Source organism: Narcine bancroftii, unplaced genomic scaffold (assembly GCF_036971445.1).
Source record: "Narcine bancroftii isolate sNarBan1 unplaced genomic scaffold, sNarBan1.hap1 Scaffold_114, whole genome shotgun sequence".
Lineage (NCBI taxonomy): Eukaryota > Metazoa > Chordata > Chondrichthyes > Torpediniformes > Narcinidae > Narcine > Narcine bancroftii.
In genome coordinates this window covers 209,971-354,149 of record NW_027211849.1, presented here as the reverse complement: position 1 = coordinate 354,149, position 144,179 = coordinate 209,971, and the positions used below count along the sequence as shown (strand labels likewise).

At 46.3% G+C, this 144,179-nt stretch overlaps 3 long non-coding RNA genes across 4 annotated transcripts; all 3 read right to left on the bottom strand.

Annotated features, from left to right (window-relative positions):
• Positions 1-7,807: 7,807 nt before the first annotated feature.
• Positions 7,808-13,756, bottom strand: LOC138750296 (uncharacterized). The gene is made up of 4 exons (XR_011349236.1): positions 13,632-13,756; positions 12,326-12,515; positions 11,592-11,672; positions 7,808-8,276 (listed from the first exon to the last, which is right to left on the bottom strand). It is a non-coding gene; the product is annotated as an uncharacterized lncRNA (long non-coding RNA).
• A 12,593-nt stretch (positions 13,757-26,349) lies between these two features.
• On the bottom strand, positions 26,350-95,788 carry LOC138750298 (uncharacterized). Of its 2 annotated transcripts, none has more exons than XR_011349238.1 (3): positions 95,775-95,788; positions 27,988-28,052; positions 26,350-26,480 (listed from the first exon to the last, which is right to left on the bottom strand). It is a non-coding gene; the product is annotated as an uncharacterized lncRNA (long non-coding RNA). The 2 variants fall into 2 exon arrangements; XR_011349239.1 differs by lacking the exon at positions 95,775-95,788 and adding an exon at positions 44,427-44,473.
• A 33,486-nt stretch (positions 95,789-129,274) lies between these two features.
• LOC138750297 (uncharacterized) lies at positions 129,275-131,992 on the bottom strand. Its single transcript, XR_011349237.1, has 3 exons — positions 131,852-131,992; positions 130,537-130,726; positions 129,275-129,945 (listed from the first exon to the last, which is right to left on the bottom strand). It is a non-coding gene; the product is annotated as an uncharacterized lncRNA (long non-coding RNA).
• Positions 131,993-144,179: the final 12,187 nt, after the last annotated feature.

Genomic DNA, 144,179 nt, shown 5'->3' with positions numbered 1-144,179 from the left:
CCTCCCCCGGCCCGTCCTCCCCCGGCCCGTCCTCCCCCGGCCCGTCCTCCCCCGGCCCGTCCTCCCCCGGCCCGTCCTCCCCCGGCCCGTCCTCCCCCGGCCCGTCCTCCCCCGGCCCGTCCTCCCCCGGCCCGTCCTCCCCCGGCCCGTCCTCCCCCGGCCCGTCCTCCCCCGGCCCGTCCTCCCCCGGCCCGTCCTCCCCCGGCCCGTCCTCCCCCGGCCCGTCCTCCCCCGGCCCGTCCTCCCCCGGCCCGTCCTCCCCCGGCCCGTCCTCCCCCGGCCCGTCCTCCCCCTGCCCTTCCTTCTCCCCCTGCCCTTCTTCCCCGCCCACTCCCCTCCTTGACCTGCTCCGCCCCCTCCGGGCTCCCGCCCCTCCCATCCCCCTCCCTCTCCCTCATCCCCCTCCCCTCCCCGCTCCCTGCACCGACGCCTCGGCTCCACCCAAACACCCCGCCGGTACCGGCCACTCCCGGGTGGGTCCCGGCGGGCTGCGGGTCGCCCGCTTTCCCTGGACCGCGCGGCTGAGGAAGGTCCCGGCGCTGCCGCCAACTTCATCCCATTCGCGCCCGCGGCGACGCGACGGACCCCGAGCAGACGACGCCGCCGCCAACGTCCCGCCTCTTCACAGCAAGAGCCAATCAGCCCGCGAAACCGCCCATCAATCCAACCCGACTTCAGCATCCAATCCAAGAGCGGCCTCACTGAATCAACCCATTGCCTCGCGCAACTGAAGCAACCAATCAGCGAGCGAGCGTGCGAACACACAGACATACACAGAAAACAAAGGCAGTGGAAGGAGCAGGAGACCTTTCGGCCCTTCCACTTACAACTACCCCAACAACTCAATCAAATCCTTCGGAAACACAGGATCACTTTGTCTTTACTCCAGGATTCCACTGATCTCAAGAAATACATTGTACCCCAACTGCAAGGGAGACCATTTATTATCAAACTTTCCTTTATATTTATTACCGCTTCCAATTTAATGGAGGACACAAGTGGTTGTGTCAGCCAGCTGGACCACCTCGGGGAACCTCAGGGAGCAGGCAATCATGGTGAGAAGGTAACTCGTCCCGCGGGAGGCCGATAGTGACCCTACAATGTCATTGTAGATGTGGCTGAACCTATGTGGTGCTGGCTCGAATGTCTGGCATGGTGCCTTCATGTATGTCTGCATTTTGGTCATCTGGCAGAGTGTGCAGGCCTTGGCCCACTGACAACCTGTTTCTGGAGGCTCAGCAAGACCAACCTATTGACCACCATTTTGACAGTACTGATGGCCGGGTGCGTCAGGTTGTGCACCTCATCATAAAACTGCCATCTCCATGCTATCGGCACGATGAGGTGGGGTTTGCCATTGGAATGTCGCAGAGGAGCGTCTACTTACCAGGATCGATGTTAACATCCTCCAGCCTGAGCCTGGACACTGCTGTCTTGCTTGCAAAGGATCTCAGGGTCGTCCTGATGTCCCCTGCCGAGGGCTAAGTAGTCTATTCACTGGGACAGGGCCTGGATAGACTTGATTGCGGGGATGGGGCAGTGCGTCACCCATGATGTGTTGAATGTCTGTAGTGAACTCAGACTCATAGGAGAGGAGTCGCTGCTGCTTGGCCGACCACAGGTCCAACACTTTATGGAAGGCAAAAGTTAATGGCTTCTGGTCCATGAAGACACTGAATTGTCTACCTTCCAAAAATACCTTAAGTGCCTGACTGTCAGGTACAGCACCAATTGCTCTCAGTCAAAGATGCTGTATTTGAGTTTAGTGGCCAGAGGTGTCTGCTAAAGAAGGACAGGGGCTGCCATTCCCCTTCGATGAATTGCTCCAGTGCACCCCCTACTGCTGTGCTGGAAGCATCTACTGTGAGAGTGGTGGGTGTCTCTGGCCTGGCGTGTACCTCAAGGGTTGTGTTGGCCAGTGCGTCCTTGGCCTTCTGGAACGCCTCCAAATCCTCATTGTCCCAGGTAATGTTTTTACCTTTCTCCGCATGATGTGGGCCACGGGGGGCGTGGCAAGATGGCGTAAGGATCAGTCGTGCCTTCCAGTCTTCTCCTGACTCTATCTTATTGTTTTGTCTAGAAATGCCCGTTAAAATTCTTTAAAAGTTTAGATAATTTCAGTGCTCTTAATTTAACTTATGATGGTACAATTGGTGGAAAAGAGCAAAAAAAACGACAACAGATTATCAAAAAACTACATTTTCCAAAAGTTCAAGTTTTGGAGCCTACCTACAGGAAAGACACCGGGGCTCAGCCTGAAATGGATCCCAGGAGAGAGGTACAGCTTTCGGATGTAGAGATCAATGTTACATCGGTAGAGCCCTCTAAAGAGGGCGCCAAACAGCCTTTAGAACAAAGAGTTACTCAGGTTCGCACATGTGCAGTAGCATCTGACGGCAATGTTATGAATGAACCACTTGTAGTAACATCAGTTGAAGTACCGGCTGGGGAAAGGCATTTGTCAACTGTAGCGGTGGCACTGCAAACTGCACCTTTTGAGATAAAAGAATCTATACAACTTGATGTATTGGGAGAAATGAACACATTATGGACTGGGGAAAATCCCGGCCGGCGTCCTCCAGTCACTGCTGGAAAGGCTGTGGCTGGGGTTTCCACACGCAGCTATACTACAAGGAAGGCAACCAGAATGAAGGAAGCAACAGAAGACCCTTTGGTTATTCAGAAGAAGCAGGAATCTGTTGAGCCAGAATCTCTTCCAATTGAAAAGATTCTTGTGAATCTTGAATCTAAATTATCTTATACAATGCAGGGATTATCTAAGATTATGACTGAACTTGGTACTAGGTTTAATACTTTGGTGAAAATACATTCTCAACAGATGGCTGAGTTTGGAGCTTTTCAGCTTGAAGTGAGAGATAAATTTAATTCGTGTGAAGAAGATATAGATGAAATACGGGATTAAGTTCTTGATGTGACCAAAATGGTTGAAGACTTACAAACTCAAAATAAAAATTTGGTGAGAAAGATTGATTATTTGGAAAACCAATCCAGACGGAACAATATAAAGATTATTGGTTTGCTGGAAGGAATGGAGGGACCAGACCCAAGAAAATTTTTTACTGAATGGATTCTGCAGGTGCTGGGTCAAGAACATTTCCTGGAAGGTATAATACTGGAACGTGCTCACAGAGCCTTGCGTAGAAGACCTATTTCAGGTCAAAGTCCAAGACCTGTTTTGGTTCATTGCTTGAATAATTACGACAGAGAAATAATTTTACGAGTGGCTATTAGAAATGCACAACAGAGAAAATCACCCTTGATGATTCAAAATAATCGAGTTTTCTTCTATGCGGATTTGAGTCAAGAAGTTATGTTCCAACGACGGGAATTCAACCCTGCTAAAGAGTTGTTGTGGAAGAAAGGTTACAAGGCAACCTTTAGATATCCAGCTGTTTTGAAGGTTTTTCAAGATGGTTGCCAACCAACGTTCTTTGATTCTCCAAAGGAAGCTATAGCATTTGCTCAAGAGCTGCCAATTACTCGGTTTAAACAGAGACGTAGTCCGCCGCAATCTCTAAGGAGACAAGAGATGGAAGAAAAGAGCCGTGATCCAAGAAGGAATGGTTGTAATGGTGACTCGGTAGTTGGAGCTGATTAAAAGAAGAGTTGTTCTTTTTTTTCTAATTTTTTTTTTAAAAAAGGAATATTAAGTAATGAGGATGTTAGTTTAAGATGAAGTGAGAGTTGGGGGAGAGAACTGGATAGGCACTATTTCCTGAAAGTCATCTGCTACGTGTGAGTTATCTCACACCCATTTTTTTGGGAGTTACCGCATTGCGCGGTTTAGACGGGAGGGGGTATTTTTAACCTCCTACCTGTTTTTTTTTTCCTTTTTTTGTATTAGTAGATTAAAGAGTGAAGGGTTTTTTTTTGTGTTTATGAAAAAAAGCATAAGAAAGTATTTGATTGTTTAAAAAACTAAAAATTGATGTGGTTTTTTTTTGTAAAGTTTATTCAGTAGATAAGGAATATTTGAAATTTAAATGTGAATGGGATGGATAAGTTTTTTGATATATTTTTTCTTTAACTTTAAGGTGAAAGGAGTGGTAATTCTGGTGTATATTATTTTGCTATTTTAGTTATAGAACGAAGGGAATAATGGTGAAAGTTATAAATTGAATTGTACAATTCTTAATGAGGCTTGAATTTTGTTTGTGGTTTATGCTCCATTTGTTGAAGATATAGATTTTGTTGTAGATGTGTTTTTATTATTTGGATATCTGAATTTTAACATAATGATTGGGGATATTTAAATGTGGCATTGGAGCTTTTATTGGATAATTATTCAAGAGTAAATGGGAAAAATGGTGGAAGAGTACTAAAATTGAATTGTACAATGTTTAATGAGGTTTGAATTTTGTTTTAAGATGGTGGTTTATGTGACTAATATGATGATAGATGTGAAGTTAGTTGATATTTGGTGAAGGTTTATCTCTATAGAGAAAGTTTTTTTCATCTTTTTTTTCATGCTACAATTTTTTTTAAGAATTGATTATTGTTTAAGAATTTTTAATAGATAATGTTACTAACTTTACAAATTTTTTATATTAAGTTTGAGTTAAATATATGTTTAATCTTAACTCTGTTTGTTAAATATATGCATTTAAGTTTGATTTAAATATGTTTTTTAAGTCTGATATCTTAGTATTAATTACTTTTCTTTTTGTTAGTATTTTAATCGGTTATGTTTTTGTTTTTTTTTGTAAGTGGGTTTTTCTTTTTCTCACATATATGATTAACTTTATTAATTCTTCACTCTTTATTTTGGGGGGGAAGGGGGGGTTGGTCTAATTTGAGTTGGGTTATTAATGTGTAATAATTATTGGGGAGGGTATACTTTATTTAGATTACTGATACTGTATTGTAATTTTATTATTTTGTTCTTAATTTTTTTACTGTAATTCTATATGATATTCATGTTATAAAATCTTAAATAAAATTTTTTAAAAAATAATGTGGGCCACTACTATCGGTGATAAAAATTAATCGTACCAGTGAATTCTTGCAGCCACTTCATTATGTGGGGTTTGGGGAAGCACTTAACAACCTCTACCTTTTCAAGCAGGGTTTAGTTCTGTGCCTGTTCATTTGACCCCCAAGGAAGTCGAACGTTTCCAACCTGAACTGGTACTTAGCAAGGTTTATAAAGTAAGTCCAAATTCCCGCAGCCAGGCACACAGTCACATTAGACGGTCTCTGTTTAGCTTCATTGCCACCACTTTGACATCTTGTGGTTACTGCCACCCTCTGCTGTTGGAGAATATCCTCCTTGGTCTCAGCCCCTCAATGTAACTAAGAACCCCTAAAATGCCCCTAATGTTTTGGCCTTCATCACTACTCCTGGCAAGGCATTCTTGACACCCACAACTCTGGGTAAAAGAAAATACCCCTGATATCTCCCCTAAATCTTCCTCCCTTTGCTTTAGACAGATGTCTTCTAGTGTTTGCTACTCCCATCTAGGTTTCAGGCAAACTGAAGGGCATCTTTCACCGAGTTTCTGGTTTTCCAGCAGTTCTGGATGTCTCTCTCTGTATGCACTGCTCCGTGGACCACCCCGCAGTATCCCATCTAGTCCTAGAGTCTCTGTGTCAGACATTCTCTGCTGACCACTGCCTGATGGCTTTGTGGTCAAATGTGTTTGTCTATGAAACCGTTCCCAGGAAGGTAAAGGGGCAAAGTCCTGCTGACTGGAACATTGTGCAGCACCAGGGCCAGGCCAATCTTTCGCACACCTGAGCCAGGTAGAACCTCAGCACATAGCAGCATTTGGTGCCCTTGCACTTTGGTTCCAAGCACAGCCACACACAATTATGGCCATGCTGGTTACACCCTTGTCCCCATTGATTGACGATGTACACGGTCCTTCTCCAGACTCTATCCATTTTGGACCCCCACATGAATAGGAAATTTGTTTTGGGAATTGACAGGGTGGTGGTGTGGGGATGGGCCAAACCTGGCCCACGTGCAGCAGGACCGAAAGTTCCTTGCACATTGCACCTTATAATCAGGTTTTACCCGAATGTCAGAGATGGGCATCTCTGTGGTTCTCCCTGTCTCCTGGACCTGGGGGTCTTTGTACTGCTCCCCATCTCCTTAAGTTGGTGCTTTGTTCACCACCACCCCCACAAGAAATCCAAGACCCCTAGATGGAGGGCAGAGGCGCAGAGAGATCAGTGAGAACACGGGTAGTTTCAAAAGGGTGGGGTCCATCCAGGCGCCTGATAACAGGAGGAACCAAGTGGGAAGGAGGATGCAGGGCATTCGATAGCAGGACATTGCGAGAGAGTGGATTCCTCGAACTCTTGAGGGGAGAAGGTGCTGGTCGATCCATCGGTTTAGGTGGGCAGGGTATAGACATGGCAGCTGACTGGAATTGTCAGTGGGTTACTGAGACCTGGGAAAGGAGGGGAAAGAGGGTGCAGTAGTGTTCTGAGAGTGCTGAGGGAGAGGCAACATGGGTGCCACCTCAAGGCAACGGTCCCCTCATTGTTTGCAGGGATGGGCTCTGTAAATAGACTCATAGATATGCAGCACAGAGCATCTTTGTCCCCCTGCCATCAGGAAGGAGATATGGAGGAATAAAAGCAGAGCAGCCAGGGAGGGAAATAGCTTCTTCCCACAGGCCGTGCGATTGACAAGGCAACATGAACTGGATGGCAGCTAAGAATGAAAAGGGTGAGAGGAATATCGACTGATTACAACAGCTCAGCTAGCAGGGGAGAGGGGCTGAAGGGACTGTTTCTGTTTTGTCTATCTGGACCAGCCTTTTGAGTTCAAGCGTTAAAAAATGCAATCATTTTTAAATTTAATATCAACGGTACAGAAGGAATCAAGAGACAAGATGTCTGTCCAGCAGCAAGCGTCGAAGGCACTTCCTGAAACGGAGGCTCTGAAACCACAGGGAGGTTCTGGACGGAAAGAGGCCCAGCTTCTTCTGGAAGGAGGAGAGGAGAGGCAGGGGAAATGCGGGGGAAGGGAAGGGGAGGGGAGGGGCTAGGGATGCCGTCCACCGTTCATCTCCCCTTTCCTCTACCCAGTTCCCCTCCCCTTACCACTGCCCGTTCCCCTCCCACATCCCCTCCCCCTTCCCTTCCCCAGTTCCCGTCCCCCGCTCGCCTCCCCATTCCCCTCCCTCTTCCCTTCCTCCTACTCCTAACCCTAACCTCTAACAAAATCCTAAACCTAACCTTAACACTACCGATACCCCCTACCACCACTCCACGTCCCCTAACTCTACCCCCACCCCGTCCACTAACCCTAACTTTATCCCTACGCCTATGCCGCCACTTAACACCAACCCTAATGCTACCCACCATCCCCTAACCCCAAACCTCACTCCTCCTCTACCCCCCTGCTCCTACCCCCTTCCCCTATACCTAACACAAGCCCACTTCCTCGAAATATACACCTAACCATAAACCAAGATAAAGCCCTACCCCATGTCTCCTAACACTAACCCTAATGCTACCTCTACACTGCTCGTAACCCTACCCCTAACTCTACCCAACTTCCCCAACCCTAAACTAAACCCTACCCCTATCCCTTACAACCTACCCCCTTCCCCTAACCCTACCTCCTACCACTTCCCCATACCCGCACCCCCTACAACTACCCCCTTCCCCTAACCCTACCTCCTACCCCTTCCCCATACCCACATCCCCTACAACTACCCCCTACCCTATCCCTTACAACCTACCCACTTCCCCTAACCCTACCTCCTACCCCTTCCCCATCCCCACACCCCCTACCACTACCCCCTACCCTACCCCTTACCACAACCCCTACCCTTACCCCCTTCCACTACCCCTTTTTTCCTACCCCCTTCCCCTCCCCCTCCTTCCCCTAGGTTAGGGGTAGGAAGGGGAAAGGGAAGGGGGAGGGGAAGGGGAGGAGGAGAAGGGGAGGGGAAGGGGGAGGGTTAGGGGATGGGAAGGGGGAGGGGAAGGGGAAGGGGTAAGGGGAAGGGAAGGGGAGAGGGGAAGGGGGAGGTGAAGGGAGGAGGGCTGGGGTTAGGGCATAGGTGTGAGGGCAGGGGAAGGGGAAGGTGAGCGGGAGGGGGTTGGGATGGAGGAGGGGTAGAGGAGAAGAGGGGAAGTGGGTGAAGGGACATGGAAAAGGCAGGGAATGGGGTTTGCAGGGCCAGAGGGAGAAGAAGGGGAGGGATTCAGGCCATCATGATATTCTCCGTCCTCTGTTCAGCTGGGATGCGAGGTCCTTCTGGACTCATGTCTTGTCTCTGAGATCGCTCCTTCTCCTGGGAAGAGAAATACGAGTGATAGAGATACTGTCTCTGAGGCCTGATCACAATGACTTTTGAGGGTCCCAACGCTTCCCCCATTATCCCCCCTACCCCTGAACACTGGAGCCTTTCCCCTTCCTCTGCTCTACGTTAGGAAGTGTGTTTTGGCAAAAACCACGATCTCTCTCTGCAGGGCTCAGAGCAAAGTGTCTCCATCAGGCAACACCCTGGTTCTCCACGATATGGCAGCAAGATGCTAGACAATCATGGATGGATCAGTCGAGACCGTTCAGCTGATCCATCTGAACCTACCCCACAACAATGTTACCCTCCCCTCCCTCACACCAGTACCCTCCATTTTTCTTTAATTCTTGTCCATATTAAAATCCTTTTCATGCCTTTTTTGGACCAGCCTCCGCTACTACCCCGGCAATGCACTCCAGCCACCCACAACATTCTGTGTGAATAAAATGTACCCCTCACGTCTTGCCTAAATTTCCCTCAGCTCACCTTATTTAGACGTCCTCTGCTTTTCTCGCCCCAGGAATGCACACAATATTCCAAGTGTGGTCTGACTAGAATTTTATACATCTGCAACGTTACCTCTCGGTGTTTGAACTCAATCCCCTGACTCCTGAAGGCCAGCACACAATACACCATCTTAAACTCCCTCTCAATTTGCACAGCAACCTTGAGTGATTTATGGAGCAGGATCTAAATATTTCTCTGTCCTGCACACTGTTCATAATCATGCCATTAACCAAGTGCTCTGCCCACACATTCTTGTAATCCGCATTCAATAAAGATATTGGTATATATGAAACTACTTTTAATGGGTCTCAAACCTTCTTTGGAATAACTGTTATTCGTGCCCTTGAAAATGACTCTGGAAATAAACCTGGACCAGTTGCTTATTTAAGTACATCTGATTGACAGGATTGAACTCCATCTGTCACTTCTCTGCAAACTGGATGACCTATGACAACCTTCTACACTGTCTCCAACATCTCTACCTCTGTGTCATCCCCTGACGCACCCACCCTTCCACTCCCATCATCATTCATAAAAATCACAAAGAGCAGGGGTCCCAGAGCAGATCCCTTTGGAGCGCCACTAGTCATTGTTCCATCTACTACTACCCTCTGTTTTCTGCAGACAAGCCAATTCTGAATCCACACAGCCAAGGCTCCATGGATCCCATGCCTCCAGACATTCTGAATGAGGCCACCGTGGGGACCTTGTCAAGCACCTTACTAAAATCCTCGTGCAGCACATACAGACCTTGACCTTCATCTATTTCCTTTGACATCTCCTCGAAAAACTCAATTTGACTCATGAAGCAGGACCTGCTCCTCACAAAACTATCCATGAGTTTGCCCAGCATGTTTGGGCATTGCCCTCAGCCCCAACATCTGCAGACTTACTGGCCAGTCCCTACCTTACCCCTTCCCAGAGCTTCCGCATCCATTAGAACATCAAGCATTGCTGCCCAGTACAGGCCCTTTGGCCCATAAAGGCTGTACTGACCTTTGTAAATGTTCTCCACAACCTTTACCTGTACCACACCCATAGGAACATAGGAAGTGGGAACAGGAGTAGGACAAAAATGGCCTATCGAGCCTGCTCTGCCATTCAATACGATCATGGCTGATCTAATTTATGACCTAACACGACCTACCCTGCCTTCTCGCCATATCCCCAAATTCCTCTATCATTTAAAAATTCTGTTCCCTTACATCCACATGCTCATCTCAGAGACTTTTATATGTACCTATTCTACCAACCACTACCACTTTCTCCGGTGACGCATTCAAAGCTCTCACAACTCTCTGCATAAAAAAAATCTCCCCTCACCTGAAGCGGATGCTCTCTGAGATTTGTACCTGGCACTTTAGGAAAGTTTTCTGGCTGTTCATTCCATCTAAGCCCCCCACAATCTTATTTAGAATAAGTTATTAAGCTGTGGAAGGGGCAAGTTGGGAGAGGGAGGAGGAGAGAGAGCTGGTGGGGGAGGGGTGAGAGCTGGTGGGGAGGGGACAAGGCCGTGTTGGGGAGAGGGATCAGGACCGTGTTGAGGTGGTGAACGGGCAGACACGGGTGGATCTACCTGCCGAAATTAAGGAGCAATAAGAAGGCCATCTCGGGATCTACCAGCATCTTCTGGGGCTTGATGTCTCAATGGAAAACCCCCTGAGGATGGAAGTAGGCCATGCTCTGCTACAGCTGGTACATGAACATCTGGCAACACAACGATATAACATGACCCACTCTGCCTCCACACTGGCCGGGTCTGGATCCTGAGGGTAAGGGGATGTGGGTGAAGGGCCCCTCCCTGCCAATCAACATCCATCCTCATCATCCTCGCCACCCTTCTCCCCTCACTACCCTTTCTCTCCTCACCAATACCCATTGAGACCCTCATGCACCCTTCATCGATATCCAGTCCCCAGCGAGACTCAGCCAGTAAACTCCTTTATATCCTCCAACCCCACCATCCAAGCTTGCCCCAGTGGACAACCTGACCACCCAGACCCACAACCACCTTGATGTAGATCATGGGAATGGGCTGCTTGGCCTTGTTGAAGTGCTGGGCCATGCAGTGAACCGTCTCAGGAACATAGTCCAGACCCAGATTCAAATAAACCTCCTCTTTCTCTTGGACACAATACAAACATGTCAGCTGGGTTTACCCTCCAACACCCAGTGCCTCTCCCAACTGGAGTGCCAGTCCCTCCTGCTCTCTGTAGGCCTGATGCCCCCACTGCTCAACACAACATAGCATGAATCCAAGGGCTCAGCGAGCAGAGCGTCAACAGGCCGTAGTGGACCCGTCCGCTGCCCCATCATTCGGCGTCTGGTGAGAGTGCACAAAATGTGCAGCTCTGACCGCCCTCCCTCTTGAGCCAAGGATTCACCGGGAGAGAAAAACCAGTGACGTTTCGAGATGAGAAATGTTTGCAGCCGGGTGTTGGCTGGGGTCGAATATGTGGAGGCTGAGTTGTTGGGACGATTCAGAGCAGGCGTTGATTTGGAAGGGCACCAAAAGGTTCTGGGGAAGTGAGTTATGGGGGAAAATACATTCGTAAAATGAATTGGGGAAACAGACTGGAGGGGCTGAGTGGCCGAATTTGGCGACCTTGTCTTGTGGTCTTGGCTGCTGCTGTCTGGAGTTGAAATGGCAAGAGGTCATGAGTTAATATGTGAGGAGCAGGGCAGCCAGCGTCAAGGATTCGGCACTGGTCAGAGGGGCAGGATGGAGGGAACAGAGAGGCTGCAGCGAGACAGATCGATTGAAGGAATGGGGAAGGTAGCAGCAAATGAGGATCTTACCTTGACTACAGAGGAGTAGAAGTTGAGAAGAGGGACGATGATGGTGTGATCCAACTTTCACACGATCTGCAGTTTGCGGTTCTATGGCGAGAGAGGAACATCAGCAAGGCTGGGCGATGGGTCGGGGCCCTGAGGGGCGACTTGTCCAAGTTGAGGGGGGAGGCGGGGAGGAGATTCGTCAAGAGGTCAGAGGTGGGGAACTCCAAGGGAGGCCGAAGTGGGGGACTTTTCGAGAGTCAGTGGGGGGGACTTTTCGTGTCGCTGGAGTGGGGACTCGTCAGGGGGTTCAATGAAGTATCATTTCAGTTTTTATGATTGTTTTCCCAGCTTCTACTAAACAATTAATTTGCAGAAAATCTCTGATATTTGCCAGGTGTGTGTGTGTGTGTGTGTGTGTGTGTGTGTGTGTGTGTGTGTGTGTGTGTGTGTGTGTGTGTGTGTGTGTGTGTGTGTGTGTGTGTGTGTGTGTGTGTGGGGTGGGGGGTTGTGTGTGGGAACGGGGGGTGCTGTTGTGGGATTGTGAGACTTTCTCTGTTTCCAAACCCCATGGCTGCTTTGGTCTCTGTCAGATGCTCCTCTTTCCACCCACCCTTCAAAAATGTGTTTGGGTGTTTGTCAATTGGGTGTAATTGTGTGAAACGGGCTCATGTGTCGCAAGGGCCTGTGAACGTGCTGTAGGCCTAAAGTTAAATATCAGGGTGTTCCATTTCCACACAACTGCTCCTCCCCCTCACCTTGAATCTCTTGTCCTGCAAGATCTTCTTGATGGCAATCAGCTCTCCGGAGTCCACCAGCCTTGCCTGGTCCACCACACCGAATGATCCATTGTCGATAATTTTATCATCTGTGCAGGACACCACCTTGGGGACGTTGGGTCCATGACCCGGTGTGGCCACCTCTGTTGTGACCTTATTGCCATGTCCTCTGGGGCAGAAGCAGCAGCATTTACACACCCAGAGAGTACACAACAGGTCATTTATCCCAACCCAGCCTTGCTGTCCAAGTTAGTCTCTACCCCTCCCTCTAACTCCCTTCCAAGGGTCACCTAAATGTCAGAATTGATCCTCTGGTGGTTCGTTCCAGCCTCTCAGTAGAAATATTGCCACCCCAGGTCCCTCTTTGATCACTCTCCTCAGACTGAGGCCAGTTCCGCAGCCGTTCACTTTATCTACAACCCTCCCTCCATGAGAGGATCGGGACATCCTTGACCTTCAGCACGTCCCTGGGAGATGAACCACTCTGAACCCTACCACGGGTTTAGCAGAAGCCCTCCACATTCCCAGAAGCTCAGCAACACCGTGATCTTCCATGATGCAAGCGAGACCTCGTCGCCTGAGGGAGCAGGTGGTGCGGAGAGAGCCCCATGCTTCACCGTTCAACTCTGCTGGGTCCGCCGCAGCAGAAGCACTTTCTAGCACCTTGATCCAGGTCCACTGGGGGAAAGAATCCTATCCCGGTTGGGGGAGTGTGGGGGTGGAAGGGATCTTGTAACCCGGGGGGGGGGGGGGCGGGTGGAGGAGCGGTCCTGTCTCTCAGTGGAGAGATCCCATTCCAGGTGGAGGGGGAGCTCTGTCCCATTTCTGTTGAAAGGTCTACCTTCCATCCCCCTCGCAACGTCTCTTCTCCCTCAGACACCTCACACTCTCCCCTGCCCCGATTCCTCTACCACGCTCTCATCCCCCACCCAACACCACCCCCATGGTTTCCCCAGTGCCTTCCGTCCCCTCGCACCCCATCCCCCCCAGCTCAACCCTATGTCCCCTACCTCTGATCCAATCTCCCTTGACATTAGCCTGTGGTGCTACCCCGTTCCTTTGTTCTCCCCTCCACTCCTACAGGCCCCATCCCTGTATCCCCTCACATGCCATTGTTCTCCCCTCCCCAGTCCCCTCCAGCTGCCTCATAAAGTGCACTGCACTCAGGATGGGGAGAGGGGAAATTAAATGCAGCCTCCATTCTCTCCGCCCACACTGGGTGAAGGATGGTGCCAGAGGAGGTTCTGTCCCAGTAGGGGAGCCTGTAACAGGCTCTTTATCTCACCCATGGGCGCAGGGTGCTTCCAAACACAACCCTGTTGATCAGAGGGTCCCTGGGATGAGACAGCGTCCTACTCCGACACGTGGGCCAGAATCCCCTTCCAGGAGAGGCATCTATCTCTTGTTGCTGTGCCATGGCACGACTCAGCTATGGCTGCCCCATGCAGTGACATCATCACCCCCTCTGTGTCATCATCTCCCCCCTCTGTGACACCTCCCCTCTCTGTGACACCACTAGTGTAATGGGCAGGGACATCCAACCATTTAAATCCTCCTCAATTTCCCCAAGCAAGGGGAGAATAATTCAGCTGGTCTAAATTACTCGTTGTTATTTATTCTAACTCCTAGATATTTGATCCCATTTTGCCGCCACATTTGTTGACTATTTTCTTGACATTGGCTCTAATCCCCCTTCCTAAGTGACATGATTTTGCACATATCCCAAAAGAACTTATACCCAAAGATCTCCCCATAGTCCTCCAGGGTGGAGCACAACTTGGGCAATGAGTGTGTCGGGTCTGTCAGATATATCAGAACAACTTCTGCAAATAAATTGATTTCATGGTCTTCCTGGCCTGTTCTGAAACCTTTAATGCCTGAATCCTGGCAAATGGCCTCAGCTAATCGCTCCATGGCCAGTACAAACTCACTCACTTCGGGTGTGGGGGGGGGGGGAGTCTGACCTTGATCGGCATGCCTGTTGGCTACCTCTGTCCCTCTCATCTCGACATCAGTGGCTCAGGTTGGGGGTGTCTGTACTGCCTCCTGCAGTGCACAGCAGCACTGCTGGACCACCTTTATCTCATTATTTTCCTGGGCCCTCTCCAAATCTTTCCTTTCTATGATCTCACATTGGTTTCTCAGGAGAAACACTGGCAGCCAAAAGGCACCCCTGATTCCCCTTAGATTTTGGGAACCCTGACTTCTTGAAGTGGGACAACACGTGGTGACTTATTTTCTCAAGATGTGGATCCAGGAGCTTGGACCAGTCTACCAGTTTGCCGTGGTCCGCCAGCATGCTTGCCAAGCTCCCCAACCCTGCACTCTCATCAGTCCACCCGCAGATCTTGTTCTCCCTGCCTGCACTATAGTTCCTGTCCTGATTCAAAAGCATCTCCACTGCAGCTGTGTTCAGTCGGAACTCGAAGGACCCTGCTCACTGCACCAATTATTATGTGTGTGAAACTGATTCGAGGGGTCCCAAGGGTGGCGAATTTGAACACAGTTGTCTTTTATTGACACATGTAGTGAAGTCGCACGAGGAGTAAAAGACACACACAGACACAAACTCGCCGGATTAATCGATACACTTGCAACCACTCGTGGATAGAAGACTTGACAATCAACTTGTCACATATGATACCTTGAACAGGTCATTCATTCACTCATTGATCTTGGATGCCTGTGGGTGGTAGGGGATATGCAGGTGGCCCCAAATACTTGGCATCACCACCCATTGCTGGTCGGACGTTATCCGATAGGGTATTCCACATATGGAGCACGCTTAAATGGTGCTTGGTCGGCCCGCTGGCAAGATATCCAAGTATGTGCTGACCATCGTGAGAACATATCACTTTTTATTTTGGCAGGGGAGAGGCCTGATATGGTCAATTTATCAGACTTGGCCAGCTCACGAACCCCAGCGAATGTGGCCCTTGGTTTTAATTGCTGACAAATAGGGCATTTGGCCATCACAGTTCTTGCAACATCATGAGACCCCCAGATCCTCTGTCCATCATAGTGCCCCCATATGCCCACATTTATGATGCACCAATGCTGCCAAGGCTCCAGGGTCTCTCTGCTTGGGGAAAATAGTGGCAGAGCATATTTGAGCAGCTCAGTCCACAGTGGCATTGCGTCAGCTTCAGCGGTTTTCCTGGAGGTGTGTCCATCCACGTGGTGGACCCTGACTATTCTTTTGTTGTTCCACCTCTCAGAAGATCTGCCAGTGCTGTTGTCCTCAGAGCAGGCAGCCATGGATCTGCCTCCCTGTCTCCTGACACCGACCCATCCACACTGACGTGCTGTTTGGCACAGCCCAGAAATCCTGTTGCACTGATCGGAAAAGAGGCTCCTGGGCCCGCCTGGTTGTCCCTTTTCGGATCAGTGCCACAGCTGCCAGCTTGGACAGTTGGCTCTCCCCTCCACCTCACCCTCTTGTGTCAGTACTTTATCTGTGGTGGGCTGGAGCGCTCCCACTTTACACCGTTGTTTTTCGCACCTCCACCAGCCGGAGCCGTCAGTAAACCAAGCTTTTTCCTGCTGTCCTGCATCGAGGGTGTTGAACGGTTTGCCCCAGGCCATGGTGCCAAGCTCTTCTCGGGGTCATTCAAGTGGGAGGCTGTCACTTTCGGACAGGACATGATCTGTTCTTGCAAGTGGCTCAGCCCTTCGGGCCCGGCCTCTGTGCGGTCTGCCATGTACCACTTCTTCGGTCCGCTGTGAGTGGCATCCGCAGATTTAACCCATCACATGTTGGGGAGGTGTGGCTGGAGTGTGACTGTCTCTGCTGCCATCTGGTTCTCTGTGGTGAGCAGGCGAGCATCTGACACTCAGATGGGGAGTCGCGGGAGGCAGCTTCCAGGAGGGAATTGAACAAGAAGCTGTGTGGGACTCGGCGACCTTGCCTCTTTTGCTCGAGGCTCCACTAGACCATTGTCTTCATTGCAGGGACAAGTCATTCAAAGGGTCTTCCAGTTTTGAGGGGTTGGGGGGTGCTTGTGGTCAGTGGCAGTGGTGTTCAACAGCGTGTTTTACCATTTAAGAAGCCATTTGTTGTTCAGGTCATCAATGAAGCAGAGAGTTTTTTTTTTCTGGGCAACATTATACAGTAGATGGAGGGACAGGGTGAGATGGGGAATATGTTGGCACCAGGAACCCAAAAGACCCACAAAACTTTGTGCCTCAACTTGTTGGTGGGCACCGCAATGAGGATTTTGCTTTGAGCAACCATTGATATTTCTCTGCTGCCTGGATTCTCAGGAAAAGGACTGTTGGACTAGGACCCTGGACGTTTTCCAGGTGGTGCCTCCCTGGTGCCAGTGTCTGGGGTGTTGCTGCTGGTGTCCAAGACATCCTAAAGTGGGCCAGAGGTTGTGGTACATGGAGATACCAATGACATACGGAGGAAGAGGGAAGAGTTCCTGAAAAGTGGGTCCAGGGCGTTTGGTGAGAGCTGAAAAGAAATAGCATGAGGGGAGTCATGTTGGGATGACTGTCTGGGCCATGCAACAGTGAGAGCAGGAACAGAATGAGGTGGAGGATGAAGGCGTGGCCTGAAGGTGCGGGTTAAGAGCTCCATGAGGGCATCCTATTTGCCTTGCTCGGGAGGCTGATGTCGGAAGTCGATGAGCCTTGCTGCCATGTCCTGATGAGCAAGAACATCATGGAGGAGTAATGGATGTCATCAGTGGTGATCTCTTGGAGGTGGAACTGGTCCTTGGCCTGTTTGAACCCCACGTGGGGCTGCGACATCCAGAACATTGACAGCTTCAACCAAACCATCTGAAGAGCCGCCTGGACCGTGATCTTCACGTCCAACTGAAGGGCTGGGTCCTGCTGAGGTCACCACTGTAGCAGACACTTCTGTTGAAGAGAGAAGTGGGAGGGGGTAGGATATTGGGGATGGGGGTGGAGGGTGGTTTCTTTATTCTTTCTTTTATAGATGCCACACATTAGATGAGCATTATTATTAATTGTGTGAATTTGTTGTGGTTTTAAGTTTATAAATATTTTTTTAAAATGATCGGCAGGACCACGAGTGGCAGATAGGATCATGGGGACTCTCTCCCCCCAACCCACCCACCCCAAATATCAATGGGATAAACCGGGTTCATTGTCAACGTCGTCGAGGATCCCTTCCACCTGCCCACAGCATTTGGCAGCTCTTCTCATCAGGAAAGAGGTCGAGGAATATCGGAGCAAGTAGCACCAGGCCCAGAAACAGATTCTTCCTGCAAGCAGTGAGAATGGAGAATGATGGATGACCGACTCAGACAAAGACTCCATGACTCTGCTATTCATTCAACAGAATTTATTTCTTTTTTGGGAGGGACTGCACGTGTATCATTTGTCTCTCTGTGCGTAGGTCCGGTTGTGTGTTTGCAGAGGTTTCCACCATGAACACAGTTACCTCGGGTTAAATTTGAACGGGTACAGAGGAGCTTTCCTGGATTGGACAGTGTATCTCATGAAACAAAGTTGACTGAGTTCGGGCTTTTCTCTTTTTCACCCCAAAATTAACTTTATTCTAAAATTATTGACCAAGAGGACAACTGTTCCATGTCTTTTCTCATCCTCGTGTTGCATGCCTGTATTCCCTTCACTGCACATGTTCTCTGTTTAGCATCATTCCACCCCTTTGACACCTTGTGGTTACTCCCTGCACTCTGTGGTTGAAGGGGTTCCCCTTAGTCTCCGCCCCTCAAGACCCGGAGGATTAGAGTCCTTCCCCACAGCGCCCTCGTGTTGGCTGCGCCAAGCCTCAGTGCATCTCTCAGCAAACTGGAATAGACCGGTGGGCAGCGTTCCCTCACCCACATCTCCATGTGCTAAAAGACCAGCAGGTTAACGTTGAACAGTTATGCCCTTCGGACCTCGATGTTGTGCTGACCTATCAATTCCAAGCAAAATAAAAACTAGACCCTTCCTCCTTCATAACCCTCCATTCTTGCAATGGAGGGAGTGCAGAGGGGATTCACCAGGCTGATACCTGGAATGGCAGGAATGACTTATGAGGAAAGATTGCGCAAATTGGGATTGTACTCGCTGGAGTTTAGAAGATTGAGAGGGGAATCTCATAGAGACATATAAAATTCTGGCAGGACTGGACAGAATGGATGCAGAAGGGATATTTCCAATTATGGGAAAATCCAGAACCTGGGGTCATGGTTTGAGGATAATAGGCAAACCATTTAGGACCGAGATGAGGAGGAATTTCTTTACCCAGAGGGTGGTGAATCTGTGGAATTAATTGCCACAGAGGGCAGTAGAGGCAGGTTCATTAAATATATTTAAGAGGGAATTAGATATATTTCTTCAGTATAAGGGTATTAAAGGTTATGGAGAGAAGGCGGGGACGGGGTACTGAACTTTAAGATCAGCCATGATCTCATTGAATGGCGGAGCAGGCTCGAAGGGTCGAATGACCTACTCCTGCTCCTATCTTCTATGTTTCCTTCATTCATGTGTCCAAGAAGCCTTTAAATGCTGCAAATATTTTAGCCTTCATCACCACTCCTGGCAAGGCATTCCTGGCACCCACAACTCTGTGTAAAAACAAGTACCCCTTATATTGCCGCTAAACCTTCCTCCCTTTGCTTTGGGCTTCTAGTGTTTGCTTCTCTTATCTGGGTTTCAGGCAGACCAAAGGGCATCTTTCACTGAGATTCTGGTCTTCCAGCAGTTCTGGATATCTGTCTCTGGATGCTCTGCTCAGGGGACCACCCCGCAGTATCTCATCAAGTCCTAGTCTCTGTGTCAGCAGGAATTCCATGCTGACCACTGCCTGATGGCCCTGTGGTCAATAGTGTTTGTCTATGCAACCATTCCCATGAAGGTGATGGGGCAAAGTCCTGCTGACTAGGACATTGTGTGGCATCAGGGCCAGACCAATCTTTCGCAACACCTGAGCCAGGTAGAACCTCAGCACATAGCGGCTTTTGGTGCCCTTGCACTTTGTTTCCAAGCACAGCCATACACAATAGCCATGCTGGTTAGGGTTATGCCCCCATTGATTGACGACGTACATGGTCCTCCAGACTCTATCCATTTTGGACCCCCACATGAATAGGAAATGTGGTTTGGGAATTGACAGGGTGGAGGTGTGGGGATGGGCCACACCTGCCTCACGTGCAGCAGTACCAAGAGCTCCTTGCACCTGATGACCAGGTTCTACCGGATTGACAGAGTTGGGCATCTCTGTGGTTCTCCCTGTCTACTGGAACTGGGGGTCTCCTTACTGCTCCCCATCTCCTTGAGTTGGTACTTTGTTCTTCACCATCACCACAAGACAACCAAGACCCCTGGATGGAGGGCAGAGGCGCAGAGAGATCAGAGAGAATACGGGTAGTTTTAACAGGGTGGGGTCCATCCTGATGCCTGATAACAGGATGAAACCAACGGGGAAGGAGGATGCAGGGCATTTGATAGCAGGTGGGACAGGGTGTAGACATGGCAGCTGACCGGAATTGTCAGGGGGATACTGAGACCTGGGAGAGGAGGGGAAGGACGGTGCAGTTGTGTTCTGACGAGAGAGTGCTGAGGGAGAGGCAACATGGGTGGAACCTCAAGGAAAGGGACCCCTGAATTTTTTGCAGGGATGGGCTCTGTAAATAGACTCACAGATATCCAGCAAAGAGCATTTATGTCCCCCTGCCATCAGGAAGGAGATATGGAGGAATAAAAGGAGAGAAGCCAGGGAGGGAAATAGCTTCTTCCCACAGGCCGTGAGATTGACAAGGCAACATGAGCTGGATGGGAGATAAGAATGAAAAGGTGGAGAGGAATATGGACTGATTACAACAGCACAGCCAGCAGGAGAGTGGGGCCGAAGGGCCTGTTTCTGTGGTCTATCTGGACCAGCCTTTTGAGTTCAAGCTTCAAAAGACCAAACCATTTTTAAATTTAATATCAACGGTATAGAATGAATCAAGAGACAAGATGTATGTCCAGCGGCAAGCGTCGAAGTCACTTCCTGAAAGGGAGGCTCTGAAACCACTGGGAGGTTCTGGCCGGAATGAGTCCCGGCTTCCTCTGGAAGGAGGAGAGGAGGCAAGGATAATGTGGGGGTAGGGGTGGGGAGGGGAGGGGGTAGGGATGCCTTCCTCCATTCAACTCCCATTTCCTCTACACCGTACCCCTCCTCATTCCGCTGCCCATTCCTCTCCCCATCACCTCCCCATTTCCCGTGCCCTGCTCGCCTCCCCCGCTCCCCTCCCCAACCTAACCCTAACCCCTAACAAACCCTAACCTTAACGTTAACACTACCGATACCCTTAAACACTACACCACGTCCCCAAACATAACTCTTATTTCCACCCTGTCCCCTAACCCTATCCTTACGCTGTCCCCTAAACCCAACCCTAATCCTACCCACCTTCCCCAAACACCAACTCACACCCCACCCCTACCTCCTACTCTTACCCCCTTCCCCTAAACCTAACACAAGCCCACTTCCCCGAACTCTAAACCTATCCCTAAACCTCGACCAAACCCGAGCCCACATCTCCTAACCCTAAACCTAACTGTTCCTCTACCCGTCCATGACTCTTATCTTAATTCTACCCACCTTCCCCAAACTTAAACTAAACCCTACCCCTATCCTCTACACCTACACCCTTCCCCTAACCCTAACCCATACCCGCACCCCCTACCACTACCCCATTACCTACCCCTACCCTCTCACTACCCCCTTTCTCCTACCCCCTTCCCCTATCCCTCCTTCCCCTGTTAGGGGTTGGAAGGGAAGGGGAGGGGAAGGGAAGGAGGGAAAAGGTAGGAGGCGAAGTGGAGGGGGAAAGGAGAGTGGAAGGGGAGGCGAAGGGAGGAGGGCTGAGTTTTGGGCATAGGTGTGAAGGTAGGTGAAGGGGAAGGTGAGCGGGAGGGGGTTGTAATGGAGGAGAGGTAGGGGAGTAATGGGAGGGGGACGTGCGTGAAGGAATATGGAAGAGGTGGGGAATGTAGTTGGCAGGGCCAGAGGGAGAAGGGGAGGGGTTCAGGCCATCATGATGTTGTCCGTCCTCTGTTCAGCTGGGATGCAATGTTCTTCTGGACTCGTGTCTTGTCTCTGAGATCACTCCTTCTCCTGGGAAGAGAAATACGAGTGATAGAGATACTGTCTCCGTGGCCTGATCACGATGCCTTTGGAGGGCCCCAACTCTTCCCCCATCACCCCTCTCCCTACCCCTGCACACTAGGGCCTTTCCCTTCCTCTACTTTACCTGAGGAAGTGTGTTATGGAGAAAACCACAATCTATATCTTCAGACCTCAGAGTACTGTGTCTCCATCAGTCAACTCCCTGGTTCACCATGACATGGCAGCAAGATGCTGGACAAATCATGGATGGATCAGTCGAGTCCCATCAGCTGACCCATCTGAACCTACCCCACAACAATATTATTCTTCCCTCCCTCTCACCAGTACCTTCTGTTTTTCTTTTATTCCTGTCCCTATATTAAAATCTTTTTCATGCCTTGTTTGGACCAGCCTCCACTACTACCCCTGGCAATGCATTCCAGCCACCCACTACATTCTGTGTGAATAAAATGTACCCCTCACATCTTGTCTAAAGTTCCCTCATCTCAGCTTATTTAGACGTCCACTGGTATTCTCGCCCCAGGAATGCACACAATATTCCAAGTGTGGTCTGACTAGAATTTTATATATCTGCAACGTTACCTCTCGGTTCTTGAACTCAATCCCCTGACTCCTGAAGGCCAGCACACAATACACCATCTTAAACTCCTTCTCAATTTGCACAGCAACCTTGAGTGATTTATGGAGCAGGATCTAAATATTTCTCTGTCCTGCACACTGTTCATAATCCTGTCACTAACCAAGTGCTCTGCTCTCACGTTCTTGTAATCCGCATTCAATAAAGATATTGGTCTATATGAAGCTAATTCTAATGGGTCTCCAACCTTCTTTGGAATAACTTTTATTCGTGCCCTTGAAAATGACTCTGGAAATAAACCTGTACCAGTAGCTTGTTTAAGTACATCTGTATTTACAGGATTCAACTCCATCTGTCAGTTCTCTGCAAACTGGATGCCCCATGACAACCTTCTACACCGTCTACAATATTTCTACCTCTGTGTCATCCCCTGACATACCCACCCTTCCACTCCAATCATCATTCATAAAAATCACAAAGAGCAGGTGTCCCAGAGCAGATCCCTTTGGTGCGCCACTAGTCATTGTTCCATCTACTACGACCCTCTGTTTACTGCAGACAAGCCAATTCTGAATCCACACAGCCAAGGCTCCATGGATCCCATGCCTCCCGACATTCTGAATGAAGCCACCGTGATGACCTTGTCAAGCACCTTACTAAAATCCACGTGCAGCACATACAGACCTTGACCTTCATCTATTTCCTTTGACACCTCCTCGAAATACTCAATTTGACTCGTGATGCAGGACCTGCTCCTCACAAAACTATCCATGAGTTTCCCCAGCATGTTTGTGCATTGCCCTCGGCCCCAGCATCTGCAGACTTCCTGGCCAGTCCCTCCCTTACCCCTTCCCAGAGCTTCCGCATCCATTACAACATTAAGCATTGCTGCCCAGTACTGCCCAGTACAGACCTTTGTAAACGTTCTCCACAACCAACTAACCCTTACCCGTACCACACCCATAACTATGGGTGGATTAAATATCCAATTAATTTCTTTCTAAAATAATGCATCAGGAATTTGATGTTGATTCCAATTTTGAATGACTTTTCATAATTCTCGTTCAGTTCCTTTAAAGTTAGATCCATTATCAGAACATAATTCTTTTACTTGACCACGTCTAGGAATAAAACGCCAAAGAATATTAATAAAAGAGTCTGTTTCAAGCAATGACGCTGCTTCAATATGAATTGCTCTCATAGTCAAACAAGTGAAAATAACTCCATATCGTTTTTCAACACTTCGTCCTCACTTTACTTGCAAAGGACCAAAATAATCAACTTCCACGGATGTAAATGAGAATTCATCAGGTGAAACTCTGTCCTGTGGTAAATCTGCCATTTGTTGTTGTCCAGGTTTTCATTCTCTCTGTCAGTCACAAAGAGATGAAACCTCATGATTTCATTATTAATATATTTAAGCACTGATGTTCTATCAGTCCAAAACACAGGATCTGCTAACTCCATCTGTAATTCTCTTCTTAACATAGCGTCCATTTTGCTCGCCATAATAGCAGCAGTCAATTCCATTCAAGGTCTTGTGACTGACTTTAATGGAGCCACTCTGGCTTTTCCCATTACAAATCCACCATCTACTCGCACTTGGTTATTTCACAGGACTCAGTAACTGACAGGATCAAAACTACCTTCACTTAGATCAGAAAAATGGTGTAACTGAGCAAATGTGGCTACTCCAAAGTCTGTTGACGTCAAAACTTCCAAGTATTTGAAGACGCTCAATCTAATTTTTCCAATCTTGTGCAATGGATTCTGGATTAGTTTCATCCCATCCAAATGTTCTTCTGCACAAAACTGGTATTTGGCCGGGCTGATCATTAGGCTGAATTCGGCCAGTCGGGAGAAGAGGGTGTGCAGGTGAGACTTGTGTTGTGCCCAGTCTCTGCTGGCGACAAGAATGTCATCCAGATAAATGAACACGAAATTCAAATCCCTGCGCACCGTATCCATGAGGTGCCTTATGTCTGGGCGGTGTTCTTGAGCCTGAAAGGCATGCATAAAAATTCGAACAAGCCGAAGGGGGTGATGATGGCCGTTTTGGGGATGTCCTCTGGGTGCAATGGGATTTGATGGTACACGCACACCAGATCGACCTTGGAGAATACTCTCACACCATGCAGATTGGCTATAAAGTCCTGAATGTGAGGGATGGGGCAACGGTCAGGTACTGTCGTGTCATTAAGCCGTCGATAATCTCGCAGGGGCACCAGCCATCGGAGGCTTTTGGGACCAGGTGAAGCGGCGAGGCCCAAGGACTGTCGGAGGGACGAATGATCCCCAGTTCCTGCAGATGCGAGAACTCCTCTTTCGCTATCTGGAGCTTATCTGGTGGGTTTAACAGTAATGTACGATAAACTGTATCAGACACTGTGACATCAGGTTCACAGTTGGGAGAATATTTAACAGTGATATACAGTAGACTTTGGCAGATACTGTGACACCAAGTTTTCAGTAGTGAGAAGGTTTAACAGTAATGCATGATAAGCTGTGGTAGATACTGTGATATCAGGTTCACAGTTGGAAGAAGGTTTTACGGTGATGTAATATTAACTGTGGCAGATAAAGTGACACCAGGTTCACATTGGGGCGAAGTTTATGGTGATGTACGGAAGACTGACACAGATATGGTGACACCGCATTCACAACGAGGGGAAAGAATATCAGTGATGTGCAATAAACTGTGGAATATACTGTGACTCCAAGTTTACAGTGGGGAGAAGGTTGAACTCTGATGTACGATAAACAATGGGAAAAACTGTGAAAAATGGGTCAACATGGGGAGAATGTTTAATGGTGATGTACATTAACACAACATTAACACAGTTTAACAGTCATGTACAATAAACTGTGTGAGATACTGCGACACCAGGTTCAGAGTGGGGAGATGTTTTAACGGTAAAGTACAGTAGACGTTGGCATATACTGTGACGCTGAGTTCAGGGCAGTAAGAAGGCTTAATGGTGATGTGTGTTAAACTGAGGCAGATACTTTAACACCAGGTTCACAGGTTCATAATGTTTATGAACGGTAGACTGAGGCAGAAAATGTGAGATGGATTCCACAGTACTAAGAAGGTTTAACAGTGATTTACTTTAAACTGTGTCAGATACTGTGACATCATGTTCATATTGGGGAGAACGTTTAACAGTGATGTATGGTAAATTGAGATGGATACCGTGACACCGTGTGAACAGTGGGGAAGAGGTTTATCAGTGATGTACTATAGACTGAGATCAATCCTGTGACAACAAGTTCACAGTAGTGAGAAGGTTTAACGGTGATGTACAGTAGACTGAGGCAGATACTGTGACACCAGGTTCACGTTGGGGGGAAGGTTTAACGGTGATATACTGTAAATTGAGATATATACCGTGACTGCAGGTTCACAGTGGGGAGAAGGTTTAACGGTGATGGACGGTAGACTAAGGCAGATTCCATTACACCAGGTTCACAGGGGGGGGAGAAGGTTTAACAGTGATAAACTGTAAATTGGGATATACACCGTGACACCAGGTTCACAGTGGGGAGAAGGTTTAATGGTTATGGACGGTAGACTGAGGAAGATTCTATTACACCAGATTCACAGGGGGGACAAAGTTAAACGTTGATGTACGATAGACTGAGGCAGAAACTTTGAGACAGGATTTACATTCGTGAGAAGGTTTAACATTGATCTACGATTAACAGTGTCAGATACTTTGACATCAGGTTCATATTGGGGTGGCAGGCAAAGTGACACCAGATTCACAGTGGAGAGAGGTTTAATGCTGATGTATGGATGATTGAGATCGTTACTGTGACATTGGCTTCACAGCAGTGAGAAGGTTTAACAGTAATGTACGATAAACTGTGTCAGGTACTGTGACACCAGGTTCACAGTGGGGAGAATGTTTAATGAGATGTATGATAAACTGTGGCAGATTCTGTGACAACAAGTTCACAGTGCGGAGAACGTTTAATGGTGATGTACAGTAGACTGGGACAGATATACTGATGCTGGATTCACTGTAGTGAGAAGGTTTAACAGTGATGTACAATAAACTCTGACCTATACTGTGACATCAGGTTCATATTGGGGAGAAGGTTTAACAGTGATGTACGGTAGAGGGAGGCAGATACTGTGACACCAGGCTCATTGTATTGTTCATTTATCTAATTTATATGCTCCATTTTTTTGTGGCAACTTCCAAACATTCCATAAAGTTCTATTCTAATCAGATTTTGTTCATTTAAATAGGTCACCACTAAAAGCCTAAATCGTTTGGTCTCTTAAGTACGCTGCACAAAATTAAATTCTTTACCTGGGTTTGGTTCAACGGCACTTCAGTCTGCTTCATTATTTTTTCAGCCCCTCATTTTGTCCTTTCTGCTTTGCCCAGCCGATTCCCCAAATGGGCATCCAACTCTGTCTTCTCAGCTTCACCCAACGTTTCCTCTGTAAACTTGAGCAAACCAAGAAGACTAAAGTTAAAATTTTCACATTGGCATTTTCAAACACAAAAATGATGCTGTGAGTTGCAATTTCACATCAAAATCCCACTTGCTAAACTTGCAAGCAACTGAATCGCATCCAACAGCTGGAAAATTGCAAGAGAACTGCTTGGTTAAAGCAAAGACTCCACCCAGTCACCCCATTAAAGGCCTCCAAGTTAACAACAGATAGCAACCTGAAAGTTAAATACAAACATCTGCATCAGGAATATTAACAGGCTTTAAAAAAAAAATCACTTCCACTATTGAAAGAAAACTCCTCAGGGAACAATTCCTGTTGTATTGCTCAAAATGGTTTGAATCTTGATTTCAAGCAGAGTCATTTGGTGAGATTGTTGGTCCAGAACAAACCCTGCCCACACACTCCCTTAAATACCTGCAAAGACCTGGTTCAGCTCTGCTCTATGCTAAAGCTTTCAAGCTTTTCTGAAGAGATAACAAACTTCAGATGCTGGTACATTGAGTCACAAAAACACTAATGCTTCCCTGAACAACACAACAAGAACCTTCCCGAGTGGTAAATATCAACAAGACATAATATCATTTCACTGTTGTGTTTGTGTCGTTGGAGAATTCCCTTTCCATTCAATCAGAATTAGAGTTTTGGGTGCTGTATTTGAGAAAAGATGTGCTGGTGTTGGAGAAGGTCAGAGATGATTTACTGGAATGATATCAGGAATGAAAGGGTTAGTGTATGAGGAACAATTGTCGACTCTTCGACTGTATTAGTTGGAGTACAGAAGGATAAGGGGGACCTCAGAGGCATTTCAAATGCTGGAAGGCTTGGGCAGAGTACATATGGCATAGATGTTTCCCATGGTAGGGGATTCTAGGACAGGAGAGCATAATTTCAGGATAAAAGGGTGTCAATTTAAAACAAATGTGGAAAAATTGATTTTGTCAATGGGTCGTGAAACCCACGTGAGGTCATTGGGTGTATTTAAGGCAGAGATTAACAGGTATTTGATACGTCAAGGAATTAAGGGTAATGGGGAGAGAGCTGGGCAGTGGGGCTGAGTGGAAGAATGGTGGAACAGACTCGACGGGCCAACTTCTGCTCCTATATCTTGTGATCTATATCCTGCTGGAGACCTAGTGAACCCTCCTCTTGTATTCCATTCTTAGAAAACATTCTGCATCGTGGTTTTATGTCATGTGAACCCATTTCCGATTGAATCCCATGTTACAAATAACCCAATGCAAATTCTGCATTGAGAGGACTGTAGCTTCCTCTTTTTAAAAATTGTTATGGAGCAGCTCAAATGAGATTTCTTGCTTCTTTTGGTGAAAGGGTTAAAATAGAATCAAATAAAATAGGAGAGGGAAAAGCAGAAGAATTTATGTACAAGTGGGAATCAAAATTAATGGTTGGTGATAAAGATACACAATTGTTGAAACATTTGATTAATATATGGAATAAAATAAATGATGTAAACGGTGTAAGTGGATGTACATCACCCAGAATGGCTTTGATTCAAAATCCTCGTATCCTCGTATCTTCAGGATCATCAATTGCTGGATAGCTGGTTTCGTAAAGGGTTTATAAATGTTGAAGATTGTTATGAAAGGGGTCAATTAATGTCATTTGAGCAACTGAGAAATAAATATCGTATAACTCATCGCAATCTTTTTTGCTATTTCCAACTAAGAGCATATTTTTTTTTATATATATTTTTTTATTTCACACCATAAATCACATTAACCATGATACACATTTTTTCCTTTTCACACATATACAATGTCATTTTCTCCCCCCCTCCCTCCTCCCCTCCCACCCTCCCCACCTCCCCCCTCCCGTCCATTTAAGGTATAAAATCTAGGATACATTAAACCAGTCAGACAATGTTGTCATTCAATAAAAATACACCAGAAATTCCACTGAGTCCATTCTTTTCATTTCCTTTTCCTTCCGTTAACTTAGGTAGTGATTGTCCCCGGTAGGTTTTCGCTATTGTGTTTAATATAAGGCTCCCATATTTGTTCGAATATTTCAATATTATTTCTTAAATATATGTTATTTTTTTCTAATGTAATACATTTATTCATTTCTATATACCATTGTTGTATTTTGAAATTATCTTCCAATTTCCAGGTTGACATAATACATTTTTTTGCTACGGCTAGAGCTATCTTAACAAATCTTTTTTGTGCATCCTCCAAATCAATTCCAAATTCTTTGTTTTTTATGTTACTTAGGAGAAAGATCTCTGGATTCTTTGGTATATTGTTTTCTGTTATTTTATTTAATATCTGATTGAGATCTTCCCAAAATTGTTCTACTTTTTCACATGCCCAGATTGCATGAATTGTTGTTCCTATTTCTTTTTTACATCGAAAACATCTATCAGATACTGTTGGGTCCCATTTATTTAACTTTTGAGGTGTAATGTATAGCCTGTGTATCCAGTTATATTGTATCATACATAACCTCGTATTTATTGTATTTCTCATCGTTCCAGAGCATAACTTCTCCCATGTTTCCTTTTTTATCTTTATATTTAAATCCTGTTCCCATTTTTGTTTAGTTTTACCATTTGTTTCCTCATTCTCCTTTTCTTGCAGTTTAATATACATATTTGTTATAAATCTTTTGATTATCATTGTATCTGTAATCACATATTCAAAGTTACTTCCCTCTGGCAAACTCAAACTGCTTCCTAATTTATGCTTCAAATAGGATCTCAATTGGTAATATGCCAGTGCTGTATCTTGAGTTATATTGTATTTATCTTTCATTTGTTCAAAGGATAATAATCTATTTCCTGAAAAACAATTTTCTGTTCTTTTAATCCCTTTTTTCTCCCATTCTCTAAAGGAAAGGTTATCTATTGTAAAAGAGAGTAACTTGTTTTGCGTCAATATTAGTTTTGGTAATTGATAATTTGTTTTATTTCTTTCTACATGAATCTTCTTCCAAATATTGAGTAGATGATGTAATACTGGAGAACTTCTATGTTGTACCAATTTTTCATCCCATTTATATAATATGTGTTCAGGTGTCTTTTCCCCTATTTTATCTAATTCTAATCTCGTCCAATCTGGCTTTTCCCTTGTTAGATAAAAATCTGATAGGTATCTTAATTGTGCGGCTCTATAATAATTTTTTTAAGTTTGGCAGTTGTAAGCCTCCTTGTTATTACCATTCTATTAATTTATCTAGTGCTATCCTCGGTTTCCCCCCTTTCCATAAAAATTTCCTTATTATTTTCTTTAACTCCTTGAAGAATTTCTCTGTCAGTTGTATTGGCAATGCCTGAAATAGGTATAATATCCTTGGAAAAATGTTCATTTTAATACAGTTTATCCTTCCTATTAGTGTTAATGGTAAATCTTTCCAATGCTCTAAATCATCCTGTAATTTTTTCATTAGTGGATAATAATTGAGTTTATATAGTTGGCCGAGATTTTTGTTTATTTGTACACCTAGGTATCTTATTGCTTGCATTTGCCACCTAAATGGTGATTCTTTCTTAAATTTTGAGAAATCCACATCATTCATAGGCATTGCTTCACCTTTATTTACGTTGATCTTGTAACCCGACACTTCTCCATATTCCTTCAATTGATTATATAATTCTTTTATTGATAGTTCTGGTTCTGTTAAGTATACTATAACATCATCCGCAAATAAACTGATTTTATATTCCTTGTCTTTTATTTTTATCCCTTTTATATTATTTTCTGTTCTTATCAATTCTGCTAGTGGTTCTATAGCTAACGCAAACAATAAAGGTGATAGTGGGCATCCCTGTCGTGTTGACCTGCTTAAGTCCATTTACTGTCACTTTCGCTAATGGTCCCTTATATAATGCTTTAATCCAATTCATATACTTCTCCGGTAAACTGAATTTTTGCAATAATTTGAACAAATAATTCCATTCTACTCTGTCAAAGGCCTTCTCTGCGTCTAAAGCAACTGCTACTGTTGGTGCTTTATTCCCTTCTACTGCATTAATTAAGTTAATAAATTTACAAATATTGTCTGTTGTGCGTCTTTTTTTGATAAATCCAGTTTAGTCTAGATTTACCATTTTCGGTACATACTCTGCTAATCTATTTGCAAATAATTTAGCTATTAACTTATAATCTGTGTTAAGTAAAGATATTGGTCTATATGACGCTGGTGTGAGTGGATCTTTCCCTTGCTTTAGTATTACTGTAATTATTGCTGTTTTACATGAATCTGGTAAGCTTTGCGTTTTATACTAAGAGCATATTTGAAGGATAAGTTGGGACCAACCATGTTGTACTGAAATAGAAATTCCTTATAAAGAGGAATTGTTAAAAAAAATTATTTGATAATGTCCTCTTTATTACAAGTAGGAACTTTTAAATGAGAAGTTCATAAGTTGAGACAAAGGTGAGAAATGGATCTGAATATTGTAATTGATTGGCAAATATGGGGAGATCCATATCAGGATCTCAATGCAAGACATAAATTAGTTCAGTATAATTGTTTTTACATCAGTCATGTAGCAGATGTCAGCAAGGATTTTATCTGAAAGCTGCACCTGGAGTCAGGTGACTCAGGCTATTGGATTTGAAAACCTCCTCAGGAGACTGATTTGGCAATAGAAACATAGAAACATAGAAGATAGGAGCAAGAGTAGGTCATTCGACCCTTTGAGCCTGCTCCGCCATTCAACGAGATCATGGCTGATCTTAAAGTTCAATACCCCGTCCCTGCCTTCTCTCTGTAACCTTTAATACCCTTATACTGAAGAAATATATCTAATTGGCCTCTTACATATATTTAATGAACCTGCCTCGACTGCCCTCTGTGGCAATGAATTCCACAGATTCACCACCCTCTGGGTAAAGAAATTCCTCCTCATCTCGGTCCTAAATGGTTTGCCTATTATCCTCAAACCATGGCCCCGGGTTCTGGATTTTCCCATCCTTGGAAACATCCCATCTGCATTCATTCTGTCCAGTCCTGCCAGAATTTTATATGTCTCTATGAGATCCCCTCTCAATCTTCTAAACTCCAGCGAGTACAATCCCAATTTGCGCAATCTTTCCTCATAAGTCATTCCTGCCATTCCAGGTATCAGCCTGGTGAATTGCCTCTGCACTCCCTCCATTGCAAGAACATCCTTCCTTAGATAAGGTGACCAAAACTGCACACAATACTCCAGGTGCGGTCTCACCAAGGCCCTGTACAGCTGCAGTAAGGTATCCTTGTTCCTATACACAAACCCTCTTGATATGAAGGCCACATACCATTTGCCTTTTTAACCGCCTGCTGTACTTGCATGCTCGCCTTCAGAGACTGGTGTACAAGTACCCCTAGGTCTCTCTGCACTTCACCATCTCTTAATCTATTGCCATTCAAATAGTAATCTGCCCTCCGGTTTGTTTTACCAAAATGGATAACCTCACATTTATCCACATTGTAGTGCATTTGCCATCTATCTGCCCAGTCCCTCAATTTATCCAAATCACACTGGAGCTTCCGGACTCCCACTTCCGTGCACACAACCCCTCCTAGTTTAGTGTCATCTGCAAATTTGGAGATATTACATCAAATCCCCTCATCCAGATCATTAATGTAAATTGTGAACAGTTGGGGTCCCAGTACAGATCCCTGTGGCACCCCACTGGTCACAGCCTGCCACTCAGAAAATGAGCCATTTATCCCAACTCTCTGTCTTCTACCTGCCAGCCAGTTCTCAATCCACATCAATACTTTGCCCCCAATCTCATGAGCCTTGATTTTGTAAGCCAGTCGTTTATGCGGGACCTTATCGAAGGCCTTTTGGAAGTCCAGGTACACCACATCCACTGGCTCTCCCCCATCTATTTTACCTGTCACCATCTCAAAGAATTCCAATAGATTTGTCAAGCACGATTTACCTTTTGTAAATCCCTGTTGACTCTGTCCGATCCCTTCTCTGCTAGTCATATGCTCCGCTATTACATCCTTAATAATGGATTCCATCATTTTGCCCACTACTGATGTAAGGCTCACCGGCCTATAATTCCCTGCTTTTTCTCTACCCCCCTTTTTAAATAGTGGGGTAACATTAGCTACCCTCCACTCCATGGGTACTGATCCTGAATCTATCGATTTCTGGAAAATAATTCTTAAAGCATCTGCTATCTGAATGGCCACTTCCTTGAGTACCCTACGATGTAGATTATTAGGTCCTTGGGATTTATCTGCCTTCAATCCCATCAATTTCCCCAAGACCATGTCCTTAGAGATACTGATTTCTTTCAGTTCCTCCCTTGCATTAGTCTCTATGTTTCCCAACATACTTGGGATGTTATTTGTATCCTTTCTTGTGAAAACAGAATGAAAGTAAGAATTTAATTGGTCTGCCATTTCCTTACACCCCATTATATATTCCCCTGATTCTGACTGCAAGGGACCTACTCTGGATTTCACCAATCTTTTCCTCTTGACATATTTATAAAAGCTTTTGCAGTCGGTTTTTATATTTCCCGCAAGCTTACTTTCATAATTTATTTTTGCTCTCTTGATCGCGTGATCCAGGGGAGTTGTATTAATTCACTTCAATGCAGCATTTTGGATCTATTGACCAAAGTTCCACACTGCAGCAGTGAGGAAGGAATTCACAACTAGTTTTTCTTCTACAGTTACTTCTTACACCAGTAAAATTGAATAGAATAAAATCAGAATTATCACATCAATGTTTTAGGTGTGGTGAAGATATCGCAACTTTCTTGCATTCAACTTATCTTTGTCCTAATGCAAGATCATTTTGGGGAGAATTACAATATTTATGGAACAAGTTATAGGAGATGTTTTTCCACAGAATCTGACCTTATTTTTATTAAGAAATATGGAAGGAACAAGGACCAAATTAAATCTATTAATATATCAATTGAAATTTGTTAAATTAACGTTAGCGGTGATGAGGACATGTATTGAACTTACTTGGAAATCCCATATATTTTTAGGGATGCCAAGATGACATGCAAAAATTCAAAGTTGTATTTCTTTGGAAAAAATTAAATAGAAACTCTATGCTTTTGCAAATTTGGCACCTGAATATTCAAATATCAGGCTTCAATTTGTAATAATGCCCTTTCCATCCCTCTAGACATGTGAGATTCTCCTCTTAGTTAATTTTTTTAAATTTAGATTTGTTAGATTTCTTCGCCACCGTGAACTCTGGGGAAGCGGACGACTAGTGCAGGGCACCAGAAAACTGAAAGACCACACCCCACCAACATCTCAGAAGCAGAGGATTCAATCCACGGGTCAGTGACCAAGGCAGCAGACCAGTGGGGGGTTCTGCAGCTGAAAGACCCACATAGGTGGCAGGCTGTTGGTGACTTGAGGAGAGGAACCCACGCAGGCTGTGGGCTTCTGGACAAAGCAGTCAAGGAACTCACACCAGGCTGTGGATTGCTAGAGACTGGGTCAAAACTGGCTAAAAGGGTGTCAGGTATCAGACCTAAGATACGAGTAAAATGGTTCCTAATTATGTCAGAGGTTCAAAACTGGAGCATACATCTGTGAGCATTAAAAGAGAATCCACAGACCCTCAGCGACTTGGCCCAGGGTTTGGGGTGGTGGGGGGGGGGGGGAGCACTCAGTCTTTCTCTGACTGCAAGAAGCATTTCAGGAAATTTCTGCCAGAGGTAAGTCTGTCTGCCTTATAGCAAGAAAAAAGCAATTTTGTGTGACATGACACTTTTTAATTACATGACAGTAAATTGTCTCCTGAAATAGAGAGAGGTTCAAGTTTCAAACTATTACAAACTCTACTCAACAGATTATACCTCTTCCCACTTTTGTTTTTGCAAGGACACCATTGATTTGATCACAACTCCTCTGCTGCATCTGTCCTGTGACAGATTATATATTTTACATTGTATCTAGAGATGTTTTTGAAAGAGATGGATTGGAGCAGTCGTTTTGGTCACAAACAAACACATACACTGCACAAAACAGCTCTTATTTAAAATACAAGAGCTTTGTTGAGAGTGAGTCATTCAGGCGCCGAGAGTCTTTACAAAGACAAAACAAGGAGACTGTTTTGCTAAAGAATTTCAAAAGCAGGTGTAAATGGATTATTGTTTTAAAGCAACAGATTAATGGACTCAGAAGTTTGAGTCCAGTGCAGTCATCTGGCTGATACCAGTTTGCTATTCTAAGAAGGTCATGTGGTTTTGCAAGCAGAGAAGAGAGACCAAATAGGCTTTTTCTAAAAGAGAGAGAGAGAGAGAGATGGCAAGCCAGCATCTTGTTTTTAAGACGGGTCGTGAGTTCTCAGTTCAGCCTGTTGAAAAACAGGAAATGGCTGGCTCGAAATGATGTTTTACCTGAAATAAGGGAAACAAAAGGAAATCAATGGTGACCTGCAGAAGAGGTTATCATTTGGAAAACCCTTATGGGTCAAGGTTCTTTGGCAAGACACCAAAGTGGCTGATCAGAGGGAATCAGTTTATGTGTGTCCAATGAGCAGGAAATCCCTCTCTGAAACCAACAAGAGCTTTCCTGGAGGGTAAACATTTACTTTTAAGCACCAGAGCTTATCATTCATATTCAAATTCATAAATGGTGAATTCTATGCACAGTATAAGAATTGATAGACACCGGTGAACTTGGAGTTGTGTCAAAGAACTTTATGCACATTAAATACACCTGCACTTCGAATTAGAAGGGGGTAATGGAAGGCTGTTAATAGTGATAAGTTAAAGTTTGATCCTGTTTTTTTTAAAAAGAAAATTAAAAACAATGTTTGTTTAAGTATGAATGGTGTTAATGCTTAAAATCTGCCTGTGATGGAAAGTATTCTTGGACTGAATAGACATCTGGGCCAAATGGCTATTGAAGGACAATCTGTACATGATTGTACATCCTAAAGTACAATGACTACTTCTATCCACTAAAGATTGTTAAAGAGCAAGAATAGACAATACAATCACATAAAATTCCCATCCATACAGCACACGTATTAATACACAAAACAATCACACCTCCTTATCGGTCAGGAAGGGCCTACACTTCCCAAGGAGCCCGAGAAAGTCAAGGCTAATGGCTCTCATCCTGAGATTTTACAGGAGCGCAGTTGAGTCTCGACCTTTGGATGGTCTAGTTGCTGTATAGCATCAGACAGCAATGATGCAGAGTAGTGAGGATCACTGGGGTCTCCCTTTTTCTGTAGATGACATTTACTGGGAGTGTTGTTCAAATTGGGCTCAAGGAATAGTACAAAGACCATTTTGATCTAGTGAACAGCATCTTTAACCACGTCCATCATCAAGATCAGGACTAAAAGGCTGGGGAATAGCATCTTCCCGCAGGCTGTGAGATGGATGAAAAGTATCCTGTAAGTGTGATCATCCTCCCAAATATTTATACTTCGATAGAGCTACTAAAGCAACACACACACACACACACACACACACACATACCAGGTTAGTCAACACAAAACTGCTTTATTCAGTCTTTACAGGCTTCTTCTATTTACAGCGTGTCCCGGGCTCCATGGGTCAAGGTGGGACATCATTTGTGAGTTTGCTGCAGATCCACGGGACCACAGGTTTAAATGAAGCCCTGTGAGTGTCCTGCACCTTCCGGCAGGGGAAATCACAGATCAACGTGCCATTCCTCGACACGCAGGACCACGTGCATGCGGTCAATTAAATGGATGATTTCCCAGCTGTCTGCGTTATGATTTCATGTGCCCGCCATAGAACCTGGCTCTCTCGGCCCGCTACATAGCTGATACACACCCCACCCCCCACCAGAACCGTCGCCAGAAAGTAAAACACCAGTTGCATGCACCTTAGGTGGACACCCTCATCGTCTCGGCTGGGGGCAATGAAAGGGTGAAGCGGGATCCAAATGGGCAGAGGTTTTGTCTATACCAACTAAACAGCTGTGAATGTCCCCCAATGTCTAAAGTATACGCAAACCCATTCTTCTTTACCACCTGGAAAACACCCTCATACGGTTGTTGTAACAGCACTCCTAGGTCCTGTCTGCGCACAAAAACAAAATCAGTGTCCAGGAGTGGTGGGGTACATTCTGTTAAGGGGATCCAAGCCAGTGGGTAGGAAAAGCTTTGCTGATCGCGATACCATGTCGAAGCTGTGGAAGGAAGTTCAGATCAGAGTTGGTTGTGAAATGAATGTCCCATGAAACTGTAAGGACCGTACCATAAACCATCTCTGCGGACAATGCAGTCATATCTTACTTTGGAGCTGTGCGCACTCCCAAAAGAATGCATGGCAACTCATCAACCTAATTGGGACCAGTGACTCGGGCCTTAAAAGTGGACTTCACTTGCTGCTGGGAACGTGGGTGAATTGTGTTCCGCGGATTGAATTAATGTGGGAAAACCAAATCTAGCCATCCAGTTTACGATGAATGCTCTGGCCATTGTCTCAGTGTCACTGGATGGCAACGGGACGGCCTCTGGCCAGCACGTGAAATGTTCTACAATTGTTAGAATGTATCTCATGTTTTGAGATTCTGGCAATGATCCAAGCAGGTCTACATGCACGTGTTCCAACTGTCTGCATACCGTCGGGAAATGTTGAAGAGGTGCCTTAGTGTGGCACTGAATTTTGGCAGTCTGGCAGGAGGTACATGTGCAAACACATTGCATGACACATTCTCAGTCCATGCTATACATATTTATTTGACATGAGCTTGACAGATGTTCTGATGGACGGATGAGATAAGCTGTGTATCTGTTCAATAAGGTGTTTCCTCCAAGATGCAGGAAACATTGGTCTAATGTAGCCCAAAGACATGTCACAAAGTTAGGTTGGCCACCCAGTTGTGCTGCCCTCTGCTGTATGTCCAGGTTAGTAATGGCCGTACTGTATGCCTGAACATCGGGGTCCATTGCCTGGATACTGGCTAATTCAGAAATATCAATGTCACCCTGAATATGATATATAGTCGGTCTGGACAGCATATTCGAGATGCCATTGTTTTTACCAGATGTTATCCAAGTAGATCTAAGGGAACTCTAAATCTCTGCCCAAGGTGTCTATAACCCGCTGGCAGGTTTGAACACCATTCTTCAACTCAAGTGGCATCCTAAGACATTTAAAAAGCCCAGAAGGGGTAATAATCACCGTTTTAGGAATGTCTACCTTATGGATGGGATCTGATGGTATCTTATGACAAGATCAACCTTGGAGAAAGCACAGAAATTGTGCAGATGGGAGGCAAAATCTTGCATATGAGGGACGTTAAGACAGTGGGTCTTATCCTGAGATATGGTCTGCTGGGCTTCATAAATCATAGCATAGACTAGAGTATAGCTGGAAAGTGATGCTGCAACTGTTTAAGGCATTGGTGAGGCCAGGTTTGGAGAATTGTTTTCAGTTCTGGTCTCCAAATAGAGGAAGGAAATAGATAACGAGGAGAGGGTGCAGAAAAGATTTACAAAAATGTTACATGGCTTACAACATCTCGAGTACAGAGAAAGATTAAGGAGACAGTGACTTTATTCATTGGAACGTAGATGGATGAAGGGGGTTATGATAGAGGTATTCAAAATTATGAAAGGAATAGATAGACTAGACATGAGTAGACTCTTTCCCCTGAGGGCAGGGGAGGTTGGAACAAGAGGGCATGAGTTCAAGGTAAAGGTGCAAAACTTCAGGAGGAATGTTAGAGGATGCTTCTTCACTCAGAGAGTGGTGGCAGAATGGAATGATCTTCCAGAAGAGATCATTGCGGCAGAGTCCTTTCTGTCATTTAAGAGAAGGTTGGATGTGTCGATGGATATGAGGGGGTTGGAGGGATATGGCCAGAGTGTTGGAGGGGAAAACTAGTGGAGTTGTTCATGTGAACTGGCACAGACTAGAAGGGCCAATATGACCTGTTTCCGTGCTGTAAACAGTCATATGGTTATATGCGCTGGGCTCCACAGGACAAGGTGGGACCTCATTAAGAGTTTGCTGCCGGCAGGTTTGAATTAAGCCCAGTGAGTATCCCAAGCTTTCCGGCAGGAGACTCAAAAATTCGAAAAGATTAATTAACTATTTCCATGAACGCTCCACTTTTACGTCTATTTTTCTAAATCTACTCCATAATCTAGAAATCTTTACTTAACCCAACCCATATTTCTTCTCCCATTCAAAGCACTCAGCAATATACCAAGGCAGTAAAATAAAAACTCAATGCTGGAAATACTCAGCGGGTCATCTACAGGAAAAATAATTGGAGTTAAAACCTTCAGGTCGATAACCTTTCACTGGGATTCAGAAAGAAAATCAAATTAACCTGATACTCTTTGCTGAGAAAAAAGAAGAGGGGAAATAACAAATTCAATATGTGGGATCAAAAGCCCGAGCAGCAGAAATGGCAGTGGTGCTGGATGAGTGGAGTCGACTCGTTGATCAACACATCTGTCTGGATGGAGGGGTAAAGGATAAACAAGACGAACATGATGCCGTCACTGTGAGGTTCAATACGACAGCTGCAGAGAATCTGAAATGAAGGAATGGTGAAAATACTTGTTTTTGGATCAATGTGACAAAATTTGACCTGACAAAAGAAAACAAAATTGCTTTGCTCTGCCAGAACTCTCTAGATCAAGGGGCACAATAAAATAGTCCAGAAATCAACATTATGAAATTGAACAAAGAAGTGATAGAAATTGGCAAGAGATAAAACACAGTTACATAATTCCATGAAAGTGGTGTCACAGGACGACAGGGTTCTAAAGACAGCTTTTGTCATCTTGGCCTTCATTAATTAACATATTGAAATTAGGAGTTGGGAAGTTATGGTGAGGTTGTAAAAGATGTTGGTGAGGGAAAAATTAGAGTATTGTGTGCAGTTATGGTCACCTAGCTACAGGATGGGTATTAGTAAGATTGAAAGAGTGCAGAGAAGATTTACTAGGAAGCTGCCAGATCTTCAGGAGTTGAGCTACAGGGAAAGCTTGAACAGGTTGGGACTTTATTCCTTGTAGTGTCGAAAAATGAGTAAGAGATTTCTTCAAGTGGCAGCTGAATGGGAAAAAAGGCTGAGAAAGTCTGCAGTGGACCCAATTGTGAAGGAAATATTTTGCTTGAGAAAAATTGTCATTGGTCCATTTCCTCTAGAGTTATGAAACCACACACAGAATAAGTCAATGACGTACAATTAAAACAGTGGTTTTCAAACTTTTTCTTTCCAATCACATTTCACCTTAAGTAATTCCTTACTAACAGAGCACTTCTGGCACAAGGATTCAGTGGAATATGATCCAGGGGGTGGGGGTGTGGAGGAGGAGTTTGAAAATCACTGCTCGAGATGATAATGATTCTCCATCTCCGTTTTAAGCAGACATCCTTTTATTCTGAGGTTGTGCCCACTGGTCCTTCACTCTCCCAGTACTGGCAAAATTCTCTCTATCCAGCACTTTCACTATTCATCAGATTTCAATGAGGTCCTGACTCATCCTTCTAAACTTGGGCGAGTACAGGCCCAGAACCATCAAATTATTCCTCTCATCCCCAGGGTCATTCTTGTAAACCACCATCACATCCTCTCTTAGAAATGGGGCCTAAAATTGCTCACAACACTTACGAGATCAGGACAACCAAAAGGTGGTCACGTGAGGGAAGACAGCTGCAGGGCTGCCTAGAGTTCATGGATTGGATGGTGTTCAAGGAGTCAGCTGAGGGGAGGTTGGGGTGGGGGGGGTCGTGGAAAGATGGCATCGGAAAATGACGTGAGAAGACACCTCTCCCTGACTGAACTATTCAATACTCGAACTGTAGTGAATTTTTTGACTTTATCAATGTTTGGAACATTAATTTACTACTGTAGGATTCTGGAAATGAAGAAAGGAAAACAGCAGTGTTGGGCACTGACAGTTGCCCTAATAATCAAAAAGACAAAGACTAAGGGGAGCGATAGGCTTTATTACACACAAGACTGCAGGCCCGCGTGCAAGCTAGGTAAGTGAAGGGATGGAAGAGGTTGCTCGACCTTTATGGCCTGGGTCACTGGGGAGGAGTCCAGGGAGGAGTCTCGGAGAGGATGTCATCAGGAGGGTGGGCCAGCCCATGCCTATACTGGTCAGTTCATACACAACCATTTCATTACCAGCAACTTAGAAAAAAACCTAGGTTTTCAACCTGTGAAAAGTGCAGAAGAAGCAAGGCCGACCTTCCAGAAGGAACCTCAGGAGCAGTTAGAGATAGATCCAAATCCTCAATGTGGAACCCAAGAGAAGCTGGAAGAAACGTCTGCATCCTCTGCGCCTCCAGAGACGCAAGATATCGCCAAGATCTTTGGCCTGGGGGTGGGCCAGGAGAGTGAGCGTGGAATCTGACCCAAGCCTGGCTTGACTAAGGAGAGCAGGGGGGTGGGTGCCCGAATGTGAGCGCGAGTTCGCGGGAAGGCGACTGACTGTATGCAGCGGCCCATCTGTAGATGCTCCTCTGGTGCTACTGAGCTTCTCAGCATGGATGGATGTTCTCACATGCAAGAAATCCGCAGTTGGGCAGCCAGGTATGAAGTGGAGGAGGACAACTCAGAAATTACAGAAGAAGAAGAGCAAGAATGACTATTTGCTGCAGTTGGACTAACAGAAGGAAGGCCTTAGGCTTTAAGAACATCTCCATCTCCAATGAAAGCTGTTGTTTAACCACAGACACCTTCCCCAGTCTTTATGGCCCATGCAACAGGGATGGAAGTCAACTTCATGTCTACAGAACTGATCCAACCAAATGAAAAGATGATGTCTTCTATGACCTAATATTTTGAAACTTTAAATGATCAATTTGCTGGTATAAAGGAAATAATGGCTGGTATGTGTGAATAAATTACATTTATTCTAGTTGATATTAATAAGAGTTTAACAGCAGTGGACACTGGACAAGATCAATTTAAGAAGATCGAAGACATTTTTATTGACTGTAAGGACAGTGGGGACCATTATGCGGAGAGAATGGATCATATTGAGGAGTTGTATACAGGCTAGGATGTCCAGAAGAGAGATTTGTTAAAAAACATTGATTCGTTAGAAAATCAAAGTTGTCGAATTAATATTAAGATAGTTGGTCTGCCGGAAGATATTGATGGTTCAGATCCTGTAAAATTATTTCTGGAAATGGATTCCAGAGATGTTGGGAGTCGAGACTTTTTAGATAGGGCTCATAGGGTGTGAAGGAGAAAACCTTTTCTGGGTCAAATGTCAAGAGCAGTTCTTTTAAGATGTTTGTGATATCAGGATAGAGAAATTATATTGCGGCTTGCAGTTCAGAAAGCTTGCCTTGATCAAAGCCCAATGATGGTTTAAGGCAATAGGGTTTTATTTTATCCTGATTTAAGTCAGGAGATTATTAAGTGATGGAAAGATTTTAATCTGGTCAAAGCAGTGCTGTGGAAGAAAGGGTATAAGTTTACTTTTCGGTGTCCGACGATATTTAAGGTGAATTATGGGCCAGATCAGTCTCAATGTTTTGAGAGTCCTTATGGTGCATTATCTTTTGCAAATTCCTTCCCAGATTTGAAGGAATTGATGGGGAAAATGCCCGAGGTTAAAATTGGGAAGGGAACAGGGAAAAGAATTAGAATCAGAATTGGTGAGTGATGTTGAAGATGAAGCTCAAGCTCAATGTGGGTGTTAACATTGGTATGTTTTAACGTTCGGTTGGGGGGTGGTGATTGACTCTGCTACTTCTAAAGCCATCTGTCAATTGTGGTATTAACTGCAGCTGGTCCACAGAGGGGGGTCCGACTTTTGTACTTGTAGATTTTTACATTTTTTACAGGGGTTTCTTATTGTTTGAAAGGGGGGTTTGGGTTTTTTAAAATATTTAATTGCTCTGTGAAGTGGCAATCTCAAGAAGAAATTAAGTTATGGCTCATTTCAATTTTGTGACCTTCAATGTTAAATGACTTAATAATCCGATGAAAATGAAGGGAATATTGGCATATATAAAGAAAATGAAGGTTGATGTTGCCTTTTTGCAAGAAACTCATTTGTCTGAGAAAGAACATATGAAATTGATGAGAGATTGGGTAGGACACGTTTTTGCATCTTCATTTAATTCGAAAGCAAGAGGTGAGTTGCTACTTTGGTTTCTAAGAAGATACCGTTTCAGTTGGAATCATTCTCTGCCACATTGGGTCGAGAGCTGTTGGTGAATTGTAAAATTTTTGCTGAAGCATGGACTTTGATGAATGTTTATCCACCCAATGAAAATAATGAAGACATTATTTCTGAAATTTTTTGAATCTGGGTCAAGCTAATGAAAATATTTTGGTTGGTGTGGAATTTAATTGTGTGTTGGATAAATTTCCAAAAACTGTACAAAGAACCAAAATGGCTAAATGGATGTTAGACTCAATGAAAGATTTGAATTTGGTGGAAATGTGGAGGAAGTTAATTCTGACAGAAAAAGACTTTTCTTTTTATTCACCCAGACATGATCCTTTTTTGAGAATCGACTTTTGCTTAACATCAGCACAATTACAGGGTAGATTTATACATGCAGAGTATATGAGTAGGATTTTATCGGATCATTCCTCATTGTTAAGTAGAAGTACACAATCCTTTTTCCAGACATCTAAAATCCGGAAAGCTCCAAACATCAGCAAGTGGGAGAGAGATGGCAGCGCGAGTCAGGCAGGTGAGGAGTGGAGCCAAAATATCAGTGTGACTGGAAGGGAGTGGGGGTGGATACAGCAGCATAATTTGGGTGGTCTTAAATCTGGCTTTCCAAAATCCAAAAAAATCTGAAATTCAGAACACAGTGACCCTACCCCCCCCAAAGGGATCTGGATAAAGTATTGTGCACCTGCACATGTTCTGGTTTGCATAATGTAGCGACCCCTTATCGGTGAAGGTTTAATGGGATGTTATTGAAGCAACCAAAGTTTCTAAGTTAAATCAAAGACCATATTCAATCTTATTTGCCAATTAATACATATTCAGTACAAAGTAAATTTGTTCTGTGGGATGCTTCAAAAGCTTATTTAAGAGGTCTGATAATCAATTATTCTGCAAGAATTAAGACGCAGCATTTGGCAGAGAGGCAAAATTTGGAGAAGGAAATAACAATTTGAGAGAAGGAATTCCAACGAAATTCGACTGTGGATAAAAAGACTTTTTTGATTCAGTTGAAACTGTTATAATATAATGCAAACATATAAATATGAAAAATTAATACAATGATCTAAATAGAATTACTATGAGTAAGGAGAAAGAGCGCATAAAGTTTTGCTTGGCAATTAAAGACTGAACAGGCATCAAGGACAATAAATGCGATAAGAAATAATATAAGAGTTACTTTTAAACCTCAGGAAATGAATGATGAATTTCACTCATTTTACCAGAATTTATATCCTTTTGATGTAAGTCAGGATGAGGAACGTGTTGAGTTTTTTTTAAGGTAGTTTGGAGTTATTGGTTTTGGACGATAAAGATAGGACAGAATTGGAAGTTCCTTTCAGTGATTTAGAAATTGAAGAAGCGATATTGAATATCACCTGGAGAAGATGGGTTTACAGGAGGATTTTATAAAGAATTTTATGAAGTCTTGTCTCCTGTTTTGATGGATGTTCTTAAACAAGCTACAGAAGAGCAAAAGCATTTCCAGAATACTTTTCTAGAGCTAGACTTAGTTAATGCAAAAAAGGAAGAGCCCCATTGAAAGTTGCCTCATATTGACCAATATCGTTATTAAATGTAGTTTATAAGATAGTAGCTAAGGTATTGGCTAATAGACTTGTGAAGTATTTATCACGTTTAATACATGTTGATCAAGCAGGTTTTATTAAGAATAGATTTTATTCTGAAAATATTGTTAGACTGTTGACGTTGATTCATGTGTCAAGACATTGTTTGAATCAATCAATGATAGTGGCATTAGATGCAGAAAAAGCCTTTGATCGAGTTGAAAGGTACTTTTTATTTAAATACTTGAAAGATTTAAGTTTGGACCTTTTTTACCTGGTTGGGTTAAAGACTTGTATAAAAATCCCTTGGTGAGGATGGTGACAAATGGACAAATTTCAGATACGTTTAATTTAACACGCTCCACTAGGCAAGGTTGTCCTTTGTCACCATTGGTGATAGAACCGCTAGCCCAAGCTATAAGACAAAATGATAAAATTAGTGGGATTAAAATAAAGGAAGAGAATATAACAAATCCAAATTTAACAAATCCTCAGTAATCGTTATGACATCTGCAAACCTGTTTGGTTCTTTTCTTTGGCTTGGCTTCGCGGACGAAGATTTATGGAGGGGGTAAAAAGTCCACGTCAGCTGCAGGCTCGTTTGTGGCTGACCAGTCCGATGCGGGACAGGCAGACACGATTGCAGCGGTTGCAAGGGAAAATTGGTTGGTTGGGGTTGGGTGTTGGGTTTTTCCTCCTTTGCCTTTTGTCAGTGAGGTGGGCTCTGCGGTCTTCTTCAAAGGAGGCTGCTGCCCGCCAAACTGTGAGGTGCCAAGATGCACGGTTTGAGGCGTTATCAGCCCACTGGCGGTGGTCAATGTGGCAGGCACCAAGAGATTTCTTTAGGCAGTCCTTGTACCTTTTCTTTGGTGCACCTCTGTCACGGTGGCCAGTGGAGAGCTCGCCATATAATGGAGAAATGTCTGGTTATAAGGTTAATCGGGATAAGAGGAAGATATTACCAATTACAGAGGAAGATTATCCTGCTTGTAAACAGATTACACAGCTTAGATGAAAAATGAAAATTAAATATTTAGAGGTAATTGTTGATGTGGATTATCAACATTTGTGTAAGTTGAACTATGTTTCTCTATTGATAAAATTAAAGCTGATTTAATCAAATGGAAAAACCTTCCTTTGACATGAATGGCACATGTGAATTGTATTAAAAAGAATAATTTTCCTTATATTCAATATCTTTTTCAATGAATTCCATGTTCGTGTCCAAACATATTTTTTAAAGAGTTATGCAGCAATCAGAATATTTTTAAAGAAAGGTTCATTGGCTAGAGTATTATTGCAAAATTTAACATGGCTATATGCATTAGGGACGACAATGGCTTCATTTTCAGAATTATTCATTAAATTATTAGTTAATTATCAGTTAAAATTTATTAATAGGATGTTCAATGTTAATCAACCTCCACACTGGGCTAAAATGTTATTATCACAGATTTCACATTTTATTATACATCAGTGTATATTTAGATGGACTCCTCGTCTTTTGCATTATTATAATGTGCCAGTATTATGACATGTATGTGATACTTGGTATAAAAGAAATCTGTCAATAGGAACTGGAGATAAGGTTTCATTACAAATTCCATCATATCAGGATAAATACATATCCTTCTCAATGAATAATCTGTGTTTAAAGATTTGCCAGATGAAAGGTATTCAAGTGTTAGCAGATTGTTTTGAAGATGGGATATTTTTTTTCCTATGTTAGGCTTCAGGAAAAAATTGAGGTACCGTTAAATTCTTTGCTTGCATATTTTCAAGTACATGCTCCAGTAGTGAAGAGTTTTGGGCGGGAATCGAACATGCCTAAGTTAACTAAATTTAAAAATTTAATTGTAAATTGGGCAGAAAGGGATTTATTTCAGAAATGTATTCTTTGTTGCAAGAGAAAATGGCCAAACTGGATTGAGATAAATCAAAGCTTAAATGGGAGAAAGATTTATCCTTAGAATTATCCCAAGAAGGATGGACTACTATGTGTGAAGATAGTGTGACTAAATTTGGTGAACTACAATTTTCTACATCAATTGAATTAAACACCAGAAAAGTTAAAAAGATATGGATTTAGTCATTCAGATTTATGTATTCATTGTGGGTCTCAAATTGGTACTTTTTTTTTCAATTCTGTCTGGTTGTGTGATAATGTAAGTCTTTTTGGATAAAAATTAAAGAGTTTAAGGCAGAATTATTGGAGACGACTTTAATGTTAGATCCACTGTTTTTTTTAAATGGGGTATATTACAACTTTAACAATGGGTTTAAGAATGGATAAATCTCAAATTGAGTTTATTCGGTTCACATTAGCATTGGTTGGGGAACGTATTGTTATTACGTGGAAAAATAATGTGGATTTAAATATGAATCATTGGCAAAATGAAAGCTTGTATTTGTTTGGAAAAGATAACATAATTTACGTGATAATTTTTTTATGTGAAGATGTGGTCTAAAATTTACAGTCTTTTGCCTCTCTTCCTTCTTAAAGAGTGGAGTAACATTTTCAATTTTCCAGTGCAGACTGGGCAGACAAGGATAGATGGACATTAAACATTAACATGGTGAGCAATTAGTGAAGCTATTCATTCAGATATACTGCTCACAACTAGGTAATTCCAAAACACCCAAGTTATAGGGTTCCACATGAGAGACGAGGCCAATAGCCGCAGAGATCAAGACAAAGCAGAATCATACACACCATTACTACCAAGATTTACATTAGTGACATATCAGAGTCAATGCGATACTTTAAGATTCGTTACAGCACAGTAACAGACACTTTAGGCCCACAAACCTGTGCCTCCCAATTCACCTTCAACACGCTCATACTTTTTGAACAGTGGGAAAAATCTGGACTCCCCTCCCCCACCCCAGGGAAAACCTGCACACACACATGGAGAACATAACTCCTCACAGAGAGAGTAGGATTTGAACCCCATCCCTATCACTAGCAGCGCAACAGAGTTGCGATTGTGCCATCCACTGTCAAACCACGTTGGATGGGAAGAAACTCAAATCAAGAAAGTCAATAAATGGAGAGCATCAATATTTCGTGAATTGGTACGGATTATTTCAGATTTTGAGAAAAGATGGATGGACAGTACTTTGCAACAACATAATGACAGTCAGTACAAAAGAAGCCACAGCAAGCTTGCATGGGAGCCAGGAAGGGAAAGTAGCCACTTTATTGAAATGGAGGCAAGAGAATGGTCTCAGGAGCAAGAACCCACGTGAGAGAAATTCTGGTTCATGAGCAAGTCACTAAAACCCAATGATACCTTTCAAAGTGCATTCCGATTTGGGAATACGAGGCATTCATCTCAACTTATTTCTCCAGTTTGGGCATTTTAGATCATTAATATTCCCCAGTATTCTTCAACATCTGATGATGAGGTGTTACATGTGTTGCTATGAGGTGTAACAATGCAGCTCGTATTTGCACAGCAGATACAATAAGGGATCCACCCTTCTCCCTCTCCTGCATAGTGTCTATTTAAGACAAACATTTTTCTCTCAATTTGCCCATAATCTGCAAAGAAATGATGATGAGATCACGAGATGTAGCAGTAGAATTTCATTCATCTTTTGATTTGATCGTCTAAACAAGCTTTAAAAAAAATTACAGAGCAGTGAGGGTCTGGGATGCATTGCTGGGGTGGAGGTGGGAGCTGGTACAATAAGGACATTCAAAACACTCTAAGATACATGGATGGAAAAATAATAGAGGGTAATGAGTGTGAGGTAGGGAAGGGTTAGATTTGTAACGGCACTGATATACCATAGTTTACAAACAATTAAAGAATACCCTCACTCGTTTCTTCCAGAAGACAATGCAGTCTTTATCCTCCTCAGACACTTTTCATTCTTCAACTCCCCAAAGACCACCCAGCCAAACCCTTTTGACTTTATCATTGGCTCAGTGCCACATTGTAATCCTGACACTCTCTCTCTACTCCTCCTGCATCCGAGATCCATCACCCATATACTGATGTTTAACACACCCACGCACATGGGCTATTCCTCCAGCGTGATGCTTCAATTACATCATCAGCGGCAACTGGCACCGTTCCCAAAGCAGGCAGATGCATCACCGTGACAGCCCCCTTCCCCCCCCCACCTCCAGCCTCCGATCCATGCAAGGAGGCGAATGAATGGAACTGTCCCCAGTGTAACAGTCTGGAGGATTGACAGATCAGCCTGATCTCGTATGATACTGCAAGACAGGCAATGCAGGGGAACGACTGGTCCTTTCGCTCTGGCCCTGATGCAGAATGTGGACATTTGAAATAAACTGGCTTTAACCTGTTGATGGAAACAGTGTTACCTTTTCCATTCCTGTCAATCACAAAACACTATGGATGGTGCCATAAGACCCGCAAAGGACCATCGTAAATGGGCTAAAGTGGTTTACAAACAACATCATGTCAAAGAAACACACGAGTACAGTGTTGTCAATCATTTGGCACATCCACTGGAGATGATGCTGCCACATAGGAGAACATCAGAGTAATCTCATTTTCTCGAAGATGGTCAAGATAACTGACCTGTTCACGAGCACTGTGTCTGGACTCAGATTCACAAACTCAAATGGCAAGGTCAACATACAGTCATAGACTAGCTCTACCACTAAACATCCATGATCTGCCCTAAGAGCTGTAGTCATGCAAAGGAGAACCATGGGCAAACGTTCGCTCCATGTCGATGATTTGCCACCTGCTGTCAATGGTGCTTTCAATCGTCAATGAAAATGCTCAAAGACGCTGTTGGCCCTGAAATGCTTCACCATAATTCAGGTAGTGCCCAGAGGATCAGTGAGAGCTCAGATCAATGCTGACTCGAACTGAGACCCTCGATCTGTTGTAATCGTGCCCAGAACACCAAAAGATGGAATCCAATGATCCAAAAAAGTCCAAGCAATTGTCTCTGCAGAGATGCCGATGATAGGAATTTCATCCTGCCACCTGGTAGTCCTGTCCTCACCTGTGAGCAGAGAAGTACATTGCCGAGATGGCGGAAGTGGACCTTCCAAGCCACAAGGTGCACGTGCTGGAAATAGGAATCCAAAACAACAAAATCCCCTAGCTTGAATTTCATGTGCCTGGAGACTTTAGGGAGTTGACCCAGCAAGCAAGTCCTTGCCCATAATCCAACATTCTGTTTAACATGAAGCCAGGTAAGATGTTCCTTAACCAGTTTGATTGATGCTCTTCTACCAGGAAGAGATAGATTGTGAAGAGAAAATCTCCTGCCTCATAGCTGCCCACACAAACAGCCTAGTCCTTCCTGTTGGGGGAAAAAAATCACAGACCAACTTTTCAGCCGATTCATCCAGGGTCACATCTTGAAGATGGAGTCCAAAGTTGATCTGGTTACACCTGATGAAATCGGGATCAGTGCACCGTGCATGAGCCATGGCTTTGAAATTGATGTCAGTAGTTGTATGTAATGTCACACCTGGATAGTGCACCAACCACAGCATTTGCTTTCTCTCAGATGTCATGTGTGTCCGATGAAAATTGAAGGATGAAGTGCAAGTGCCGAATCTCCCTTGGCAAGTAGAGATAGAGTATGCATAAGAGGCTGGTGGTCTGTACAAATGGTCAAAGGATGACCTTCCAATAAAAAAGCTGAAATCTTGGATTGGAAATTGGGATTCATGAGGGAATTACAAAGAAACATTTCCAAATTGTATCATCTACTTCAAGAGGAATGTCCAAACCCAGACTTGAATAAATCAAAAGAAAGATGGGAATTGATTTGGGAACTGAAATTGACCCTTTTTGCTGGTCTGACATTTTTTGGGACAGTAATTAATGTTTTTGATAGATTAGTTAATTATAACTTATTCATCAATTATATTTAATGCCACATCAATTAATTTATTCCTAATTTTTCAAATTCATGTTTTAGATCTGAATCCCATCTTAAAATTGATTGTGGGGAAATGCAAAATTGTATTTCCTTAGCAAAGGTGACTTATAATATTAGAACTGGGTATGATACCTACTTCAAAATATGGAAACCATATTTAGATATGGGTTTGGATATCTAATGTATTCACTTCTCCACCCCACCACCACTTTTCTTTCATCTTAATGGTTGAACCTTATCATGTTGGTTTAATTCTACTATTTTATTAATATTCTGCCTTTCCTTTTGGGAGGGAATAGTTATCACAGTTGCTTTGCACCAAGATCTGTATTTTTTTAAAAGACTTTTTATCTCTTCTCACTTTTATGTACAGTACAACATTTATTTTTTTATTCTATTTTGATCACTGAAAGTATCATTTGGATACGATTCTATTATTATATTGAACTGTATACAAAACTATAAATATATTTTTTTTAAAAACTGAAATGTTTCACTGCGAGATAGATAGCTAAGAGTTCTTGCCCAAATGTACTATACTTTGCCTGAGCCGGTGACCGCTTGGCTGGAACAAAAAATGCCAAAGTTTACAATTGCCCACAGACTCATTGTTCGAACACTGGTCCCACAGCACTGACAGATGCATTTGTGGTAAGAGAGCAAGGCCTTGGGCATTTGATGTACAAGCTTAGTGGCATTTGTAAGAAAAGTGTTCACATCATGGAAAGCATACACGGCATCGTCTTTCAAAGTTAAGGTCTTTTTGAAAACAGACATCAGATCCTTTGAGTCGTTCAGTAAGAGGTAATAGAGATGCTGTGGCATTCACCAGGGAACAGCAATAAAAATTCCTCATACCTAAAAACCATCACAACTGGCCAAACGTAACGGAGGGAGGAAATTCTCAAATTTCATGCACTTTCCATTCATTAGGCAAAATACCATGTTGCATAAATCTAGGTTCCAAAAATACAAGATCAGAAGCTCTAGAAACACTTTCCTGGGATTGATCACGATGCCACATTCCTCAAGCCTCGGAAACAATGAGATAAGGTGGCTCTTGTGCTCCTCTTCATCCACACTTACAACCAGAATCTCCTTGATCAACACAAGCACCAAACAAACCCAAGGACAGTGAGTTTGTGGTCCATGAACCACTGGAATATCTGATCTGCTTTCCATAAACCGAATGGTATTCTCAGAAACTCAAACATGCCGAACGGGAGCATCACTGCTGTCTTTGTGACATCCGGAGACTCAAATGGAATCTAATAGTAAGCACGTTCTAGATCTATTTTAGCAAATGCATATTTGCCGTGGAGGTTTGCTGAGAGGTCTTGTAAATTTGGAATATTGTATCAGTCAAGCACGGTGGAATTGTTCAGGGGAAGATCATCTCTGCAAGGCCGCAAATCCCTAGTTTTTTTCAAAACCATATGCAACCGTGAAGCCCAGCAGCTGTCAGATCTGTGGACTACGCCCAACCCTTGACAATCCAATCTTGCGATTTTAAGATAATCTGGGGGTATTACGAGCCTGCGTCTCAGACCCTGCCTTTACAAGGTGGCTTATTGCATGTCTGTACACCATTACGATGGGGTCACAAGGAGAGGAAAACACGAGCAAGGCTTGGAAAGGGCAGGAATCAGGTTGAAGGCTTGTCAGGCAGCAGATGGCATTGGAAGGACAACAAATGCAGCTCACTTGCATTCAAGAGCTGCAGTCCACACAATGTTTTTTTCAAATACATCATAGAAAAATGTGACAAGAAATCCACTCCCAAAATGGAATTTGCCACATTTACAACTGAAAAACCACCCAAAAAGATTGCAAGACTGAAATGAAGCATGAGTAACCTGTGGCCATGTTTGAAAAAGAGAATCATTTGTGGCTGAAAGAACACATGACATATTAGAAAGACTATGTTCCTCAGGGATTGGAGGAAACGGCACTGAACCAAAGTGACAGATAATTTTGGAGTTTTACATAGAGATGGCAAACAAATAACCTACTCCAACAATTGCCTCGAATGTTTCCATTTTTCTCAGTTGCCTTCGATAATCTCTCTCAAATGAGAACAACATCCCAAGACAAAAGAACAGAACCAGGCCACCAGGCCCATTAAGTCTGCTCCGTAAATACACACTGAGCTACTCTTCACTACTTCCAATTTCCAGCCTTTTCCCCATATCCCTTCATGCCCTCACTAACGAGATACTTGTCTATTTCTTGTTTAAATACTCCCAGTGATCTGCCTTCCACTGCTGTATGAGGCAGTAAGTTCCACAGCTCCATGACACTCTGGTGAAAGAATTTCTTCCCAATCTCTATTTTGGATGGATAACCTCTAATTTTCTTGTCCTCAATTCACCCACCAAGGGAAACATCTTACCCGCATCCACCCTATCTAAATCTTTCAAAATACAAAATGTCTCCATGAGCTTTCTTCTTTAATTTCCGATACCCCAATGAATACAACCCAAGAGCTGTCAAACACTCCTCGTACATTATATTTTGTATTCTGGAAATCATCCTCATCATTCTCCTCTGCACCCTCTCCAACAACATCACATCCTTTCTCAGATAGGGGGCCCAAAACTGCACCCAGTACTCAAAAGGAGGTCTCACCAGTGCCCCATAGAGCCTCATTAACATCTCTTTACGCTTGTACACCATTTCTCATGAAATGAATGCCAACATAGCATTCGCTTTCTTCATAACCAATTTCACCCGGTCATTAACTTTTAGGTTTCCTTGCACAAGGACACCCAGGTCCCTTTGCACATCCAAGGTCTGAATTTTCATCCCATCCAAATAGTATGTTTCCTGTTTATTTCCACTGCCAAAATGTACAACTGTACATTTCTCTGTGTTAAATCTCATCTGCCATCAGTTTGCCCAGTTTCCTAATCTGTTTATATCCTTCTGCAACTTTACGGTTTCTACATTTCCTGCTCTGTCCCCTATCTTGGTGACCTCTGCAAATTTGGCCACAAAATCATTTAAACCACTATCCAAATCTTTATTTTTCCTTGGAATATATCTATCCTGCATTCCTTTTATTACTGCCACATGCCATTCCAGAATCTATCATCACTGAACCTGAAAATGTTTATTGTGATGAACATCTTCTAATAAATGTTCTGGGTTTAATTTTTTTAAATCTTGTTGTGGTTCCTTTTCATCACCTCTTTTGAAGCTGAATTCTCAAAAGTTTCCAAATATTTTTTCAGCAATAATTTTGTGGTACAGAGGATTACTCATCTTTCTTAGAGGTTAAAAGTTGCATTTTGATTTTGTTTTCTCAACTGAACATTGTACAAGGTGAAGGCTGATTAAAATGGATTCAGTAATGATGGCCTTCAAACTTTGCATTATTGCTGTGGCTACACAGCTTGAATGATAAACTGGTGTTTCTGCAGGGAATTAACTCACGGAAATATTCTAAATATATTCATTGGAGATAGACCTCTGTGAAAAGTTTACTGCCCATTGGCAACAATCCTTGAAGAGAGATGAATCATCACCCAACAGAGCAGCCCAGGAATAGGCCATTTGGTGAACAATGTCTGTGGTGACCATGATGCTCATTTAAATTAATCCCATCTGTCAGCACATGGTCCATACACATCACCCATTCCCTCTTGTTCATGTGCCCAACCAAATGCTTCTTAAATCGTGGCGATTTCACCACTATCCTGGCAGCGTGGGCCAGACCCCCACTGCACTGTGCAAAAACCTGCCTCACTTCTCTCCTTTTTCCCCTCTCATGTTCAATATAGGCATCGTAGTATTTTTACATCTCCCACGGGGTCGGGGGAAGAAGAAATCTATCTTCTCCAGGACTACAATAATTGGATAAATTTCAACCAGGCCATCACTCAGCTTCCAATCCTCCAGAGAAAACTATCCAAATTTGTCCAATCTCTCCTCAGAGCCAATGCTCTATCCCAAGCAACCCCCTGATAAACTCCTTTTGTCATGCAGCAACTAGAATTGCAGAAAACACTCAAAATGTGGCCTAATCACATTTATACATCATGTCCTGCTCAATGAAGAATAATTTCTTTAACACCCTACACTTGTGTTGCCACTTTCAAGGAGCTCGCGCTTGCACCCCAAGATCCCTCATTCCAACACGACTAAAAGTCCTCTCAAAGTGCAAGACACTTGTCCAGATTAAACTCCATCTGCCATTCCTCTGCCCACATTTATAAGTCATCTGGTTTGGAAAGGAAAATACGAGGGGGAACTGGGTGAATCAACAGGAGAGAGAGAAACATTTGGGGGTGGGGGTGTAGGCAGGTTACATGAACTTGGAAAATTCCATATTCATACCATCGATTCACAAATGCAATAAGAGATGGTTCCTCTGGATTTGACCTCACCCTGACAATGGAGGAGGCAGAAGACAAAGGTCAGTGTGGGAATGGAATGGAACTTAAAACATCTTGTGACCATGATCCACGATGGCCATTGTGATCCAAGTGGAGGCGCTCAGCCTATCTGTCATTTACTCTGCATTGGGTTTCCTGCCACAGAGTGCAAGGACATGGTTGGAGGAGGTGATCGTGAAACATCACCCTGCATGAGAATCCCTGGATGTTGGTAACTGATCTAGATTGCAGGAAAAAATGCCCGAGGACAGGGAGGAATTAGAAATCTGTAATTATTTGAAAGATGTTACTGCAAGATGTATCACCAATGAGTAGGAAAGCAGCTTCACTCTATTCTCCCTCTCAGAAAGATTTAGTTAATAAACAAAACAATCTTTCAGCACAGCCAAGGGCAAAAGGGCTCTTAATTTAGTCTTGAAATCAACAGACTTTGAAGATACCCACCGTAAAAGACTCAAAATTCAATTCTAGATTAACTTCTGGTGGAAGTATGAGAGCCATTGACTTGCTTAATCAGATTAGCCTTATTCTGAGTTTCCATTTTGACTTTCACACCATCAAATGCAAGCCGCAGTTTTTGATCCCCAAGTATTTTCTATCCTTACCCACTTTGCAACCACACCTACCTGAAATTGGAACAGAAAACAGCTAATTTTAACATGTATAAATCATATACAAAATAATTTACCCACATTTTCACATCACTGTAGCCACTGAGTGATAACTTGTGCCCATCAGGAAACTTCACCTGCCGCTAAAGGGTGATATTTACCTTGGTGTTACTGACTCTTTTCCAGTGTTACTTTCAGACATAAAGACATATTCAACATACACAATATTTCTTTTCTTACTGACCAGAACTATAAAGCATTGTGTAAAAAAGAGAAAATCTCGTCAACCAGGAGATACAAACTCCTGACTGCAATGTTGCTGTGCACATTTGCTACATTATTGAAGTCTCACAGAGCTTACAACAGATATTCAAAGTCAAGCAATAACAGAAATAACAGAATATTACGGCACGGTACAAGCCCTTTGACCCACGATGTGTTGATCTTGATATTTCTAACAAAAAAATAATACCCTGTAGCGGCTACTGCGGTAGATGCTACTAAATAAAGGCAAACACACACAAAGGTCGTCAACTCAAGACTGGTTTATTGCAGATATACACAGACCTTTTATTCCCTGCCTGTCATTGAGAATATTAGTGAACACCTTCTGGTCCACAGGACCAGCAGGTTAAAGCTACGAGCCATTAGTGCCCCATGCCTTTAGGCAGGGTCTTCACTGTACTTTGGTGTCCAGCACTCTTAGCCCGCGACATGTCTGGTAACTCTGTGAACTGATGATGGTATTTTGTAATATCGCGCTGTGCGTCCGCTACAACCCTGTTTTTCTTTCACCCATGTATGCCTGTCTAAGAGTCTCTTAAATGCTCCTTACGTGATATTGTAATGGATAAATATATTTGGAGAATTTGGTAATATTTGGTATTTTGGTAAGGTTTAGAGTAGGTTACATACATACACACACATACATTTTAAAACATCTTATTTGAAAGACTGAAGAAATATTGAAGATCTCTGGAGAATGTTATGCACATTCACAAGTAGGTGTTAATCGAACTGATGTCATAAAATGAATGACCATTGTTTGGAAATGGAGCCAGGATGGCTACAAGTACCTTTCTGCAGGGTGCTTCCAGGAAAGTCACTTCTCGGTTTTGTTTATCTAACACTAGGTTAAGCAGAAGAAAGAACTCCTGTTGTTTGGAATAAGAGGAATGGAACTCTGTAGTAGCTTGTAGAAAGAAGTTACCATCTGGAAAACCCTAACGGGGCAAGGTTCATCAGGGAGACACTGAGGTGACTAATGGTGGTACCTCAATTGTGGAAATCCTGGAACAAATCTATCTCTAAAAACCCTACAAGAACTATCCTGAGCTGTAAACATTTACCTTTTGAGCACCAAATCCTGGTGAAATTTATACTCATTCCATTTTGTGCACAGCAGAATTGCCTGCATCCAGTGAACTTGGAAGAAGGAGAAGTGAGATTGAACTGTGAACCAAATAACTTTTCTTAAATTTAAACACATTACAAACATGTGCATTTAGAATTAATTTGGGTTTGTTAAGTATAGAGTTAAGTTAAAGTTTGATTCTATTTTCATGATTAAATTTGATTAAAAATAACTTCTGTTTTAAAGACCACTTGTCTTGGTGAACGTCTCTTGCTGCTGGGTTTTGGGATCCTTTGCGCTCTTAACAATATCTGTTTGGATAATGATATTGGGCCTGTTCAAAGTAGGAAATGGCTTCTACCAGCAGGAGTTTCTATTTGATAAAAAAATATTGATAGGTGGCTGGCCACATACGTTTCCTAAAAATTAATACCCTCTCCCTCCCTAAACCACATTCAGCCCCGTGACATCTTTCTTCATTGCATTACTGGATCCACCAAGAACCTGACCCATTTCCCATCTCTCCTTGCAATGCCAATATGGCAGCTGCCATTAAGAACTGTCAAATCACATTTTAATTCAGCAAGTAACATGAAGGTTATCCTGACATCCTGCTTAAAAGGAAGGGTCAACAAACCTTCCAAATTTTGTCACTTCATTTTTATTTTGCTTCCCATGGGGCATTAGCAAAAATGTCCCATCCATTTGCTCACCAAATGATGAGTAAAATCATGATCCCTGTTCATGAAAACCCATAACATTCAACGTTACACAGATAATCTAGGAAGAATTCTGTAATAAAAGTGAATAAAAGATTGAAAGAATTTCCCCCTTATCAACGCTGAGATTGTAACGCATCATGCAACTGGGCAAGCAAAAAAGGCCAAATCACTGCAACACTTAGACAGTCCAAGATGGCACAGAGTCCCCTTTACCACTGAGAAGGAGCCTGGGCCTAGCACCATGTGCGGGCTGAGATGCCCTTCACTTCTGCGTAGCGGCCAGCCAGCTGGAGAGTGATGCTGGAAGTCAGGGGTACGTCACCAGAAGTGAGCGGGACAGTGAGCACACGTGGGGAATTTAAACCAGTAAAGCCAGTCTTTGTTTTACACTCACCTTGTGGGGACGTCTCTTTATTTGGTAGCACTGCTGCAGCGGATGCTACAAATGGATAACTTCTTATTTGCTGCAACCAAACAGGTCTGCAAGATACACCAACCTAAATAAAAAACATGACCAGAAATCCCTGAGATCATAAATTCAAAAGGATTGGTGAAATCTTTACTCTGTTTTGTTAACACTAAAGTCCCTATATTTTTCAAGGCATTCGGACAAGTAACAGAGAAACATTACATTTTTAACACATGGTACTTCAGGATCAGAAGGATTGGAGCATTATTGTTCAACTTTAAAAAATAACATCTAACTTTATGAAGAATGTGATATTACAACAGGAAAAACGGATGGAATTAGGCACATTCTATGAGCATTGGGAAGCAAAAAATGGATTGGTTTTCCATCCCTTCCTCAGCGACCCAATGACCCCGACAGGTCCTCCCCGACCTGCGACCATAGTGTAGTCCAAAGGATCAATCAGACCCCACAATGGTCGCAAGTCGGCGTTTTGCCCCCATGCGAGGAGCCCTGAAGTCTTAGAGCCTATTTTTAAAATCAAATGATTTGACAAACGAGAACAGTCACAGGATTGAATTTGTGACTCAGGGTCCATTAGCTGGGGGCAGCCATCTTAATTTCTGTGCGCATGCGCCAATGGTCAGTTGCCGCTTGCGCAAAGGGTTCGCTTCGTCGCCCTCAATCGGCACATGCGTATCTGCAACATATGCGCGAACTCACCACGCATGCGCAAACCAGACTTGCCAATCACCTGCCCTCGCCCCTTCCCGCTGCAAGAAACCCCGAGGCCTCCAGCCTCGCCCTGTCGGCGGCATCAGGCCTCGCACCGACGCCTCGGCTCCACCAAAACACCCCGCCGGTACCAGCCGCTCCCGGGTGGGGCCCGGTGGGCTGCGGGTTGCCCGCTTTCCCTGGACCGCGCGGCTGTGGAATGTTCCGGCGCCTCCGCCAACTTCCTCCCATTCGCGCCCGCGGCTACACGATGGACCCCAAGCAGACGACGCCACCACAAATATCCCTCCTCCTCACAGCAAGAGCCAATCAGCCCGCGAACCCGCCCATCAATCCAACCCGACTTCAGCGTCCAATCCAATAGCGGCCTCACCGAATCAACCCATTGCCTCGCGCAACTGAAGCAACAAATCAGCGAGCGAGCGAATACACAGGTGAACCCAATCAGCATCAGAAGAGAAATCAAGCAGTCGAAGGATCAGAAGACCCTTCGGCCCTTCCACTTTTTACTAATCCAACAACAATCAAATCCTTGGGAAGCACAGGATCACTTTTGCCTGGCTCCAGGATTCCTCTGATCTCAAGCAATACATTGTACCCCAACTGCAAGGGAGATTATTTATTCTCAATCTTTCCTTCATATTTATTACCGCTTCCAATTTAATGTCTGCTACTTTTTTCAAAGTATCTACATCTAAGTTCAATGCATATGATCCCTCTACAAATGTGTATGGCAATAAACTCATCACAAGTCCATGGATCCCAATTTCAAATGAACCTTCCACAGGGGAGAGAATTCCAAGGATATTGCATTTTCAGTGAAGACATTTCTTAAAGTCCAAGCAGCTGATCGGTTATTGGGAAATTGTGACACTTGGTGTTCGGCTCCTTTGCATTATCCTCTCTCGATCCGTGCTGCTGTGTCCTCTCATAATGTTGGAAGGTCATCTCCCTTTTTACCAACGATCAAGAGATCCACATTCAAACTTTCCTTCTATCATCCGCTTAAAACAGGTGCTCCTGGTCCTTCCACCATTTAAAACGTACCGGGGGTTGTAGGTCATTGGTGTAATTGAGTGGTTGTGGCTCATAGGCTGAAAGGGCCTGTTCCCGGGCTGCATGTGTCAATCTAAAATCTCCATCTAAAATAATAGTCCAGCCTGTCATGAATTTTTTTAAGGATTCAACTCAAAAGAGTGGAACAGATAGAAAACTCCAAAACAGTCCTTTCGGCCCTTCTTTTCTGCTGGCCATGCTGCTTGCAAATAGTCCATATCCCTCTCAACCTTTTCATTCCACGGACCCATTCAACTCACATTACATTGTCAATCTCACGGCTTGTGGGAAGAAGTTATTTCCCTGTCTGGCAGCCTGATTTTGTTCCTCCATATCTCCTTCCTGATGGTACTGGGTCAAAGATGCTGTGCGCTGGATGTCTGTGGGTCTATTTACAGGCCCCATCCCTGGACAATCAGAGGCCCCTTGTCTCAAAGTCCCATCCATGTGGCCTCTCACTCAGCAATCCCTCGTCGGAACACAACTACCCCCTCCTTACCTACCTCTACCAGCCCTTAGTATCCTCATGACAGTTCCAGGCACCTGATATGTCGACCCTTGATGACCTGCGCCAGCTCTAATTTGGACCCTGCCTCACCTAAACCATTGGAATAACCAGCGCCTACTACCCTCGAGAGCCCGAGGGAATCTGCACCCTCAGCAGTGTCCTGCAGGTGCACCATCGAATGCCCTCCATCCCCATCCACGGGTTCCCTGCTGTTATCAGGCTCCTGGATGGACCCCACCCTGGCAAAACTACCCATATTTTCACTGATTCCTCTGTACCTCTACATTTCGTCCAGGGGTCAGCGTTGTGCTGTGGGACTGGTGGAGAACAAAGCACCAATATCAGGATACATGGAGCATTGGAGAGACACCCAGATCTGTGAGATGGGGACAGTGCAGAGACCCCCAGCTCCAGGAGACAGGGAGCAGCACAGAGACCCCCCAGTTCTGGGAGACCGGCTGAGTTATACACAAGTCTGGAAGTGGCTGGACCAGGAAGTATACAAATCTATGTTCCAGGGTAAACTGGAACAAAAGCGAGGAATGCACTTTGGTAAATCAGTCCGCTGTCCTCTTCACAGTCAGATCTGACTACCTGAAGGTGTCGGGGATCTGGCTTGGAGAGGCCGAGGCATGCAACAAAAAAATGGTCAGAGCCGATTGTAAAAGTCCACCAGAAACTGTGTCTGTGGGAATGACATTCCCTCTCAGTAATGGGGAAGAACCTGGTCATCAGGTGCAAGGTGCTCTCGGTACTGCTGCGTGTGATGCAGGCGTGGCCCATCCCACACACCTCTGCCCTGGCTATTACCAGAGCAGTTTCCCTCTTCATGTGGGGATCCAAAATGGATGGAGTGGGAAGGAGGTCCATGTACGTCACCAGACTATGGTGTTATGAGCCCAAAGGACCCCAAAACCCAGCAGCAATAGACATTCACCAGGACGAGTAGTTATATAAAGATAAGTTGTTTTTAATTATCTTTAAACATGAAAACAGAATCAAACTTTAACTTATCTCTATTAACTTAACTAACCTTAATCCCCTTCTAAGTCTAAGTGCACGTGTATGATGTGTGTGTAAATTTAAGAAAAGTTATTTGGTTCACAGTTCAATCGAACTTCTCATTCTTCCAAGTTCATTGGTTGTAGGCAATTCTGATACTGTGCATGGAATTGAACATGTATAAAGTTCATCAGGCTTTGCCACTCAGGAAAGTTCTGTAGGGTTTGCAGAGAGAGATTTGTTGTTACAGGATTTTGACAACTGATCTAACACCATTAGTCAGCTCAATGTGTCGCTGATAAAACTTGGCCCATCAGGGTTCTCCAGATGATAACATCTTTCTTTCAGGCTAGCACAGTGGTCCATCATGTTTCACTTATTCCGTGAGTAACTTAAGACAGCTAGCACTTCCAGCGAGCACCTAGGATTAGGTGGAGGTTAAACATGTGGCTCAAGGGGTGGAGTCAGAGACTGGGTTTCAAGTTCTTGAACAACTGGGACCTTTTTCGGGGAAGCTGGGACCTATACCATAATGATGCGTGGCATCTTAATCCCAGAGGGACCAGTCTCCTGGTGGGGACATTTTCTAGGGCTGTCAGGAGGGGTTTAAACTATTATGGTTGGGGACAGGGTTTCAAGTTAGGCAGGACGGTAGGGTGAGGGTTAGTAGGATAAGGAAAGAGACAAGTTTAAATAATTTGAGGGAGGAAAAGCAGGAAGTAGCAAACAGATGCTGCAGTGAAAATTGTGAGAATGGTAGAGAGGAGGATATGCAGAAGGTAGGATGTTGGAGATCCCTGAGTTGTATTTATTTTAATGCCAGGAGCGTAGTAAGGAAGCTGGATGAGCTAAAGGTGTGGATTGACATGTGGCATTTTGATGTGTGGCCATTAGCGAGACATGGTTGAAAGAAGGTTGTGACTGGCAGTTGAATGTTCCAGGATTTTGCTGCTTCAGATGTGACAGAGTTGGTGGATTAAGAGGGGGAGGTGTGGCATTACATGTCAAGGAGGATATTACAGCAGTGCTGAGGCAAGATAGATTGGAGGGCTCGTCAAGAGAGGCAGTGTGGGTAGAGCTGAAAAATAAGAAGGGTGAGGTTACTATTTTGGGGATTATTAAAGGCCTCCAAATGGGGAGAGGGAACTAGGAGAGCAAATGTGCAAGGAAATAGGTGAGATATGCAGGTAAAATAGGGTGGTGTTGGTTGGGGATTTCAATTTTCCAAATATTGATTGGGAAATGCAGTCAGTAAAAGGGCAGGATGGCTTAGTATTTATGCATTGTGTTCAGGATTGCTTTTTGCAGCGATATGTTGAGACGCCAACTAGAGTGGGAGCAGTGTTTGATCTGTTGTTTGGGAATGCAATGGGGCAGGTGACGGAGGTGAGCGTTAGGGAGAACTTCGGATCCAGTGATCATTTTGACATACTCTTAAAAACCTTAAAAGGGAAATTAGAAAGGCAAAAAGAAGGGATGAGGAGTCCATAGCTAATAAGGCAAAGGTGAATCCTTAGGGTTTTTACTGATATGTGATTTCCACTGGATGATGGGACTAGTGAACTATGTCAGGAACCGTATGAGATGGAGAAATATTGAACAATTTTTTTCTCGTCTGTATTCACGAGGGAAACAGACATTGGGCTATACGAAATGAGAGAGGCAAAGGGCTTAGTTATGGAAAGGATAGGGATTAGTAAAGTGAGAGGTTTGGAGCTTCTTGGGTCAATTAAAGTGGATAAGTCTCCTGGTCCTATGTGCTTTTTCCCAGGACTTTAAGGGAGGTCAGGGAACAAATAGCGGGGGCACTGACAGCGATTTTTCAAAGATCACTGGAGGAGGGTGTGGTGCTGCGGGATTGGAGGGTTGCAAATCTAGTTCTGTTGATCAAAAAAGGCAGTAGGTGAAGGCCAAGTAATTATCGGCCAGTAAGTTTGACTTCCGAATGGGGATGGTTATGGATGGTATACTTCAAGATAGTATGTACAAATATCTGGATAGGCAGGGATAGGTCAGGGGCACCCAGCATGGGTTTGTGAAGGGAAAGTCATGTTTGACGAATCTTGTTGATTTTTTTGAAGAGTTGACAAGAAAAGTGGATGAAGGTAGGGTGGTTGATGAGATCTATTTGAATTTTAGTAAGGCTTTTGATAAGGTTCTGCATGTAAGGTTATTTAGGAAGGTTCAGTCATTAGGGATTAATAGAGAGTGAGATGGGTTCAGAGGTGGCTGTAAAACAGACAGTAGAGAGTCATGGTGGACAACTGTCTGTGAGGAGAGAAGCCTGTGACGAGCGGTGTGCCTCAGGGATTGGTGCTAGGTCCCCTGATGTTTATCATTTATTTTCTTGATTTGGATGAGTGGGTGGTTAACTGGGTAATCAAATATGCAGACGATACAAAAATAGGGGGAGTGGTGGATAGTGAGGTAGATTTTCTTGGGATGAAGAATTTGGTTTGTTTGGAAAAGATGGCAGATGGAATTTAATGTTGACAAGTGTGAGGTGCTGCATTCCGGAAAAAATAATATAAATAGAACATATGCATTAAGGGGAGGGGGTCGAGGAATGAAGAGGAACAGAGCGATCTTGGAGTTATGGTACAGAGTTGACTGAAGGTGGGTTCCCAGATAGACAGGGTAGTTAAGAAGGCATATGACATGCTGGACTTCATAAGTCATAGCATAGGCTAGAGTGCAGCTGTTTAAGGCATTGGTGAGGCCATGTTTGGAGAATTGTGTTCCGTTCTGGTCTCCAAATTATAGGAAGAATATAGATAAGGTGGAGAAGGTGCAGAGAAGATTTATAAGAATGTTGCCTGGCTTACAGCATCTGGATTACAGGGAGAGTTTAAAGAGACTGGGACTTTATTCATTGGGACGTAGACGAATGAGAGGGGACAATATAGGTATTTAAAATTATGAAAGGAATATATAGACGAGACATAGACAGACACTTTCCTGTGAGGGAAGGGAAGGTTGGAACAAGAGGCCATGAGTTAATGGTAAGGAGGCAAAACTTCTGGAGAAATTTTAGAGGATGCTTCTTCACTCAGAGAGTGGAGGCAGAATGAAATGATCTTCCGAATGAGATAGTTGCGGCCGGGTTCCTTCTGTCATTTAAGAGAAGGTTGGATGTGTACATGGAGGTGAGGGGGTTGGAGGGATATTGGCGGAGATCGGGAGGATTGAGCTAGTAGAGTTGTTCTAGTGAACCGGTGCAGTCTCAAAAGGCCGACATGGCCAGTTTCCGCTCTGTAAATGGTTATATGGTTACATGGTGACACAGTTTTCATTTCAATGTCCCATCTCTCGTTACACAACTCTCTGATCTCCACGTTCATGCTGCACTTTTCTTCACTGCTGTTATGGCTGGACTCAGAAAGTATCTTTGATATTTATCCAACTTCAGTTTTGTATCTGCTTCATATCTCTGACCAAGCACAAATATTCTCACATCCTTTTGTATTTTAATCTTCATAATTTGTCCTAATAATAGACTGAAATCCTTCCACTTTTACACAGGTCCAAACCAAATGGAAAGAAAGTTCCGATCACCTGATTACGTTGAAAACATTTCTCGGAATAACTGGAGATAAGTCCATTTCATTTATATGGAGTATAGCAGAATTGATGTGGAGAATTGTATTTTATATCTGGCATTAATCATATTTGTAACACTCTTGACACAATCTTGACCCTATTTCTTCTTGAATTTGTACATTTCAATCTTCACACCACACTGAACAGCTTCTTTCTGAAATCGTCACATCCAAGCCCGACTCCCATCTTTATCCTGAACTCTGCTATCCTGGTTTTGGATTTTCTCTCTGGAGAGCATCATATATTTCATTGATAAATTTGGGTGTATTCCCCATCCAACTCTTTGTTCCATTTCACTAATTTTAGGTGGGGTCAATGTTGGTCCCCATCTTTCTCTTAAGAACGATCTAAGTGGGAGAAAACAGAAGAAGGTCCCACTGGCCACTCCTTATTTGTGTTTAATTGTTTGAAGAATTTCTTCCATGTAGCATCTTCAAAATATCTTATACTCTGTCATAACATAAATTTAATATTCTATGGCCTCTGATCATAGGCAATAACACATTTTGACATACTTTGCTTCCCCTCCTCCATTGTTGTCAGATTCATGTGGGTCCCACAGGTTAAGAACCAGACCAAAGCAGAGGTACAAAGCACACGATTATTTTGGAGATGGAAACAGGACAACAGGGTTGATATGTTAGGCAAGCCTCTACACTTCTCATTAGGAGGGAGAAACCGACAGAGATGGGGAAATTACATGAACATACACATTCAACATTCAGGATCAAGGTGATAAAAGGTGAGGAGGAATGCAGTGGTCATTGGGGACTCCATTGTCAGAGGTACAGACAAGAGATTCTGCATGGCGTGCTGCCTCCCTGGTGCATGGGTACGGGATATCTCAAATTGGGTCCAGAGTATTGTGAAAGGAAAGGGTGAGCAGCCTGATGTCTTGGTACATGCCTCATTGGGTACTAATGACATAGATAAAAAGAGGGAAGAGGTACTAAAAAAAGATTACAGCGAGATGGGACAGAAGCTAAGAAAAAGGACCGTCAGGGTGGTGATCTCTGGATTGCTACCTGTGCCAAGTGCAACTGAGGACAAAAATGGAAGGTTAAGATAAATGAATGTGTGGCTGAGGGGCTGGTGTAAAAGACAGGGTTTTGGCTTCTTGGATCATTAGGGTCTCTTTTGGGGAAGGCATAACATTTACAAGAAGGATGGGTTACACCTAAACCCAAAAGGGGTCAATATATTGGCAGCTATGTTTGGTACAGCCGTCGGATGCAGTTTAAACTAATTAGGCAGGGGGATGGGAACCTGTATGATAGGGCAAAGGACAGGAAAGATAAAATAGGAAAAGTTAGGTTGGGCAGCGAAAGTAAAAAAAAAATCAGAAAGAGCAGGGAAGGTAAAAAAAGCAAATTTGAAGGCTTTATATCTTAATGCAAGAAGCATTCGGAACAAGGTAGATGAATTGGCTGTGGAAATTGAGACAAACAAATACGATTTGATTGGGATTACAGAAACATGGCTGCAAGGTGGGCAAGCCTGGGAACTTAACATCCCGGGGTATACAATATTTAGGAGGGATCGGCAAGAAAGAAAAGGGGGTGGGGTAGCATTGATGGTGAGAGAAGGGACCGACAGGATTGACAGAAAGGATATTAACTCGGAAGATATCGAATCTATATGGGTAGAACTAAGGAATAGCAAGGGGTGGAAAACGTTAGTGGGGGTGGTATATAGGCCTCCAAATAGTAATGTAGAGGTGAGGGAAGGCATAAAAAGAGAAATTAGAGAAGTGTGCAATAAGGGAACAGCTGTCAGAATCTTTAATTTACATATTGATTGGACTAGCCAAATTTGTAAAAATACTGAGAAGGAGGAATTCCTTGAATGTTTACGGGACGGTTATCTAGACCAATATGTTGAGGAACCAACTCGGGAGCAGGCCATTTTAGACTGGGTATTACGCAATGAAAAGGGGCTAATCAGCAATCTTGTTGTACGAGGTCCTTTGGGTAGGAGCGATCACAATATGATCGAATTCACACTCGACATGGAGAGTGAAGAAATTAAAACCGAGACTAAGGTCCTGAATTTAAATAAAGGGGATTATGATGGTATGTGATGGGAGTTGAGTAAGATTGATTGGGTGGTGTTTATGGGGGGGGGGGATTGACGGTGGATAGACAATGGAAAGCATTCACAGATCTAATGGAAGAATTGCAGAAATCGTTTATACCAGTTTGGCATAAAAATAAACCAAAAAAGGTGACTCAACCGTGTATAACAAGGGAAATTAGAGACAGCATTAGGTCCAAAGAGAGAGCATAGCAATTGGCCAAAAAAGTACCAAATCCGAAGACTGGGAACAGTTCAAGATGCAGCAAAGGAGGACAAAGGGATTAATCAAGAGGGTAAAAATAAATTACGAGAGTAAGCTTGCGGCAAACATAAAAACCAACTGCAAAAGCTTTTATAGATATGTCAAGAGGAAAAGATTGGTGAAATCCAGAGTAGGTCCTGTTAGAATTAGAAGTACCTTTAAAGAAATTGCTTGAGACAAATATTGAGAACAAAGAACATTTATTACAACAACAATGCAAAGTTGGGTGCTTCCCCTTACCCTGGGAATACACACATACACTGGGGCTCACCCAACTTTTATACAGTAAATTTCAGTATCAGAATACCCTCCCCCTTACATTCTTCTGCCCCCTGGATGGGTTTGGCAGAGGCAATCCTTCCTGCCTCCGTGCAGTTTCAGTACACTTGGAGGACCAGGGGGTATCCTGTCGGTGTCTTCTTATGCCATTATTCTCATTGTCCTTATTCACATCCTAGCCCTTGTCCTCATTCACACCTTCCCGACTCTCAGGGCTACAGTCCCTTCATCTGCAGGGTTCGTTAATCTTGTCTAGGGTTTACTAGTTAAATATGCATACTTGAAAAATCTGTTGTATGGCTTACTAATTATATATGTATAACTTGCTAATACTGTCTAAGGTCTTCTAATTATTTATGCAAGCCTTGCTAATTCTATCCGGGGCTTGGCGACCCTTATCTCGTTCAGACTAACTCTACTTCTATTCTCAATTGTCTGTCCTTCTCTCCTTCATTCAGTGAACTTGCTGGTGTAGGAGATTCTTATCTTACTCAGACAGTGTCAGCTTCCTGCCTTCTAATATCCATGCCTCATGTTGTTTGCACTGGCTTCATTCATTTACTTATGTATCAATTTTATTTTCTTCATTTCTTCATGTTCATATTGCAATGTCAGTTTTTCTCATCTCTCACAGTCCCTTGCAGTCAGAATCAGGGGAATACATAATGGGGAATAAGGAAATGGCAGACCAATTAAATTCTTACTTTTGTTCTGTTTTCAAAAGAGAGGATACAAATAACCTCCCGAGGATGTTGGGAAACATAGAGACTAATGTAAGGGAGTAGTTGAAAGAAATCAGTATCTCTAAGGACATGGTCTTGGGGAAATTGAAGGGATTGAAGGCCGATAAATCCCAAGGGCCTGATAATCTACATCCTAGTGTACTTAAGGAAGTGGACATTCTGCATTATTTTCCAGAACTCAATAGACTCAGGATCAGTGCCCATGGATTGGAGGGTAGCTAATGTTACCCAACTATTTAAAAAGGGGGGTAGAGAAAAAGAAAAGTTAGGCCGGTGAGGCTAACATCAGTAGTGGGCAAAATGATGGAATCCATTATTAACGATGTAATAGCGGAGCATATGACTAGCAGAGAAGGGATCGGACAGAGTCAACATGGATTTACAAAAGGAAAATCGTGCTTGACAAATGTATTGGAATTCTTTGAGATGGTGACAGGTAATATAGATGGGGGAGAGCCAGTGGATGTGGTGTACCTGGACTTCCAAAAGGCCTTCGATAAGGTCCCACATAAATGTCTGGCATGCAAAATCAAGGCTCATGGGATTAAGGGCAAGATATTGATGTGGATTGAGAACTGGCTGGCAGATAGAAGACAGAGAGTTGGGATAAATGGCTCATTTTCTGAGTGGCAGGCGGTGACCAGTGGGGTGCCACAGGGATCTGTACTGGGACCCCAACTGTTCACAATATACATTAATGATCTAGATGAGGGGATTTGATGTAATATCTCCAAATTTGCAGATGACACTAAGCAAGGAGGGGTTGTGTGCACGGAAGTGGGAGTCAGGAAGCTCCAGGGTGATTTGGATAAATTGAGGGACTGGGCAGATACATGGCAAATGCACTACAATGTGGATAAATGTGAGGTTATCCACTTTGGTAATACAAACGGAGGGCAGATTACTATTTGAATGGCAATAGATTGGGAGATGGGGAAGTGCAGAGAGACCTAGGGGGTTCTTGAGCACCAGTCACTGAAGGTGAGCATGCAGGTACAGCAGGCGGTTAAAATGGCAAATGGTATGTTGGCCTTCATATCAAGAGGGTTTGAGTATAGGAACAAGGATACCTTACTGCAGCTGTACAGGGCCTTGGTGAGACCCCACCTGGAGTATTGTGTGCAGTTTTGGTCACCTTATCTAAGGAAGGATGTTCTTGCAATGGAGGGAGTGCAGAGGCGATTCACCAGGGTGATACCTGGAATGGCAGGAATGACTTATGAGGAAAGATTGCGCAAATTGGGATTGTACTCGCTGGAGTTTAGAAGATTGAGAGGGGATCTCATAGAGACATATAAAATTCTGGCAGGACTGGATAGAATGGATGCGGAAGGGATGTTTCAAATGGTGGGGGAGTCCAGAACCCGATGCCATAGTTTGAGGATAATAGGCAAACCATTTAGGAGCGAGATGAGGAGGAATTTATTTACCAAGAGGGTGGTGAATCTGTGGAATTCATTGCCACAGAGGGCAGTAGAGGCAGGTTCATTGAATATATTTAAGAGGAAATTAGATATATTTCTTCAGTATAAGGGAATTAGGGGTTACGGAGAGAAGGCGGGGACGGGGTACTGCACTTTAAGATCAGCCATGATCTCATTGAATGGCGGAGCAGGCTCGAAGGGCCAAATGACCTCCTCCTTCTCCTATCTTCTATGTATCTATGTAAGCTATATGGGGAAAACACCACTGTCAACTATTCTGCCTTAAAGGAGTAATTATATTCAAATGGGCTGTAGATCAAGAGATGGAAACAGTGAAATCAGACAGAGGTGAGTGGCTGCTTAAATTAGAAACATTCGTGTTCATGCTATAGAGTTTAAGGCTACCCAGGAGGAATATAATGTGTTTTCTTTAAGATTGTTTGCCCTCACCCTGGCAAAGGATGGGGCCAACAGATATGTTGCTGGAAGGGTTCTAGAATTGATATGGTAGGTCACAGGAAGCTCAAGAGCGCATGTGTTTAGCAAAATGGCCACCCAGTCTGTATTTGGTCTTGCTGATATTGAGGTCAACTGAGTCGACCAAATGTATTAGAATAGGTTGGATGGAGTGCACGTGAAGCTCTGCCTCACCTGGAAGGCCTGATAGTGGCTTTGGATGGAGGTGAGAGGAGATGTAGGGACAAGTTTGGCAATTTCTGCAGTTCCAATGGGGAGTGCATCAGGTGGTGGTGGGTGGAGAGGGAAGTGCCGTCGAGGGAGTCACAGAAAGACGTGCACCTATGAAAAAAGGATATGAGTGGAGCGGGTTAGATGTAGCAGGTTAGAGGATGGTGCTGAAGTTGGAAGTGTCCAAGGATAACGTGTCAGATGTGGCAGCTGATGGGTGGTAAGTGAGAAATCTGCGGGATTCTGTCCGTGTTCTGCCGGAAAGGAGGTGGGGTAAAGGCAAAAAGATAATTGGAGATATGGGTGCAGGCTTTATCAATGACTGTATGGGGGAATCGGCAATTATTGAAGAAATAAGACATTTTGGGTATCCTGGTATGAAGACCTAAACTTGGGATTGTTACAGGCCCAGAGGACCCCAAAACCTAGCAGCAATAGAAAATCACCAAGACAAATGGATACTTCAACAAATGTCTTTTTAATTTCCTTGAAACAAAAACAACAGGATCAAACTTTAAACTATCACTATTAATGTAACTGCCTAACATTAACCCTTTCTAATTCTAAGCACAGGTGTATTTAATGTGTATAAAGTTCTTTGACACTCCTACAAGTTCACCGGTATCTATCAATTCTTATACGGTGCACAGCATTCAACATTTATGACTTTCCACCAAGCTATGGTGCTTAAAAGTAAATGTTTACCCTCCAGGAAGGCTCTTTTGGTTTCAGAGAGGGATTTCTTGCTCATTGGACAAAAAAAAACTGATTCCCTCTGATCAGCCACTTTGGTGTCTTGCCAAAGAAACTTTCACCATCAGAGTTTTCCAAATGATAACCTCTTCTGCAGGTCACCATTGAGTTCCTTTTGTTTCCCTTATTTCAAGTGAAACACCATTTCTCGGCAGCCATTTCCTCTTATATGTAGAACAAGGTTTTTCAATAGGCTGAACTGAGAACTCACAACCCGTCTTCAAAATGGGGTTTCAACAAGATGCCAGCTTGCCATCTCTCTCTCTTTTAGCAAAAAGCCTATTTGGTGTCTCCTCTCTGCTTGCAAAAGCACATGACCTTCTTAGAACAGTTAACTTCTGAGTCCAATAATATGTTGTTTTAAAAACAATATTCCATTTTGCACCTGCTTTTGAAATTATTTAGCTAAACAGTCTTTGCAAAGGCTCTCGGCGGATCTGAGCGCCTGCATGACTCTCTCTCGGCAAAGCTCTTGCATTTTAAGTAAGAGCTGTTTTGCAAAGTGTTTGTATTTGTTTGTGACCTACACGACTCCTACAATCTATCCTTCAAAAACATATCTACATACAATATAAAATATAGATAATCTGTCACAGGACAGATGCAGCAGAGGAGTTGTGATAAAATAAATGGTGTCCTTGCAAAAAAATAAGTGGGAAGAGGTATAATTCAGGTAGCTCTGGTGAGTGGAGTTTATAATAGTTTGAAACTTGAACCTCTCTCTCTATTTCAGGAGACAATTTACTGTCATGTGTTTAAAATGTGTCATATCACACAAAATTGCTTTTTTCTTGCTGAAAGACAGAAAGATTCGCCATTGGCAGAAATTGCCTGAAATGCCTCTTGCAGTCAGAGAAGGAAGGAAAAGAGAGTCACTCTCCCCCACCCCCACCATCCCGATCTTGGGCCAAGTCACTGAGGGTCTGTGGATTCTCTTTCAATGCTCACCGACCAATCCAAGCCATTGGTAATGCGAGCTCCAGTTTTGAACCTCTGACACGATTAGGTACCCTTCAGCACCCATTCATATCCCAAGTCTGACACCCTTTTAGCCAGTCTTGAACCAGTCTCTAGGAATCCACGGCCTGGTGTGAGTTCCTTGACTGCTTCTTTATCCAGAAGCCCACAGCCTGCGTGGGTTCCTCTCCTCAAGTCACCAACAGCCTGTCACCTGTGTGGGTCCTTCAGCTTCAGAACCCCTCACTGGTCTGCTTCCATTGTCACTGACCTGTGGATTGAATCCTCTGCTTCTAAGATGTTGATGGGGTTTGGTCTTCTTTTTTTCTGGTGCCCTGCACTAGTCCTGCGCTTCCCTAGAGTTCGCGGTGCCGAGGAAATTTAACACATCTAAATTAAAATTTTACAACTTAGAGGAGAATCTCCCATGTCTAGAGGGATGGAAAGGGCATTATTACAAATTGAAGCCAAATATTTGAATATTCATGTGCCAAATTTGCAAAAGCATAGAGTATATATTTCTCAAGCTATATGTAATTTTTTCCAAAAGAATACAACTTTGAATGTTTGCATGTCATCTTGGCATCCCTAAAAATATATCTGATTTCCAAGTAATGCAATACATTTCCTCATCACCACTAAGGCTAATTTAACAAATTTCAATTGATATATTAATAGTTTGAATTTGGGCCTTGTTCGTTCAATATTTCCTAATAAAAATAAAGTTCGATTTTGCGGAAAAACATCTCCTGTAGCTTGTCCAAAAAATTTATAATTCTGCCTAAAAAGATCTTACATTAGGACAAAGATAAGTTGAATTCAAGAAAGTTGCTACATCTTCACCACACGTAAAACATTGATCTGATAATTCTGATTTTATTCTAATCAATTTCTCTAGTGTAAGAAGTAACTGTAGAAGAAAAACGAGTTGTGAATTCCTTCCTCACTGCTGCAGTGTGGAACTCTGGTCAATAGTTCCAGACTGCTGAGTTGAAGTGAATTAATACATCTCCCCTGGATCAAGTGATCTCTGTTGCCAAATCAGCTTCCTGCAGTGCTTTTCATATCCAACTGCGTGAGTCACCTGATTCCAGGTGTAGCTTTCAGATAAAATCCTTGCTGACATCTGCTACATCACTGATGTAAAAAGAATTATACTGAACTAATTTATATCATACATTACTACAACATTCAAAACCATTTCCCACGTTTGTCTAGACTTATGAACTCCTCATTTAAAAGTTCCTACTTGTAATAAAGAATACATTATCGAAGTAAACATTTTAACAATTCCTCTTTATAAGGAATTTCTATTTCAGTACAACATGGTTGGTCCTCTTCAAATATGTCCTTAGTTGGAAAGAGCAAAAACGATTGCGATGAGTTATACGATATTTATTTCTCAGTTGCTCAAATGACATTATTTGACCCCTTTCATCACAATCTTCAACATTTATAATCCCCTTACGAAACCAGTTATTCAGAAATTGATGATCCTTCGAAAAAGAGATGAGGATTTGTATATCCACTTACACCAATTTCATCATTTATTTTATTCCATATATTAATCAAATGTTTCAACAATGGTTTATCTTTATCACCAACCATTAATTTCGATTCCCATTTGGATATAAATTCTTCTGCTTTTCCTCTCTCCTATTTTATTTGATTCAATTTTAACCCATTGCAATTTTTCCCTTTCAAAAAAAGAAGCAAGAAATCTCATTTGAGCTGCTCGATACTAATTTTCAAAATAATGAAGCTGTAGTCCTGTCAATGTAGAATTTGCATTCAGACAAACGCAGCTGTCTTTAGCTATCTTATTGAATTGGCTAAAATGGCATAGCATGAGAACAAACGTCCCGGAGGAATGTGGACCACTTGTAACATGGGATTCAATCGGAAATAGTTTCACATGACATAAACTCATGACGCAGACTGTTTTATAAGAATGGAATACAAGAGGAAGGTTGTCTAGGTCTCCAGCAGGATATAGGTCACAAGATATAGGAGCAGAAGTAGGACCTTCGAGTCTGTTCCACTATTCTTCCACTCAGCCCCACTGCCCAGGTTTCTCCCCATTACCCTTGATTTCTTAACTAATCAAATACCTGTCAATCTCTGTTTTAAATAAACCCACTTACCTCAGTTCCACGGATTCATGACCCACTGACAAAATAATTTTTTCCACATCAGTTTTAAATTGACACCCTTTTATCCTGAAATTATGCTCTCCTGTACTAGAATCCTCTACCATGGGAAACAACTTTGCCATATGTACTCTGCCTAGGGCATCCAGCATTTAAAATGCCTCTGAGGTCCCCCTTACCCTTCTGTACTCCAACTAGTACAGTCAAAGAGTCGACAATTGCTCCTCATACACTAACCCTTTCATTCCTGATATCATTCCAGTAAATCATCTCTGACCTTCTCCAACACCAACACATCTTTTCTGAAATACGGCACCCAAAACTCTAATTCTGTTTGAATGGAAAGGGAATTCTCCAACGACACATAAACAACAGTGAAATGATATTATGTCTTGTTGATATTTACCAAAAATTATTAAAGAGTCAAATAATAACTTGCAAAAGATGCCGGGGCCCAATTATGGACTATTATCACAACCTAAAGAATTTGGGTTGTTCTGAAGCTTGGTGCTTTGTTACGAGACCAGAGGATCCCAAAACCCAGCAGCAATAGATATTCACCAAGACAAATGGTTGCTTAAATAAAAGTTGATTTTAATTATCTTTAAACATGAAAACGGAAATACACTTTAACTTATCACCATTTTACTAACTTACTTAACCTAACTCACCCCCCCTTCTAATTCTAAGTGCACGTGTGTGTAAGTTCAGAAAAGTTCCTTGATTCACAGTCCAATCTCACTTCTCATTCCTCCAAGTCCAATGTTTGCAGGCCATTCTTATACTGTGCACAGAATTGAACATATCAAAAGTTCACCAGACTTTGGTGCTCAAAAGGTGAATGATTACCACTCGGGAAGGTTCTAGTTGGTTTTCAGAGAGAGGTGCGTTGTTCAGGGAAGTATTAGTGTTTATTTGTGCTCAACGAATCAGCATCTGAAAACCGTTATAACATCAGAAAATCTCTGATAGCTTTAGCATCGAGCAGAGCTGAGCCAGGACTTTGCAGGTATTTAAGGGAGTGTGTGGGCAGGGTTTGTTCTGGACCAACAATCTCACCAAATGATACTGCTTGAAATCAAGATTCAAACCATTTTGAGGAATACAACAGGAATTGTTCAACAAGAGCCTGGTGTTCCCTGAGGAGTTTTCTTTCAATAGTGGAAATTATTTTTTTTAAAAAGCCCGTTAATCTTCCTGATGCAGATTATTGTATTTAACTTTCAGGTTGCTATCTGTTGAAACTGCAAGGCACAGCGTCATTTTTGTTTTTGAAAATGCAGATGTGAAAATGTTAACTTTGGTCTCCTTGGTATGCTTAAGTTTACAGAGGAGACGTTGGGTCAAGCTGAGAAGACAGAGTTGGATGCTCATTTGGCGAATCGGCTGGGCAAAGCAGAAAGTACAAAACGAGGGGCTGAAAAAATAATGAAGCAGACTGAAGTGCCGTTGAAACCAAACCCAAGTAAAAATTTAATTTTGTGCAGTGTACTTAAGAGACCAAACGATTTGGGCTTTTAGTGGTGACCTATTTAAATGAACAAAATCTGATTAGAATTGAAGTTTATGGAATGTTTAGAAGTTGCCACAAAAAAATGGAGAGATAAATTAGATGTTGTAATTAAGATAAATGAACAATACAATGAGCCTGGTGTCACAGTATCTGCCTCACTACCATACATCACCATTAAACCTTCTCCCCAATATAGTTACACCCAATCGCTGTAACTATATACACTATATACATTGGTGATAGATCTGTACCATCACAATGTCAAAGTATATGCCAGAATTTATTGTACATCACTGTTAAACCTTCTCACTACAGTGAATCCAGCATAAGCATATCTGTCAAAGTTAACCGTACATCATCTTCAATATTCTTCCCACTCTGAACCTGGGGTCACAGTATCTAACAGAGTTTATCGTACAACAATGATAAACCTTATTCCCCCTGTGAACCTGGGGTCACAGTATCTTCCACAGTTTATCATACATCACCGCTAAACCTGCTCCCCACTGTGAACCTGAGGTTACAGTATCTTCTACAGTTTAGCGTACATCACTGATAAACCTTATCCCCATTGTGAATTCGGTGTCACAGTGTCTGCCTCAGTTTTCCGTATATCACCATTAAACCTCTCCCCAATGTGAACCTGGTGTCACTTTATCTGCCACATTTTATTTTTTTTTATCAACGTTAAACCTTATTCCCATAGTAAACCTGCTTTCACAGTATCTGCCACAGTTTATTGTACATAACTTTTAAACCTTCTCACTACTGAAAACCCGGAGTAACAGTATCTGACTCAGTCTACCGTACATCATCGTTAAACCTTATACCCACTGTGCACCTGGCATCACAGTATCTGACAGAGTTTATAGTACATCACTGTTAAACTTCTCACAAATGTGAATCCTGTCTCACAGTTTCTGCCTCAGTCTACCGTACATCACCGTAAAACATTTTCCCCACTGTGAACCTGGTGTCACAGTATCTTCCACGGTTTATCGTACATCAGTGATCAACCTCTCCCCATTGTGAACCATGTGTCGAAGTTTCTGCCACAGCCTTCCATACATAACTGTTAAACCTGATTTCCACTGTGAATCTGGTGTCTCATTAACTGACACAGTTTATTGTACATCACAGTTAAACCTTCTTACTTCTGTAAACTCGGTGTCACAGTATCTGCCAAAGTCTACCTTACATCACCATAAAACCTCCTCCCCGCTGTGAACCTGCTGTCACTGTATCTGCCTCAGTCTACAGTACATCACCATTAAACCTTATCCCCACTGTGCACCTGGTGTCACATTATCTATCTCAACATACCATACATCATCGTTAAACCTTATTCCCATGTGAACCTGGTGTCACAATATCTACCTCAGTCTACCGTACATGACTGTTAAACTTCTGTATCTGACACAGTTTATCGGACATTACCATTCAACATTCTCACTGCTGTGAACCCAGTGTCACAGTATCTGTCTCAGTCTACCGTACATCATCGTTAAACCCTCTACAACTCTGAACGTGGTGTCAATGTATCTGCCTCAGTCTACAGTACATCACCATTAAAACTTATCCCCACTATGCATCTGGTGTCAAATTATTTCCCTCAACATACTGTAATTCGCCGTTAAATCTGATCCCTCTGTGACCCTGGTGTCACAGTACCTGACACAGTTCATAGTATATCACTGTTAAACCTTCTCACAAATGTGAATCCTACTATAAAATAATGCTCCCCTTCTAAGTCTCGCTGCATTCGAATCCCCACCTATTTTAAAAATTCCAAAAAAAAAAGAGAAAAATCAATCCCAAAACAATCTACTCAAAAGTAGTAGTCCCCTAAAAATCTGGGTGTGGTAAAGTCCACAAGTGGCAGGTGACTAAAGGACTCAGTGTCACCCACACCCAGTCAGACTTTCATAAAGTACTGAAACAAAAACATTCAACGCAATGATTCCAGTCCCAATGATTGTTCTGGATCTTCAATATCAAGAAGACTTTGCATCAATTCAACTTTTTTTCATTCTTTCTATATTTTCCAATCCCATTCCCATTGACCCTTCTCTTCGGTGACAATGGTGACGATCGCCCATTTCCTCGTACATCTGGCATTAGCAAATATTAAAGCATCATGGTCATTTTCAAAAAACTGAGATTAAAAATTCCCATAAAAATCTTTCAATACTGCCGCATAACGAAAAGCAAATTTATATCCCTTTTACCACAATACTTCTTAGGCTGAATTAAATTCTCAGTCTCTTCTGATAATTTCTTGACTCAGATATGCATTAAAAAAAACCCTATTATTTTGAACCATCAGTAGAACCTGATTTTGCCGTGTTTTCTGCACCACCAATCGGAGGATCATCTCTCTGACTTGATATTTAAAACAGCGAATAAAAACTGCTCGTGGTAATTGGCCTGGAAACGGTTTCTTCCTTAACGCTCTGTTCGCTCGATCTAATTCCAGTCCATCTGGAATGAATTACCTGCCCAACACTTCTGGGAATCATTTCTTCAAAACCTTCACCGGATCCGAACCTTCCATATCTTCCGGAAGACCTACTATCTTAACATTATTTCTACGACTTTGGTTTTCTAATGAGTCAAACTTCTTCAATAATTCCTTCTTCTGAATCCCCCAATCTACAAAAGGATCTTCCACTATTTCCATTTTTTCTCTATTACGCTCCACTTGACTCTTGCATTCAAGAAAGCCTCCTCAATCTTTTTAAAATGATTTTGCACAGTATCCACTGATCGTGTCCATCTCGTAACTTCACTCTTAACTACATTAATATCTTGCTTCAGAAAAGTTATTTCTTCACACACAGTGTTCATTTTAGTTTTCATTTCTGAAAATCCTTAACTCATCTGATGAATCATCTGCATTGATATATTTGCCATATCTTCCATGAGCAGAGCAATCCCTTCCAGAATTGGAAACACAGAATCCAGTCCAGGATCCATCACCTCACTTTGAGGCCGACCGACTTTTGCCTCAGTCCCCAGTTCTTCAAACTCTAATGAAGTTGAGCTCTCTTCTTCCTCCAAAGCCGTAGGTCCTCTTCCAGTGCGGCTGCGGGTCTGGACACCCGACAACAGCATGCCTACCTCGTCACCTGGCCATCGCTCGGGCTCCCCCATAGCCCACACCTTCTCCAAAGGTTCGTGGACCCTCGACGCATGGCGCATGCCTGGTCGGGCCACCCACCGCGCAGGTGCATCTTCCGACGCTACACTGCGCACCCCCGGACCACCAGGTAATGCTGCAGGCACGCAGGCCTGTCTTCACTCAGCTGGCCTGCCCTCGTGCCCGAGTTAACGAGTGTATGAGTTGAAACCGGCCAAAGTCATCGCTGAGCCTGCACCATCTTGCGATTTCACAAGATGGCGGTGCTGTAATACTAAGCCAGGCAGGAGTCTTCTGTGGTTTGGGGACTCCAGTCAACGACTCCATTGCTTCAACTTGAACTTGGCCTCGATTCTTCAACACTTTTGTAAGGTAATTTCTTCTGTAACTGAGTTTTCACTTTTTTTCACATTTGCAGCTATTTCAATCCTCCACTATTCAAAAGTCTATAAACAGTATTTTTAATCACTTTTACAACTTTTAAAATTGAGCATTTAATAGTCTAACTAGGGAAGGGTGGAACCACACGTCTACCCTCTGCGCCATCTTGTCACAGTATCTGACACAGTTTATAGTAAATCACTGTTAAATCTTCACATTACTGTGAATGCTGTCTCTCAGTTTCTGCCTCAGTCTACCTTTAATCAACATTAAACATTCTCCCCCGTTAACTTGGTGTTAAAGTATCAGCCTAAGTTTACGACACATCACCATTAAACCTTCTCCCCAGTGTGAGACCGTTTTTACTGTATCTGCCATAGTTTATCGTAAATCACTATTATACCTTCTCACTACTGTGAACTTGGTGTTACAGAGTCTGCCAAAGTCTACCGTACATCATCAGTAAACCTTCTTCCCAATGTGAGCCTGGTGTTATTGTATCTGCCACAATTTATTGTACATCACCGTTAAGCATTTTCCCCCATGTGAACCTGGTGTCACTGTGTTCGCCAAAGGTTATCGTACAGCTCTGTTAAACATTTTCCCCACTATGAACCCAGTGTCACAGTAACTGTCTCAGTTTCCCATACATCACCAATAAACCTTCTTTTCCCACTCTGAGCCCAGTAATAACGTATCTATGTAGTCTCCCGTACATCACCATTAACCCCCTCCCCCATTTCATAGTATCTGCCACGGTTTAATGTACTTCATTTTAAAACCTTCTCACCACTGTAAACCAGGAGTCATATAATCTGACTTATTCTTCCGCACATCTCTGTTAACCCTTCTCAATACTGTGAACACAGTGTCACAGTATCTGCCAATGTCGACTGTACATCACCATTAAACATTCTCCCCATGTTGACCCATTTTTCACAGTTTTTCCCATTGTTTATCGTACATCAGAGTTCAACCTTCTCCCCACTGTAAACTTGGAGTCACAGTATATTCCACAGTTTATTGTACATCACTGATATACCTTCTCCTCATTGTGAATGTGGTGTCACCGTATCTGCGTCAGTCTTCCATACATCACCATAAACTTCTCCCCAATGTGAACTTGGTGTCACTTTATCTGCCACAGTTAATATTTCATCACCTTAAAACCTTCTTCTAACTGTGTACCTGGTATCACGGTATCTACCAGAGCTTATCATGCATTACAGTTTCACCTTCTTACTACTGTGAACTTGATGTCACAGTATCTGCCAAAGTCTAACGTATATCACTGTTAAATATTCTCCCCATTGTGAACCTCGTGTCATAGTATCTGATACAGCTTATTGTACATTACTGTTAAACCTGCCGGATAAGCTCCAGATAGCTAAAGAGGAGTTCTCGCATCTACAGGAACTGGGGCCTCGCCACTCCACCTGGTCCAGAGCCTCCGGTGGCTGGCGCCCTTACAGAGATTATCGATGGCTTAATGACACGACAGTACCTGACCATTACCCCATCCTTCTCATTCAGGATTTTACGGCCAATCTGCATGGCGCGAGCTTATTCTCCAAGGTCTCATCAAATCCCATCGTAGCCTGAGGACATCCCCCTTCAGCTAGTTCAAATTTCTACGCATGCCTTTCGAGCTCAAGAACATCACCCAGACCTTCCAGCACGTCATGAATACGGTGCGCAGGGATTTGAATTTCATGTTCATTTATCTGGATGACATTCTTGTCGACCGCAGAGACTGGGCACAAATCAAGTCTCACCTGCACACCCTCTTCTCCCGACTGGCCGAATCTGGCCTAACAATCAACCTGGCCAAATGCCAGTTCCGGAAAGAGTCCATGCAGTTTCTGGCCCACATCATCATGGCCGAAGGAGCTACACCAGCTGCTATGAAGGTCACTGCAATCAGTGATTGTCCTTGCCCGGACAACCTCAAGGGGCTACAAGAGTTCGCAGGTATGGTCAACTTCTATAACCGATTCATTCCAGGAGCTGCACACATCACGCAGCCACTCTTCGCCATGGACAAGATACTCGACTGGACTCCAGGGCATTCAAAGCCACGAAGGTTGCCCTGGTGAAGGCTACCCTGCTCCTCCACCCACGTACCAACCTTCCTATGGTGCTCTCCATCGATGCCTCTGCCACTCCCATTGGTGCTGTCTTGGAGCAGCAGGTTAATGGACAGTGGAAACCACTGGAATTCTTTAGCCAACTTCTTCATCCGCCAGACCGCAAGTATAGTGCTTTCAACCGTGAGTGGCTGGGCATGTACCTTGCTGTGCCTCATTTCCCCTCCCAGAAAGCCTTTCACCATTTATACCGACCACAAACCCCTCACTCAAGCTCTCGCTATATCTAGAGATCCCTGGTCGGCCCACTTACACCGTCACCTGTCCTTTGTATCGGAGTTCACCACCCACATTCAGCACAAGGCAGCGAAAGACAATGTGGTCACTGAAGCGCTCTCCCAACCGGCCATTTGCTCGCTGATACCCAGTCTAGACTACGACCAGCTTGGCCCGGATCAGAAGTCCGACGAGGAGATGCAGGCCTTCAGGACTGCCATCTTGGGCCTGCGGTTCTAGATCCTCCCGAATCCTCTCAGTTATGAGTACCCTGCATCCAGTGGTTCCCCAGCAGTGGCGCAGGCAAATCTTCACCATATCCACGACCTTTTCCACCCTTCCATCAGGACCAAGGTTCATATGGTGGCAGAATACTTCGTCTGGCACGGGCTTCGAAAGGAGATTGTGGACTGGGCCAGAACCTGCACCCATTGCCAGCTTTCCAAGGCACACAGCCACACCAGAATGCCCGTGCAGGATTTTGAACACGTCCGAGAACGTTTCAGCCACATATATGTGGACATTGCCAGCCCCTTACCCGTTTCCTAAAGTAACTGTTACCTTTTCACAGTGGTAGACTGCACCACTCGTTGGCCTGAGGTGATCTTGAAGCCAGATGCCTCTACGGACTCCTACTCCCAAGCACTTTTGGCCGGTTGGGTTACCTGGTTCGGCGTCCTGGCCCACCTCACCAGCGAATGTGGCACGCAGTTCACCTCTGCACTCTGGGCACAGCTCACCAACAAACTGGGAATTGGGCTGCATCACACAACGGCCTATCACCCACTTGCCAATGGACTGGTCGAACGATTGCATTGCCACCTTAAGTCGGCACTTATGGCCTGCCTCACCGGCCCCAACTCGGTGGATGAGCTGCCTTGTGTACTCCTGGGAATCTGCTCGACACCCAAAGAAGACCTGCAGATGTCATCTGCTGATCTGGTCTATGGTAAACCACTAGCCCTGCCTGGTGAGTTTATCAATGAACCTCACAACCTGCAACAGTCACCGCACAGTTTACTTCTCCGCCTCCGGGCCCAGTTGGACTCCTTCACACCCCCATCACCGCCCAGACATGGCACACAGGCCTCTTACATCCTCAGTGAGCTGTATTCTGCAGAGGATGTATTTATCCGATGAGGCCCTTCCACAGCACTCCTTCAAAGACCATATGAAGGGCCGTACAGAGTCATCCAGCATTTGGGATCCACCTTCACACCAGACATCCGTGGTAAGAGGGAACTGTTTACTGTGAACAGATTAAAGACAGCACACCTCGACCTAACGAGCCAGTGGTCACGGCTCAACCCAAGAAGCGAGGCCGCCCAGCAAAAAAGGCCATTGGCGCTGGTTCTGGGGGGGCTGTGTGGCGGCAAGCCATGAGGCAGGCGATCTAGCCCCTCATGTCACGCACATGGCGGGGCAGCCAGCCAAAATGGCACTGTCAGGGGATTCTCCCCGACCTCGGCACCAGACTCAGAAGCCCGCAACCTGCGGCCCACGTGACCCCCCCAACGACGTCAGGGCCCCCGGTGTGCTTCTCAGCCAGGTCCGGGATGGGAGCATAAGACCAGCCAGGCAGACCTGAATAAAGGAGTTTTTGCTCACTGAACTCAACCCGTCTGGTTGTGAGGTCATTCAGAAACAGAGTAGCCACCACGATAGTCGTATCTTAGTTTCTTTTCCTTTCTTTTCTTTTTTATATGTTATCAACATATATTTGTAAACACTGTAACATTGTGATTTGATATTAATTGTTATAATATTTGATTTAAAGGAGGCTGGTCCAAAAAAGGCATATAAAACATTTTAATATGGGGACAGGAATAAAAGAAAAACAGAGGGTACTGGTGTGAGGGAGGGAAGGGTAATATTGTTGTGGGGTTGGTTCAGATGGGTCAGCTGAAGGGACTCGACTGATCCATCCATGATTTGTCCAGCATCTTGCTGCCATGTAGTGGTGAACCAGGATGTTGCCTGATGGGGACACGGTGCTCTGAGCTCTGCACAGATAGATTGTGCTTTTCTCAAAAACACACTTCCTCAGGTAAAGCAGAGGAAGTGGAAAGGCCCTAGTGTGAAGGGGTAGGGATGGGGGTGATGGGGGAAGAGTTGGGACCCTCCAAAATCATTATGATCAGGCCTCGGAGACAGCATCTCTATCACTCGTATTTCTCTTCCCAGGAGAAGGAGCGATCTTAGAGACAAGACACGAGTCCAGAAGAACATCGCATTTCAGCTGAACAGAGGACGGACAACATTATGATGGGCTGAATCTCTCCCCTTCTTCTCCCTCTGGCCCTGCCAACCCAATTCCCTGCATCTTCCACGCCCCCTTTCTCCCCTACACCTCCTCCATCCAAACCCCCTTCCCTCACACCTATGCCCTAACCCCAGCCCTCCTCCCTTCACCTCCCCTTCCCCCTCCCCCTTTCCCCTTCCTACCCTAACCTAGGGGAAGGAGTGGTAGGGGAAGGGGGATAGGAGAAAGGGGGTAATGGAAGTGGGGTGAGTAAGGGGTAGGCTTGGGGGTATGGGTATGGGATAGGGGTAAGGGGTATGGTTTGGGGAAGGGGATAGGTGTAGGGGATAGGGGTAGGGTTTAGGCTTGGGTTGGGTGAGAGTAAGGGTTAGGTCCGGGATAGAGATAACATCAAGGTTAGGGTTAAGAGACATGGGCTAGAATTAGGTCTAGGTTTAGGGTTAGGTTTAGAGTTTGGGGAAGTGGGTTTGTATTAGGTTTAGTGGAAGGGGGTAGGAGTAGGAGATAGAGGTGGGGTGAGTGTTTGGGTTAGAGGAAGATGGGTAGTATTTGGGTTGGGTTTAGGGGACGGCGTAGGGGTAGAGATAGAGTTAGGGGATGGGATAGGGGTAGAGTTAGGGGACGTGGAGTATTGATGGGGGTATTGGTAGTGTTAAGGTTAGGGTTTGTTAGGGGTTAGAGTTAGGAGTAGGGGAATGGGAAGGGGGAGGGGAACCGGGAGGCGAGCGGGGGAAGGAAATGGGGAGGGGAATGTAATGGAAGATTTAAACCGTGTTTTTTTTTAACTTTTGCAACCTTTGCTTCTGCAAGGCTGAGAACCTGCTTGTTTTTTTTAGTATCTGCAGACTTAAGCTAAATTCCACCGAGGGGCCAGAGATGCAGTTATCTGACAAAAGGACATCTGTGTACCAAGAACATTTAATCTTCCTGCTTGTTTTGGTCACAGACTGTCAGAGGCCTAGCCTTGATGCAAAATAACCATTGTATTCAAAGTGATAAGCTGAAAATTATGTTAGAAGCCTAACATGCTAGCTTTCTTGCTTATCTTTCTTACTGTGCTGGGAATAGATGCTTGGTTAAGCAGTTTTTTGGTAATATAAGCCATGGTCGCGCTGCTGAAGTTTGAGACTCTCCGAGAGGTGGCAACATCTTTCAGCAAGAAGAACTTCTAGAGTCCAGCTAACATCCCGGTCGAGGGAGGTGGAGAAGCTGCTACCGGCGCCCCGACAACCTATTACAAGTGTGCAGTCATTGCCTTGCTTTGGCACTTGGGGCCAGTGCAGGCGTTGATAAGTATAATTGGGAAGGGCTTGCATATTGTAGTTTGAAATCAGCTTTTGAATTTGTAATAAAAATTAGTTTAAACTGAACTGCTCTCGGTGTGGGTGTCTATTTTCTTTTGGTAGCTCGAACACTGTGACCAATCTAAAATGAACAAAGAGAGGTACAAGTTTACCCAGGACAGAGAACGGGGTGGAGAAAAGGGGAGGTGAATGGAGGAAGGTATCGTTACCCCCTCCCTTCCCCACCCATTCCCCTACATTATCCCTGCTTCTCCTCTCCTCCTTCTAGCAGAAGTTGGGCCTCATTCCGGCCAGAACCTCCCTGTGGTTTCAGAGCCTCCGTTTCAGGAAGTGCCTTCGATGCTCGCTGCTGGACAGACATCTTGTCTCTTGATTCATTCTGTACCGTTATTATTAAATTTAAAAATGGTTGGGTTTTTTTAAGCTTGAACTCAAAAGGCTGGTCCAGATAGACAACACAGAATCAGGCCATTTGGCCCCTCTCTCCTGCTGGCTGAGCTGTTGTAATCAGTCCATATTCCTCTCCCCCTTTTCATTCTTTGCTCCCAGCCAGCTCATGTTGCCTTGTCAATCTCATGGCCTGTGGGAAGGAGCTGTCTGGCTTTTATACCTCCATATCTCCTTCCTGATGGCAGGGGGACAAAGATGCTCTGTGCTGGATATCTATGAGTCTATTTACAAATCCCATCCCTGCAAACAATCAGGGGTTTGAGGTTCCACCCATGTTTCCTCTCCCTCAGCACTCTCTCGTCAGAACACTCCTGCACCCTCCTTCCCCTCCTCTCCCAAGTCTCAGTATCCCGCTGACAATTCCAGTCAGCTGCCATATCTATACCCTGCCCCACCTAAACCGATGGATCGATCAGCACCTTCTCCCCTCAAGAGTTCGAGGAATCCACTCTCTCGCAATGTCCTGCTAATGAATGTCCTGCATCCTCCTTCCCCCTTGGTTTCCTCCTGTTATCAGGCACCTGGATGGACCCCTACCCGTGTTCTCACTGATCTCTCTGCACCTCTGCCCTCCATCCAAAGGTCTTGGTTGTCTTGTGGGGCTGGTGGAGAACAAAGCACCAACTCAAGGAGATGGGGAGCAGTAACGAATCCCCCAACTCCAGGAGACAGGGAGAAAAACAGAGATGCAATCAGGGGTCAATCGGATAAAACCTGATCATCTGTTGAAAGGTGCAAGGAACTCTCGGTACTGCTGCACGTGGGGCAGGTGTGGCCCATCCCCACACCTCCACCCTGGCAATTCCCAAAACAGTTTCCCTATTCATGCGGGTTCCAAAATGGATAGAGTCTGGAGAAGGACCACGTACGTGGTCAATCACTGGGGGCAAGGGTGTAACCAGCATGGCCATCATTGTGTGTGGCTGTGCGTGAAACCAAAGTGCAAGGGCACCAAATGGCGCTATGTGCTGAGATTCTACCTGGCTCAGGTGTTGCAAAAGATTGGTCTGGCTGTGGTGCCCCTCAATGACCCAGTCAGCAGGACTTTGCCCCATTACCTTCCTGGGAATGGTTTCATAGACAAACACTTTTGACCACAAGGCTGTCAGGCAGTGGTCAGCAGAGCATTGCTGACACAGAGACTCTAGGACTAGATGGGATACTGCGGGGTGGTCCACGGAGCAGAGCATCCAGAGACAGACATCCAGAACTGCTGGAAGACCAGAAACTCGGTGAAAGATGTCCTTCAGTTTGCCTGAAACCCAAATGGGAGTTGCAAACACTAGAAGGCATCTGACAAAAGCAAAGGGAGGAAGGATTAGGGCAATATGAGAGGTACTTGTATTTACACAGAGTTGTGGGTGCCAGGAATGCCTTGCCAGGAGTGAAGGCCAAAACATTAGGGGCATTTAAGGGGCTCTTAGTCACATTGAGGGGCTGAGACCAAGAAATATATTCTCCAACAGCAGAGGGTGGCAGTAACCACAAGATATCAAGCTGGTGGCAATGAAGCTAAACAGAGACCACCTAAGGCAACTGTGCGCCCGGCTGCAGGAATTTGGACCTACTATAAACCTTACTTAGTGCCAGTTCAGGCTGGAAATGTTTGACTTCCTGGGGCATCAAATCAACCGGCACGGAACTAAGCCCCTGCTTGAAAAGGTAGAGGCTGTTCAGTGCTTACCCAAACACGCCATAAATTCACCGGTACAATTAATTTTTATAACCAATTCATACCAGTAGTGGCCCACATCATGCGGAGAAAGGTAAAGACATTACCTTGGACAACCTTGGAGGTGTTCCAGAGGGCCAAGGACGCACTGGCCAACACAATCCTTCTGGTAGACACCAGGCCAGAGACACCCACCACTCTCACAGTAGGTGCTTCCAGCACAGCAGTAGGGGGCGCAATGGAGCAATTCATTGAAGGGCAATGGCAGCCCCTGGCCTTCTTGAGCAGACACCTCTGGCCACACGGACTCAACTACAGCACATTTGGCTGAGAGCAATCGGTGCTGTATCTGGCAGTCTGAGGCAGGTAACCTGACCCCAGCTTCACAGTGGGGAGAATGTTTCACAGAGATGTACGAAAAACTGTCACAAACACTGTGACACTGGGTTAACAGCAGTGAAAAGGTTTAACTGTGATGTACGATAAACTATGGCAGAAGCAGTGACAAATGGTTCACATTGGGGAGAACGTTTAACTTAATGTACGGTAGATATGGCAGATATTGTGACAATGAGTTCACAGTAGTGAGAAGGTTTAACGGAGATGTACAGTGGACTGTGATGGATACTGTGAAACCGGATACACATTAGTGAGACAGTTTAATAGTGAGGTTCAATGAACTATGGTAGGTACTGTAACACCAGGTTCACATGGGGGAGAAGGTTTAACCTAATGTACGATAAACTGTGTCAGATACTATGACACCAGGTTCACATTGGTGAGAATGTTTAACAGTAATGTACGATAAACTGTGTCAAATACTGTGACACCAGGTTTACAGTGGGGAGAATGTTTAATGGTGATGAACAGTTGACTTAGGTAGGTACTGTAACACCAGTGTCGCAGTGTCACATTATCTGCCTCAGTCTACCGTACATCACTATTAAACCTTATTCCTCAATGTGCACCAGGTGTCACAGTATCTATCTCAATTTACCGTACATCATCGTTAAATCATCTTTACTATCTTCTTCAGCATGATGCTGAAAGAAGCCATGAAAGACTTCAACAATGAAGACGCTGTTTACATCCGGTACCGCACGGATGGCTGTCTCTTCAATCTGAGGCGCCTGAAAGCTCACACCAAGACACAAAAGCAACTTGTCCATGAACTACTCTTTGCAGATAATGCCGCTTTAGTTGCCCATTCAGAGCCAGCTCTTCAGCGCTTGACGTCCTGTTTTACGGAAACTGCCAAAATGTTTGGCCTGGAAGTCAGCCTGAAGAAAACTGAGGTCCTCCATCAGCCAGATCTCCACCATGGCTACCAGCCCCCCACCCCCCCACATCTCCATCGGGCACACAGAACTCAAAACGTTCAACCAGTTTACCTACCTCGGCTGCACCATTTCATCTGATGCAAGGATCGACAACGAGATAGACAACAGACTTGCCAAGGCAAATAGCACCTTTGGAAGACTACACAAAAGAGTCTGGAAAAACAACCATCTGAAGAAACACACAAAGATCAGCGTGTACAGAGCCGTTGTCATACACATGCTCCTGTTCGGCTCCAATTCATGGGTACTCTACCGGCATCACCCATGGCTCCTAGAACGCTTCCATCAGCGCTGTCTCCGCTCCATCCTCAACATTCATTGGAGTGACTTCATCACCAATATCGAATTACTCGAGCTGGCAGAGTCTGCAAGCATCGAATCCACGCTGCTGAAGACCCAACTGCACTGGGTGGGTCATGTCTCCAGAATGGAGGACCATCGCCTTCCCAAGCTTGTGTTATATGGCGAGCTCTCCACTGGGCACTGAGACAGAGGTGCACCAAAGAGGTACAAGGACTGCTTAAATAAATCTCTTGGTTCCCGCCACATTGACCACCACCAGTGGGCTGATATTGCCTCCAACCGTGCATCTTGGTGCCTCACAGTTCAGCGGGCAGCAACCACCTTTGAATAAGACCGCAGAGCCCACCTCACTGACAAAAAACAAAGGAGGAAATACCAAACCCCAACCAACCAATTTTCCCTTGCAACCGCTGCAACCGTGCCTGCCTGTCCTGCATCGGACTTGTCAATCACCAACGAGCTTGCAGCTGACGTGGAATTTACCCCTCCATAAATCTTCATCTGCGAAGCCAAGCCAAAGAAAGAAAGTAACACCAGGTTCACAGGGAGGAGAAAGTTTAATGTTGATGTACACTTGACTGAGGCAGAAACTGTGAGACAGGATTCACAGTCATGAGAAGGTTTAACAGTGATGTTCTATAAACTGTGTCAGATACTGTGAAAACCACTTTCACATTGGGAGAAGGTTTAACGGTGGTATACGGTAAACTGTTGGAGATAAAGTAAAACCGAGTTCACAGTCGGGAGAAGGTTTAACTGTGATGTACGATAAACTGTGGCAGAAACAGAAACAAATGGTTCACATTGAGGGGAATGTTTAACGTGATGTACACTCGACTGAGGCAAAAACTGTGAGACAAGATTCACAGTCGTGAGAAGGTTTAACAGTAATGTACAATAAACTGTGTCAGATGCTGTGACACCAGGTTCATAGTGGGGAGAATGTTTAACAGTAATGTACGATAAACATACATATATGTGTGTGTATGTATATACGTGTGTACATGAGTGTATCCATATTTAAAGGAAAATATATAGAGTATAGATAAGAATTAATAATGGAATGAAAGGGAAGAGAGGAAGTAAGGTTATATATGAAAATTGAAATCTTTTCTGGGGGGGGCTGGGTGGGGAGGAGATACGGTCACTGCGAAATCAGTTGACGCTTGCGATTGAATTCGCAAATCCAAATGGAGAGGGGAGATGTGGTTGCCCGACAAGGGATAAAGGGCAACTCAAGAAGGGGAGGGGATAGTGGGGTTAAAGAAATTTTAGATAGGAGAATAAGGGAAATGTTTGATGTTTTAGAAATGTTGTCTTATAAAGTGTTCAAAAAAAGAAAGCAGAAATGGATAAGAAGGAAAGGTGATTATGAGGAAACGGAAAGGGAAGATAAACAAAGTATGAAATGGCTATGTTGAACTATATGACTTTAAATATTAACGGAAAACATAACCAAATCAAAAGGAAGAAACTACTAAATTTACTGAAAAAAGAAAAAAATTGATATAGCATTCGTGCAAGAAACACACTTAACTGAAATGGAGCACAAGAAATTAAAGAGAGATTGGGTAGGACATGTAACAGCAATGTCATATAATTCAAAAGCTAGAGGAGTAGCTATATTAATCAGTAAAAATGTACCAATTAAAATAGAAAAGGAAATAATAAATCCAGCAGGGAGATATGTACTGATAAAATGTCGGATATATTCGGAGTTTTGGAATTTACTCAATCTATATTCACCTAACGAAGAAGATCAAAAATTTATGCAAGATATTTTTTTGAAGATAGCAGACACGCAAGGGAACATACTAATAGAAGGGGATTTCAACCTTAATTTGGATTCAAACATGGATAAAACTGGGAAAAAAATTAACAGAAAGAACAAAGTAACCAAATTTATAATTAAATCGATGCAAGAAATGCAATTTTTGGACATATGGAGGAAACAACACCCAAAGGAAAAGGAATATTCATATTATTCGGGTAGACATAAAACATACTCAAGAATAGACCTATTCCTGTTATCAGTTCACATGCAAGACAGAGTTAGAAAAAAAGGAGAATGTTGGGGAGAATGTTTAACGTGATGTACACTCGACTGAGGCAGAAACTGTGAGACAAGATTCACAGTCATGAGAAGGTTTAACAGTAATGTACAATAAACTGTGTCAGATGCTGTGATACCAGGTTCATAGTGGGGAGAGGCAGGATTTTAGAGAATTCATTGAAAGACAAATTAAAATGTACTTTGGAATAAATACAGAATCAGTGAAAGAAAAGTTTATACTCTGGGATGCAATGAAAGCGTTCATTAGAGGGCAAATAATAAGTTATGTAACTAAGATGAAGAAGGACTACAATCAGGAAACAGAGCAGTTGGAAAGGGAAATAGTAAATATAGAAAAAGAATTAGCAATGAAGGAAGACACAACTAAAAGAAAAGAATTGGCAGATAAAAAAATAAAACATGAAACACTACAAACATATAAGGGTGAGAAGAACATAATGAAGACAAAACAGAAATATTATGAACTAGGAGAAAAAACGCACAAAATTCTAGCATGGCAGCTTAAGACAGAACAAACTAAGAGAATGGTATTGGCATCAAGGAAAAAAGACAAACAAATCACATATAACCCAACAGAGATTAATGAAAACTTCAGAGAATTCTATGAACAATTATACCAAACTGAAAACGAAGGGAAAGAAGATAAAATAGATGAATTTTTAAGTAAAATTGAACTACCGAAATTACAAATAGAACCATTTGAAATAGTAGAAATACAAGAGATAATAAAAAAACTACCAAATAATAAAACATCAGGAGAGGATGGATTCCCAATAGAATTCTAAAAAACATTTAAAGATTTATTAATTCCTCCCCTCCTGGAAGTAATCAACCAAATTGATAAAAAACAAAGCTTACCAGATTCATGCAAAACCGCTATAATTACAGTAATACCAAAGACAGGGAAAGATCCACTCGCACCAGCGTCATATAGACCAATATCTTTACTTAACACAGATTATAAGATAATAGCTAAACTATTAGCAAACATATTAGCTGACTGTGTACCAAAAATAGTAAATCTAGACCAAACTGGATCTATTAAAAAAAGACGAACAACAGACAATATTTGTAAATTTATTAACTTAATTCATGCAGTAGAAAGAAATAAAACTCCAACAGTAGCGGTTGCTTTAGACGCAGAGAAGGCCTTTGACAGAGTAGAATGGAATTATTTATTCAAAATATTACAAAAATTCAGTTTACCAGAGAAATATATTGATTGGATTAAACCATTATATAAGGGGCCATTGGCGAAAGTGACAGTAAATGGATATATATATCAAAGCAATTTAACTTAAGCAGATCAACAAGGCAGGGATGCCCATTATCACCCTTATTGTTCGCGTTAGCTATAGAACCACTAGCAGAATTGATAAGAACAGAAAATAAAATAAAAGGGATAAAAATAAAAGACAAGGAATATAAAATCAGTTTATTTGCAGATGACGTTATAGTATACATAACAGAACCAGAAATATCAATAAAAGAATTACAGAAGAAATTGAAGGAATATGGAGAAGTGTCGGGATACAAGATTAACACAAATAAAAGTGAAGCAATGCCAATGAATAATGTGGATTTCCCAAAATTTAAGAAAGAATCACCATTCAGATGGCAAAAGCAAGCAATACGATACCTAGGTATACAAATAAATAACAACCTCGGCCATCTATATAAACTCAATTATTATCCACTAATGAAAAAATTACAGGACAACTCAGAGCATTGGAAAGACTTGCCACTAACACTAATTGGAAGGATAAACTGTATTAAAATGAACATTTTCCCAAGGGTACAATACCTATTTCAGGCATTGCCAATACACTTGATGGAGAAATTCTTCAAGGAGTTAAAGAAAATAATAAGGAATTTTTTATGGAAAGGGGGGAAACCGAGGATAGCACTAGATAAATTATCAGAATGGTATAAACAAGGAGGCTTACAACTGCCAAACTTTAAAAATTATTATAGAGCCACACAATTAAGATACCTATCAGATTTTTATCAAACAAGGTAAAAGCCAGATTGGACTAGATTAGAACTAGATAAAATAGGGGAGAAGATACCCAAACATATATTATATAAATGGGAATAAAAATTGGTACAACTTAGGAATTCTCCAGTATTACATCATCTACTCAATATTTGGAAGAAGATTCATGTAGAAAGGAATAAAACAAATTACCAACTACCAAAACTAATACTGACGCAAAATCAGCTAATCCCTTTTACAATAGATAACCTTTCCTTTAGGGAATGGGAGAAAAAAGGGATCAAAAGAATAGAAAATTGCTTTTCAGGAAATAAATTATTATCCTTTGAACAAATGAAGGATAAATATAATATAACTCACGATACAGTGTTGGCATACTACCAACTGAAATCCTACTTGAAGGACAAATTGGGAAGCAGTCTGAGGTTACCAGAGGGAAGTAATTTTGAATATGTGATTACAGACACAATGATAATCAAAAAAATTATAACAAACATGTATATTAAACTGCAAGAAAAGGAGAATGAGGAAACAAATGGTAAAACTAAACAAAAATGGGAAAAAAATCTAAACGTAAAGATAAAGAAGGAAACATGGGAGAAGTTATGCTTAGGAACTATGAGAAATACAATAAATATGAGGTTACGTATGATACAATATAATTGGATACACAGGCTATACATTACACCTCAAAAGTTAAATAAAGGGGACCCAACAGTATCTGACAGATGTTTTCGCTGTAAAAAGGAAATAGGAACAATTCATGCAATCTGGACATGTGAGAAAGTGAAAAAATTTTGGGAAGATCTAAACCAGATATTAAATAAAATCACAAAAAGCAATATACCAAAAAACCCAGAGATTTTCCTCCTAAGTAACATAAAAAACAAAGAATTTGGACTTGATTTGGATGGTGCACAAAAAAGATTTGTTAGGATAGCCCTAGCTGTAGCAAAAAAATGTATTATGTCAGCCTGGAAATTAGAAGATAACTTGAGAATACAACAATGGTATATAGAAATGAATAAATGTATTCCATTAGAAAAAATAACATATAATTTAAGAAATAATATTACAATATTTGAAGTAATATGGGAGCCATACATGAAACATAATAGAGAAAACATACAGGAGACATCTACCACCTAAAATGACAGAAGGAGAAGAGAATGAAAAGAATTGACTCAGTGGAATTTCTTGTTTATTTTTATTGAGTGACAACATTGTTTGACGGGTTTAATGTATCTTAGATTCTGAACTTTAAATGAATGGGAGGGGAGGTAGGGAGGGTGGGATGGAAAGAGGGAGGAGGGGGAGAAAACGACACTGTATATATTTGAAAAGGAAAATGTATGTATCTTGATCAATGTGGTTTATAGTGTGAAAAATAAAAAATTCAAAAAAAAACTCTGTCAGATACTGTGACACCAGGTTCACAGTGGGGAGAATGTTTAACATGATGTACAATAAACTGTAGCAGATACTGTGATACCAGGTTCACATTGGGGAGATTGCTTAACAGTAATGTGCAATAAACTGTAGCAGATACTGTGACACCAGGTTCACAATGGGAATAAGGTTTAACGGTGATGTAAAATAAAAAGTGGCAGGCAAAGTGACACCAGATTCAGAGTGGAGAGAGGTTTAATGCTGATGTATGGACGACTGAGATCGTTACTGTGACATTGGCTTCACAGCAGTGAGAAGGTTTAACAGTAATGTACGATAAACTGTGTCAGATATTGTGACACCAGGTTCACAGTTGGGAGAATGTTTAACGAGATGTACGATAAACTATAGCAGATACTGTGACACCAGGTTCACATTGAGGAGAATGTTTAACAGTAATGTACGATAAACTGTGTCAGATACTGTGACACCAGGTTCACAGTGGGGAGAATGTTTAACATGATGTACAATAAACTGTAGCAGATACTGTGACACCAGGTTCACATTGAGGAGAATGTTTAAGAGTAATGTATGAAAAACTGCGTCAGATAATGTGACAACAAGTTCACAGTGCGGAGAATGTTTAATGGTGATGTACAGTAGACTGGGACAGAAACTGTGACACCGGGTTCAGAGTGGGAAGAATGCTGAAGGTGATGTACAGTTAACTTTGACAGATACTGCTGACACCGGATTCACTGTAGTGAGAAGGTTTAACAGTGATGTACGATTAACTGTGTCAGATACTTTGACATCAGGTTCATATTGGGGAGAAGGTTTAACGGTGATGTACGGTAGAGGGAGGCAGATACTGTGACACCAGGCTCATTGTATTGTTCATTTATCTTAATTACAACATCTAATTTATATCTCCATTTTTTTGTGGCAACTTCCAAACATTCCATAAACTTCAATTCTAATCAGATTTTGTTCATTTAAATAGGTCACCACTAAAAGCCCAAATCGTTTGGTCTCTTAAGTACACTGCACAAAATTAAATTTTTTACCTGGGTTTGGTTGAACGTCATTTCAGTCTGCTTCATTATTTTTTCAGCCCCTCGTTTTGTGCTTTCTGCTTTGCCCAGCCGATTCCCCAAATGGGCATCCCACTCTGTCTTCTCAGCTTGACCCAACTTCTCTTCTGTAAACTTAAGCAAACCAAGGAGCTCAAAGTTAAAATTTTCACATTTGCATTTTCAAAAACAAAAATGACGCTGTGACTTGCAGTTTCACATCATAATCCCACTTGCTAAACTTGCAAGCAACTGCACCGCATCCTACAGCTGGAAAATTGCAAGAGAACTGCTTGGTTAAAGCAAAGATTCCACCTAGTCATCCCATCAAAGGCCTCCAAGTTAACAACAGATAGCAACCTGCAAGTTAAACACAAAGATCTGTATCAGGAATATTATCGGGGTTTTTTAAAAAAAAATCATTTCAACTATTGAAAGAAAACACCTCAGGGAACACCAGGCTCTTGTTGAACAATTCTTGTTGTATTCCTCAAAATGGTTTGAATCTTGATTTCAAGCAGCGTCATTTGGTGAGATTGTTGGTCCAGAACAAACTCTGCCAACACACTCCCTTAACTACCTGCAAAGTCCTGGTTCAGGTCTGCTCCATGCTAAAGCTATCAGAACTTTTTTGAAGAGATAATGGAATTCAGATGCAGGTACGTTGAGTCAAAAACACCGTAATACTTCCCTGAACAACACACCTCTCTCCGAAAACCAACAAGAACCTTCCTGAGTAGTAATCATTTACCTTTCGAGCACCACAGCCTGGTAAACTTTATATATGTTCAATTCTGTGCACAGTATATGAATGGCCTGCAACAAGTGGACTTGGAGGAATGAGAAGTGAGATTGGACTATGAACCAAAAAACTTTTCTGAACTTAAACACACGTGCACTTAGAATTAGAAGTGGGGTAAGTTAAGTAAATTAAGTTAAAGTAGTAAAACAATGATAAGTTAAAATGTAAATCCGTGTTCACGTTTAAAGATAATTAAAATCAATTTTTGTTTCAGTAACCATTTGTCTTGGTGAATATCTATTGCTGGTTAGTTTTGGGATCCTCTGGTCTCATAACACAGCAGCAAGCTTCCGGTTATGATAATAGTCCAAAAAAGGGACCCGGCATCTTTTGCAAATTATTAATTGACTCTTCAATAATTTTTTGTAAATATCAACAAAACATAATATCATTTAACTGTTGTGTTTGTGTCATTGGAGAATTCCCTTTCCGTTCAATCAGAATTAGAATTTTGGCTGCCGTATTTGAGAAAAGATGTGCTGGTGTTGGAGAAGGTCAGAGATGATTTATTGGAATGATATCAGGAATGAAAGGGTGAGTGTATGAGGAACAATTGTCGACTCTTTGACTGTACTAGTTGGAGTACAGAAGGATAAGGGGGACCTCAGAGGCATTTCAAATGCTGGAAGGCCTGGACAATTAAAAACAACATTTGTTAAAGTATCGCTTTGTCTTGGTGATTTCCTATTGCTGCTAGGTTTTGGGGTCCTCTGGGCCTGTAACAGTCCCAAGATGAGGTCTTCTACTCCAGGACACCCAAAATGTCTTATTTCTTCAATAAATGCAGTTTCCCCCATACTATCTTTGATAAAATCTGCACCCGTATCTCCAATTCTCTTTCTGCCCTTACCCCACCTCCTCTCCAGCCGAACAAGGACAGAATCCCTCAGGTTTCTCACTTACCACCCATCAGCTGCCACATCTGACACGTTAACCTTGAACACTTCCAACTTCAGCACCATCCTCTAACCTGCTCCACTCAGATCCTCTTTTCACAGGGGCACATCTTTCTGTGACTCCCTCGACGGCACTTTCCTCTCCACCCACCACCACCTGATGCACTTCCCATTGAAACCGCAGAAATTGCCAAACTTGTCCCTTCCTATCCTCTCACCTCCATCCAAGGCCACTATCAGACCTTCCAGTTGAGGCAGTGTTTCACATGCACCCCATCCAACTTAATCTCCTACATTTGGTTGACTCAGTTGACCTCGATATCAGCAAGACCAAATACAGACTGGGTGGCCATTTTGCTGAACACATGCGCTCTGTGGATCTAAACTTGAGCTTCCTGTGACCTACCATATCAATTCTCGAACCCTTCCAGTAACATGTCTGTTGGCCCCATCCTTCGCCAGGGTGAGGGTAAAAAATCTTAAAGAAAACACATTATATTCCTCCTGGGCAGCCTTAAACTCTATAGCATGAACACGAATGTTTCTAATTTTAAGCAGCGACTCACCTCTGACTGATTTCATTGTTTCCATCTCTTGATCCACTGCCCATTTGAATATAATCACTCCTTTAAGGTAGAAGAGTCGACATGGTGTTTTCCCCATATAGCTTGCCATTGAACAACTGGCAAAATTAAGCGGCAGTTATTGCAGAATGAATGGGGTTATTGATTAAAATCTGCCTGTGATGGAAAGTATTCTTGGACTGAATAGACATCTGGGCCAAATGGCTATTTAAGGATAATCTGTACATGATTGTACATCCTAAAGTACAATGACTACTTCTATCCACTAAATATTGTTAAAGAGCAAGAATAGACAATACAATCACGTAAAATTCCCATCCATACAGCACACGTATTAATGCACAAAACAATCACACCTCCTTATTTGTCAGGAAGTGCCTACACTTCCCAAGGAGACTGAGGAAGTCTAGGCCAACAGCTCTCATCTTGAGATTTTACAGGAGCGCAGTTGAGTCTCCTGTCTGGCTGCATCATTGGATGGTCCAGTAGCTGTAAAGCATCAGACAGGAATGATGCAAAGGGTTCTGAGGATTACTGGGGTATCCTTTTCTTCTGACGATGACATTACTGGGAGTGTTGTTCAAATAGGGCGCAAGGAATTGTACAAAGACCATTACCATGCAGTGCACAGCATCTTTAATCATGTCCATCATCAAAATCAGGACTGCCAGGCTGGGGAATAGCTTCTTCCCACAGGGTGTGAGATGGATGAAAAGTATCTTGTAAGTGGGATAATCATCCAAAATATTTATATATGTAGCGGCTACTTTGATAGAGCTACTAAAGGAACACACATACACCAGATTAGTCAACACAAGACTGCTTTATACAGACTTTACAGGCTTCTTTTATTTATAGCTTGTCCCGGGCTCCATGGGTCAAGGTGGGACATCATTATGAGTTTGCTGCCGATCCACGGGACCCTGTGAATGTTCTGCGCCTTCCGGCAGGAGAATCCACAGATCGGCATTCCATTCTTTGGCACGCAGCACCACGCGAGGTTTGTCAATTAAATGGATGTGTACCCAGCTCTCTGCCTTATGATTTCACGCACCCGCCAAAGAACCTTGCCCACTCGGCCCACTAGTAGACAGCTGCTACACCAAACCCCCACCCCCACCCAGAACTGTCGCCAGAAACTAAACCACCAGCTGCATGCACCTTAGGTGGACCCCCTCGCCGTCTGGGCTGGGGGGAACTGAAGAGGTGAAGCAGGCTTGAGTCTGTCCACACTAAACAGCTGTGAATGCCCACCAATGTCCAAAGTATAAAGAACCCATCTATCCTCACCACGTGGAAAGGGCCCTCATACGGTCATTGTAACGGGACTCCTGGGATAAAAACAAAATCAGTATCCAGGATTGGTGGGGGAACATTCTGTTTAGGGGATCCAAGCCAGTGGTTAGGAAAAGGTTTGCTGATCGCGAAACCATGTCGGATCTGCTGAAGGATGTTCAGATCAGAGTTGGTTGTGAAAGTCCAATGAAACTGTAAGGACTGTACCATAAACCATCTCTTCGGACATTGCAGACCTATCTTCCTTTTGGAGCCGTGCGCACTCCCAATAGAACGCAGGGCAACTCATCAACCTAATTGAGACCGGTGAGTTGGGCCTTAAGTGCGGACTTCAGTTGCAGGTGGAAACATTCCACAAAGCCGTTGGACCGTGGGTGAATTGTGTTCCGCGGTCTGAAGAAATGTGGGTCGGGAAACCAAATCTAGCCATCCATTTGACGATGAATGCTCTGGCCTTTGTCTCAGTGTCACTGGATGTCAAAGGGATGGCCACTGGCCAGCGTGTGAAACATTCTACGACTGTTAGAATTTTTCTCATGTTGTGAGATACTGGCAATGGTCCAAGCAGGTCCACATGCACGTGTTCCAACCGCCTGCGTACCGCCAGGAAAGGTTGAAGAGGTGCCTTAGTGTGCCGCTGAATTTTGGCAGTCTGGCAGGAGGTACATGTGCAGACCCATTGTGTGACACCTTTTTTCAGACCGTGCCATACATATTTATTTGACATGAGCTTGAAAGATGTTCTGATGCATGGATGAGACAAGCTGTGTATCTGGTCAAAAAGACGTTGACTCAAAGATGGTGGAATCACTGGTCGAGTGTAGCCCAAAGACATGTCACAAAGTAAGGTTGGCCACCCAGCTGTGTTGCCCCCTGCTGTATGTCCAGGTTAGTAATGGCCGTACTGTATTCCTGAACATCGGGGTCCATTGCCTGGACACTGGCTAATTCCGGAATATCAATGTCACCCTGAATATGATATACAGTCAATCTGGACAGAATATTCGGGATCCCATTGTTTTTACCAGAAATATAGCGCACGTCCGTGGTAAATTCTGAAATATATGATAGTGACCCTGCTGTTTTGCCGACCATGGATCCATTATTTTGCTGAAGGCAAAAACGAGCGTCTGGTGGTCTGTGAACAGAGTGAAATGCCGACCCTCCAAAACTAATCAGAAGTGCCATGTGGCTTGATATAATGCACGATATTTCATCTCCAATGGCCAAAGATGTCAGGAAAAGAACACGAGGAGTTGGCAATGGCCATCGACGTACTACTCAAGACCCACACCCAGGGCCGTACTCAAGGCATCAGGACTAAATGTCAAGGAAGTGTTGGGGTTAGGATGGGGGAAGCATTGCTGCATTGACTAAAGCATCTTTGGCATTGCAAACTCAACCTCTGCCTCTGTTGTCCAGGGATCATCCCTGTGCTTTGTGGTGAGGATTGGAAACCATGGTCGAAGAATGTCAGCAGCTGCTGGAATGAATCGGTGACAGAAGTTTTTCATGCCCAAGAATTTCTGCAGGCCCTGAACCGTGGTAGGTGTTGGAAAAGCACAGACTGCCTCTACCTTGATGGTTAAGGGAAAGACACCATTGACCATGATCTTGTGTCCCAGGAAGTCGATGGTGGACTTGCCAAATTGACATTTTCTATGGTTGATTGGAATTCCTGCAGCCATTGGAACAGACAGCCTAAATGCAGTTGGTTATATCCTGTTCAGTTTGACTAGATTTGAGGACGTCATCCAAGTAGATGGAAGTGAACTCTGCACAAAGCATTTATAAGATGTTGGAAAGTTTGAGCGGCATTCTTCAGCCCAAATGGTATCTTTAAGAAATTCAAAAAGCCCGAAAGGGGTAACAATGCCATCCTTATAGACCAGGATCTGATGGTATCCCTTGACAAGATCAACTTTGGAGAAAACATGGAAAATGTGCATATGGGCAGTGAAATCTTGCATATGAGGGAGAGGGTAATGGGACACACCCTGGTCTGTTTTGGAGGTGTTGAAATTAGGAGATAATGATGGGAAATTCATTGAGCAGGATAGCATACGCATCTTTGTGCGGGGTATGCATCCCGAGGTAGGAAATTCTCCCTTTGCTGCATACCAGTGGGTATGTTTTCAAAGTGGTGGAACAACCAATTTCCTCCACTTCACGTCTACTGGCAAATCATGGGACCTTCAAAAATTTGCACCCAAAATGACCTGTGCAACGGAAGACAATACGCAATTCCAACGGAATGTCACACCTCCTTTCCAAATTATGACCCGTCCTTTGCTAAATCAGGGAATTGTCGCCCCACTTGCTGCTTGAAGAGCCAGGTGTTGTTATTTATGTTTTTTTTTCAAAATAGGTTGGTTGGATATTTGCACTTACTAGTGTCGTCTTGAAGATACAATAGGCCGGTCAGTACTTGTGCCAGCTGCTGAGGCCCCGACTGGCAGCCGGCCTTTTCATTTCCTGCCTTTTTTCTCTAATAGGTAAATGGCTTTTTATGGGCTTTTTTCCCCATTGGAGATGGTAAAAACACCATTCTTGGTGCCCATCAGTAGGTTGATCCTTCTTTGACGGAATTGCAGATATAGGAGACTTGTAGGACACGGTAGATGGATCTACTGATCAAATCGGCTGTTTGTGAGCAGACACTTGCGTTGGAGAATGATCGGGCCTGTCAGCCTCCCACGCTACATCATGGGGATGGCAGAAATCCATGTTAACGATTGGTATTGCGACACGACCTGGGAGTTTGGACAGGAATAGAGTCTCAAAAAGTAAACAATAAGAATGGCCATCTGCTAATACGAGCATCTCATTCATTAGATCAGATGGATCCCTGTCACTCAGGCCCTCCATATTTAAAAGCTCATGTCTAATCAATTCCAGGAGAAATAGGCAGAACCTGGTTTAACTGCAGCCGTGGAGGCAGCTGCTGCAGTCGTTGTGTCCACGATCACTGGAGATTCAAGCTTCGGCTGAATCTTGCATTCGGGGCTCACCATTTCTGGCGGCAACTTCAGTACACCTACTAAAGTCATATACATACCCACGTAAGTCAACACAAGACTGCTTTATTCAAACTTTACAGACTTCTTTTATATTCCGCATTACTTGTCAGGGAAGATATTACAGCGGTGCTGAGGCAAGAGACTGGAGGTCTCATTGAGGGAGGCAGTGTGGGTAAAACTAAAAAATAAGAAGGGTGAGGTGACTATTATAGGGGTACATTATAGTCTGGCAAATGGGAAGGGAGAACTAGAAGAGCAAATGTGCACGGAATTAGCTGACATGTGCAGTAGGAATAGGGTGGTGTTGGTTGGGGATTTCAATTTTCATAACATCAATTGGGAAACACAGTCAGTGGGAGGGCAGGATGGCTTAGAGATCATGGGTCCATTAGCTTTAGTTTAATTATAGAAGGGGATAGGTCAGGTTTAAAGTCAAAGGTCTTCGAGTGGGGGAAGGCTGTATTTGAAGAAATGAGATGAGATTTGCAGAGAGTTGTGTGGGCTGATCTTTTTGCCGGAAAGGATGTAGAGGAAAATTGGAGGGTATTAAAAGGTGAGATTTTGAGAGTACAGGATCATTATGTTCCAGTCTGGCCGAAAGGCAAGACCAAAAGTTCAAGGGTTTTCTTCGAGATAGTATGTACAAATATCTGGATAGCACCCAGCATGGGTTTGTGAAAGGAAATTCACGTTTGACAAACCTTGAGTTTTTTGAAGAGGTGACAAGAAAAATGGATGAAGGTAGGGCGGTTGACGTGATCTCTTTGGATCTTAGTTAGGTTTTTGATAAAGTTCCGCACGCAAGGTTAGTTAGAAAGGTTCAGTCACTAGGGATTAATACAGAGATAGTGAGATGGGTTGAGAGGTGGCTGTAAGATAGAGAGCAGAGAGTCAGGATGGAAGCCTGTGATGAGAGGTGTGCCTCAGGGATCGGTGCTGGGTCTCGTTGTTTATCATTTATATTCATGATTTGGATGAGGGGATGGTTAATTGGGTAAGCAAATATGCAGATGATACAAAAATAGGGGGAGAGATGGTTAGTGAGGAAGGTTTTCTTGGATTACAGGATTTGGTTTGTTTGGAAAAGTGGACTGAAAGATGGCAGATGGAATTTAATGTAGACAAGTGTGAGGTGCTGCATTCCGGAAAAAAATAACCAAAATAAGACATATGCAGTTTAGGGGAGGGCGTTGAGGAATGCAGAGGAACAGAGGGATCTTGGAGTTATGGTACAGAGTTCATTGAAGGTGGATTCCCAGGTAGACAGGGTGGTTAAGAAGGCATATGGCAAACTGGCCTTCATCCATGTGTACATGGATACGAGAGGGTTGGAGGGATATGGACGGAGAGTGGTGGGGGGAACTAGTGAGTTGTTCAAGTGAACCGGCGTGAACTCAAAAGGCCGATATAGCCTGTTTCCATGCTGTAAACTGTTAAATGGTTAAATGTGCCTGGCTCCATGAGACATGGTGAGACATCATTAAGAGTTTGATATCGATCCATGGGACCAGCAGGTTTAAATTAAGCCCTGTGAATGTCCTGTACCTACCTGCAGGAAACTCCACAGATCAACATGCCATTCCTCGGCATGCAGCACCATGTGCATGTGATCCATTAAATGGGTGAGTACCCAGCTGTCTGTTTTATGGTTTTGCGCGATGTCGGAGAACCGTGTCAGCGACGGTTCACAATGTGGGCTGTGCGCCCTCTTGGCCCACTACATATATTTATTTAGATTATTCATGTGGTCATTACATGCTGTATATTGTGTGTTTTTGTGCAGGCACCATGGTAGTTTTGTCGGGTTGCAGATGTACGACCAAGTGCATCACTCTACAGATTCACAGAACATTACAGCACCGATACTGGCCCTTAAGCTTTTCTAGTCTGTGCCAAACTCTTATTCTGCCTCGTCCCACTGACAAGCATCCAGTCCATAGCCCTCCATCCCCCTTGTATCCCAAATTCTTCAATGCTAACATTGAGCTCACATTTCCTCATGCAGCTGGCAGCTTGTTCCACTCTCCCACCACCTTGCGTAGAGAAGTTCCCACTCCTGTTTCCCCTAAACTTTTCCCCATTCATCCTTTGCCCATGTATTAAGGACTTCTCCAAGAGGTGGAGTCTCAAGAAAACAACCTCTATCCTCAAGGACCCTCACCACCCAGGCCAGGCATTCTTCACCCTGCTATCACTAGGGAAACAGGTCCAGGAGCCTCAAGATGAACACCCAATGGTACGCAGCTTCTCCACTTCTGCCATCAGATTTCTGAATGGACAAGGAACCACAGATACTCCCTCACTTACTCTTCATTTTGCACAAATGGATTTCTTTTTTTAAAATTTAATTTAGAACAATATTTGCCCCTATATTGCTGCCACAAAACGACAAATATTGTGACATATTCATCACAATAAATTTTTAATTCTGAACACTGCGCGTACATCAGATAACAATCATAGCTCAAAAAACAATTTCAAAAGATGAATTAACTATTTCCATGCACCCTTCCCTTTTATGTCTATTTTTCTCAACCCACTCCATGATCGAGACATCTCCACCTAACCCAACCCACATTTCTTCTCCTATTCAAAGAACTCAGTAATACACCAAGGCAGTAAAATAAAAACTCAATGCTGGAAATACTCAGCAGGTCATCTACTGTAAAAATAATTGGAGTTAAAACCTTCAGGTCGATAACCTTTCACTGGGATTCAGAAAGATGATCAAATAAACCTGATTCTCTTTGCTGAGAAAAAGAAGAGGGGAAATAACAAAATGAATACGTGGGATCAAAAGCCCGAGCAGCAGAAATAGCAGTGGTGCTGGATGAGTGGATTCGACTCGCTGATCAACACATCTGTCTGGATGGAGGGGTAAAGGATAAACAAGACGAACATGATGTCGTCACTGGGAGGTACAATACGACAGCTGCAGAGAATCTGAAATGAAGGAATGGTGAAAATACTTGTTTTTGGATCAATGTGACAAAATTTGACCTGACAAAAGAAAACAAAATTGTTTTGCTCTGCCAGAATTCTCTAGATCAAGGGGCACAATAAAATAGTTCAGAAGCCAACATTACGAAATTGAACAGTGAAGTTAAAGAAATCGGCAGCAAGGGATAAAGCAGAGTTACATAATTCCCTGAAAATGGTAATAAATATGAAGGAAAGTTTGATAATAAATAGTCTCCCTTGCAGTTGGGGTACAATGTGTTTCTTGAGATCAGAGGAATCCTGGAGCCAGGACCAAGAGATCTTATGAAACCCAAGGATTTGATTGAGTTGTTGGGCTAGTTGGATGTGGAAGGGCTGAAGGGTCTCCTGCTCCTTCCACTGCCTCTGTTTTCTGTATTGCGATGCTGATTGGGTGCGCCTGTGTGTTTGCTCGCTCGCTGATTGGTTGCTTCAGTTGCGCAAGCCAATGGGTTGATTCGGTGTGTCCGCTATTGGATTGGACGCTGAAATCCATTGATGGGCGGATTCATGGGCTGATTGGCTCTTGCTGTGAGGAGGCGGGATGTTGGCGGCGGCGTCGTCTGATCGGAAGGAAGACAGGGTTCTAAAGACATCTTTTGGCATCTTGGCCTTTATTAATTAACATACTGAAAATAGGAGTTGGGAAGTTATGGTGAGGTTGTATAAGATGTTGGTGAGGCCACATTTGGAGTATTGTGTGCGGTTCTGGTCGCCTAGCTACAGGAAGGGTATTAGTAAGATTGAAAGAGTGCAGAGAAGATTTACTAAGACGCTGCCAGATCTTCAGGAGTTGAGCTACAGGGAAAGGTTGAACAGGTTGGGACTTTATTCCTTGGAGTGTCGAAAAATGAGTAAGAAATTGCTTAAAGTGGAATATGATTGGGAAAAAGGCTGAGAAAGACTGCAGTGGACACAATTGTGAAGGAAATATTTTGCTTGAGAAAAATTGTCATTGGCCCATTTCCTCGGGAGTTATGAAACCATGCACAGAACAAGTCAATGAGGTACGATTAAAAAAGTGGTTTTCAAACTTTCTTTCCACTCACATCCCACTTTAAGTAATCCTCTACTAACAGAGCACTTCTGGCATAGGGATTAAGTAAAATATGAGCTGGGGAGGGGGGGGGGAGTTTGAAAATCACTTCTCTCGATGAAAAGGTTTCTCCATCTCCGTATTAAGCAGACATCCTTTTATTATGAGGTTGTGCCCACTGGTCCTAAACTCTCCCACTCCTGGCAAAATCCTCTCTATCCAGCCCTTTCACTATTCATAAGATTTCAATGAGGTCCTGCCTAATCCTTCTAAACTCAGGCGAGTCTAGGCCCAGAGCCATCAAATGCTCCTCAAACATTATTCCTCTAATCCACAGGATCCTTCTTGTAAACCACCTCTGGGCCATCACATCCTCTCTTAGAAATGGGGCCTAAAATTGCTAACAACACTTACAAGATCAGGACAACCAGAAGGTGGTCACGGGAGGGGAAGCTAGCTGCAGGACTGCCTAGAGTCCCTGGATTGGATCGTGTTCAAGAACATACCTGAGAAACTGAATCACTGTACCAGGACCATAGCGAAATTTATCAAAACAGCTGTGGACGAGGGTGTCCCCACCAAATTGTTCAGGGGATTTTCTCAACCAGAAATCCTGGATGAACAACAATATCCAGAAATTGCTGAGAGCCAAATCACAGTTTGGAGATACAGATACACAAGGAGCCAATACGAACCATGGAAACCCATCTCGCAGATGGTGGAGATTCACACGAGAATGGAAACAACAAAGGATACCCGTCAGCTGTGACAGGGGCCTAAATGACATAAAGTGCTGCATAAACAAATCTGGTGCAGTGGGAGGCGGCAAAGCCTCACTCCACATGAACTCAATGCCTTCTACACCTGATATGACCACTAGTACAGGGAAGAACCACTGCACACCCCCCCCCCCCCCGCTACATCTCTTGATGATCCGCTGCTATCAGTAACCAAAGATGACAACATGGGCTGCCTTCAGGAGAGTGAATCAAAGGAAAGGATCAAGCCTGGATGGAGAACCCAGCAGAGGACTGATAACCTGTGTTGACCAACTGGCCATGGATATCTTCAACATCTCACTCTGACAGGGTGTGGCACCCACCTGTTTCAAATAGGCATCAAACATACCAGTTCCAAAGAGTGGGGTAACCTGCCTAAATGATGATTGACAAGTGACACTCACATCCAGTGATGAGGTGGATTGAGGGGCTGGTGTTGAAGTACATCAGCTCCTGTCCAAGGGGCGACATGGATCGATTCCAATTTGGTTAATGCAGTACCAGACCTATGGCAGATGCCATCTTCACTGGCTCTGCCAAAACCCTGAAACACCCAGACGACAAAGGTGCATCCATCAGAATGCTCTTTATTGACTAGAGTCTGGTTAGTGTGGATTGGCAAGAACAACTCTTCCAAAATCTCCATTAGCTCCCAAACACCAGAGGGTTGCATATTTCACCCCTGCTCGACTCGCTTTACATCTACAGCTGCATGGCTTGGTATGACGACACCATCTACAAATTCACTGACGATAGCACAGTCATGAGCTGCATGAGGAGGGCAACGATTCAGCATTCAGGAGGGAGATTGAAAGCAGGGTTCAATCATGGACCAACAACAACCTCGCACTCAATGCCACCAAAACCAAGGAGATGATTGTCGACTGTAGGAAGAAAAAAAGATGGACACTGCCTGAATTGGAATGGTTTTGGTTTTGATACACACACACACACACACACACACACACATATATTTGTGCAGAGTGGAGTTAGAGTGAAGTAAAAAGTGTTGTTATTAATCTTTACCAATTAAAATTATTGTTTGAAGATGCCATTGTCCTGTGAATTATCATGGACCGTTTTGTGCGAATATTAATCTTTAAAGTTACAATAGTTTATATATATTATCAAGTTATTTTGTGGGTTGGATTCAGGGTCACACACACAATCCTTTGAGATGCCAGAAGGCAAGTCATGTACGGAGATGAAACGTCTGCTCATTCTGCTTCTGAAACCGAAAGAGGAAAACCTTCATGATGGTCCTTGAGATACTGGAGTGTTTGCTTTATTAAAAACGGAAGAATTTGTGTCGTCAGGGAAGACTGCTGATCAAATCGAGAGACCATCTGTTGATTATCTGTGTTCTTAAAATTGAAACTAAGTCAATAGAGTGCTGAGAGATGGCAGCTGTTTGAATAAGCGAGTTCTTGATTCAAGGCTGGAGTCCATTGGCTCATGATTCATACTTTTGAAGAGGCTGAATGGACTTCAAAGGCAGAAATGACGGCACGTGTCATGGGATGAGCCATTCTGGAGAAACATTACAAATGAGAGGCAGAAGATGTTGTCCATGCTGTGGGGAAGAGAGGATTGAAGATACAGTCGTCAGAGAAGGTACAGTTACATCGTCTTCTCCTTTGACCAGGAGTAACAAGTGGATTTTGAAGGAGGAAGACCATTTCTAACCGTCTCTTTGAGATCAAGAGAGCAGCCTCGTTGAGACCGTGGAAATGGCCACTTTTGATGAATAAAGCCAAAGTAATCTTGCATTTGCAACATAACCATTTTTAAATGGAGACTTAGTTCAGCCCTTGACTGAGTTGATGAAATCTTGGTGGAAGAAAATAGCCACTCCACTCTTGAAAAGACAACAGATTCATCATGTGGAACAGATTCTGAAATCTCCCTGCAAGAGAGGAAAATAAACTCTCGCAGAGTAAGTTTCAGAACAATGATTTTTCTTCCAAGAAATTCAGACGAGTTTGAAAGAGGACCGATGACGAGGTTTTGAAATCCTTCAGTTGCTTTTGCCACAATTTAAAGAAATCGACATGGTGTCAAACGACTCAAATCCAGATACAACCCTTCACAAATTGAGCTCTTCCAGCTCCATTGGGTTCAACCAGCGAAAGATGAGGGGGTAAAGCCACCGCGTTAGAGAGAGTCAGCAGGTCAAACAGACATAGAGCAAAGAGAAAGAGACATCAAACACATTGTGGGTTTGTCCCTTCATCAAAGAAAGATGAGGAAGAGAAGGTCAGAAATGGGACCATTAAATTGTGGGGATGGAGGGCAGGAGGAAGCCAACACACACAGAGAGGGGACTTGGGTACCTGGGGCAAACAGGCGGTTCCCTCCCCCTGCCCTTCCTTCTCCCCCTGCCCTTCCTTCTCCCCCTGCCCTTCCTTCTCCCCCTGCCCTTCCTTCTCCCCCTGCCCTTCCTTCTCCCCCTGCCCTTCCTTCTCCCCCTGCCCTTCCTTCTCCCCCTGCCCTTCCTTCTCCCCCTGCCCTTCCTTCTCCCCCTGCCCTTCCTTCTCCCCCTGCCCTTCCTTCTCCCCCTGCCCTTCCTTCTCCCCCTGCCCTTCCTTCTCCCCCTGCCCTTCCTTCTCCCCCTGCCCTTCCTTCTCCCCTGCCCTTCCTTCTCCCCCTGCCCTTCCTTCTCCCCCTGCCCTTCCTTCTCCCCCTGCCCTTCCTTCTCCCCCTGCCCTTCCTTCTCCCCCTGCCCTTCCTTCTCCCCCTGCCCTTCCTTCTCCCCCTGCCCTTCCTTCTCCCCCTGCCCTTCCTTCTCCCCCTGCCCTTCCTTCTCCCCCTGCCCTTCCTTCTCCCCCTGCCCTTCCTTCTCCCCCTGCCCTTCCTTCTCCCCCTGCCCTTCCTTCTCCCCCTGCCCTTCCTTCTCCCCCTGCCCTTCCTTCTCCCCCTGCCCTTCCTTCTCCCCCTGCCCTTCCTTCTCCCCCTGCCCTTCCTTCTCCCCCTGCCCTTCCTTCTCCCCCTGCCCTTCCTTCTCCCCCTGCCCTTCCTTCTCCCCCTGCCCTTCCTTCTCCCCCTGCCCTTCCTTCTCCCCCTGCCCTTCCTTCTCCCCCTGCCCTTCCTTCTCCCCCTGCCCTTCCTTCTCCCCCTGCCCTTCCTTCTCCCCCTGCCCTTCCTTCTCCCCCTGCCCTTCCTTCTCCCCCTGCCCTTCCTTCTCCCCCTGCCCTTCCTTCTCCCCCTGCCCTTCCTTCTCCCCCTGCCCTTCCTTCTCCCCCTGCCCTTCCTTCTCCCCCTGCCCTTCCTTCTCCCCCTGCCCTTCCTTCTCCCCCTGCCCTTCCTTCTCCCCCTGCCCTTCCTTCTCCCCCTGCCCTTCCTTCTCCCCCTGCCCTTCCTTCTCCCCCTGCCCTTCCTTCTCCCCCTGCCCTTCCTTCTCCCCCTGCCCTTCCTTCTCCCCCTGCCCTTCCTTCTCCCCCTGCCCTTCCTTCTCCCCCTGCCCTTCCTTCTCCCCCTGCCCTTCCTTCTCCCCCTGCCCTTCCTTCTCCCCCTGCCCTTCCTTCTCCCCCTGCCCTTCCTTCTCCCCCTGCCCTTCCTTCTCCCCCTGCCCTTCCTTCTCCCCCTGCCCTTCCTTCTCCCCCTGCCCTTCCTTCTCCCCCTGCCCTTCCTTCTCCCCCTGCCCTTCCTTCTCCCCCTGCCCTTCCTTCTCCCCCTGCCCTTCCTTCTCCCCCTGCCCTTCCTTCTCCCCCTGCCCTTCCTTCTCCCCCTGCCCTTCCTTCTCCCCCTGCCCTTCCTTCTCCCCCTGCCCTTCCTTCTCCCCCTGCCCTTCCTTCTCCCCCTGCCCTTCCTTCTCCCCCTGCCCTTCCTTCTCCCCCTGCCCTTCCTTCTCCCCCTGCCCTTCCTTCTCCCCCTGCCCTTCCTTCTCCCCCTGCCCTTCCTTCTCCCCCTGCCCTTCCTTCTCCCCCTGCCCTTCCTTCTCCCCCTGCCCTTCCTTCTCCCCCTGCCCTTCCTTCTCCCCCTGCCCTTCCTTCTCCCCCTGCCCTTCCTTCTCCCCCTGCCCTTCCTTCTCCCCCTGCCCTTCCTTCTCCCCCTGCCCTTCCTTCTCCCCCTGCCCTTCCTTCTCCCCCTGCCCTTCCTTCTCCCCCTGCCCTTCCTTCTCCCCCTGCCCTTCCTTCTCCCCCTGCCCTTCCTTCTCCCCCTGCCCTTCCTTCTCCCCCTGCCCTTCCTTCTCCCCCTGCCCTTCCTCCTCCCCCTGCCCTTCCTCCTCCCCCTGCCCTTCCTCCTCCCCCTGCCCTTCCTCCTCCCCCTGCCCTTCCTCCTCCCCCTGCCCTTCCTCCTCCCCCTGCCCTTCCTCCTCCCCCTGCCCTTCCTCCTCCCCCTGCCCTTCCTCCTCCCCCTGCCCTTCCTCCTCCCCCTGCCCTTCCTCCTCCCCCTGCCCTTCCTCCTCCCCCTGCCCTTCCTCCTCCCCCTGCCCTTCCTCCTCCCCCTGCCCTTCCTCCTCCCCCTGCCCTTCCTCCTCCCCCTGCCCTTCCTCCTCCCCCTGCCCTTCCTCCTCCCCCTGCCCTTCCTCCTCCCCCTGCCCTTCCTCCTCCCCCTGCCCTTCCTCCTCCCCCTGCCCTTCCTCCTCCCCCTGCCCTTCCTCCTCCCCCTGCCCTTCCTCCTCCCCCTGCCCTTCCTCCTCCCCCTGCCCTTCCTCCTCCCCCTGCCCTTCCTCCTCCCCCTGCCCTTCCTCCTCCCCCTGCCCTTCCTCCTCCCCCTGCCCTTCCTCCTCCCCCTGCCCTTCCTCCTCCCCCTGCCCTTCCTCCTCCCCCTGCCCTTCCTCCTCCCCCTGCCCTTCCTCCTCCCCCTGCCCTTCCTCCTCCCCCTGCCCTTCCTCCTCCCCCTGCCCTTCCTCCTCCCCCTGCCCTTCCTCCTCCCCCTGCCCTTCCTCCTCCCCCTGCCCTTCCTCCTCCCCCTGCCCTTCCTCCTCCCCCTGCCCTTCCTCCTCCCCCTGCCCTTCCTCCTCCCCCTGCCCTTCCTCCTCCCCCTGCCCTTCCTCCTCCCCCTGCCCTTCCTCCTCCCCCTGCCCTTCCTCCTCCCCCTGCCCTTCCTCCTCCCCCTGCCCTTCCTCCTCCCCCTGCCCTTCCTCCTCCCCCTGCCCTTCCTCCTCCCCCTGCCCTTCCTCCTCCCCCTGCCCTTCCTCCTCCCCCTGCCCTTCCTCCTCCCCCTGCCCTTCCTCCTCCCCCTGCCCTTCCTCCTCCCCCTGCCCTTCCTCCTCCCCCTGCCCTTCCTCCTCCCCCTGCCCTTCCTCCTCCCCCTGCCCTTCCTCCTCCCCCTGCCCTTCCTCCTCCCCCTGCCCTTCCTCCTCCCCCTGCCCTTCCTCCTCCCCCTGCCCTTCCTCCTCCCCCTGCCCTTCCTCCTCCCCCTGCCCTTCCTCCTCCCCCTGCCCTTCCTCCTCCCCCTGCCCTTCCTCCTCCCCCTGCCCTTCCTCCTCCCCCTGCCCTTCCTCCTCCCCCTGCCCTTCCTCCTCCCCCTGCCCTTCCTCCTCCCCCTGCCCTTCCTCCTCCCCCTGCCCTTCCTCCTCCCCCTGCCCTTCCTCCTCCCCCTGCCCTTCCTCCTCCCCCTGCCCTTCCTCCTCCCCCTGCCCTTCCTCCTCCCCCTGCCCTTCCTCCTCCCCCTGCCCTTCCTCCTCCCCCTGCCCTTCCTCCTCCCCCTGCCCTTCCTCCTCCCCCTGCCCTTCCTCCTCCCCCTGCCCTTCCTCCTCCCCCTGCCCTTCCTCCTCCCCCTGCCCTTCCTCCTCCCCCTGCCCTTCCTCCTCCCCCTGCCCTTCCTCCTCCCCCTGCCCTTCCTCCTCCCCCTGCCCTTCCTCCTCCCCCTGCCCTTCCTCCTCCCCCTGCCCTTCCTCCTCCCCCTGCCCTTCCTCCTCCCCCTGCCCTTCCTCCTCCCCCTGCCCTTCCTCCTCCCCCTGCCCTTCCTCCTCCCCCTGCCCTTCCTCCTCCCCCTGCCCTTCCTCCTCCCCCTGCCCTTCCTCCTCCCCCTGCCCTTCCTCCTCCCCCTGCCCTTCCTCCTCCCCCTGCCCTTCCTCCTCCCCCTGCCCTTCCTCCTCCCCCTGCCCTTCCTCCTCCCCCTGCCCTTCCTCCTCCCCCTGCCCTTCCTCCTCCCCCTGCCCTTCCTCCTCCCCCTGCCCTTCCTCCTCCCCCTGCCCTTCCTCCTCCCCCTGCCCTTCCTCCTCCCCCTGCCCTTCCTCCTCCCCCTGCCCTTCCTCCTCCCCTGCCCTTCCTCCTCCCCCTGCCCTTCCTCCTCCCCTGCCCTTCCTCCTCCCCCTGCCCTTCCTCCTCCCCCTGCCCTTCCTCCTCCCCCTGCCCTTCCTCCTCCCCCTGCCCTTCCTCCTCCCCCTGCCCTTCCTCCTCCCCCTGCCCTTCCTCCTCCCCCTGCCCTTCCTCCTCCCCCTGCCCTTCCTCCTCCCCCTGCCCTTCCTCCTCCCCCTGCCCTTCCTCCTCCCCCTGCCCTTCCTCCTCCCCCTGCCCTTCCTCCTCCCCCTGCCCTTCCTCCTCCCCCTGCCCTTCTCCTCCCCCTGCCCTTCCTCCTCCCCCTGCCCTTCCTCCTCCCCCTGCCCTTCCTCCTCCCCCTGCCCTTCCTCCTCCCCCTGCCCTTCCTCCTCCCCCTGCCCTTCCTCCTCCCCCTGCCCTTCCTCCTCCCCCTGCCCTTCCTCCTCCCCCTGCCCTTCCTCCTCCCCCTGCCCTTCCTCCTCCCCCTGCCCTTCCTCCTCCCCCTGCCCTTCCTCCTCCCCCTGCCCTTCCTCCTCCCCCTGCCCTTCCTCCTCCCCCTGCCCTTCCTCCTCCCCCTGCCCTTCCTCCTCCCCCTGCCCTTCCTCCTCCCCCTGCCCTTCCTCCTCCCCCTGCCCTTCCTCCTCCCCCTGCCCTTCCTCCTCCCCCTGCCCTTCCTCCTCCCCCTGCCCTTCCTCCTCCCCCTGCCCTTCCTCCTCCCCCTGCCCTTCCTCCTCCCCCTGCCCTTCCTCCTCCCCCTGCCCTTCCTCCTCCCCCTGCCCTTCCTCCTCCCCCTGCCCTTCCTCCTCCCCCTGCCCTTCCTCCTCCCCCTGCCCTTCCTCCTCCCCCTGCCCTTCCTCCTCCCCCTGCCCTTCCTCCTCCCCCTGCCCTTCCTCCTCCCCCTGCCTTCCTCTCCCCCTGCCCTTCCTCCTCCCCCTGCCCTTCCTCCTCCCCCTGCCCTTCCTCCTCCCCCTGCCCTTCCTCCTCCCCCTGCCCTTCCTCTCCCCTGCCCTTCCTCCTCCCCCTGCCCTTCCTCCTCCCCTGCCCTTCCTCCTCCCCTGCCCTTCTCCTCCCCTGCCCTTCCTCCTCCCCCTGCCCTTCCTCCTCCCCCTGCCCTTCCTCCTCCCCCCTGCCCTTCCTCCTCCCCCTGCCCTTCCTCCTCCCCTGCCCTTCCTCCTCCCCCTGCCCTTCCTCCTCCCCCTGCCCTTCCTCCTCACCCCTGCCCTCTCCTCCCCCTGCCCTTCCTCCTCCCCCTGCCCTTCTCCTCCCCCTGCCCTTCCTCCTCCCCCTGCCCTTCCTCCTCCCCCTGCCCTTCCTCCTCCCCCTGCCCTTCCTCCTCCCCCTGCCCTTCCTCCTCCCCCTGCCCTTCCTCCTCCCCCTGCCCTTCCTCCTCCCCCTGCCCTTCCTCCTCCCCTGCCCTTCCTCCTCCCCTGCCCTTCCTCCTCCCCCTGCCCTTCCTCCTCCCCCTGCCCTTCCTCCTCCCCCCTGCCCTTCCTCCTCCCCCTGCCCTTCCTCCTCCCCCTGCCCTTCCTCCTCCCCCTGCCCTTCCTCCTCCCCCTGCCCTTCCTCCTCCCCCTGCCCTTCCTCCTCCCCCTGCCCTTCCTCCTCCCCCTGCCCTTCCTCCTCCCCCTGCCCTTCCTCCTCCCCCTGCCCTTCTCCTCCCCCTGCCCTTCCTCCTCCCCCTGCCCTTCCTCCTCCCCCTGCCCTTCCTCCTCCCCCTGCCCTTCCTCCTCCCCCTGCCCTTCCTCCTCCCCCTGCCCTTCCTCCTCCCCCTGCCCTTCCTCCTCCCCCTGCCCTTCCTCCTCCCCCTGCCCTTCCTCCTCCCCCTGCCCTTCCTCCTCCCCCTGCCCTTCCTCCTCCCCCTGCCCTTCCTCCTCCCCCTGCCCTTCCTCCTCCCCCTGCCCTTCCTCCTCCCCCTGCCCTTCCTCCTCCCCCTGCCCTTCCTCCTCCCCCTGCCCTTCCTCCTCCCCCTGCCCTTCCTCCTCCCCCTGCCCTTCCTCCTCCCCCTGCCCTTCCTCCTCCCCCTGCCCTTCCTCCTCCCCCTGCCCTTCCTCCCTCCCCCTGCCCTTCCTCCTCCCCCTGCCCTTCCTCCTCCCCTGCCCTTCCTCCTCCCCCTGCCCTTCCTCCTCCCCCTGCCCTTCCTCCTCCCCTGCCCTTCCTCCTCCCCCTGCCTTCCTCCTCCCCCTGCCCTTCCTCCTCCCCTGCCCTTCCTCCTCCCCCTGCCCTTCCTCCTCCCCCTGCCCTTCCTCCTCCCCCTGCCCTTCCTCCTCCCCCTGCCCTTCCTCCTCCCCCTGCCCTTCCTCCTCCCCCTGCCCTTCCTCCTCCCCCTGCCCTTCCTCCTCCCCCTGCCCTTCCTCCTCCCCCTGCCCTTCCTCCTCCCCCTGCCCTTCCTCCTCCCCCTGCCCTTCCTCCTCCCCCTGCCCTTCCTCCTCCCCCTGCCCTTCCTCCTCCCCCTGCCCTTCTCCTCCCCCTGCCCTTCCTCCTCCCCCTGCCCTTCCTCCTCCCCTGCCCTTCCTCCTCCCCCTGCCCTTCCTCCTCCCCCTGCCCTTCCTCCTCCCCCTGCCCTTCCTCCTCCCCCTGCCCTTCCTCCTCCCCCTGCCCTTCCTCCTCCCCCTGCCCTTCCTCCTCCCCCTGCCCTTCCTCCTCCCCCTGCCCTTCCTCCTCCCCCTGCCCTTCCTCCTCCCCCTGCCCTTCCTCCTCCCCCTGCCCTTCCTCATCCCCCTGCCCTTCCTCCTCCCCCTGCCCTTCCTCCTCCCCTGCCCTTCCTCCTCCCCTGCCCTTCCTCCTCCCCCTGCCCTTCCTCCTCCCCCTGCCCTTCCTCCTCCCCCTGCCCTTCCCTCCTCCCCTGCCCTTCCTCCTCCCCCTGCCCTTCCTCCTCCCCCTGCCCTTCCTCCTCCCCCTGCCCTTCCTCCTCCCCCTGCCCTTCCTCCTCCCCCTGCCCTTCCTCCTCCCCCTGCCCTTCCTCCTCCCCTGCCCTTCCTCCTCCCCCCTGCCCTTCTCCTCCTCCCCTGCCCTTCCTCCTCCCCCTGCCCTTCCTCCTCCCCCTGCCCTTCCTCCTCCCCTGCCCTTCCTCCTCCCCCTGCCCTTCCTCCTCCCCCTGCCCTTCCTCCTCCCCCTGCCCTTCCTCCTCCCCCTGCCCTTCTCCTCCCCCTGCCCTTCCTCCTCCCCCTGCCCTTCCTCCTCCCCCTGCCCTTCCTCCCTCCCCCTGCCCTTCCTCCTCCCCCTGCCCTTCCTCCTCCCCCTGCCCTTCCTCCTCCCCCTGCCCTTCCTCCTCCCCCTGCCCTTCCTCCTCCCTGCCCTTCCTCCTCCCCCTGCCCTTCCTCCTCCCCCTGCCCTTCCTCCTCCCCTGCCCTTCTCCTCCCCCTGCCCTTCCTCCTCCCCCTGCCCTTCCTCCTCCCCCTGCCCTTCTCCTCCCCCTGCCCTTCCTCCTCCCCCTGCCCTTCCTCCTCCCCCTGCCCTTCCTCCTCCCCTGCCCTTCCTCCTCCCCCTGCCCTTCCTCCTCCCCCTGCCCTTCCTCCTCCCCTGCCCTTCCTCCTCCCCCTGCCCTCTCTCCTCCCCCTGCCCTTCCTCCTCCCCCTGCCCTTCCTCCTCCCCCTGCCCTTCCTCCTCCCCCTGCCCTTCCTCCTCCCCCTGCCCTTCCTCCTCCCCTGCCCTTCCTCCTCCCCCTGCCCTTCCTCCTCCCCCTGCCCTTCCTCCTCCCCCTGCCCTTCCTCCTCCCCCTGCCCTTCCTCCTCCCCCTGCCCTTCCTCCTCCCCCTGCCCTTCCTCCTCCCCCTGCCCCTTCCTCCTCCCCCTGCCCTTCCTCCTCCCCTGCCCTTCCTCCTCCCCTGCCCTTCCTCCTCCCCCTGCCCTTCCTCCTCCCCCTGCCCTTCCTCCTCCCCCTGCCCTTCCTCCTCCCCCTGCCCTTCCTCCTCCCCCTGCCCTTCCTCCTCCCCCTGCCCTTCCTCCTCCCCCTGCCCTTCCTCCTCCCCCTGCCCTTCCTCCTCCCCCTGCCCTTCCTCCTCCCCCTGCCCTTCCTCCTCCCCCTGCCCTTCCTCCTCCCCCTGCCCTTCCTCCTCCCCCTGCCCTTCCTCCTCCCTGCCCTTCCTCCCCCCTGCCCTTCCTCCTCCCCCTGCCCTTCCTCCTCCCCCTGCCCTTCCTCCTCCCCCTGCCCTTCCTCCTCCCCCTGCCCTTCCTCCTCCCCCTGCCCCTCCTCTCCCCCTGCCCTTCCTCCTCCCCTGCCCTTCCTCCTCCCCCTGCCCTTCCTCCTCCCCCTGCCCTTCCTCCTCCCCCTGCCCTTCCTCCTCCCCCTGCCCTTCCTCCTCCCCTGCCCTTCCTCCTCCCCCTGCCCTTCCTCCTCCCCTGCCCTTCCTCCTCCCCTGCCTTCCTCCTCCCTGCCCTTCCTCGCCCCCTGCCCTTCCTCCTCCCCCTGCCCTTCCTCCTCCCCCTGCCCTTCCTCCTCCCCCTGCCCTTCCTCCTCCCCCTGCCCTTCCTCCTCCCCCTGCCCTTCCTCCTCCCCCTGCCCTTCTCCTCCCCCCTGCCCTTCCTCCTCCCCCTGCCCTTCCTCCTCCCCCTGCCCTTCCTCCTCCCCCTGCCCTTCCTCCTCCCCCTGCCCTTCCTCCTCCCCTGCCCTTCCTCCTCCCCCTGCCCTTCCTCCTCCCCCTGCCCTTCCTCCTCCCCCTGCCCTTCCTCCTCCCCCTGCCCTTCCTCCTCCCCCTGCCCTTCCTCCTCCCCCTGCCCTTCCTCCTCCCCTGCCCTTCCTCCTCCCCCTGCCCTTCCTCCTCCCCCTGCCCTTCCTCCTCCCCCTGCCCTTCCTCCTCCCCCTGCCCTTCCTCCTCCCCCTGCCCTTCCTCCTCCCCCTGCCCTTCCTCCTCCCCCCTGCCCTTCCTCCTCCCCCTGCCCTTCCTCCTCCCCCTGCCCTTCCTCCTCCCCCTGCCCTTCCTCCTCCCCCTGCCCTTCCTCCTCCCCCTGCCCTTCCTCCTCCCCCTGCCCTTCCTCCTCCCCCTGCCCTTCCTCCTCCCCCTGCCCTTCCTCCTCCCCCTGCCCTTCCTCCTGCCTCCTCCTGCCCTTCCTCCTCCCCCTGCCCTTCCTCCTCCCCCCTTGCCCTTCCTCCTCCCCCTGCCCTTCCTCCTCCCCCTGCCCTTCCTCCTCCCCCTGCCCTTCTCCTCCCCCTGCCCTTCCTCCTCCCCTGCCCTTCCTCCTCCCCTGCCCTTCCTCCTCCCCCTGCCCTTCCTCCTCCCCCTGCCCTTCCTCCTCCCCCTGCCCTTCCTCTCCCCCTGCCCTTCCTCCTCCCCCTGCCCTTCCTCCTCCCCCTGCCCTTCCTCCTCCCCCTGCCCTTCCTCCTCCCCCTGCCCTTCCTCCTCCCCCTGCCCTTCCTCCTCCCCCTGCCCTTCCTCCTCCCCCTGCCCTTCCTCCTCCCCCTGCCCTTCCTCCTCCCCCTGCCCTTCCTCCTCCCCTGCCCTTCCTCCTCCCCCTGCCCTTCCTCTCCCCCTGCCCTTCCTCCTCCCCCTGCCCTTCCTCCTCCCCCTGCCCTTCCTCCTCCCCCTGCCCTTCCTCCTCCCCCTGCCCTTCCTCCTCCCCCTGCCCTTCCTCCTCCCCCTGCCCCCTCCTCCCCCTGCCCTTCCTCCTCCCCCTGCCCCTTCCTCCTCCCCCTGCCCTTCCTCCACCCCCTGCCCTTCCTCCTCCCCTGCCCTTCCTCCTCCCCTGCCCTTCCTCCCTTCACCCCCTGCCCCTTCCTCCTCCCCCTGCCCTTCCTCCTCCCCCTGCCCTTCCTCCTCCCCCTGCCCTTCCTCCTCCCCCTGCCCTTCCTCCTCCCCCTGCCCTTCCTTCTCCCCCTGCCCTTCCTTCTCCCCCTGCCCTTCCTTCTCCCCCTGCCCTTCCCTTCTCCCCCTGCCCTTCCTTCTCCCCTGCCCTTCCTTCTCCCCTGCCCTTCCTTCTCCCCCTGCCCCTTCTTCCCCGCCCCCTCCCCTCATGACCTGCCCCGCCCCCTCCGGGCTCCCGCCCCTTCCCATCCCCCTCCCTCTCCCTCATCCCCCTCCCCTCCCCGCCTCCTGCACCGACGCCTCGGATCCACCCAAACACCCCGCCGGTACCGGCCACTCCCGGGTGGGTCCCGGCGGGCTGCGGGTCGCCCGCTTTCCCTGGACCGCGCGGCTGAGGAAGGTCCCGGCGCCGCCGCCAACTTCATCCCATTCGCGCCCGCGGGGACGCGACGGACCCTGAGCAGACGACGCCGCCGCCAACGTCCCACCTCCTCACAGCAAGAGCCAATCAGCCCGCGAACCCGCCCCATCAATCCAACCTGACTTCAGCGTCCAATCCAATAGCGGCCTCACCGAATCAACCCATTGGCTCGCGCAACTGAAGCAACCAATCAGCGAGCGAGCGAACACACAGGAGAACCCAATCAGCATCGCAAGACAGAAAACAAAGGCAGTGGAAGGAGCAGGAGACCTTTCGGCCCTTCCACTTACAACTACCCCAACAACTCAATCAAATCCTTGGGAAACACAGATCACTTTGTCTTGGCTCCAGATTCCTCTGATCTCAAGAAATACATTGTACCCCAACTGCAAGGGAGACTATTTATTATCAAACTTTCCTTCATATTTATTACCACTTCCAATTTAATGGAGGACACAAGTGGTAGTGTCAGCCAGCTGGACCGCCTCGGGAACCTCATGGAGCAGGCAATCATGGTGAGACGGTAACTCATCCCGTGGGAGGCCGGTAGTGAACCCTACATGTCATTGTAGATATGGCTGAACCTATGTGGTGCTGGCTCGAATGTCCTGGGGTGGCGCCTTCACGTATGTCTGCATTTTGGTCATCTGGCAGAGTGTTCAGGCCTTGGCCCACTGACAACCTGTTTCTGGAGGCTCAGCAAGACCAACCGATTGACCACCATTTTGACAGTACTGATGGCCGGGTGCGTCAGATTGTGCACCTCATCATAAAACTGCCATCTCAATGCTATCGCACGATGAGGTGGGGTTTGCCATTGGAATGTCGCAGAGGAGCGTCTACTTACCAGGATCGATGTAACATCCTCCAGCCTGAGCCTGGACATTGCTGTCTTGCTTGCAAGGATCTCAGGGTCATCCTGCTGTCCCCTGCCGAGGGCTAAGTAGTCTATTCACTGGGACAGGGCCTGGATAGACTTGATTGCGGGGATGGGGCAGTGTGTCACCCACGATGTGTTGAATGTCTGTAGTGAACTCAGACTCATATGAGAGGAGTCGCTGCTGCTTGGCCGACCACAGGTCTAACACTTTATGGAAGGCAAATATTAATGGCTTCTGGTCCATGAAGACACTGAATTGTCTACCTTCCAAAAATACCTTAAGTGCCTGACTGCCAGGTACAGCACCAATTGTTCTCAGTCAAAGACGCTGTATTTGAGTTCAGGTGGCCAGAGGTGTCTGCTAAAAAAGGACAGGGGCTGCCATTCCCCTTTGATGAATTGCTCCAGTGCACCCCCTACTGCTGTGCAGGAAGCATCTACTGTGAGAGTGGTGGGTGTCTCTGGCCTGGCGTGTACCACAAGGGTTGTGTTGGCCAGTGCGTCCTTGGCCTTCTGGACGCCTCCAAATCCTATTGTCCCAGGTAATGTCTTTACCTTTCTCCGCATGATGAGGGCCACGGGGGGGCGTGGCAAGATGGCGTAAGGATCAGACGTGCCTTCCAGTCCGCTCCTGACTCTATCTTAATGTTTTGTCTAGAAATGCCCGTTAAAATTCTTTAAAAGTTTAGATAACTTCAGTGCTGTTAATTTAACTTATAATGGTAAAATTGGTGGAAAAGAGCAAAAAAAAACGACAACAGATTATCAAAAAACTACATTTTCCAAAAGTTCAAGTTTTGGAGCCTACCTACAGGAAAAACATCGAGACTCAGCCTGAAATGGATCCCAGGAGAAAGGTACAGCTTTCGGATGTAGAGCTCAATATTACATCGGTAGAGCCCACTAAAGAGGGCGCCAAACAGCCTTTAGTAAAAAGAGTTACTCAGGTTCGCACATGTGCAGTAACATCTGACGACAATGTTATGAATGAACCACTTGTAGTAACATCAGTTGAAGTACCGGCTGGGGAAAGGCATTTGTCAACTGTAGCGGTGGCACTGCAAACTGCACCTTTTGAGATAAAAGAACCTATACAACTTGATGGATGGGGAAAACCCCGGCCAGCGTCCTCCAGTCATTGCTGGAGAGGCTGTGGCAGGGGTTTCCACACGCAGCTATACTACAAGGAAGGCAACCAGAATGAAGGAAGCAAAAGAAGACCCTTTGGTGATGCAGAAGAAGCAGGAATCTGTTGAGCCAGAATCTCTTCCAATTGAAAAGATTCTTGTGAATCTTGAATCTAAATTATCTTATACAATGCAGGGATTATCCAAGATTATGACTGAACTTGGTACTAGGTTTAATACTCTGTGGTGAAAATACATTCTCAACAGATGGCTGAGTTTGGAGCTTTTAAGCTTGAAGTGAGAGATAAATTTAATTCGTGTGAAGAAGATATATACGAAATACGAGATCATGTTTCAGATGTGACCAAAATGGTCAAAGACTTACAAACTCAAAATAAAGATTTGGTGAAAAAGATTGATTATTTGGAAAACCAATCCAGACGGAACAATATAAAGATTATTGGTTTGCCGGAAGGAATGGAGGGACCAGACCCAAGAAAATGTTTTACTGAATGGATTCCGCAGGTGCTGGGTCAAGAACATTTCCCGGAAGATATAATACTGGAACGTGCTCACAGAGCCTTGCGTAGAAGACCTATTTCAGGTCAAAGTCCAAGACCTGTTTTGGTTTGTTGGTTGAATTATTATGACAGAGAAATAATTTTACGAGTGGCTATTAGAAATGCACAACAGAGAAAATCACCCTTGATGATTCAAAATAATCGAGTTTTCTTCTATGCAGATTTGAGTCAAGAAGTTATGTTCCAATGACGGGAATTCAATTCTGCTAAAGAGTTGTTGTGGAAGAAAGGTTATAAGGCAACCTTTAGATATCCAGCTGTTTTGAAGGTTTTTCAAGATGGTTGCCAACCAAATTTCTTTGATTCTCCAAAGGAAGCTATAGCATTTGCTCAAGAGCTGCCAATTACTCGGTTTCAACAGAGACGTAGTCGCCGCGATCTCTAAGGAGACAAGAGATGGAAGAAAAGAGCCGTGCTCCAAGAAGGAATGGTTGTAATGGTGACTCGGCAGTTGGAGCTGATTAAAAGAAGAGTTGTTCTTTTTTTTTAATTTTTTTTTAAAAAAGGAATATTAAATAATGATGATGTTAGTTTAAGATGAAGTGAGAGTTGGGGGAGAGAACTGGATGGGCACTATTTCCTGAAAGTCATCTGCTACGTGTGAGTTATCTCACACCCATTTTTTTTGGGAGTTACCGCATTGCGTGGTTTAGACGGGAGGGGTTATTTTTAACCTCCTACCTGTTATTTTTCCTTTTTTTGTATTATTAGATTAAAGAGTTAAGGGTTTTCTTTTGTGTTTATAAAAAAAAGCATAAGAAAGTATTTGATTGTTTAAAAAACTAAAAATTCATGTGGTTTTTTTTGTAAAGTTTATTCAGTAGATCAGGAATATTTGAAATTTAAATGTGAATGGGATGGATAAGTTTTTTTAAAATATTTTTTCTTTAACTTTAAGGTGAAAGGAGTGGTAATTCAGGTGCATATTATTTTGCTATTTTAGTTATAGAACGAAGGGAATAATGGTGAAAGTTATAAATTGAATTGTACAATTCTTAATGAGGCTTGAATTTTGTTTGTGGCTTATGCTCTATTTGTTGAAGATATAGATTTCGTTGTAGATGTATTTTTATTATTTGGATATCTGAATTTTAACGTAATGATTGGGGATATTTAAATGTGGTATTGGAGCTTTTATTGGGTAATTATTCAAGGTTAAAAGGGAAAAATGGTGGAAGAGTACCAAATTTGAATTCTACAATGTTTAATGAGGTTGGAATTTTGTTTTAAGATGGCAGTTTATGTGACTAATATGATGTTAGATGTGAAGTTAGTTGATATTTGGTGAAGGTTTATCTCTATAGAGAAAGTTTTATTGTTCATCTTTTTTTTTCTCATGCTACAATTTTTTTTAAAGAATTGATTATTGTTTAAGAATTTTTGATAGACAATGTTACTAATTTTACTAATTTTTTATTTTAAGTTTGTTAATTATATGTTTCATCTTAACTCTGTTAAATATATGCATTTAAGTTTGATTTAAATATGTTTTTTAAGTCTGATATCTTAGTATTAATTACTTTTCTTTTTGTTAGTATTTTAATCGGTTATGTTTTTGGTTTTTTTTGTAAGTGGGTTTTTTTCTCACATATATTATTAACTTTATTAATTCTTCACTCTTTATATTGGGGGGAAGGGGGGGTTGCACTAATTTGAGTTGGGTTATTAATGTGTAATAATTATTGGGGAGGGTATACTTTATTTAGATTACTGATACTGTATTGTAATTTTATTATTTTGTTCTTAATTTTTAAATGTAATTCTATATGTTATTCATGTTATAAAATCTTAAATAAAGTTTAAAAACAAAAAAAATGATGTTGGCCACTACCGGTATGAATCGGTGATAAAAATTAATCGTACCAGTGAATTCTTGCAACCCCTTCATTATGTGGGGTTTGAGGAAGCACTTAACAAACTCTATCTTTTCAAGCAGGGTTTAGTTCCGTGCCTGTTGATTTGACCCCCAAGGAAGTCGAACGTTTCCAACCTGAACTAGCACTTAGCAAGGTTTATATAGTAAGTCCAAATTCCCGCAGCCAGGCGCACAGTCACATTAGATGGTCTCTGTTTAGCTTCATTGCCACCACTTTGACATATTGTGGTTACTGCCACCCTCTGCTGTTGGAGAATATCCTCCTTGGTCTCAGCCCGTCAATGTAACTAAGAACCCCTAAAATGCCCCTAATGTTTTGGCCTTCATCACTACTCCTGGCAAGGCATTCTTGACACCCACAACTCTGGGTAAAAGAAAATACCCCTGATATCTCCCCTAAATCTTCCTCCCTTTGCTTTAGACAGATGTCTTCTAGTGTTTGCTACTCCGATCTGGGTTTCAGGCAAACTGAAGGGCATCTTTCACTGAGTTTCTGGTTTTCCAGCAGTTCTGGATGTCTGTCTCTGGATGCTCTGCTCCGTGGACCACCCCGCAGTATCCCATCTAGTCCTAGAGTCTCTGTGTCAGACATTCTCTGCTGACCACTGCCTGATGGCTTTGTGGTCAAATGTGTTTGTCTATGAAACCGTTCCCAGGAAGGTAAAGGGGCAAAGTCTTGCTGACTGGAACATTGTGCAGCACCAGGGACAGGCCAATCTTTCGCAACACCTAAGTCAGGTAGAACCTCAGCACATAGCAGCATTTGGTGCCCTTGCACTTTGGTTGCAAGCACAGCCACACACAATTATGGCCATGCTGGTTACACCCTTGTCCCCATTGATTGACGATGTACACGGTCCTTCTCCAGACTCTATCCATTTTGGACCCTCACATGAATAGGAAATTTGTTTTGGGAATTGACAGGGTGGTGGTGTGGGGATGGGCCAAACCTGGCTCACATGCAGCAGGACCGAAAGTTCCTTGCACATTGCACCTGATAATCAGGTTTTACCCGAATGACCGAGATGGGTATCTCTGTGGTTCTCCCTGTCTCCTGGACCTGGGGGTCTTTGTACTGCTCCCCATCTCCTTAAGTTGGTGCTTTGTTCTCCACCACCCCCACAAGAAATCCAAGACCCCTGGATGGAGGGCAGAGGCGCAGAGAGATCAGTGAGAACACGGGTAGTTTCAACAGGGTGGGGTCCATCCAGGCGCCTGATAACAGGAGGAACCAAGTGGGAAGGAGGATGCAGGGCATTCGATAGCAGGACATTGCGAGAGAGTGGATTCCTCGAACTCTTGAGGGGAGAAGGCGCTGGTCGATCCAGCGGTTTAGGTGGGGCAGGGTATAGACATGGCAGCTGACTGGAATTGTCAGCGGGTTACTGAGACCTGGGAAAGGAGGGGAAGGAGGGTGCAGTAGTGTTCTGAGAGTGCTGAGGGAGAGGCAACATGGGTGCCACCTCAAGGCAATGGTCCCCTGATTGATTGCAGGGATGGGCTCTGTAAATAGACTCATAGATATCCAGCACAGAGCATCTTTGTCGCCCTGCCATCAGGAAGGAGATATGGAGGAATAAAAGCAGAGCAGCCAGGGAGGGAAATAGCTTCTTCCCACAGGCCGTGCGATTGACAAGGCAACATGAGCTGGATGGGAGCTAAGAATGAAAAGGGTGAGAGGAATATGGACTGATTACAACAGCTCAGCTAGCAGGAGAGAGGGGCTGAAGGGCCTGTTTCTGTTTTGTCTATCTGGACCAGCCTTTTGAGTTCAAGCTTTAAAAAACCCAATCATTTTTAAATTTAATATCAACGGTACAGAATGAATCAAGAGACAAGATGTCTGTCCAGCAGCAAGCGTCGAAGGCACTTCCTGAAACGGAGGCTCTGAAACCACAGGGAGGTTCTGGACGGAAAGAGGCCCAGCTTCTTCTGGAAGGAGGAGAGGAGAGGCAGGGGAAATGCGGGGGAAGGGAAGGGGAGGGGAGGGGCTAGGGATGCCGTCCACCGTTCACCTCCCCTTTCCTCTACCCCGTTCCCCTCCCCTTTCCACTGCCCGTTCCCCTCCCACATCGCCTCCCCCTTCCAGTCCCCAGTTCCCGTCCCCCGCTCGCCTCCCCCATTCCCCTCCCCCTTCCCTTCCTCCTACTCCTAACCCTAACCCCTAACAAAATCCTAAACCTAACCTTAACACTACCGATACCCCCTACCACCACTCCACGTCCCCTAACTCTACCCCCACCCCATCCACTAACCCTAACTTTATTCCTACGCCTATGCCACCCCCTAACCCCAACCCTAATGCTACCCACCATCCCCTAACCCCAAACCTCACTCCTCCTCTACCCCACTGCTCCTAACACAAGCCCACTTCCCTGAACTATAGACCTAACCATAAACCAAGATATAGCCCTACCCCATGTCTCCTAACACTAACCCTAACTCTACCCAACTTCCCCAACCCTAAACTAAACCCTATCCCTATCCCTTACAACCTACCTCCTTCCCCTAACCCTACCTCCTACCCCTTCCCATACCCGCACCCCCTACAACTATCCCCTTCCCCTAACCATACCTCCTACACCTTCCCCAAACCCACACCCCCTACAACTACCCCCTACCCTATCCCTTACAACCTACCCCCTTCCCCTAACCCTACCCCTTCCCCATACCTGCACCCCCTACCACTATCCCTACCCTATCCCTTACAACCTACCCACTTCCCCTAACCCTACCTCCTACCCCTTCCCCATCCCCGCACCCACTACCACTACCCCCTACCCTACCCCTTACCACAACCCCTACCCTTACCCCCTTCCACTACCCCCTTTCTCCTACCCCCTTCCCCTCCCCCTCCTTCCCCTAGGTTAGGGGTAGGAAGGGGAAAGGGAAGGGGGAGGGGAAGGGGAGGAGGAGAAAGGGAGGGGAAGGGGGAGGGTTAGGGGAGGGGATGGGGGAGGGGAAGGGGAGGGGGAAAGGGGAAGGGAAGGGCGGAGGGGAAGGGGGAGGTGAAGAGTGGAGGGCTGGGGTTAGGGCATAGGTGTGAGGGCAGGAGAAGGGGAAGGTGAGCGGGAGGGGGTTGGGATGGAGGAGGGGTAGAGGAGAAGAGGGGAAGTGGGTGAAGGGACATGGAAGAGGCAGGGAATGGGGTTGGCAGGGCCAGAGGGATACGACGGGGAGGGGTTCAGGCCATCATGATGTTGTCCGTCCTCTGTTCAGCTGGGATGCGAGGTTCTCTGGACTCGTGTCTTGTCTCTGAGATCGCTCCTTCTCCTGGGAAGAGAAATACGAGTGATAGAGATACTGCCTCTGAGGCCTGATCACAATGACTTTGGAGGGTCCCAACTCTTTCCCCATCATCCCCCCTACCCCTGAACACTGGAGCCTTTCCCCTTCCTCTGCTTTACCTGAGGAAGTCTGTTTTGGCGAAAACCACGATCTCTCTCTGCAGAGCTCAGAGCAACGTGTGTCCATCAGGCAACACCCTGGTTCTCCACGATATGGCAGCAAGATGTTAGACAATCATGGATGGATCAGTCGAGACCATTCAGCTGATCCATCTGAACCTACCCCACAACAATGTTACCCTCCCCTCCCTCACACCAGTACTCTCCATTTTTCTTGAATTCCTGTCCATATTAAAATCCTTTTCATGCCTTTTTTGGACCAGCCTCCGCTACTACCCCAACAATGCATTCCAGCCACCCACTACATTCTGTGTGAATAAAATGTACCCTTCACGTCTTGCCTAAATTTCCCTCAGCTCACCTTATTTAGACGTCCTCTGGTATTCTCGCCCCAGGAATGCACACAATATTCCAAGTGTGGTCTGACGAGAATTTTATACATCTGCAACGATACCTCTTGGTTTTTGAACTCAATCCACTGACTCCTGAAGGCCAGCACACAATACACCATCTTAAACTCCCTCTCAATTTGCACAGCAACTTTGAGCGATTTATGGCGCAGGATCTAAATATATCTCAGTCCTGCACACTGTTCATAATCCTGCCATTAACCAAGTGCTCTGCCCACACATTCTTGTAATCCGCATTCAATGAAGATATTGGTGTATATGAAGCTACTTTTAATGGGTCTCCAACCTTCTTTGGAATAACTGTTATTCGTGCCCTTGAAAATTACTCTGGAAATAAACCTGGACCAGTTGCTTATTTAAGTACATCTGATTTACAGGATTGAACTCCATCTGTCACTTCTCTGCAAACTGGATGACCTATGACAACCTTCTACACTGTCTACAACATCTCTACCTCTGTGTCATCCCCTGACGTACCCACCCTTCCACTCCCATCATCATTCATAAAAATCACAAAGAGCAGGGGTCCCAGAGCAGATCCCTTTGGAGCGCCACTAGTCATTGTTCCATCTACTACTACCCTCTGTTTTCTGCAGACAAGCCAATTCTGAATCCACACAGCCAAGGCTCCATGGATCCCATGCCTCCGGACATTCTGAATGAGGCCTCCGTGGGGACCTTGTCAAGCACCTTACTAAAATCCTCGTGCAGCACATACAGACTTTGACCTTCATCTATTTCCGTTGACACCTCCTCGAAAAACTCAATTTGACTCGTGAAGCAGGACCTGCTCCTCACAAAACTATCCATGAGTTTCCCCAGCATGTTTGGGCATTGCCCTCGGCCCCAGCATCTGCAGACTTCCTGGCCAATCCCTCCCTTACCCCTTCCCAGAGCTTCCGCATCCATTAGACCATCAAGCATTGCTGCCCAGTACAGGCCCTTTGGCCCATAAAGGCTGTACTGACCTTTGTAAATGTTCTCCACAACCTTTACCTGTACCACACCCATAGGAACATAGGAAGTGGGAACAGGAGTTGGACAAAAATGGCCTATCGAGCCTGCTCCGCCATTCAATATGATCATGGCTGATCTAATTTATGACCATACTCGACCTCCCCTGCCTTCTCGCCATATCCCCAAATTCCCTTATCATGTAAAAATTCTGTTCCCTTACATCCACATGCTCGTCTCAGAGACTTTTATATGTACCTATTCTACCAACCGCTACCACTTTCTCCGGTGACGCATTCAAAGCTCTCACAACTCTCTGCATAAAAAAAATCTCCCCTCACCTGAAGCGGATGCTCTCTGAGATTTGCACCTGACACTTTAGGAAAGGTTTCTGGCTGTTCATTCCATCTAAGCCCCCCACAATCTTATTTAGAATAAGTTATTAAGCTGTGGAAGGGGCAAGTTGGGAGAGGGAGGAGGGGAGAGAGCTGGTGGGGGAGGGGTGAGAGCTGATGGGGAGGGGTCAAGGCCGTGTTGGGGAGAGGGATCAGGACCGCTTTGAGGTGGTGAACGGACAGACACGGGTGGATCTACCTGCCGAAATAAAGGAGCAATAAGAAGGCCATCTCGGGATCTACCAGCATCTTCTGGGGCTTGATGTCTCAATGGAAAACCCCCTGAGGATGGAAGTAGGCCATGCTCTGCCACAGCTGGTACATGAACATCTGGCAACACAACGATATAACATGACCCGCTCTGCCTCCACACTGGCCGGGTCTATATCCTGAGGGTAAGGGGAGGTGGGTGAAGGGCTCCTCCCTGCCAATCAACATCCATCCTCATCATCCTCTCCGCCCCTCTCCCCTCACTACACTTTCTCTCCTCACCAATACCCATTGAGACCCTCATGCACCCTTCATCGATATCCTGTCCCCAGCGAGACTCAGCCAGTAAACTCCTTCATATCCTCCAACCCCACCATCCAAGCTTGCCCCAGTGGACAACTTGACCACCCAGACCCACAACCACCTTGATGTAGATCATGGGAATGGGCTGCTTGGCCTTGTTGAAGTGCTGGACCATGCAGTGAACCGTCTCGGGAACATAGACCAGACCCAGATTCAAATAAACCTCCTCTTTCTCTTGGACACAATACAAACATGTCAGCTGGATTTACCCTCCAACACCCAGTGCCTCTCCCAACTGGAGTGCCAGCCCCTCCTGCTCTCTGTAGGCCTGATGCCCCCAGTGCTCAACACAACATTGCATGAATCCAAGGGCTCAGCGAGCAGAGCGTCAACAGGCCGTAGTGGACCTGTCCGCTGCCCCATCATTCGGCTTCTGGTGAGACTGCACAAAATGTGCAGCTCTGACCGCCCTCCCTCGTGAGGCAAGGAATCACCTGGAGAGAAAAACCATTGACGTTTCGAGATGAGAAATGTTTGCAGCCGGATGTTGGCTGGGGTCGAACATGTGGAGGCTGAGTTGTTGGGACGATTCAGAGCAGGCGTTGATTTGGAAGGGCACCAAAAGGTTCTGGGGAAGTGAGTTATGGGGGAAAATACATTCGTGAAATGAATTGGGGAAACAGACTGGAGGGGCTGAGTGGCCGAATTTGGCGACCTTGTCTTGTGGTCTTGCTGCTGTCTGGAGTTGAAATGGCAAGAGGTCATGAGTTAATGGGTGAGGAGCAGGGCAGGCAGTGTCAAAGAGTCGGCACTGGTCAGAGGGGCAGGATGGAGGCAACAGAGAGGCTGCAGCGAGACAGATCGATTGAAGGAATGGGGAAGGTAGCAGCAAATGATATGCATCAGAGTGGGGGTGGGGTGGGTGCAGGTGGATCTTACCTTGACTACAGAGGAGTAGAAGTTGAGAAGAGGGACGATGACGGTGTGATCCAACTTTCGCACGATCTGCAGTTTGCGGTTCTATGGCGAGAGAGGAACATCAGCAAGGCTGGGCGATGGTTCGGAGCCCTGAGGGGCGACTTGTCCAAGTTGAGGGGGGAGGCGGGGAGGAGATTCGTCAAGAGGTCAGAGGTGGTGAACTCCAAGGGATGCCGAAATGGGGGACTCGTCGAAAGTCGGTGGGGGGGACCTATTGTGTTGCTGGAGCGGGGACTCGTCAGGGGGTTCAATGAAGTATCACTTCCGTTTTTATGATTGTTTTCCCAGCTTCTACTAAACAATGAATTTGCAGAAAATCTTTGATATTTGCCAGGTGTGTGTGTGTGTGTGTGTGTGTGTGTGTGTGTGTGGGGTGGGGGGTTGTGTGTGGGGAGGGGGGCTGCTGTTGTGGGTTTGTGTGACTTACTCTGTTTCCAAACCCCATGGCTGCTTTGGTCTCTGTCAGATGCTCCTCTTTCCACCCACGCTTCAAAAATGTGTTTGGGGTGTTTGTCAATTGGGTGTAATTGTGTGAAACGTGCTCATGTGTCGCAAGGGCCTGTGAACGTGCTGTAGGCCCTAAAGTTAAATATCAGGGTTTTCCATTTCCACACAACTGCTCCTCCCCCTCACCTTGAATCTCTTGTCCTGCAAGATCTTCTTGATGGCAATCAGCTCTCCGGAGTCCACCAGCCTTGTCTGGTACACCACACCGAAAGATCTATTGTCGATGATTTTATCATCTGTGCAGGACACCACCTTGGGGACGTTGGGTCCATGACACGGTGTGGCCACCTCTGTTGTGACTTTATTGCCATGTCCTCTGGGGCAGAAGCAGCAGCATTTACACACCCAGAGGGTACACAACAGGTCATTTATCCCAACCCAGCCTTGCTGTCCAAGTTAGTCTCTACCCCTCCCTCTAACTCCCTTCCAAGGGTCACCTAAATGTCAGAATTTATCCTCTGGTGGTTTGTTCCAGCCTCTCAGTAGAAATATTGCCACCCGAGGTCCCTCTTTGATCACTCTCCTCAGACTGAGGCCAGTTCCGCAGCCGTTCACTTTGTCTACAACCCTCCCTCCATGGGAGGATCTGGTCATCCTTGACCTTCAGCACGTCCCGGGGAGATGAACCACTCTGAACCCTACCACGGGTTTAGCAGAAGCCCTCCACATTCGCAGAAGCTCAGCAACACCGTGATCTTCCATGATGCAAGTGTGACCTCGTCGCCAGAGGGAGCAGGTGGTGCAGAGAGAGCCCCACTCTTCACCGCTCAACTCTGTTGGGTCCGCCGCATAAGAAACACTTTCTAACACCTTGATCCAGGTCCACTGGGGGAAAGAATCCTATCCCAGTTGGGGGGGTGTGGGGTGTATGCAAGGGTGGAAGTGATCTTGTAACCATGGGGGGGGAGTGGCGGGTGGAGGAGCGGTCCTGTCTCTCAGTGGACAGATCCCATTCCAGGTGGAGGGGGAGCTCTGTCCCATTTCTGCTGAAAGGTCTGCCTTCCATCCCCCTCTCAACTTCTCTTCTCCCTCAGACACCTCACACTCTCCCCTGCCCCGATTCCTCTACCACACTCTCATCCCCCACCCAACACCACCCCCATGGTTTCCCCAGTGCTTTCCGTCCCCTCGCACCCCATTCCCCCCAGCTCAACCCTATGTCCCCTATCTCAGATCCAATCTCCCTTGACATTAGCCTGTGGTGCTACCCCGTTCCTTTGTTCTCCCCTCCACTCCTACAGACCCCATCCCTGTATCCCCTCACATGCCATTGTTCTCCCCTCCCCAGTCCCCTCCAGCTGCCCCATAAAGTGCCCTGCACTTAGGATGGGGAGAGGGGATTCAATGCAGCCTCCATTCTCTCCGCTCACACTGGGTAAAGGATGGTGCCAGAGGAGGTTCTGTCCCAGTAGGGGAGCCTGTAGCAGGCTCTTTATCTCACCCATGGGCGCAGGGTGCTTCCAAACACAACCCTGTTGATCAGAGGGTCCCTGGGATGAGACAGCGTCCTACTCCGACACGCGGGCCAGAATCCCCTTCCAAGAGAGGCATCTTTCTCGTGTTGCTGTGCCATGGCACGACTCAGCTATGGCTGCCCCATGCAGTGACATCATCACCCCCTCTGTGTCATCATCTCCCCCTTCTGTGACACCTCCCCTCTCTGTGACACCACTAGTGTAATGGGCAGGGACATCCAACCATTTAAATCCTCCTCAATTTCCCCAAGCAAGGGGAGAATAATTCAGCTGGTCTAAATTACTCGTTGTTATCTATTCTAACTCCTAGATATTTGATCCCATTTTGCCGCCACATTTGTTGACTATTTTCTCGACATTGGCTCTAATCCCTCTTCCTAAGTGACATGATTTTGCACATATCCCAAAAGAACTTATACCCAGAGATCTCCCCATAGTCCTCCAGGGTGGAGCACAACTTTGGCAATGAGTGTGTCGGGTCTGTCAGATATATCAGAACAACTTCTGCAAATAAATTGATTTCATGCTCTTCCTGGCCTGTTCTGAAACCTTTAATGCCTGAATCCTGGCAAATGGCCTCAGCTAATCGCTCCATGGCCAGTACAAACTCACTCACTGGGGGAGTGGGGGGGAGTCAGACCTTGATTGGCATGCCTGTTGGCTACCTCTGTCCCTCTCATCTCGACATCAGTGGCTCAGGTTGGGAGAGTCTGTGCTGCCTCCTGCAGTGCACAGCAGCGCTGCTGGACCACCTTTATCTCCTTATTTTCATGGGCCCTCTCCAAATCTTTCCTTTCTATGATCTCACATTGGTTTCTCAGGAGAAACACTGGCAGCCAAAAGGCACCCTCTGATTCCCCTTAGATTTTGGGAACCCTGACTTCTTGAAGTGGGACAACACGTGGTGACCTATTTTCTCAAGATATGGATCCAGGAGCTTGGACCAGTCTACCAGTTTGCCGTGGTCCGCCAGCATGCTTGCCAAGCACCCCAATCCTGCACTCTCGTCAGTCCACCCGCAGATCTTGTTCTCCCTGCCTGCACTAGATTTCCAGTCCCGATTCCAAAGCAACTCCATTGCAGCTATGTTCAGTCGGAACTCGAAGGACCCTGCTCACTGCACCAATTATTATGTGTGTGAAACTGATTCGAGGGTTCCCAAGGGTGGCGAATTTGAACACAGTTGTCTTTTATTGACACATGTAGTTAAGTCGCACGAGGAGTAAAAGACACACACAGACACAAACTCGCCGGATTAATCGATACACTTGCAACCACTCATGGATAGAAGACTTGACAATCAACTTGTCACATACGATACCTTGAACAGGTCATTCATTCACTCATTGATCTTGGATGCCTGTGGGTGGTAGGGGATATGCAGGTGGCCCCAAATACTTGGCATCACCACCCATTGCTGGTCAGACGTTACCCGATAGGGTATTCCACATATGGAGCATGCTTAAATGGCACTTGGTCGACCCGCTGGCAGGACATCCGAGTATGTGCTGACCATCGTGAGAACATATCACTTTTTATTTTGGCAGGGGTGAGGCCTGATATGGTCAATTTATCAGACTTGGCCAGCTCCCGAACCCCAGCGAATGTGGCCCTTGGTTTTAATTGCTGACAAATAGGGCATTTGGCCATCACAGTTCTTGCAACATCATGAGACCCCCAGATCCTCTGGCCATCATAGTGCCCCCATATGCCCACATTTATGATGCACCAATGCTGCCAAGGCTCCGGGGTCACTCTGCTTGGGGAAAATAGTGGCAGAGCATATTTGAACAGCTCAGTCCACAGTGGCATTGCATCAGCTTCAGCGGTTTTCCTGGAGGTGTGTCCATCCACGTGGTGGACCCTGACTATTCTTTTGTTGTTCCACCTCTCAGAAGATCTGCCAGTGCTGTTGTCCTCAGAGCAGGCAGCCATGGATCTGCCTCCCTGTCTCCTGACGCCGACCCATCCACACTGACGTGCTGTTTGGCACAGCCCAGAAATCCTGTTGCACTGATCGGAAAAGAGGCTCCTGGGCCCGCCTGGTTGTCCCTTTTCGGATCAGTGCCACAGCTGCCAGCTTGGACAGTTGGCTCTCCCCTCCACCACACCCTCTTATGTCAGTACTTTATCTGTGGTGGGCTGGAGCGCTCCCACTTTACACCGTTGTTTTTCGCACATCCACCAGCTGGAGCCGTCAGTAAACCAAGCTTTTTCCTGCTGTCCAGCATCGAGGGTGTTGAACGGTTTGCCCCAGGCCATGGTGCCAAGCTCTTCTCGGGGTCATTCAAGTGGGAGGCTGTCACTTTCGGACAGGACATGATCTGTTCTTGCAAGTGGCTCAGCCCTTCGGGCCCGGCCGCTGTGCGGTCTGCCATGTACCACTTCTTCGGTCCGCTGTGAGTGGCATCCGCAGATTTAACCCATCACATGTTGGGGAGGTGTGGCTGGAGTGTGACTGTCTCTGCTGCCATCTGGTTCTCTGTGGTGAGCAGGCGAGCATCTGACACTCAGATGGGGAGTCGCGGGAGGCAGCTTCCAGGAGGGAATTGAACCAGAAGCTGTGTGGGACTCGGCGACCTTGCCTCTTTTGCTCGAGGCTCCACTAGACCATTGTCTTCATTCCAGAGACAAGTCATTCAAAGGGTCTTCCAGTTTTGAGGGGTTGGGGGGTGCTTGTGGTCAGTGGCAGTGGTGTTCAACAGCGTGTTTTACCATTTAAGAAGCCATTTGTTGTTCAGGTCATCAATGAAGCGGAGAGTTTTTTTTTCTGGGCAACATTGTACAGTAGATGGAGGGACAGGGTGAGATGGGGAATATGTTGGCACCAGTAACCCAAAAGACCCACAAAACTTTGTGCCTCAAATTGTTGGTGGGCACCGCATGAGGATTTTGCTTTGAGCAACCATTGATATTTCTCTGCTGCCTGGATGCTCAGGAAAATGACTGTTGGACTAGGACCCTGGACCTTTTCCAGGTGGTGCCTCCCTGGTGCCAGTGTCTGGGGTGTTGCTGCTGGTGTCCAAGACATCCTAAAATGGGACAGAGGTTGTGGTACATGGAGATACCAATGACATAGGGAGGAAGAGGGAAGAGTTCCTGAAAAGTGGGTCCAGGGCGTCTGGTGAGAGCTGAAAAGAAATAGCATGAGGGGAGTCATGTTGGGATGACTGTCTGGGCCATGCGACAGTGAGAGCAGGAACAGAATGAGGTAGAGGATGAAGGCGTGGCCTGAAGGTGCGGGTTAAGAGCTCCTTGAGGGCATCCTATTTGCCTTGCTCGGGAGGCTGATGTCAGAAGTTGATGAGCCTTGCTGCCATGTCCTGATGAGCAAGAACATCATGGAGGAGTAATGGATGTCATCAGCGGTGATCTCTTGGAGGTGGAACTGATCCTTGGCCTGTTTGAACCCCACGTGTGGCTGCGACATCCAGAACATTGACAGCTTCAACCAAACCATCTGAAGAGCCGCCTGGACCGTGATCTTCACGTCCAACTGAAGGGCTGGGTCCTGCTGAGGTCACCACTGTAGCAGATACTTCCATTGAAGAGAGAAGTGGGAGGGGGTAGGATATTGCGGATGGGGGTGGGGGGTGGTTTCTTTATTCTTTCTTTTATAGATGCCACACATTAGATGAGCATTATTATTAATTGTGTGAATTTGTTGTGGTTTTAAGTTTATAAATATTTTTAAAAAATGATCGGCAGGACCACGAGTGGCAGATAGGATGATGGGGACTCTCTCCCCCCAACCCACCCACCCCAAATATCAATGGGATAAACCGGGTTCATTGTCAATGTCGTCGAGGATCCCTTCCACCTGCCCACAGCATTTGGCAGCTCTTCTCATCAGGAAAGAGGTCGAGGAATATCGGAGCCAGTAGCACCAGGCCCAGAAACAGATTCTTCCTGCGAGCAGTGAGAATGGAGAATGATGGATGACCGGCTCAGACAAAGACTCCATGACTCTGCTATTGATTCAACAGAATTTATTTCTTTTTTGGGAGGGACTGCACGTGTATCATTTGTCTCTCTGTGCATAGGTCCGGTTGTGTGTTTGCAGAGATTTCCACCATGAACACAGTTTCCTCGGGTTAAATTTGAACGGGTACAGAGGAGCTTTCCTGGATTGGAGAATGTATCTCATGAAACAAAGGTGACTGAGTTCGGGCTTTTCTCTTTTTCACCCCAAAATTAACTTTATTCTAAAATTATACACCAAGAGGACAACTGTTCCATGTCTTTTCTCATCCTCGTGTTGCATGCCTATATTCCCTTCACTGCAAATGTTCTCTGTTTAGCATCATTCCACCACTTTGACACCTTGTGGTTACTCCCTGCACTCTGTGGTTGAAGGGGTTCCCCTTAGTCTCCGCCCCTCAAGACCCGGAGGATTAGAGTCCTTCCCCACAGCACCCTCGTGTTGGCTGCGCCAAGCCTCAGTGCATCTCTCAGCAACCTGGAATAGGCCGGTGGGCAGCATTCCCTCACCCACATCTCCATGTGCTAAAAGACCAGCAGGTTAACATCGAACAGTTATGCCCTTCAGACCTCAATGTTGCGCTGACCTATCAATTCCAAGCAAAATAAAAACTAGACCCTTCCTCCTTCATAACCCTCCATTCTTGCAATGGAGGGAGTGCAGAGGGGATTCACCAGGCTGATACCTGGAATGGCAGGAATGACATGACGAAAGATTGCGCAAATTGGGATTGTACTTGCTGGAGTTTAGAAGATTGAGAGGGGATCTCATAGAGACATGTAAAATTCTGGCAGTACTGGACAGAATGGATGCAGATGGGATGTTTCCAAGGATGGGAAAATGCAGAACCCGGGGCCATGGTTTGAGGATAATAGGCAAACCATTTAGTACCGAGATGAGGAGGAATTTCTTTACCCAGAGAGTGGTGAATCTGTAGAATTCATTGCCACAGAGGGCAGTAGAGGCAGGTTCATTAAATATGTTTAAGAGGGAATTAGATATATTTCTTCAGTATAAGGGTATTAAAGGTTACGGAGAGAAGGTGGGGATGGGGTACTGAAATTTAAGATCAACCATGATCTCGTTGAATGGCGGAGCAGGCTCAAAGGGTCGAATGACCTACTCCTGCTCCTATCTTCTATGTTTCCTTCATTCATGTGTCCAAGAAGCCCTTAAATGCCGCTAATATTTCAGCCTTCATCACCACTCCTGGCAAGGCATTCCTGGCATCCACAACTCTGTGTAAAAACAAGTACCCCTTATATTTCCCCTAAACCTTCCTCCCTTTGCTTTGGGCTTCTAGTGTTTGCTTCTCTTATCTGGGTTTCAGGCAGACCAAAGGGCATCTTTCACTGAGATTCTGGTCTTCCAGCAGTTCTGGATGTCTGTCTCTGGATGCTCTGTGCAGGGGACCACCCAGCAGTATCTCATCAAGTCCTAGTCTCTGTGTCAGCAGGAATTCCATGCTGACCACTGCCTGATGGCCCTGTGGTCAATAGTGTTTGTCTATGCAACCATTCCCATGAAGGTGATGGGGCAAAGTCCAGCTGACAAGGACATTGTGTGGCATCAGGGCCAGACCAATCTTTCGCAACACCTGAGCCAGGTAGAACCTCAGCACATAGCGGCTTTTGGTGCCCTTGCACTTTGTTTCCAAGCACAGCCATACACAATAGCCATGCTGGTTAGGGTTATTCCCCCATTGATTGACGATGTACATGGTCCACCAGACTCTATCCATTTTGGACCCCCACATGAATAGGAAATGTGTTTTGGGAATTGACAGGGTGGAGGTGTGGGGCTGGGCCACACCTGCCTCACATGCAGCAGTACCAAGAGCTCCTTGCACCTGATGACCAGGTTCTACCGGATTGACAGAGTTGGGCATCTCTGTGGTTCTCCCTGTCACCTGGAACTGGGGGTCTCCTTACAGCTCCCCATCTCCTTGAGTTGGTACTTTGTTCTCCACCATCACCACAAGACAACCAAGACCCCTGGATGGAGGGCAGAGGCGCAGAGAAAACAGTGAGAATACGGGTAGTTTTAACAGGGTGGGGTCCATCCTGATGCCTGATAACAGGAGGAAACCAATGGGGAAGGAGGATGCAGGGCATTCGATAGCAGGTGGGGCAGGGTGTAGACATGGCAGCTGACTGGAATTGTCAGGGGGATACTGAGACCTGGGAGAGGAGGGGAAGGAGGTTGCAATTGTGTTCTAACGAGAGAGTGCTGAGGGAGAGGCAACATGGGTGGAACCTCAAGGCAAGGGACCCCTGAATTTTTTGCAGGGATGGGCTCGGTAAATAGACTCACAGATATCCAGCAAAGAGCATCTTTGTCCCCCTGCCATCAGGAAGGAGATATGGAGGAATAAAAGCAGAGAAGCCAGGGAGGGAAATAGCTTCTTCCCACAGGCCGTGAGATTGACAAGGCAACATGAGCTTGATGGGAGATAAGAATGAAAAGGTGGAGAGGAATATGGACTGATTACAACAGCACAGCCAGCAGGAGAGTGGGGCCGAAGGGCCTGTTTCTGTGTTGTCTATCTGGACCAGCCTTTTGAGTTCAAGCTTTAAAAGACCAAACCATTTTTAAATTTAATATCAACGGTATAGAATGAATCAAGAGACAAGATGTCTGTCCAGCGGCAAGCGTCGAAGGCACTTTCTGAAACAGAGTCTCTGAAACTACAGGGTGGTTCTGGCCGGAATGAGGTCCGGCTTCCTCTGGAAGGAGAAGAGGAGGCAGGGATAATGTGGGGGAAGGGGTGCCTTCCTACATTCACCTCCCATTTCCTCTACACCGTACCCCTCTTCATTTCCCTGCCCATTCCCCTCCCTCATCACCTCCCCATTTCCTGTGCTCCGCTCGCCGCCCACGCTCCCCTCCCCAACCTAACCCTAACCCCTAACAAACCCTAACCTTAACGTTAACACTACCGATACCCTTAAACACTACACCACGTCCCCAACCCTAACTCTTATTTCCACCCTGTCCTCTAACCCTATCCCTACGCTGTCCCCTAAACTCAACCCTAATCTTACCCACCTTCCCCTAACCCCAACTCACACCCCACCTCTACCTCCTACTCCTACCCCCTTCCCCTAAACTTAACAAAAGCCCACTTCCCCGAACTCTAAACCTAACCCTAAACCTCGACCTAACCCGAGCCCACATCTCCTAACCCTAAACCTAACTGTACCTCTACCCGTCCCTGACCCTTATCTTAATTCTACCCACCTTCCCCAACCCGAAGCTAAACCCTACCCCTATCCTCTACACCTACCCCCTTCCCCTAACCCTACCCCATACCCGCACCCCCTACCACTACCCCATTACCTACCCCTACCCTCTCACTACCCCACTTTCTCCTACCCCCTTCCCCTATCCCTCCTTCCCTTAAGTTAGGGGTAGGAAGGGAAGGGGAGGGGAAGGGGAGGAGGGGAAGGGTAGGAGGCGAAGGGGAGGGGGAAAGGAGAGGGGAAGGGGAGGTGAAGGGAGGAGGGCTAAGTTTAGAGCATAGGTGTGAGGGTAGGTGAAGGGGAAGGTGAGTGGGAGGGGATTGGAATGGAGGAGAGGTAGGGGAGAAATGGGAGGGGAAGTGGGTGAAGGGATATGGAAGAGGTGGGGAATGGAGATGGCAGGGCCAGAGGGAGAAGGGGAGGGGTTCAGGCCATCATGATGTTGTCCGTCCTCTGTTCAGCTGGGATGCAATGTTCTTCTGGACTCGTGTCTTGTCTCTGAGATCGCTCCTTCTCCTGGGAAGAGAAATACGAGTGATAGAGATGCCATCTCCGAGGCCTGATCATGATGACTTTGGAGGGCCCCAACTCTTTCCCCCTCACCCCCCTCCCTACCCCTGCACACTAGGACCCTTCCCATTCCTCTGCTTTACCTGAGGAAGTGTGTTTTGGAGAAAAGCACGATCTATCTCTGCAGAGCTCAGAGCAACGTGACTCCATCAGGCAACACCCTGGTTCACCATGACATGGCAGCAAGATGCTGGACAAATCATGGATGGATCAGTCGAGTCCCTTCAGCTGACCCATCTGAACCTACCCCACAACAATATTACTCTTCCCTCCCTCTCACCAGTACCTTCTGTTTTTCTTTTATTCCTGTCCCTATATTAAAATCTTTTTCATGCCTTTTTTGGATGAGCCTCCAGTACCACCCCTGGCAATATATTCCAGCCACCCACTACATTCTGTGTGAATAAAATATCCCCCTCACATCTTGTCTAAAGTTCCCTCATCTCACCTTATTTAGACGTCCACTGGTATTCTCGCCCCAGGAATGCACACAATATTCCAAGTGTGGTCTGACGAGAATTTTGTACATCTGCAGCGTTACCTCTCAGTTCTTGAACTCAATCCCCTGACTCCTGAAGGCCAGGACACAATACACCATCTTAAACTCCCTCTCAATTTGCACAGCAACTTTGAGCGATTTATGGCGCATGATCTAAATATATCTCAGTCCTGCACACTGTTCATAATCCTGCCATTAACCAAGTGCTCTGCCCTCACGTTCTTGTAATTCGCATTTAATAAAGATATTGGTCTATATGAAGCTAATTTTAATGGGTCTCCAACCTTCTTTGGAATAACTGTTATTCGTGCCCTTGAAAATGACTCTGGAAAAAAACCTGTACCAGTTGCTTGTTTAAGTACATCTGTATTTACAGGATTCAACTCCATCTGTCAGTTCTCTGCAAACTGGATGACCTATGACAACCTTCTACACTGTCTACAACATCTCTACCTCTGTGTCATCCCCTGACGTACCCACCCTCCCACTCCCATCATCATTCATAAAAATCACAAAGAGCAGGGGTCCCAGAGCAGATCCCTTTGGAGAGCCACTAGTCATTGTTTCATCTACTACTACCCTCTGTTTACTGCAGACAAGCCAATTCTGAATCCACACAGCCAAGGCTCCATGGATCCCATGACTCCCGATGTTCTGAATGAGGCCACCGTGACGACCTTGTCAAGCACCTTACTAAAATCCACGTGCAGCACATACAGACCTTGACCTTCATCTATTTCCTTTGACACCTCCTCGAAATACTCAATTTGACTCATGATGCAGGACCTGCTCCTCACAAAACTATCCATGAGTTTCCCCAGCATGTTTGTGCATTGCCCTCGGACCCAGCATCTGCAGACTTCCTGGCCAGTCCCTCCCTTACCCCTTCACAGAGCTTCCGCATCCATTACAACATTAAGCATTGCTGCCCAGTACTGCCCAGTACAGACCTTTGTAAACGTTCTCCACAACCAACTAACCCTTACCCATACCACACCCATAACTATGGGTGGATTAAATATCCAATTAACTTCTTTCTGAAGTAATGCATCATGAATTTATGTTGATTCCAATTTTGAATAACTTTTCATAATTCTCGTTCAGCTCCTTTAAAGTTAGATCCATTATCAGAACATAATTCTTTTACTTGACCACGTCTAGGAATAAAACGCCAAAGAACATTAATAAAAGAGTCTGTATCAAGCAATGACGCTACTTCAATATGAATTGCTCTCATAGTCAAACAAGTGAAAATAACTCCATATCGTTTTTCAACACTTCGTCCTCACTTTACTTGCAAAGGACCAAAATAATCAACTTCCACGGATGTAACTGGGAATTCATCAGGTGAAACTCTGTCCTGTGGTAAATCTGCCATTTGTTGTTGTGCAGGTTTTCATTCTCTCTGTTAGTCACAAAGAGATGAAACCTCATGATTTCATTATTAATATATTTAAGCACTGATGTTCTATCAGTCCAAAACACAGGATCTGCTAACTCCATCTGTAATTCTCTTCTTAACATAGCGTCCATTTTGCTCGCCATAATAGCAGCAGTCAATTCCATTCAAGGTCTGGTGACTGACTTTAATCGAGCCACTCTGGCTTTTCCCATTACAAATCCACCATCGACTCGCACTTGGTTATTTCACAGGACTCAGTAACTGACAGGATCAAAACCACCTTCACTTACATCAGAAAAATGGTGTAACTGAGCAAATATGGCCACTCCAAAGTCTGTTGACGTCAAAACTTCCAAGTATTTGAAGACGCTCAATCTAATTTTTCCAATCCAATGGATTCTGGATTAGTTTCATCCCATCCAAATTTTCTTCTGCACAAAACTGGTATTTGGCCGGGCTGATCATTAGGCTGAATTCAACCAGTCGGGAGAAGAGGGTGTGCAGGTGAGACTTGTGTTGTGCCCAGTCTCTGCTGGCGACAAGAATGTCATCCAGATAAATGAACACAAAATTCAAATCCCTGCGCACTGTATCCATGAGGTGCTGGAAGGTCTGGGCGGTGTTCTTGAGCCTGAAAGGCATGCATAAAAATTCGAACAAACCGAAGGGGGTGATGATGGCCGTTTTGGGGATGTCCTCGGGGTGCAATGGGATTTGATGATACACGCACACCAGATTGACCTTGGAGAATACTCTCATATCATGCAGATTGGCCATAAAGTCCTGAATGTGAGGGATGGGGTAACGGTCAGATACTGTCATGTCATTAAGCCGTCGATAATCTCCGCAGGGGTGCCAGCCATCGGAGGCTTTTGGGACCAGGTGGAGCGGTGAGCCCCAGGGCTGTCAGAGCGACGAATGATCCCCAGTTCCTTCAGATGCGAGAACTCCTCTTTCGTTATCTGGAGCTTATCTGGCGGGTTTAACAGTAATGTACGATAAATTGTATCAGACACTGTGACCCCAGGTTCACAGTTGGGAGAATATTTAACGGAGATGTACAGTCGACGACCTTGGCAGATACTGAGACACTGTGTTCACAGTACTGAGAAGGTTTAACAGAGAAGTATGGTAGAATAAGGCAGAATCTGTGACTCCAGGTTTACAGTAGTAAGAAGGTTTTAAAATGATGTATAATAAACTGAGGCAGATACTGTGAAATCTGGTTCACTGTGGGTGGAGGTTAATGGTGATGGACAGGAGACTATGTAGATACATTGATACTGGGCTCAGAGTGGGCAAAAAAAGCTTTATTGGTGTTGTATGGGAAACTGAGGCAGTTACTGTGACACCGGGTTCATAGTGGGGAAAATGTTGAACAAAGTTGTACGATAACCTTTGGCGAATATGGTGACACCAGCTTCATATTGGGGAGAATTTTTAATGATGATGTACACTAAACTGTGGCAGATACAGTAACACCAGGCTCACATTGAGGAGAAGGTTTACTGGTGATGTACGGTAGAGTGGCAGGCTCTGTAACACCGAGTTCACAGTAGTGAGAAGGTATAATAGTGATGTACGATAAACTGTGGCAGATACAGTAAAACCGGTCTCCCAATGGGGAGAAGGTTTAATGGTGATGTATGGTAAACTTAGGCTGATACTTTAACACGAAGTTAACAGGGGGAGAATGTTTAACGTTGATGAACGGTAGATTGAGGCAGAAACTGAGAGTCAGCATTCACAGTAATGTGAAGGTTTAACAGTGATTTACTATAAACTGTGTTAGATACTGTGACAAGATGGTGCAGAGGGTAGACATGTGGTTCCACCCTTCCCCAGTTAGACTATTAAATGCTCGATTTTAAAAGTTGTAAAAGTGATTAAAAATACTGTTTATAGACTTTGGAATTGTGAAGGATCAAAATAGCTACAAATGTGAAAAAATCGAAAACTCAGTTCCAGAAGAAATTACCTTACAAAAGTGTTGAAGAATTATGGCCGAGTTCAACTTGAAGCAACGGAGTTGTCGACTGGCGTCTCCAAGCCTCAGAGGATTCCTGCCCGGCGAAGTATTCCGTCGGCACCACTTGCGCTATCGCAAGATGGCACCAGCTCAGCGATGAGTTCAGCGGTTTCGACTCGTGCACTCATGAACACAGGCGTGAGGGTGGGCCAGCTGAGCGAGGACAGGCCCATGAGCCTGCAGCATTGCCTGGTGGTCAGGAGAGCTACAGTGTAGCATCAGAAGACGCACATGCGCAGTCGGTGGCCCTACCGGGCATGCACAGTGCGTCGGGGGTCCATGAACCTTTGGAGACGGTGTGGGCTATGGGGGAGCCCGAGCGATGGCCAGTTGACGAGGTAGGCATGCTGTTGTCGGGTGTCCAGACCTGCAGCTGCACTGGAAGAGGACCTACTGCTTTGGAGGAAGAAGAGAGCTCAACTTCATTAGAGTTTGAAGAACTGGGAACTGAGGCAAAAGTCGGTCGGCCTCAAAGGGAGGTGATGGATCCTGGACTGGATTCTGTGTTTGCAATTCTGGGAGGGATTGCTCAGCTCATGGAAGATATGGCAAATATATCAATGCAGATGA